At 46.3% G+C, this 144179-nt stretch overlaps 2 protein-coding genes across 2 annotated transcripts; both read left to right on the forward strand.

The window, feature by feature from the left end:
• The first annotated feature begins 5903 nt into the window (after nucleotides 1-5903).
• Nucleotides 5904-25279, forward strand: gpr78b (G protein-coupled receptor 78b). The gene is made up of 3 exons (XM_072495920.1): nucleotides 5904-7123; nucleotides 8307-8420; nucleotides 25045-25279. Exons 1-3 carry the CDS (start codon nucleotides 6456-6458, stop codon nucleotides 25277-25279), a joined length of 1017 nt encoding a protein of 338 aa, XP_072352021.1. The 5' UTR covers nucleotides 5904-6455.
• Nucleotides 25280-26319: 1040 nt separating this feature from the next.
• cpz (carboxypeptidase Z) lies at nucleotides 26320-113301 on the forward strand. Its single transcript, XM_072495919.1, has 11 exons — nucleotides 26320-26480; nucleotides 61570-61599; nucleotides 64020-64394; nucleotides 78191-78394; nucleotides 79777-79973; nucleotides 95934-96095; nucleotides 102029-102187; nucleotides 102274-102409; nucleotides 103738-103877; nucleotides 112380-112479; nucleotides 112585-113301. The coding sequence occupies exons 1-11, from the start codon at nucleotides 26393-26395 to the stop codon at nucleotides 112929-112931; spliced, it is 1938 nt and encodes a 645-aa protein (XP_072352020.1). The 5' UTR covers nucleotides 26320-26392; the 3' UTR covers nucleotides 112932-113301.
• Nucleotides 113302-144179: the final 30878 nt, after the last annotated feature.

The raw sequence follows: 144179 nt of genomic DNA on the forward strand, positions 1-144179 counted from the left end.
CCATAACATTTCTAAATTTGTAAGGAGGTACGGAAAGATCGATTTCGTTCCAGGAGTGATATCATAAGAAATAGGGCTTGGTTGTTTTATAAGCAAACTTTATTTAAAAAAAAGAAATACAGTATTTAAATTTATAAACTTCAGCCCTAACAATTACAGGTAGTTTATTAACCTTAACACACAAGGTCCCATTAAACATCATTTCAAATGAACATACAATTTTCATTCCACTTACACAGGAAGGCAAAGATGACTTGTATTTTTTAAGCAATTTTCTGCTGTTAGCCAAGTTCCTTTAGAACCTTTTTCGAAAACATTTCTCTGGGACATTTTTTCATGGCCTCTCTCAGTGGCTTTTCAAATCCTGCTCTTCACCTGTTCAGAACAGAATTCTTTCTCTCCCTTCTGAGCTCTGCCTAGCCTCTCAAACAAAGGTTCTCTCCTAGGGTTCCCAGACTTGAGCCCATCAGCATTATCTTGACTGTTTGATTTCCCTCCCATTTATACAAAGAGACAGAGCCATGCTATTGATATGCAACTAACCTCCCATTGACGGGCAATGAGACCATCAAACTCTGTAATGGGCGAAAGCTGGTTAGACAGGAGTGTCCTGAAGGACAATAGATCTTGAGTGACTCATCCTTGCTGAACAGGGGCATCCTGTGTATTCCACTAACGACCATAAGTCTGAATGGGACACTGTAACTCAGGCCAGATGTGGGAATATCCCTCTGACTCCATGCTAGAACCTCTAAATTGCCTGCTACATCTTCGACCCCATTGCAAGAACCAATTTCCTAACATCTCCCTCTCATAGCACTGATGTTTACTGTTACTGCAATCCTCTGCTTGAATTTAAAGGCACAGGCCACGTGCAAGCTACTTTGCCTTAAACATTGAGGCTGCGTTAAAATCACAGGTACATTCATCTTCCATGGATCAAACAGGGTTTAAACAGAAGGATCCAACACTGTGTGTGAGGTAGGTATGGGTTCCAGAGGGTACAAATGGAGTAACCTCAGCCCCTGAAAATGTTTCAACAGGTTCTTGCAGCTTGTATAAATAACAGATATGGCTTTAGGGTGAATTTGCAAACTGACTATGACACCCTGGTGCAGAGAGCCATTCAAGTAGGGGGAGTAAAAACAAATGTAGTTGTAATAGGGGGCAATGGAGCTGGTAGGATAGATAAAGCTCACTGCAGCCAATAACGTGAGTACAGAAGGACATGCTGCCAGCCCAGTGCCAGGGTTAAGAACATATTTCCTCTGGGCTGGAAAAGAACTTGGAATGGAAGGGGAACGTTCCAGCTATTATGGTGCACATGTGTACCAACGACATACGTAGAACTGAGACGAAGGTTGTTCTGAGGACGAATGAGCAACTAGAAGCTAAATTAAAAAGCAGAACAACAAAAGTAATAATCTTTGGGTTATTACCTGGGTCATGAGCAAATTGGCATAGGTACATAAAAGCAGAGTTGAATGCAAAGCTCAAAGACTGATGTGGGAGAAATGGGCTTCAATTTGTGGGGCACTGGCACCAGTGCAGGGAAAAGATGGAACAGTACTATTGGGACAGTCTTTAATTGAACTGTACTGGGACCAGTTGCTGGATGAGTCATTTAATTTGAGCTGTAGGGAGGGAGGTTCACAGAAAAACAGTTGGATGGGAGTGGGAGAGGGTTCATGTGAGAGATTTGGCAAGTTAAACAGAAAAAAACAAAGCAATAGTGCAGGATAGTGATATTGATAATGGTAACCAGTGTGTGGTAGGAAGGAACAGAGTCTGGAAATATCAGAGAGCATTTAAGGGCAGCACAGTAGCACAGTGGTTAGTACGGTTGCTTCACAGCTCCAGGGTCCCAGGTTTGATTCCCGGCTTGGGTCACTGCCTCTGGGGAGTCTGCACGTTCTCCCCGTGTCTGAGTGGATCTCCTCCGCGTGCTCCGGTTTCCTCCCACAGTCCAAAGATGTGCAGGTTAGGTGGATTGGCTATGCTAAATTGCCCTTAGTGTCCCAAAGCGGTTAGGTGGGGTTAAGGGGACAGTGTGGAGTTGTGGGGATAGGGTGCAGGTGTGGGCTTAGGTAGGGTGCACATTCCTAGGGTGAGCCAAATGGCCTCCTTCTGCACTGTAAATTCTATGATATCTAGAAGATATGATCAGAGTAGGGAGAAATAGCTGTAAACTAACAAAGTTGGAAGGTTTAGATGAAGGAGATTTGGAAATCCAAAGATCAATGTTGAGGCAATAGGAACATATATCAATGTGGGTAAAGACTAATTGTGGGAAAGAAAGGGGCAGAGTGTTTAAGAGTAATAGTGCACCAGAGAATAAGATCCATGTCGGAAATAGTAGTAAAAAAATTAACATTTAAGTCACATTATCTGAATGCATGGAACATCCACAATAAGTTGGATTAATTAGGAGCGCAAATAGAGGTAAATGATTTGGATCTGTTCACCATTACGTTGACATGGTTACAAGGTGAGCAATGTTATGAAATAACTATTCCAAAGTACATAACATTTCAAAAAGACAGATGGAAATGAGAAGGAATAGCCCTGATAATAACAGATGACATAACGGACATTAGTGAGAAAGAATCTTGGCTCAGAAAAATAGGAAGTAGCATCAGTAAGCATGGAAATTAAGAAAAATAAGAGTCAGAAAATTCTGCTGGGGACATTTATGGCCCCTAACAGTAGCTACACCATTAGAAAAAGCATTAAACAATACATTATTGGAGTTTTCAACAAAGTCTATGTATTAGTTGTGGTGGAGTTTAATCTTCATATTGGCATGTGAGTCCCTTTAAGAAATGTTTTGTCTTATCACATGGGTTCAGTGATGTCATTGTGTGGGTGTAGCTGGGCTGTGGCTCTGGGAGCTTTACTTTGCCTTTGGTTTGGGGCTTGTTTGTGGAACTGAGATTTTGCTTTCATTTCCACTGCTCTATTCAGAAAGAGAAGTATCTTGGAGTGTCTCTATCTTCATTTTAAAAGCTGTTTCCAGCCGCCTTGATAACTTAAAATAAACAGTTGCTTTCTGGAAGGAATTCAAGCCTGCTGTTTTGGAAAGGAAACAAGAGCATCCATACCAGGTCTTCAGTGTTGTGTGCTGGGCCACACCTTTTGAAAAGGGGGTACTGGTTTATGGGATCTTGTTGTTTAATTGGAACAGTTAAGGGGGAAATTTATTAAGAGTTATACATAGATTACTGTAGCTGTGTGGGGTATTTATGTTTGTAGTTGATAAAAATGCTTCCTGTGTGTGTTTATAAAAATGTTAATTAAATTCGTAGAATAAAGCTTGTTTTGATTAAAAGTGCTTAAGGCCTCTACTGAATAATACATGAAAGGCAGGCCCTTGTGCTCATCATAACCAAAATCGATAAATAGTTGTAGGTCAGGTGGACTCCATGATATACTTTGGAGTTTTCTAAACCCTGGCCCCTAACAATATAGACTGGACCAATCAAATTTCCAAAGGTGTTCTGAAAGACGCCTTTCTAAAATGTTATTGTGACAGTTTAGTGGAGCAATATACTGTGGAACCAACTAGGGATAATACAATTTAGACAATGTAATGAGGCAGGGTTGATTAGTAATCTCATAGTAAAATATCTACTGGGAAATAATCATCATAGTACAATTAAGTTTGAAAACAACATACTCCAATCACAATCAAGGATCTTAAACTTAAATTACATAAGTGTGAAGGTAACTAACTGGATAGCCTACTTTGCATCATGTCCAGTTCATTCATCACCCCTGTACTGGCTAACCTTCTTGGCTCCCATGAAGGTATGTCTCAATTTTTAAATTCTCATCCTTGTTTTCAAATCCCTCTGTAACCTCTTCCAGCCCTACAGTCACCTGAGATCTCTGCACTCCTCCAATTATCTCCTCTCATAGAGTCATAGAATTTACAGTGCAGAAGGAGGCCATTCGGCCCATCGAGTCTGCACCGGCTCTTGGAAAGAGCACCCTACCCAAGGTCCACACCTCCACCCTATCCCCACAACCCAGTTAGCCCACCCAACACTAAGGGCAATTTTGGACATTATGGGCAATTTAGCATGGCCAATCCACCTAACCCGCACATCTTTGGACTATGGGAGGAAACCGGAGCACCCGGAGGAAACCCACGCACACACGGGAGAATGTGCAGACTCTGCACAGACAGTGACCCAAGCCGGGAATCGAACCTGGGACCCTGGAGCTGTGAAGCAATTGTGCTATCCACAATGCTACCGTGCTGCCCATGCCGTGCATCCTTGATTTTAATTATTCCGCCAATGGCAGTTATGCCTTCACTTGCCTAGGCTCTCAGCTCTGCAATTCCAACCCTCAGCCTCTCCACCACTCCTACTTTCTGACATTCGTTAAAACCTACCTCTTTGGGCAATCTTCAGGTCATCTATTAGCTGCTTATATGGATTGGTGTGGCATTTTGTTTGCTAATACTCCTGTGAAGCACCTTAGATCATTTGGCTGTGTTCAATATAAATGCAAGTTGTATAGAGACAGAGATAGTTAGACATAGATAGATAGATGGATGGATAGATATATAGATAGATAGATAAACAGACAGATAGATAGAAAAAAATCAATGATCGTTTTTCTTTCAATAAGAAATCTATTAAACACGATCAACTATAAAATAAGAAATGAAGAGCCTCAGATAAATGCAAAATGACTTTGCTGAATTAAGTATAATTACTTCAGAGGTATGTATTGCTCACTTATCTTCTCAAAGAATGTGACCTATTTTGAAAACGTTACATTATGCCCTTTATAAATGAAGTTAATTTGAAAACTGCCCCTGTAACAGTGGAGATATCAATCGCATGAATGTCAGTCCAACACATCAATAATCAACGTGAAAACCGAAAATTGCTATTTTAAATAATATCTGCAGATATTACAATGTTAATTAACTTTGCAGGCTCTTGTGTTTTTTTTCTCAATTGCAGTTGAATTGAATCATGTTTGCTTCAACATTTAACTCAATAGGCATTATATTTTCCATGCATGTTAATCACAACAACACGCTCAATTGTGTCGGAATTACTGGCGGAGTTATGAAACAGAAAATATTGCCTCCAGGCAATCAATATATTTGAAAATGTGCACCACAATGCAAATACCTTGACAAAAGGAAAAGGTCATTGGCCCCAATAAAAGGGTTCCTTTAGAATTTCACATCATCTGTTGCAGCCAATCATTCTAACATGACCTTCCTGCGCATTTCAGAATAATCCACTAGTGCACCGTCCTAAACAAGCCGATTACTCCCTTACCCTTACCCTCACAGTGCTATTGTAGTCAAATCAAATTGATATTGCGTAAGAGGGCTGCAATCCAAAACAAGTATATGTTCCTGGCTGTAGTTAGATGTATGGCTGCCAATCACTGAAGCAGATTTAATTTGCAGTGTTTTAATGCAGCATGCAGATTACAGTCAATGAGGTGACACCACACATTTCAGTATACGGTTGTGAGAATGTCAACAGTTACAATGATTCGGCAGCAAAACATTCATTCACCCCCCCCCCCCCCCCACTACCACCAGTTGATGCAAGGCAACAGAAACAGGTGGGCATTGTGAACTTATTGTTTCTTAATGCTCGGTTGCCATTCAATGGTTTCTTTTACTTTTTTTGTTTGAACTGAACGAGCGAAAGCACACCCTCCGCCAGAATTCCCCCTTGTTCGCGCGCTTGCCCCTGTGCTTGCTCAAAGAGTTAACACTGCTGGTTGAATGATATCGCCGTCAACTTGTGCTTGAGCGGCGCTGCTAAGACTGCAGAACGTCACGGCTGGCATGGAAATAAGACAACTCCTATGAGGAGACAGGGCACAAGGCGCCACCCTGACTTGGCGAGCAGTCTTCAGGAGAATCCCTCTTCCACTTTGGAAGAAGACAAGGAGCTCTCTCTCTCTCTCTCTCTGTCTCAGCCTCACTGCAATGCTGTTCAGTTTGATACCGAGAGTCCCTCTGCGCATGACTCGAGCGGTGTTGTTGGACGGAGCTGCTGATGGGAAGGTGACAACCGCTGTCTATTTCGGGGGGAGAGCAACACTAGTTGGCTCAGTGGAGGGCTGTGGAGGGGAGGTTGAAGCTTGAGCAGGAGAAGCTGGTCGGCTGGGCGGTGCTGAAGTCCTTGTTACAGGGAGCCGGCTGCACTGATGAATAGTGCAGGGACGGAGGTTAACGCCACTTTATTCCAGCAACATTTCCACCTTCTCAACTCTTCACGACTCCCTCCTCCAAGCGGCTCCGGGACTTCGGACAGCTCCGCTTCCTTGGGCATCTGTTGAGCGCGAGAAGAGACAACGAGCTTCGGGAAAGGTTATTCGTGGCGGTGCTGATGTACCAATTGATGTTTTTCTCTCTCCAGATTAAAGGATGGGTTTTGACCTGTTGCTCTAAGGCGACCCTTTGAGAGATGGACTTGGCAGAAGTTCTTCTGGTGCTGTTCATCGTTGTGGTGCTGATCGTCTCCTTGTTGTCTAACTTGCTGGTGTTGATATGCTTCATCTACAGCTCCGACATCCGCAAGCAAGTGCCGGGCATATTTATCGTTAACTTGTCCTTCTGCAATGTGCTCCTCACCGTTTTGAATATGCCAGCGACATTGCTGGGGATTGTCAAAAAACAGCAGCCATTTGGCGATTGCATCTGTCAAACTGTTGGGTTTTTAGAAACATTTCTCACCACGAACACAATGCTGAGCATGGCAGCGTTAAGCATTGACAAGTGGATTGCCGTGGTTTTCCCCTTGAGCTATGCCAGCAAGATGAGGTACAAGGATGCCGTGCTTATGATGAGCTACACTTGGGTCCACTCTCTCACTTTCCCGGTGGTGGCACTTTTCTTCACCTGGCTCGGTTTCAATAACATCTACGCATCATGTACGATGCATCTGCCGGAGCAAGTGGAGAGGAGACAGTTTACAGTGTTCACCATTGTCTTTCACGCCACCAGCTTCATGCTTTCCCTCGTAATATTGTGCTTTACATATCTGAAGGTTCTGAAGGTTGCACGCTTTCATTGCAGAAGAATCGACATTATCACCATGCAGACTTTGGTTTTACTGGTGGATATCCACCCCAGGTAATGCCGGCTGACTTCTCAAACTTTGTTTTTGAAAGTCTGTTGCAACCGGATTTCTATGATGTGGGCACCGTAACTATTGAAGACGGTGAGGGTTTTGCGAAATGCAATTCAAGTGAACTAAACGTGTTTTGTTTGACTTGAACACAAACACCTCTGTGTTCCAGGGGAGCTTCGAGGTCCTATACAACAATCCCCTTCTGTCTGGCGTCTTGTTAGCAAATAAGGTTAATGCATTTTGTAAACTTTTCTAGAAGGAGGCCTTTCGGTCCGTTCGCCCATTTACGCGACAGAAAGCGGGGCCATTCGGCCCATTCTTTCTGTGCTGGCGCCTTTTCTCCATAGTAGGAGGCGATTCGGTCCATTCCTGTGTTGTCTCCTTTAGTAGGAGGCCATTCGGCCCATCGTCCCTGTGCCGGTTAATTGAAAGAGCTAATTAGCCAGATCTCCCGCACTTTCTCTCCAGCCCACAATGTTTCTTGTTTCCTTTACAGGAATATATCAAATCCCCTAGTTACTATCGCATCTGCTTCTACCAACCATTCAGGCAGCGTGTCCGAGGCGATGAAGTTCTTATCTTAACCTTTCCGAACAGAAAATTAACATTCAACGTTTGCTGATTTAGACCCCAAATTTATATGATTGCTATTTTATTTATATGTGTGTGCACAGCGTGCCATAACGAAGTATCTTAGTAGATTGGTGCCTTTGTTTCCTTTGACCGTATTTGATATCGTACTTTTGTGTTAACTTGCGTCTCCCCCCTCCACCCCCGCCACCCCAGATTGAGGAGGGGAAGTTGGGGAATCGAAAGCAATTTGGTTTTACAAACGATTTTGCTTCATTTTGCGTCTGAGACACATTTGGAATGTTCCCCGGATTGTTCGCCGAGTTGTCACACCGAGCAACACCACTGGCTTGGAAACACAGTCATGTCGAATTAAGGCAGCAATGCTGTTACAGTTAGGCGTGATAGCGTTTGATTAAAATTTCTGGGGGGGCTTTTATTGCATCTCGTCCCACTGACTGGATATTTTTCTTTGTTCAAACGAGCAAGACGAAGTAAAACGCGATGTTTACTCAAGTGATTGTTTTCACGGTGGTGAGAGCCCCGGGGAGGGCCCTGCATAAGGTGTACCTCGGCACAGTGTGAAACTAAGCGCTGCTTTTCTTCTCCTTTCAGTGTGAAACAGCGTTGCCTCGCGGAGCAAAAAAGTAGAAGACAACGTGCAACCAAGAAGATCAGCATTTTTATAGGGTCGTTTATTGTCTGTTTTGCTCCATATATTATAACCAGGTAAAAAAAATGCACTTCAGATGTCGTTAGTTTGCCAAACAAATGAGATTTTCTGGTTCAGAACGAGAAATAATTCAATTTAATTAAGACATATCAGAAATAAGAATGTGTTAGGGAAAGGTGGGGCTGGGGGACGCGGGGGGGGGGGGGGGGTGGAAGCGGGGTTAATGCACAATGAAATAATCTAAGCACCAGAATTCGCCACAGCGGTTGTGCAATCCCGGGACAGTATTCCGTCATTGGCGCACACGTCCAAACCAGTAAAGCATGTCCAAGTTAACAGGAATGATCGTCCCCGCTCCCCCCCCCCCCCCCCCCCGCAAAGAACCCATCGCTTATTCTGATCTGTTAAACAAACAACCCGCCTGTGAAAGTTACAAGAAACTTCATTCAAGTGTGCAGAAGTGCGCCGTCAATACGTGCCGGTTGTCCCCGTGTCTGAAATTGCACGTCCTGAAGATGTGTCAATAACACTGAAACTCCACTCCAAAGTAAATACCGCACTATGGCACCCAAGAACCAGAACGAGCAATTATTTGAACGCCTTAATTGCAATTCATCACTATCCCATTAACATTTAAGCAAGGAACTGTGCCATGTGATCCAAATAGGTTTACATGACATATTCCGTCGTTTACTGACTAGCAATGTAATCACCATGTGATTATTTAGTTAATATTATCTACTTTCTAGGCATGCATGCAAATAGTTAATTCATGCATAAATGCTAATTCAGCTAAGTTCATTGCAAAACAGCAAGCTGCATCCCGGAGTGATACATGCCTTGGGGAATGATTTGCAAGGTGTCAATGAATGTGCAATGTGGTCCCTTCCCACAACCCATAATGATAGCACGCATCGACCCTGCCTGCCTTTTACCCGGCCCTGCCAAAAGCAACATGGACCACAAAACTTTTGCCTCATGCGTTATCTCTCAGAAAGTAGGAGCCGACCAGAAAACATTCTTAACAGATTATGTCAATCGCGGTTCAGTTTGATCCATCCGTCCGCCCAAGAGAACAAAAAGCTTCAACTGATGCGAAATGGATGTGTGAGCACGGCGTAAATCACTTGTCACACACACACATTTACAATAACATGCGGAGGATCAGATGCAAACTGCCGGGTGTTAGACTAGACGGTATTCGGGGTATCACAAACAAACGCGAGCCTGTCCTCGACTAACATCCACACACAGATGCTTGCAGCTTGACTCACTGTATTAACGACCAGACCAGGAATGCTGGCTATTTCTGTTCCTCTCTCTAACCTAATAGTTCGGAGACTGCCTCCTACAGCACTCCCTCCCCCCCACCGGAAATCAGCTAAATCAGGAAGAGAGGGATTAAACATGGATTCTTTCTCTTCTTTGAGGTTATTTTAACCTAATCCAATCTTTATTAAAAAGTAAAAATGAGCAGTGTGTAAGATGGACATCCAATGCGATTCTGTCAGTACCAGGTCAGATGACAATTATCCTGATGCAGGGTCCAACACTACAGGGCAGTTACCATTGACTCTTTGGGTGGTGTAAGTTCTATCAGTTTTCATCTGAATCAACTTTGCAAAGTGTTGTGTTGGGAACAGAATATCTCTCGGTGTGATAGGAAGAACACTCTTTCAGTTAATTATAGCTTCTTACTGAAAATATACAGACTAGGTTTCACAGTGTGATGTCCAGTCTCAAACAAAGTTAGTTACCTACCTTTGTATTTTCCTGTTGGGTCATAACAACCCTCCTCTTCACTGACGAAAACCGATCGCAGTCCATGGAATATGGCCATGCCATTTGAATCAGTTCAAATGAATGCTGACAGTCTCTTTTCAGTGCCTTATAAGCATACCGACAAGGCTTCAGAACCATATTGTTTTCACAACGTGGAGCAATGATGGAACAGCCCAGCAACTTGAGATCAATATTACATTCTCCATTCAGCAGGTTGTCCAGGACGCTGATAAGAACATACTCGGCACTTATCTCAGCTTCTTTTCTCAATATTTGACCAATCAAGTTAGGGAACATAGTAAGAAGTCTTACAACACCAGTTTAAAGTCCAACAGGTTTCTTTTGAATCACTAGCTTTCCGAGCACAGCTCCTTCCTCGGGTGAATCTGAGGAAGGTGCTGTGCTCCGAAAGCTAGCGATTGGAAACAAACCTATTGGACTTTAACATGGTGTTGGAAGACTTCTTACTGTGCTCACCCCAGTCCAATGCCGGCATCACCACAAGTTGGGGAACATAATCTTTGAGTAAGACATATTAGAGCAGTAACTTAGATAGTTATTCGAACACTGTGCTGTAGAAACACAAAATAGAGCAAAAACAGAAAATGTTGGACAATCTCAGCAGGCCTGACAGCATCTGTGGAGCGAGAACGTTGCTTCCACAGAGAGTCATCCAGACTCAAAATGTTAGCTCTGTTCTCTGTCCACAGATGCTATCAGACCTGCTGAGATTGTCCAGCATTTTCTGTTTTTGTTTCAGATTCCAGCATCTGCAGTGATTTCCTTTTATAAAATAGAGTAAGCTAGTTAAACTAGCTGTTCATTGCCATGTTCTGAGGTAAGTTACAGTAATGGATGATCAGGTCCTTACTTTAAAATCTGTGCATTAGGGGAGTGCAGGTCACAAAATAAAAACAGAAACCAAGTTTGACTTTGTTTGGTTTTGTCAGGGCATGTTAAATCTAAGCTTTGAAAGGCTCACATTTCCGTACATTCAATTTATTTAAGTTTACAGGAGGGTTGTCTCTTGCTGGCAAAGATAATTGAAAAGGCTCAGAATTTATTTTCTGACAGTCACACCATAGTAATCGTTGCAATTATATTTTTCAAGGTAATATTGCTGCTTGAATGCAATCTGTATTGTGTTATGGGCGAGGCTTTTCAGAACCCCAAAATGTATCATGGAGTTCAACCAACCTCCCCCTTTAATGGATTTGTTGCTTTTCCGAGCACACAGCTTTTTCCCTAGGTGTGGGATTACAATTATGGGCACGTGGGTTTTTAAACACAAAACACTGTTTATTCCATGAACTCAACTTAACATCTTACATAAACATTGGATCTCTTAACACCCCTTACTTCAATGATAACTCAGAAAATATTGCAACAGTAAATAACTCTTTAAAATGTTTCTTCAAACTTCCAAGATACTTAACACCTTTAAACAGTGTCACATCAGGTTAAAGGATATATATATTTTTTCTGTAGAATGGCAGAGACTGTCGCAAACTGGCTTTTTACTTTTAAACTGCTCTCAGCAAAACCAGCCAGGCACTTTTTAGCTGCTCCCAGCAAAGCCAAACTGCAAAACTTGCAGCTCTCTGGAAACACAAAGACACTGCTTTTAAACTGAAACTAAAAACCTGCAAAATGGCTGACCTAAAGCCCAGCCCCACCCACTCTCTGACATCACTGTTTTCTTAAAGGTACATTGCTTACACATCCATTTCTTAAAGGCACTCTTGCATGACACCTCCCCCCAAGAAAAAAAATCCATCAACTTCAAGATGGTTTCATTTTTCACTTTTGCACCATCCACTGAGAAATGTACACAGTAAACATACTTTTTTGTTTTTAAAAAAAGCAATGCAGGCAAACAGGGTATAATAATATAGTCCATTTTTCTTTGCTCTTCTTCCTCCAACCGAAATCCTTCTCGATTGACAGTCTTTTTGAACAAAGTCTCTGCACGATCCATCCATTCCTCTACTCCTCGGCATTTCTCTTTAGAATCAGATACTTTAGTTCAATCTGACCACAGAGTCCCTTGCAATCCTCCAATACAGGAGCATTGATGATCACAGCTTTCAGACAGTCAAATGCCTGTTGAAAGTCCGCTGCCCCTTGAAATTTTTTAGGTTTCTTTCGCAAGTCCATCAGTGGAGTAATCATGCCACAAAACATTTGTACAGCTGTTCGATCAAATTCACTCATGCTAAGAAATCGCATTACCTTCCTTCGTCTTGAGGGTATTGGAAACTCCTCAAGGAAAGTGATTCGGGCATCTCCAAATTCACTTTCGGCTAGGTTCATCACCAAACCAGCCACCTGAAGTCGATCGAAGAACTCCTTGCGATGTTTTAAAGGTTCTTTCCATGTCTGGAAGTTGGAAATAAAAGCAGATTGTCCCACTTTCTCAATGCAATCCTTCAAACGTGGGATAGGATAAGAGTCCGTTCTTGTAACTGCATTCAACTTTCTGTAGTCCACACACAACCGTTGGGTACCGTCTGGTTTAGGTACCATCACTATGGGTGAGCTCCATTGGCTGCAACCCACTTCAATTATGCCATTCTTCAGCATACTCTCAATCTCTCTGTTAACCTGTACCAATTATAGAGGATTATGTCTATGTGAATGTTGTTTGATAGGAACAGCATTTCCCACATCTACATCATGTATAGCCATTTTAGTACTTCCCAATTTATCTCTACAAACCTGCCCATGTGATATCAATAACTCTTTCAGGTCAGTTTGTTTTTCCTCTGGAAGGTAACTTAACAATTCATCCCAATTTTTGAGAACATCCTCATTTTCCAATTCAATTTGAGGTATGTCAAATTCACAGTCAACTGGATTTGGTTCATCACTTTGAGTTAGAATCATTAAACTTCCTTTTTCTCTCCTTCCCTTTCAAAGTACCTTTTAAGCATATTCACAGGACACACTTGGTGAGTCCTCCTTCTATCTGGTGTTTTTACCACATAATTCACCTCACTTAATTTCCTTTCAATCTGATACGGTCCACAAAACCTAGCTTTTAAAGGTTCCTCTACCAGTGGCAACAACATAAAACATTATCCCCACTGGCAACACTACGAACTTTGGATTTCTTGTCCACTACCCGTTTCATCACATTTTGGGCAACTTTCAAATGGTGTCTCGCCAATTCACCTGCTCTATTTAATCGTTCCCTAAAATTTGACACGTAATCCAATAGTGTAATTTCCAATTTCTCACCCACCAATTTCTCCTTGATCAATTTAAGTGGTCCTCTTACCTCATGACCAAAAATTAGTTCAAAAGGACTAAATTTGGTAGACTCATTAGGTGCATCCCTAATTGCAAACAATGCGAATGGAATTCCTTTATCCCAATCCTGTGGATAATCTTGACAATACGCCCTCAACATTGTCTTTAATGTCTGATGCCACCTTTCTAATGCTCCCTGCGATTCTCGATGGTCCGCAGTTGATTTAAATTATTTTATTCCTAAGCTATCCATAACTTCTTTGAATAACTTTGAAGTAAAATTTGTTCCTTGATCTGATTGTATTTCTGTGGGTAGTCCATATCTAGTAAAGAATTTAAGTAACTCCTCCACAATCCTTTTAGCTGTAATATTACGTACAGGAATGACCTCTGGAAACCTAGTAGACACATCCATTATAGTCAAAAGATATTGATTGCCACTTTTTGTTTTAGGAAGCGGTCCGACAAAATCATTTAGGACCCTTGTGAAAGGTTCCTCAAATGGATGATAATGGTATAGTGTAGGTTAGATGGCTTTTGTTTCGGTGCAACATCGTGGGCCGAAGGGCCTGTACTGCGCTGTATTGTTCTATGTTCTATGTTCTAAATGCTGGAATGGGTATTAAGGACGCTGGTTTTATCACTGCTTGAAGTTTCCCTATCACTTGACATGTGTGACATGATTGACAAAATTTAACTACATCTTTATGTGGTCCAGGCCATTAAAAATGTTTCTGGATTTTAGCTTGAGTTTTCCTTATTCCCAAATGACCACCCACTGGTACCTCATGTGCAACTCGCAACACCTCCTTTCTATACCCTACCGGCAAAACTACTTGATGAACTAATGCCCACTTTTCATCCGCCTGCATATGTACAGGTCTCCATTTTCTCATCGAGACATCACTTTTACGGCAATAACACTCTGGTATACTGTCAGATTCCTCTTCCGTATATGCTTTCTGATATCTCCGTTCTATTTCTACATCTTTCTGTTGTAACTCTGCCAATTTTCCTGAACTAAAGATAAACTGTATTCCTGGACAAGATAGTTTATCTCTTACTCCTACTACCACTTCACCACTCTTCACTGGACTTTCCAACCTTACCTTATACAATGGAACACTACTCCTCTCACCCTGAATTCCACATATTACCACCTTTTCTGGCAACATTCTTCCCAAACTACATAATTCCTCATCTCTTACCATTAAAGATTGACTAGCCCCTGTATCTCTTAAAATTGTGACTTCTTTACCTGCTCCTCCTGATACACATGAGTAAACTTTACCCACACAAGTAAATTCTTTAAAGACATCTGGCACCTTCTTAACAATTACTTCTTGAACAGGCTGTACAATCATTTGCACCTCCTTTGCTTCCCTTGGGCTTTCCTTTACCATTCTAACAAACCCCACTGTCTTATCCTGTTTTACCACATCAGCCTTCCCAGTGCTTTTCTTCAACCACCAACACTGTGACTTTGCATGGCCTAGTTTATTACAGTGAAAACATCTGAAACTTTTCATTTATTTTCCACCCTCCTGGATTTCCTTTTTAGTCTGAGGTACACTTTCTTTATTGTCTCCCATCAGATCACCTTTACCACTTGAGTATTTCTCATGTCCCCAGTTTCTATCCCTCTCCGGCTGAAACTGATATTAGAAACCAATCTTTGATTTATGAACTAATTCATAATCATCTGCCATTTCTGCTGCTAATCTCACAGGTTTAACACTCTGTTCTTCCACATGAGTTCTCACGACATGAGGAATTGAATTTTTAAACTCCTCCTAAAGTATAATTTCTCTGAGAGCTTCATACGTTTGGTCTATTTTCAAAGCCCTTATCCACCTATCAAAATGACTCTGTTTGAGCCTTTCAAACTCCATGTATGTTTGACCAAATTCTTTCCTTAAATTTCTAAACCTTTGTCTGTAAGCTTCAGGCACGAGCTCATATGCACTTAAGATGGATTTCTTCACCTCCTCATACGTTCCAGATACCTCCTCCGGTAGTGATGCAAACACTTCACTAGCTCTACCTACCAGCTTTGTTTGAATCAGTAATACCCACATGTCCTGTGGCCATTTCATTTGTTTAGCTACCTTCTCAAATGAAATGAAAAAGGCTTCCACTTCCTTCTCATCAAACCTTGGCAATGCTTGCACATATTTAAATAGATTCCCACCAAGCCTTTGACTATGATGCTCTTTCTCACTATCCTCATCACTATCATCCAACTGTACGTTTCCCTTTATGTCTGCCAATTTTAACTGATTGTCATATTTCATGGCCTTTTTCTGAAATTCAAACTCCCTCTCTTTATCTTTTTGTTTGGCTAGGGCTATTTTTTCTTTTCTCCTTTCTTCTCTTTCCTTTTCTTTTTCCTCTCTCTCTCTTTCTCTTTTTATTCCCTCTCTCTCTCTTTCTTTTTCCTCTCTCTCACTCTCGTATTCCAGCCGCTTTAATTCTTTCTCATGTTCCATTTGTTTATTTTGCAACTGAATTTTTGCCATTTCCAATGAGTCAAACTCTATCTCAGGCAACTTTAAATGCTTAACCACCGCCATAATTACCTCATCTGTTCGCATTTTATCAGGTAAGGTTAACTGCAATGTTCTTGCTAAATCTAACAGTCTGCGTTTCGTTTCTGCCCATAAAGTACTATGTGTGATATTCTCCACCCCCAAAACTTCTGAGCCTCTGAAAGAGCCATTGTTCACAACACTCTCCCCACTTAAACTAAAATACCACACCGGAAAAGCAACAATCCTTCACTGTCTGTAAGTTCACAAAAGCCAATCCAATAGATAGACTTTTATTCCCCTCGAGCCCCCAATTGTTATTGGATCTCTTAACACCCCTTACTTCAAAGATAACTCAGAAAATATTGCAACAGTAAATAACTCTTTAAAATGTTCCTTCAAACTTCCAAGATACTTAACACCTTTAAACAGTATCACATCAGGTTAAAGGATATATATATTTTCTGTAGAATGGCAGAGACTTGCTTTCTACTTTTAAACTGCTCTCAGCAAAACCAGCCAGGCACCTTTTAGCTGCTCTCAGCAAAACCAAACTGCAAAACTTGCAGCTCTCTGGAAACACACAGACACTGCTTTTAAACGGAAACTAAAACCCTGCAAAATGGCTGACCTAAAGCCCAGCCCCACCCACTCTCTGACATCACTGTTTTCTAAAAGGTACATTGCTTACACATCCATTTCTTAAAGGCATTCTTGCATGACAATTGTAACAGGCTGTCTTTATACAACAAAGTAACAATGCTCTTCAAGTTATGGAATTTGTAGTATAATTAATTTTTATTTGTTGAGGAATTTGGAATTGTGGCAAGTTATTTGCTTTTCCCATCAAAATATCGCTTCTCAGCCTTTTGGCTAAGATTAAGTGTTACTTCACAGCTCCAGGAACCTGGGTTCAATTCCCAGCTTGGGTCACTGTCTGTACGGAGTCCGCACTTTCTCCCTGTGTCTGCATGGGTTTCCTCCGGGTGCTCCGGTTTCCTCCCACAAGTGCCGAAAGACATGCTTGTTAGGTGAATTGGACATTCTGAATTCTCCCTCAGTGTACCTGAACAGGCGTTCACAGCAACTTCATTACAGTGTTAATGTAAGCCTACATGTGACACTAGTAAAGATTATTATTGTTAAGTGTTGGATCATGTGTGAGATCAGGCGTAATGCTCGTTCTTGTCAGATTGGATCTAGTATGTCTCTCTTTGTGGACCATGTTTTGGATTCAACTTGAATTTGAATTGTTTTTTGGAGCAAACAATCAGATTTATAAAGAGCTTGCCCTGACCACTCTGCACATTGGCTTTGTAACTCTGAGAAACGAATAATTTTTTTTAAAAACAAACTTTTTAATATCTTTTGATATGAATTTTTAATTTATATTCATTCATGGATGTGGACACAATTGGCTAGTTGAGCATTTATTGTTGATCCCTAATTGCACTTGAGAGTCATAGAATCTACGGCATGGAGACAAGCCCTTCGGCCCAAACTGGCCCATGCCAACCAAAAAGTCCATCTAAGCTAATCCCATTTGCCTGCATTTGGCCCAGAGGTTGGTGTTGAGCTGCCTTCTTGAGTTCATGTGGCATTGGTACATCCACTTTGCTGTTAGGGAGGGAGTTCCAGGATTTTGACCCAGCGACAGTGAAGGATTGGCGATATATTTCCAAGTCAGGATGGTGAGTGGATAGTTTGGAAACCTGCTGGTGGTGATGTTTCCATGCATCTGCTGACCTGTCCTTCTAGGTGTGCCAGGTCACGGATTTGGCAGCTGCTGTCTAAGGAGCTCTGGTGAGTTCCTGCAGTGCATCTTGTAAATGGTACATACTGCGGCCACTGTATATCAACGGTGGAAGGAGTGAATGGGGTGGATTATTGTGGTGAATGGGATGACAATCAAGCGGGCTGCTTTGTCCTCAATGGGATTGAGCTTCTTGAGTGTTGTTGGAACTGCACTCATCCAGGGAAGCGAAGAGTATTCTATTGCACTCCTGACTTGTGCCTTGAAGATGGGGGCTAGGCTATGGGAGTCAGGAGGTGAGTTACTCTCCACAAAACTCACAGCCTGTGAACTGTTCTTGTAGCCACAGTATTTATATAGCTGGTCCAGTACAATTGCTGGTCAGTGGTAATCCCCAGGATGTTGATAGTTTGTGATTCAGCAATGGTAATGTCATGGAATGTCAAGAAGAGATGGTTGGATTCTTTCTTGCTGGAGATGGTCACTGCCTGGCACTTGTGTGGTGCAAATCTTATTGCCACTTATCATCCCAAGCCTGAATATTGTCCGGGTCTTACTGCATATGGCCATGAACTGCTTCGGTATCTGAGGAGTCGCAAATGGTGCTGAACATTGTGCCATCATCAGCGAATATCCCCACTTCTGACCTGATGATGGCGAGGAGATCATTAATGAAGCAGCTGAAGATGGTTCAGTCTCGGACGTTACACTGACGAACTCCTGCAATGATGTCCTGGAGCTGAAATGATTGACGTTCAAGAACCAAAACCACCTTCCTTTATGCTAAAATGGTTTGTTTGAATTGATCAAGTTAAGGTTTGTTGCATTAATTCTGGTGTGTTCTAATGAAGGATGATTTTGTCTCTCTGCAGCCACTTGGCGGAGTGATGGAACTGTTGAAGTTTCAATACAGCTGGAGAATCCAGACTGTGAGCAATAGGTTCACTTTATAATTTCTTCTTAGTATCTCATTACTTTATTTCCAAGTCTGGAAAAAGATAATGAGATTGATGAAAAACATTTCAATTGTGCTGTCATTCTATGAAAATTAAACTCATTTCTCAGTTTATGAATCAAATCAGCACAATGCTATGTGAGAACATGTGTGTCAGTTGTAAGTATCGGGAAATATTGAACAGGCTGGGGCTTATTTCTCTAAGGGGTGATCTGAAGGAGGTATGTCAGATAATGAGAGGGATTGATGGGATAGATATGGAGAAAATGTTTCCACTTTTGGCAGAGACTAAGACTAGAGGCCATGGATAAAATATATTGAATACATCTAATCAGGAATTCAAGAGAAATGTCTTTACCCAAAGAGAAGTAGGAATGTGGAACATCCACCATGGTGAGTAATTATGATAAATAGCAAAGCTGTAGAAAAACACATAATGGAGAAAGGAATTGAAGGGTATCTGAGAAGGTTAAACAAAGGTGGGGGTTGGAAAGAGGCCCATGTGGAGAATAAACACAGGCATAAGCCAATTGAGCTAAATGGCCCTTATCTGTCTCCAAATTGTCTGACTGCTTGTCTGTCATCCACCATTGTATCAGAGAAGCTTTCCTGTAACTAAATATTGGGAAGACCAAGGCCATTGTATTTGGCCTACACCAAAAAATGTTTTACTTTTGCCACTGACTCCATCCTTTACCCGTGGCAATTTTCTGAGGCTGAATCAGACTGTTCTGAATCTTTGTCATTGTTTTGACCTTGGAATGGCTTCCGGCTACATAATCATGCCATCACTAAGGCAGTCTATCTTCACCTCCATAACATTGCCTTAACCCTGCCCTTGCGTCAGCTCATTTGCTGCTGAAATTACCACCCATGCCTTTCTTTGTAACCTCTAACCCTGATTATTCCAATGCTCTCCTGACCGGCTTCCCACATTCGACCCTCCATAGACATGTGGTCATCCAAAGCTCAGGTGCCCGTCTCCCCACTTGTGCCAAGTCATGTTTACTTATCACCCCTGTGCTTGCCGAGCTGTATTGGTTTCCCTGTTAAACAATGTCTTGATTTAAAAATATTCATCCTTGCTTTCAAATCCCATCACGGCCTTGCCCATTAGCAGCTCAGTAACCTGCTCCAACCCTCAACCTTCTGGGATATCTGTGTTTGTCAATTTGGGCATCTTGCATGTTGCTGATTTTAATCACAACAATATTGGTGGCTATGCTTTCATCTGACAAGGCTGTAAACTCTGAATGTTCCTTCTTAAACCTTTCCATGTCTCCATGCCCCTCTCCTCTTTTAAGACAATCCTTTTCTTCTGACCTAATATCTCCTTATGTGACTCAGTGTCAAGAGTTTGTTAGATAAGGCCTTGGGGCATCTTACTACATTGAAGAAGTTATTTTTGTTGTTGAAAAGTTCTATCAAATGAGTTGGATGAAAGCTGCTAGCCTCATCATGACTTAATTTGAGATTCATCGGCTGATTCCTTGGAATCTGTTAAATCCAATTAAAAATGTGTGAAGTATTCATTAGCCCATATTGTTGTTATTTGGTATTGCTGGCCTTGTCTTGCCAGGCTGACAGCAATTCTCAGAAGGTAAAATGTGACAGGAGATTAATCGAATCAAAATAGACACAGATGAAGCAAGAAACACACAGCAGTCCAGGCAACATTTGTTGAGAGGGAATGACTACTCTAAAGTTTCCGCTTTGGGTGAAATTGGCAATCCTGACACAAATTGCACTCAAATTGGCTAAATTAACTTCTGCTCAAGTTTCACGCAAACTCATTTGCATCTTGCCAAATATAAAATCTTCCATGAACTAGCGCAATCGGTGTTTTAGAATATGATTGTTTTTTTCTTGCATTGAGTAATATTTCTTTCAAAAGCAGTAACTCACAGCAGATTTATTAGTACAGTTAAAATGAATTAAGATGAAAAATTTAACATTTTTAGCAAAAGTGCCCAGTCTACCACCTGCCAGTAACCTGATTTCAACTCACTGAAAACGGCGTTTGAAAACTATACAGAACCAATTAACAGTTTCATTGTCATAAAGTCATAACAACACAAAAGAAGGTTTCTCAGCCCATCAGCATCATGCCAGCTACCTGTAATCTAGTCAGGCCATTCCCGCTCTATCCCAGTAGTCCTACAAGTTTACTTCTTTCAAAGTACCAACCCCATTTCCTTCAGAAACTAATATTATCTCTGCTTTGCCCACCCCCTGTAGGCCATGAGTTCTAGGTCATTACCATTTGCTGTGTAAAACATCTCTTTCTCACAACATCCCCTGCATCTCTTGTCAGAAACTTCAAATCTCTTTCTCTTAGTCCTTGTAGCACCAACTAAAGGAACAGCATTACTTCCTCTATCTTATCTAAACCTGCCATAATCTTGTACACCTGTAAGAGACCTCCTCTCTCCAAAGAGAATCACATCCTCTCCAGCCAAACCTTGTAACTAAAAGTCCTTACCCCGGGACTATTCCAGCAGACATATCTCCTCTGTATCCTCTCCAGGACCCTCACATCCTTCCAATAGTATGGTGACCAGGACTGGACCCTACACTCCAGTTTTGGGTTGAACAGAAATTTCTAAAAGATCAGCGCACCTTCCCTGCATTTGTCGATACTTCTATTGAGTTCAATATCTCATATGCTCTTCTAATTAATCTTGAAATGTATCCTATACCATCAATGATCTATGCACATGAACCCCAAGGTCCCTCAGTCTCTGCACTTTCTTTCGAACTGTACCATTTAATCCGTATTGCCTCTCGCTTCTACCAAAATCATCATCGCACACTTCTAAATTCCATCTTCTACTTAGTTGCCCATTCTGCTAGCCTGCCTATATCCAGTAGGGTGGTACTATCCTTACTGTTTACCACACACCTTCAAGTTTTGTACCATCAGCAAATTTTGAAACTTTACTCTGTATTCTCCATAGGTGTACTCTATTCAGTTCCTTATAGATGAAATATGTTTAAATATTTGAATACTTTCAAAAGGTACCTGTTTGAGCCCCTGTACCTAAAAAGATGCTGATGTTGGTATGCCTGTCCTTCCCGGCTGGTGCAGAGAATCCATCTCAGACAGCATTGATGGTACCTCTCCATGACTTTGAGGCCATGGAGGATAATAATAATATAATAATAATCACGTTTTGTCACAAGTAGGCTTTAATGAAGATACTGTGAAAAGCCCCTAGTCACCACATTCTGGCGCCTGTTCGGGGAGGCCGGTACGGGAATTGAACCCGCGCTGCTGGCCTTGTTCTGCATTCCAAGCCAGCTGTTTAGACCACTGTGCTAAACTAATCCCTATGTTGATGTTGATGTTGATGACAGTACACCTGTTCCCCCAGCTCAATGGAAAAACCCTACCGAAGAACATTTCTCCTACCTGGGAGCCAACTCTCATCTAAGGTGGACATCAATGCGGAGATCCAACATCGTATCCAATCCACGAGCACCTCCTTCAGATGCCTAAGGATGAAAGTCTTTTTGTTCTATAAATTTAGAGTACCCAATTATTTTTTATCCCAATTAAGGGGCAATTTAGCGTGGCCAATCTACCTAACCTGCATATCTTTGGGTTGTGGGGGTGAAACCCACACATCTGCACGTCGTCCAAGTTTCTGAGCTGAATAGAAGAGTGGAGAATGACTTCACAAGAATCTTAGTATCAGCACGAATGTCACGGTCGTCAAAGACTCTCATCCTCGGGTGGCATGTGGCGCAGTAGTTAGCACTGAGGACCCGGGTTCGAATCCCGGCCCTGGGTCACTGTCCGTGTGGAGTTTGCACATTCTCCCCATGTCTGCGTGAGTCCCATTCAATGTTGGGGAAGTTAAAATCTCCCATCACGACCACCCTTTTGCGCCTACATATTTCTATAATCTGTCTACATACTTGTACCTCTACTTTACGCTCGCTTTTGGGAGGCCTGTAGTAAAGTCCCAACAATGTTACTGCACCCTTCCTATTTCTTAGCTCTACCCAGATTGCCTCAGTGCTCGAATCCTCCATCGTGTCCTCCTTAATCACAGCTGTGATATCATCTCTGACCAGTAATGCAACTCCTCCACCCCTTTTACCTCCCTCTCTATCCCTCCTGAAGCATCTATATCCTGGGATATTTAGTTGCCAGTCTTTCCCTTCCCTCAACCATGTCTAAGTAATACCAATAACATCATATTCCCAGGTACTAATCCAAGCCTAAGTTCATCTGCCTTACCTGCTACACTTCTCGCATTGAAACAATTGCACCTCAGACCACCTCTCCCTTTGCGTTCATCATCTCTTCCATGTCTACTCTTCCCCTTAGTCACATTGAGTTTATTATCTAGTACCTTACTGGCTTCAGTTGCTGCCTCTTTACTGACCTCTAACTTCCTAATCTGGTTCCCATCCCCTAGGACATTGGTTCCAGTCCTGCCCAGGTGTAGACCATCCAATTTGTAATGGCCCCACTGCCCCCAGAACCGGTTCCAATGTCCCAAAAATCTGAGCCCCTCTCTCCTGCACCATCTCTCAAGCCACGTATTTATTCTGACTATTCTTGAATTTCTACTCTGACTGTCTCATGGCACTGGTAGCAATCCTGAGATTACTACCTTTGAGGTCCTACTTCTTAACTTATCTCCTAACTCCCTAAATTCTGATTGTAGGACCTCATCCCGTTTGTTACCTATATTGTTGGTGCCTATATGCACCATGACAACTGGCTGTTCACCCTCCCTCTTCAGTATGTCCTGCAGCCGATCTGAGACATCCCTGACCCGTGTACCTGGGAGGCAACATACCATTCGGGAGTCTCGTTTTCACCCACAGAAACGCCTGTCTACTCCCATTATGATTGAATCCCCTATGACTATAGCCCTGCCAGTCTTTTTTCCGCCCTTCTGTGCAGCAGAGCCAACCATGGTGCCATGAGCCTGGCTACTACTGCCTCCCCTGGTGAGTCATCTCCCCCAACAGTATCCAAAACGGTATACCTGTTTTGGAGGGCGATGACCACAGGGGACACCTGCACTGCCTTCCTGCTCTTTCTCTGCCTTTTGGTCACCCATTCCCTGTCTCCCTCACCAATCCTAATCTGCGGTGTGACCAACTCACAGAACGTGCTATCCACGACCTCCTCAGCATCGTGAATGCTCCAAAGTGAGTCCTTCCACAGATCCAGAGCCATCATGCGGTCTAACAGGAGCTGCAGCTGGACACACATCCCGCACATGAAATAGTCAGGGGCATCGGCCGCGTCCCTGAACTCCCACATTGAGCACGAGGAGCATAACACGCGTCTGGGATCTCCTGCCATTTTTACGCTTTACCTTAACTGATTACAAATATAATATCAAATAATGAATAAGTGAAAGGAATAAAGATTTTACTTACCAATCACAATACTTACCAACACACGAAGAGTTAAATTTCTCCCAGCTACTGCTAATTGGAGCACTTTCCTTACCAGCCTATCAGGTCACTGCTTTGCTGTGATGTCACTCTTCAAGGTAAGTTTTTAAAGAGGAAAGTCCCGCCGGGCACTTATGCAGATTTTCCCTGCAACAGCCAATCAGCAGCTCCACTCTACTGCCCTCTGCTGGATGCTTGCCTTGACTTGAACACCTCAGGTGTCTTGCTCAGGTACACTTTCTGGATGCAGTGACCACAAGGCACTGATGCAAATTTTCCCCGCAATAGCCAATCAGCAGCTCCGCTCTACTGCCCTCTGCTGGAAGGCGGAGAGATTGTTTCTGCTGCTACTGGGGAATCTAGAATACAGGGCACATTTTCAGGATAAGGAGCCAATTGTTTAGGACTGAGATAACGAGAAATAATTTCACTAAAAGGGGTTGTGAATCTAAGTCATTCTCCAGAGGGTTCTGGTTTCTCCATCATATTTACAGGTTAGAAAAGTTTTGGTCTCCCAGAGAATTAAGGAATATGGGGAGTGGGCAGGAAAATGGAGTTGAAGGTCAAGATTAGCCAAGATCGTATTGAATAGCAGAGCAGACTCGAGTAGGACTCTCCCTGTGCCTAACTCATGCATCCCTGTGTTTCAAAAGCAGAGGGTGCTAATACCATTGCATCCCCTAATTGGGGAAGAGGGATTTTCTTGTGTGGGAATGAAAGATCACAGTGCCCCTTCCATCTGGGAAGACTGGGAAGAGGATATATGTATAGATGGGAGGAGGCTGGGAGGAAGCTGGGGTGAGAGTACACATCCAGGTATAGATCAACAGGACCCAAGGGCCTCTATCAATGATCTCATGGGAAAGAGGTGGCGTTCCCGCTGGCGATTTGATTGCATGTAAACTGCAGGCTTTTAAAACATCATTAACGAAGCCCGTCTGGTTTTCTGCCCCCCGCCCCATCCCCCAACCTCCCCTCATTCACAGGTTGATCGAGCTGCTTCCCTTTGTGACTGTGAACCACTACTGGGGAGTTCTCAGTAAGTGCCTCGCCTACTCCAAAGCTGCTTCAGATCCTTTCGTCTACTCGCTGCTGCGTCAACAGTACAAGAAAGTCCTGGTCAACATAGTGAACCGGATGCTGAAGAAGGATTTGTATCCTTCCTCTGGACACAACAGCTCCCTGGACACGGAGAACGATTACTGCCTGCAGAGAATCTGAGGGGCCGTCCAGAAGTGATCCCTTAATTTCACCAACTGTAAATCAAAGTTCTGCCAGTCGGAAGTCCGTGGTGAGACTACGTTGCACTTTTTGATCATTCCAGTGTTATGAAGAAAACTATAAAGAGCCAAAGGCAAAACGTCTTTTTATGATATTACATATTTTATTGAAAGAATGTATTATGGTCCGAGTTTCCGTCTTTTTTCCGTAAATATTTGTATTTTCGCAGTTTTGTGCAAATTACTATTATCAAGCTTGAGTATTTATATACATATATATATATATGGGGAAGGAGTTGTCATCTGAGACTATCTGCACTGCATCATTGAAACTTCGTTCAGGCTTTCTTTCGATAGAGCAAGCTACAGAACGAACTCACTGATTGAAGAGTTAAGGTGTTGTTCATTAGCGTTAAGTCCTGTGCCAAAAAAAATAGAGAGAACGAAATTAACGCATTCACGACCCTGTTCAAAACAACTACGAAGGGAAAGGGAACACGAGATCGAGGCAGCTCCATCAAAACATTTTAGTTTCTCGGTGTCGACAAGTGTGCGCTCAAAAGTCCTTGGTCCTAGACTAGATTTCAGGGCGGCGGAGACCGCCGTGCGATGAATCCTCAACTTGTTCACGGTGTTTACATTCGATGTGAGTGAGCTTCGCCACAGATTAGTGAAGCAACAATAAAAGTTTCATGACACCACTTGCTGCGTCCGGGAGAATTTTATTTCAGCACGAGTGTGGGGTTGGATGAAATAACATTGCTTTTTCAATCGAATTGCGACAAAAGATTATAGTTACTGCCCGAAGTCGAACTCTTTATTAAAGTACATTTCACGCAATGGTTAAAGAGTTCTGTGGGTGTGAGCCCAGGGCGGATGGGGCATATTGTCCATCGAGACGAGCTTGGTGCTCCGCCCACCCCTCCGCTTGTCAATTTCCCCATTTGAATTGTACCTCCACGTGGCAATACGGTAATATGATGTTCCGCCCGAAATTCTTATAGAACATGCACATTGCCTTTCAGATGCTCATTCGCCAAGGGTGCACACATATCATTGAGAGCTGACGGCTCAGCGCCATTTACCAGGGAGCAAGGCAGACAAACGGAGCGAAATGAACCGAGTGGTGTTTGCTCTGCCTGTCCTTCTTGTGGCAATAGTTCACTGCGCTCCACGGTGTGAACCGGCTGATCAAGCACTAGGTAAGAGAAAGAGTAACAACTGTTGGTGTGTGTGTGTCCATTAACACTGCATTCCGGGACTTGAGGAACTAACCAGGGAATGTGTTTCACTGCGCCTTTTTACTCCAGTCACAATATCAGGTGTAACATTTGAAATATTTACAAAGTGTCAGATTGTGTTTACATGTTTTTTTCTTGGGGGGGGGGGGGGGGGGGGAGAATTGTTCGTTGTGCCCTGAGGGCTCAAGACAAGGACTTTTGGCTGTATCCATCAGTCAGACAACACTGTCTGGATGGGAAACATATGCACTGCTCTCTAGGGGAATTATACATCGTATAAAAAAATGTGCAATTACCAGAGTTACAGCGTTCAACCTGGAGACTCCTTCCTCATGGGGCATGGAGGAAAAGGATAGTTAATCCTAGGGGTGTTCAAGATGACCCCGAGTGTTTAATTACTTGTGTCGCAGTGGCGAGTTTGAAATGCAGGTAGCGCACCCGGGGAGTAACTTTAAAAACCTTTAACTTTCAAACCACTCCACTCCCCTAAAAAACACACACTAAACAGCCTCTGTAATTTTTAAAGGTCACACTTAGATCGAGGATCCAGTGTCCTAATGTTAGAAAGCAGCACGTCGACCTGCAATATATTCGCTGTTATATTCGTACCCTACATCTGAAAGCCATCAATCTGGGGCATGTACAGCAGGGATCCCACCCTCCTCCCCTGTTTGCTTTTAGCAAATGTTCGCAGGCTGCTGGAAATCAAAGTCGTCGAGAAACGGTCCCTCCCCGCCATTGGCAAATCCCAGCAGTTTAGAATTCCTACAGTGCAGAAGGAGGCCATTCAGCCCATCGAGTTGGCACCGCCCCTCTGAAAGAGCACCCTACCTCGGCTCATTCCTCTGCCCCAACCCCGTAACCCCACCTAACCTGCACATCTTTGAACACTAAAGGATAATTAATCATGGCCAATGCACCTAACCTGCACACCTTTGGTCTATGGGAGGAAACCGGAGCATTGGGAGGAAACCCACACAGGCACAGGAGCTTGAGAGCGTGTCCTCAGCAATTTAATATGTGTAGGGTTCAAATCGAATGAGAATGAGGATTGTATCCAAGCTGGAGTCTCACTTCCAGACCGCCTTTGAGTGTTCAGGTGGGACAGGCCATGATACAAACAGCTCAGAGAATGTAATTTCTGAATTATTTTCCTGCATTACATTCTGGATGTCAATGAATGCTTCAATCGGGTTTTCACTTTTCACCAACTATTGGTTTCCCGCCCTGCTCAAAGGTATTTAAGTCAAAAGGAAACAAGCAGGTGTCACTGCAACACATTCTTTTTTCAAATCAAACATTTCGGTTCTGCTCTGGTCGATGGAGACGTCACTTCGAAAAATCTCATCCATGATTAACAACTTTTCCTTTTTTCCCCCCACTTCGCGGTAAATTGTTCAGTGTTGAACAAAGCTGGACCTGGTCTCTGCTGCCACCTAGTGCCTGTGTATCAAGTGTAGGGCAAAATGTAAAAATGTCAGGACATCAATTCAGGATAGTTTTAATTATCTCAAAAAATAAACACCGCCACCTGCTGAAAGGCTATGAAAATAAAAGAAGGAAATATTCTGGGGTTGGCAGCATCCCTGGAGAGAGAAAGGGCGGAATATTATAGAGAGGTGGGATTGGATGCTCGCCAGGGGTTAAATCTCCCATAAATGATGGTGGGTGGGGAATCCATGGTCCCCACTCTCCTCTGCATCAAATGGGCTGGAATGTAATCCCCTTTAAACATAATTGGAGAGTGGATGAATCATTTCCGTGGGTCCCATGCTTGTTGGGTGGGTTCCCGATGCTACAAGCTCAGTCGGAGGATCTGCAACCTTGGGAAGGATGGCAGTCCCACCATCAGAGGTGGGTGCGTCTGCTGCAAGATGGGGATCACAATGGTGCCACCATCTTGAGGTGCACCCTGAACAGGTTTGAATTAAACAAAAAACTCTGGCTGCTGTTGGCAGGCCAACCGCTCCAAAGGATGGGCAGTGGTTACAGCTGCAGCTCGCTAATCAATCCACAGGCACTTGCTGGGCTATTAATGTCTGAAATCCAGGCGGCACTCACAATCAGCCCAAAGTTGGATATTCAAATTGGCTACCCGTTGCTGCAGGGTGAGGAACCTGTGCTGGCGATGACCCACTGCAGGAAGATCACTGAGGCCTGGACGCACTGCCTGGAAGTGTGGACAGAAGAAGTCTTACAACACCAGGTTAAAGTCCAACAGCTTTGTTTCAAACACTAGCTTTCGGAGCACTGCTCCTTCCTCGGGTGAATGAAGAGGTATGTTCCAGAAACATATATAGACAAATTCAAAGATGCCAGACAATGCTTAGAATGCGAGCATTTGCAGTTAATTAAGTGTTTACAGATCCAGAGATAGGGGTAACCCCAGGTTAAAGAGGTGTGAATTGTCTCAAGCCAGGACAGTTGGTAGGATTTAGCAAGCCCAGGCCAGATGATGAGGGATGAATGTAATGCAACATGAATCCCAGGTCACGGTTGAGGCCGCACTCATGTGTGCGGAACTTGGCTATAAGTTTCTGCTCGGCGATTCTACGTTGTTGCGCGTCCTGAAGGCTGCTTTGGAGAATGCTTACCCAGAGATCAGAGGCTGAATGCCCTTGACTGCTAAAGTGTTCCCCAACTGGAAGGGAACATTCCTGCCTGGTGATTGTCGCACGATGTCCGTTCATTCGTTGTCACAGCGTCTGCATGGTCTCGCCAATGTACCACGCTTCGGGACATCCTTTCCTGCAGCGTATGAGGTAGACAATGTTGGCCGAGTCGCACGAGTATGTACCACGTACCTGCTGGGTGGTGTTCTCATGTGTAATGGTGGTATCCATGTCGATGAACATACCTCTTCATTCACCTGAGGAAGGAGCAGTGCTCCGAAAGCTAGTGCTTGAAACAAACCTGTTGGATTTTAACCTGGTGTTGTAAGACTTCTTACTGTGCTCACCCCAGTCCAACGCCGGCATCTCCACATCATGGATGAGTGGAGGCAGGTTAAATCAAGGAATTTTAGAGGGCATTAGATGATTACTTGAATAGAAACAAGGTGCAGGATGTGGGTTAAAGGCAGGGGGAAAGACTCTCAGTCATGATGCTCATTTGGAGAGCTGGTGAATACTTGATGGACCAAGTGGACTCCTTCTGCACCATAACAATCCTGTGGTTCCGTGAGTTCAAGAGCAGTTATACTGATTCCAGTTCTACGTGTTTTACCTAACCTGAAGGTGAAGTTTGTGACAGCATATGGTATCTCATTTAGACCATATGCTTGAAATTTGTACAGCACTGGCATTGAGTATTTTAAAAAAAATTATCAAGCAGGGCTCATGTATGCAGTCTCCTTTGTATATCTTCACTCCAGACAGGAAGGAAGAGTTTGTTGGCCAGGGGTACAGAGTAAAGGGGAACATATTCTACCAAGGCAGAGGTTGTACAGAGTTGGAGCTATTACCATGCCTACAGTTTCAAGCTGCTATGTTGGGGTGTCTCAATGAAGATAGGGAAAATAGAGGCTTCGGAAAGCGTCTGTGGAACTGATCTGATATCAGGCAAGTGTACTTGACAAAATTCGCTAAGCAGCACATGGGCAAGGGTATTCAAATTGCGTCCAATCTGATATCTGACACGCACAAATGGTTAACAATATATGCACAGTCTTTTAACTGACAAATAGGAATAGGGAACTGTGTACACTGTGATAAGTGACAAACAGGAATGGGGACAGTGTGAGTACAGTCTGATAATTGATGAACATGAATGGGAAACAGTGTGTGCACAGCATGATAAGTGACACACAGGAATGGGGAACAATGTGTACAGTCAGATAAGTGACACAGGAATGGGGAACAGCATGTGCACAATCTGATACCTGATGAACGTGAATGGGGAACTGCGTGTACAATGTGATAAGTGACACACAGGAATGGTTGACAGTGTGTGTACAGTCTGATAACTGACACACAGGAATAGGGACCAGTGTGTGTACAGTCTGATAAATGACACACATATATAAGGACACACATATATGGGGACAGTGTTTGTACAGTCTGATAACTGACAAACTTGACTGGGAACAGTGTGTAGTCAGATAACTGATACAGGAATGGAGAACAATCTGATACATAACACACAGGAATGGGGATCACTGAGTGTACAGTCTGATAAGTGACTAACTGCAGTGGGGATCACTGTGTATACAGTCTGATAAGTGACTCATGAATGGGGAACAGTGTGTGTACAGTCTGATAACTAGCGCACAGAAATGGGGCCGTGTGGGTTTTCTGTCTGATAACTGACAGACAGGAATGTGGTACAGTGTTTGTCAAGTCTTTTTTTTTAATTCTCTTTTCCGGGATGTAGGCTTCACTGGCTAGGCCATAAATTGTTGCCCAGCCCTAATTGCCCTTGAGAAGGTGGTGGCGAGCTGCCTTCTTGAACCGCTCCATGTAGTTTAGGTACAACCAATGTGCTGTTAGGGTACGAGTTCCAAGATTTGAATCCAGCTACATTGAAGAAACGGTGATATATTTCCAAGTCAGGATGGTGAGTGACTTGGAGGGGAACTTCCACATGGTGGCGTTTCCAGATAACTTCTGTCCTTGTCCTTCCAGATGGTAGTGGTCATGAGTTTGGAAGGTGCTACCGAAGGTGGCCTTGGTGAATTCCTGCAGTGCATCTTGTAGATGGTGCACACGGCTGCTATTGTGTGTCGGTGGTGAAGGGAGTGAATATTTGTGGAAGGGGTGCCAATCAAAGGGTCTGCTTCGTCCTGGATATTATCGAACTTCATGAGTGTTCTTGGAGCTGCACTTATCCAGGCAAATGGGGAATATTCCATCACACTCCTGACTTGTGTAGTAGGTGGTGGACAGGATTTGGGGAGTTAGGAGATGAGTTACCCACCGCAGAATTACTAGACTCTGACCTGCTCTGGTAGCCACAGTATTTATTTGGCTAGTCCAGTTCAGCTTCTGGTCAATGGTAAACCCCCAGGATGTTGATAAGTGTCTGATACATGACACACAGGATTGGGGAACTGTGTGTGCACAGTCTGATAAGTGACACACAGGAATGGGGAAATGTGTGTGCAGACTGATAAGTGACACAAAGCAATGGGGAACAGTGTGTGTGTACAGACTGATAAGTGACACACAAGAATGGAGAATGGTGTGCGTACAGTCTGATTTAGTGACACACAGGAATGGGGAGTGTGTGTACAGATTTAAAAATGACACACAGGAATGGAGAACAGTGTGTACAGACTGATAAGTGACACAGAAGAATAGTGTGTGCACGGTGTGGTAAGTGACACAAAGTAATGTAGGGCAGAATGTGTACAGTCTGATTTCCCTTGTTTACTGGAGAGGAACAACGTTTTGAAATCATGTGACTTCCAATTAAACCTTTAATTTCTTGCTGTAAATCTATCTGCCTTCAGCCATTGCCACAGGAAACTTGTTTGCTTTGGTGTAAACTGACAGGGTGTGCAGGCTCTTGGTTTGGTCCAGCATGCACTCGGTGTGTTGCCACATGTAATTGTCTCCGAGTTTGGTGAGAGGCTGCTGCCCACAGCACTTTCTCTCTCAACAGAAGACCTTCAATGTTTGTCATGCGATTGCCAATTTCCTGCAAGGCACATCAGCTGTCCATCTTTTTGCTCACCTTCAGCTGCTCTTTCTCGCTGTCAGACCTCAGCACAGACTGGGAGGAGCTTATGCACTTACGCGCACCTCTGATGAGGCACGAGAGGATCAAAAACACCAGCGCCAACAGTCCCAGAAGCAGGATCAGCACCAGCCGCATTATCTGCCCCCCAGCTTCTCAATCACATGCCAACCCACAGGCCAGAGGGGTAGACACCAACATTCAGCTAGAAGGAGGTGTAATAGCAACCAAGGGCTGAGAGGTGGAGGGCCAGCTCCACAACATGCCTGAGCTGCAGCGGCTCAGATGGTTCAGATTTTCATGGCAATATGTTGCAATACTCCTCAGTGGAGCAGGTAGAAATGCGTCGCCAGTGGCTGACAAGGTGCCTTTCCTGGAGGACCACCCTACCCACAATGGATCTTTACCTATCATCAATTTGATATCGAGGTCATCAGCACAGAAAAAGCCCTTCGGCCCATCGTGTTGTGCCAGTCAAAAGCAACCTCCTAACTATTCTAATCCTATTATCCAGCACTTGGCCCAGAGCCTTGTACTCCTTGGCATCACAAGTACACATCTAAATATTTCTTAAATGTTATGAGGGTCTCTGCCTCCACCACCCTTTCAGGCAGCGAGTTCCACACTCCCACCACCCTCTGGGTGAAAAGGTTTTTCCTCACATCCCCTCGAAACCTGTGCTCTCTCCCTTTGCAGGTGGTGCGAGTGTTTGTAATCGGTTGTATGGTGAGGTGAGGAAGGAAGGAAGGACAACACTGGTTTAGAGTGACTGTGAGGCATGGGGGAAATGCGGCTGTTCCTGGGGTTGCTGTAACCACAAAAATCCAAGAGCTACAGTCAATTTGTTTCACTTTCTTCTATTGCCCTTTTTTTTGTGGAGGTTTGGTTTTCTTGTTCTTCACCTCAAACATTCAGACATATGAAAGTGATGGACAGGACATCAGGTGTGACATCACGCTGGCTACCCTGAGGAACCCCTGCAGTGAGTGATGTCCCGGGACTGAGATGACTGACCTCCAACAACCACAACCATCTTCCTTTGTGCCAGATATGATTCTAACCAGTGGGGAGTTTTCCTCCTGATTCCCATTGATTCCAGTTTGGCTAGGGCTCCTTGATGCCACACTCGATCAAATGCTGCCTTGATGTCAAAGCCAGTCACTCTCACCTCACCTCTGGAATTCAGCTCAATTGTACATGTTTGAACCAAGGCTGTAAGGTCAGGAGCTGAGTGACTCTGGCGGAACCCAAACTGAGTGTCTATTATTGCTAAATAAGGGTCACTTGACCCCTTCCATAATTTTACTAACGATTGAGAGTAGATTGATAGGACGGTAATTGGCCAGGTTAGATATGTCCTGCCTTTTGTGTACAGGAAATACCTGAGCAATTTTTCACATTACCGGGTAGATGCCAGTGTTGTAGCTGTACTGGAACAGCTTGGCAAGGAGCACAGCAAGTTCTGGAGCACATGTTTTCAGTACTGTTATGGGCCAAGGTTTAGAGAACCCCAAAGTGTATCATGGTGTTCACCTGACCCACAACATTTCCTAGATTGTGGTACGGGGAGCACACGGCCCACTCTACAGGTATGGTACAGCAGAAATGGAAAAGTATTTTTTAAAGCAAAACAGTGTTTATTCTATGAACTCAAATTAACCTTTTTAAAACATACAGTTAACATCTTAGCACACAATTAATTCAAATACAACCCCCCAAAGACTAAAACACTGAGTAAACCATTAAGCTTTCCTTTTTACCATCTATACGACTGAAAAACAAAACCTTTATCAGAAGCACATCAGGTTAAAGTCACTACTGAAAACATTTATAATTCTGAATTCACCAAATGATCAAGAGATAGTCTTTTGATGGCAGAGAGAACAGCTGTACACCTGCTTGGTCTGGCTTCAGCTCCAACATTGAAAACAAAACTAAAACACACCCTGCAGCCTGCTCAAAAACAAAAGTAAAAAGCTGACAGACAGCCCAGCTCCACCCACTCTCTGACATCACTTCAGTAGTAAACACCCATTTCTTAAAGGTACTCTCACAACAGATATTTATATACACACCCATTTATAAACACCCATTTCTTAAAGGTACTCTCACATGCCACTCCCCCAAGAAAAAAATAAATAAACCATGAACTTCAAGATGGTTTCATTTTTCATCTTTTCACTATCCTTTAAGAAATGCACACAGTAAATATACTTTTTTGTTTCAAAAAACAACACACGCAAACAGGTATAATAATATAGTCCATTTTTGTTCTTCCTCCAACTGAAATCCTTCCTGATTGACAGTCTCTTTGAACAAGAGGGTCTCTGCACGATCCGTCCATTTCTCTATGCCTCGGCATTTCTCTTTAAAGTCAGATACTTCAGTTCAATCTGTTCACAGAGTCCCTTGTAATTCTCCAACACAGGAGCATTGGTTATCACAGCTTTCAGGCAGACAAATGCCTGTTGAAACTCTGCTGTCCACTGAAATTTTTGACGTTTCTTCAGCAAGTCCATCAGTGGAGCAATCACGCTGCAAAGCTTTTGCACAAATGTTCGATCAAATCCACTCATGCCAAGAAATCGCATTATTTCCCTTTGTCTCGAGGGTATTGAAAACTCCTCAATAACTGTTGGTTTCACATCCCGTGTGACCATTCGACCCTGTCCAATTGTATGGCCATGGAAAATGACTTGGGCTTTTCCAAATTCACTTTTGGCTAGGTTTATCACCAAACCCGCCTCCTGAAGTCGATCGAATAACTCCATAAGATGTTTTAAATGTTCTTTCCATGTCTGGCTGAAAATTACCAGATTGTCGATGTATACCGCACAATTGGGTAACCCTGAAACAACATTGTTCGTTAACCATTGAAATGTGGTTGGTGCGTTTTTCATGCCAAATGGCATAACTTTGAATTGGTATATACCATCTGGAGTCACAAAAGCTGAAATCTCCTTCGCCCTTTCGGATAAAGGTACCTGCCAGTAACCTTTAAGTAAATCCAGTTTGGAAATAAAAGCTGATTGTCCCACTTTCTCAATGCAATCCTCCAAACGTGGGATAGGATAAGAGTCCATTCTTGTAACTGCATTAACCTTTCTATAGTCCACACACAACCGTTGGGTACCGTCTGGTTTAGGTACCATCACTATGGATGAGCTCCATTGGGTGCAACCCACTTCAATTATGCCATTTTTAAGCATACTCTCAATCTCTTTGTTAACCTGTGACAATTTTAAAGGGTTAAGTCTGTATGGATGTTGTTTGATTGGAACAGCATTTCCCACATCTACATCATGTATAGCCATTTTAGTACTTCCCAATTTATCTCCACAAACTTGCCTATGTGACATCAATAACTCTTTCAGGTCAGTTCGATTTTCCTCCGGAATGTAACTCAACAATTTATCCCAATTTTTAAGAACATCCTCGTTTTCCAATTTAATTTGAGGTCTGTCAAATTCACAGTCATCTGGATCTGGTTCGTCACTTTGAGTTAGATTCATTAAAACCGCCTCCTTTTTCTCTCCTTCCCTTTCAAAGTACCTTTTAAGCATATTCACAGGGCACACTTGGTGAGTCTTACTTCTATCTGGTGTTTTTACCTCATAATTCACCTCACTTAATTTCCTTTCAATCTGATAAGGTCCAGAAAACTTTGCTTTTAAAGGCTCACCTACCACTGATAATGACACTAAATCTTTATCTCCACTGGCAAAAATACGAACTTTGGATTTCCTGTCCGCTACCCGATTCATCACATTTTGTGCAACTTTCAAATGTTGTCTAGCCAATTCACCTGCTCTATTTAATCATTCCGTAAAATTTGACACGTAATCCAATAATGTAATTTCCCATTTCTCACTCACCAATTTTTCCTTAATCAATTTAAGTGGTCCTCTTAACTCGTGACCAAAAATTAGTTCAAAAGGATTAAATTTGGTTGACTCATTAGGTGCATCCCTAATTGCAAACAGTACGAATGGAATTCCTTTATCCCAATCCTCTGGATAATCTTGACAATAAGCCGTCAACATTGTCTTTGATGTCTGATGCCACCTTCCTAATGCTCCCTGCGATTCTGGATGGTACGCAGTTGATTTAAATTGTTTAATTCCTAAGCTATCTATAACTTCTTTGAATAACCTTGAGGTAAAATTTGATCCTTGATCCAATTGTATTTCTGTGGGTAGTCCATATCTAGTAAAGAATTTAAGTAACTCATCCACAATCTTTTGAGCTGCAATATTACGTACTGGAATGGCCTCTGGAAACCTAGTAGACACATCCATTATAGTCAAAAGATATTGATTCCCACATTTTATTTTAGGAAGCGGTCCTACGCAATCAATTAGGACCCTTGTAAAAGGTTCCTCAAATGCTGGAATGGGTATTAAGGGCACTGGTTTTATCACTGCTTGAGGTTTGCCTATCACTTGACATGTGTGATATGATTGACAAAATTTAACAACATCTTTATGTAGTCCAGGCCAATAAAAATGTTTCTGGATTTTAGCTTGAGTTTTCCTTATTCCCAAATGACCTCCCACTGGTACCTCAAGTGCAACTCGCAACACCTCCTTTCTATATCCTACCGGCAATACTACTTGATGAACCTCTGCCCACTTTTCATTCGCCTGCATATGTACAGGTCTCCATTTTCTCATCAAGACATCACTTTTACGGTAATAACACTCTGGTATACACTCAGATTCCTCTTCCGTGTATGCTTTCTGATATATCCGTTCTATTTCTACATCTTTCTGTTGTAACGCCGCCAATTTTCCTGAACTAAAAATATCCGCCTCATCCTCCACCTGTTCTTGTTCTTTTTCAACCATTTGATCAAAAACCATTTCTGATAATTACACTTCAACGTCATCTTCACTTTTTGATTTCTCCTCGTGTCTTGACCTGTGACTTTGCGACCTTGTTACTACATAATCCGGAAAAATCCCAGGATATTCGTCCTTCCGCACTTCAGTCGTCAGATTTTCCACTGGCGTATCAACCACAGTAGGCATCACTCCCACCTGCGATCCAGCTATATCATTACCCAAGATAAACTGTATTCCTGGACAAGATAGTTTCTCTATTACTTCTATTACCACTTCACGACTCTTCACTGGACTTTCCAACCTTACCTTATATAATTGAACACTACTCCTCTCACCCTGAATTCCACATATTACCACCTTTTCTGGCAACATTCTTCCCAAACTACATAATTCCTCATCTCTTACCATTAAAGATTGACTAGCTCCCGTATCTCTTAAAATTGTGATTTCTTTACCTGCTCCTCCTCATACACACGAGTAAAGTTTCCCACTCAAATAAATTCATTAAAGAGATCTGGCACCTTCTTATCAATCACCTCTTGATCAGGCTATACAATCTTTTGCATCTCCTTCGCTTCACTTGGGCTTTCCTTTACCACTTTCACAAACCCCACTGTCTTACCCTGTTTTACCACATCAGTCTTCCCAGTGCTTTTCTTCAACTTCCAACACTGTGAATTTACATGGCCTAGTTTATTCCAGTGAAGACATTTGAAACTTTTCATGTCTCTTCCACCCTCCTGGATTTCTTTTTTAATCTGAGGTACAGTCTCCTTATTATCTCCCATCAGAAGCATTGTGGTTAGCACAATTGCTTCACAGCTCCAGGGTCCCAGGTTCGATTCCCGGCTTGGGTCACTGTCTGTGCGGAGTCTGCACATCCTCCCCGTGTGTGCGTGGGTTTCCTCCGGGTGCTCCGGTTTCCTCCCACAGTCCAAAGATGTGCAGGTTAGGTGGATTGGACATGATAAATTGCCCTTAGTGTCCAAAATTGCCCTTAGTGTTGGGTGGGGTTACTGGGTTATGGGGATAGGGTGGAGATGTGGGCTTGGGTAGGGTGCTCTTTCCAAGAGCAGGTGCAGACTCGATGGGCCGAATGGCCTCCTTCTGCACTGTAAATTCTATGATAATCACCTTTACGTTTACCACTTGAGTATTTCTGATGTCTCCTGTTTCTATCCCTCACAGGCTGAAACTGATGTCGGAAATCAAGCTTTGATTTATGAACTAATTCATAATCATCTGCCATTTCTGCTGCTAGTCTCGCAGTTTTAACCCTCTGCTCTTCCACATGAATTCTCACTCCATCAGGAATAGAATTTTAAAACATCTCCAAAAGTATAATTTCTCTGAGAGCTTCATACGTTTGGTCTATTTTCAAAGCCCTTATCCACCTATCAAAATTACTCTGTTTGAGCCTTTCAAACTCCATGTATGTTTGACCAAATCCTTTCCTTAAATTTCTAAACCTTTGTCAGTAAGCTTCAGGCACTAGTTCATATGCACCCAAGATGGATTTTTTTACCCTCTCATACGTCCCAGATACCTCCTCCGGTAATGATGCAAACACTTCACTAGCCCTACCTACCAGCTTTGTTTGAATCAGTAATACCCACATGTCCTGTGGCCATTTCATTTGTTTAGCTACCTTCTCAAATGAAATGAAAAAAGCTTCTACCTCCTTCTCGTCAATCCTTGGCAATGCTTGGACATATTTAAATAGATTCCCACCAAGCCTTCGACTTTGACGCTCTTTCTCACTATCCTCATCACTATCCTCCAACTGTACGTTTCCCATTACGTCTGCCAATTTTAACTGACTGTCATGTTTCATGGCCATTTTCTGAAGTTCAAACTCTCTCTCTTTATCTTTTTCCCTGATCTGTATCTCCCTTTCTCTTTCTTTTTTCTCTGCTAGGGTTATTCTTTCTGTTTTCCTTTCTTTTCTCTCTTTTTCCTCTCTCTCTCTTTCTTTTTCCTCTCTCTCTCTTTTGTATTCAAGCTTCTTTCATTCTTTCTCATGTTCCATTTGTTTAATTTGTAACTGAATTTTTGCCATTTCCAATGAGTCAAACTGTATCGCAGGCAACTTTAAATGCTTAGGCACCACTATAATTACCTCATCTTTTCACATTTTGTCAGGTAATGTTAACTGCAATGTTTTTGCCAAATCTAACAGTCTGCTTTTAGTCTCTGTCCGTAAGGTACTGCGTGTGACCGTCTCCACGCCCAAAAACCTCAGAGCCTCTGAAAGAGCCATTGTCCATAAGACACTCCTTACTTAAACTAAAATACCACACCTGAAAAGCACCCACAATATGCTCACCCCTCACTGTCTTTAAGTTCACTAAGCCAATACAATAGATAGACTTTTATCACCCTCGAGCCCCCAATTTGTTATGGGCCAAGGTTTAGAGAAGCCCAAAGTGTATCATGGTGTTCACCTGACCCACAACCTTTACTAGATTGTGGTACGGGGAGCACATGGCCCATTCTACAGGTGTGGTACAGCAGAAATGGAAAAGTATTTTTTAAAGCAAAACAGTGTTTATTCTATGAACTCAAATTAACCTTTTTAAAACATACAGTTAACATCTTAGCACACAATTAATTCAAATACAACCCCCCAAAGACTACAACACTGAGTAAACCATTAAGCTTTCCTTTTTACCATCTATACGACTTAAAAACAAAACCTTTATCAGAAGCACATCAGGTTAAAGTCACTCCTGAAAACATTTATAATTCTGAATTCACCAAATGATCAAGAGATAGTCTTTTGATGGCAGAGAGAACAGCAGTACGCGTGCTTGGTCTGGCTTCAGCTCCAACATTGAAAACGAAACTAAAACACACCCTGCAGCCTGCTCAAAAACAAAAGTAAAAAGCTGACAGACAGCCCAGCTCCACCCACTCTCTGACATCACTGCAGTAGTAAACACCCATTTCTTAAAGGTACTCTCACTACAGATATTTATATACACACCCATTTCTCACACGACAGTACTATTCTTGGAATATTGTCAGGGCCCATAGCCGTTGCAATATCCAGTGCTTTCAGTCATTTCCTGATATCACGTTGGGTGAATCGAATTGGCTGAAGACTGACAACTGTGATGCTGGGGACCTCCGGAGGAGGCCGAGATGGATCATCCACTCGGCACTTCTGGCTGAAGATTGTTATGAATGCCTCAGCCTTTTGTTTGCACAGATATGCTGGGCACCTCCATCATTGAGGATAGGGATATTTGTGGAGCCTCCTCCTCTAGTGTGTTGTTTAATTGTCCACCACCATTCACGACTGAATGTGATAGGATTGCAGAGCTTAGATCTGATCTCTTGGTTGTGGGATCGCTTAGCTCTGTCTATTACTTGTTGCTTATGTTGTATGGCATCCAAATAGTCCAGTGTTGTAGCTTCACCAGGTTGACACCTCATTTTTTGATATGCCTAGTGTTGCTCCTGGCATGCTCTCCTGCACTCTTCATTGAACCAGGGTTGATGCCCTGGCTTGGTGGTAATGGTAGAGTGGGGGATATGCTGGGCCATGAGGTAACAGATTGTGGCTGAGTACCATTGTGCTGCTGCTGATGGCCCACAGCGCCTCACAGATGTCCAGTCTTGATTTTCTAGGTCTGTTCTGAATCTATCCCATTTGGCACAGTGGTAGTGACACACAACATAATGGACGGTATCCTCAATGTGAAGAGGGCACTTCGTCTCCACAAGGACTGTGCAGTGATCATTCCTACTGATACTGCCATGGACTACTGCACCTGTGGCAGGCAGGTTGGTGAGAATGAGGATATGGGTATGTTTTTCCCGTTGTTGGTCCCCTCATCACCTGTTGCAGTTCCAGTCTAGCAGCTATGTCCTTTAGGATTCGGCCAGCTCAGTCAGCAATCGTACTACCGAGCCACTCTTGGTGATGGACATTGAAGTCCTCTACTCAGAGTACATTCTGTGCCCGAGCTTCCCTCGGTGCTTCCTCCAAGTGGTGTTCAACATGGAGGAGTACTGATTCATCAGCTGACGGTGGCCTGTGTCTGATAATCAGCAGGTTCCACCTGAAGCCATGAGACTTCATGGGGTTCAGAGTCGATGTTGAGGACTCCCTGGGCAACCACTGTGCCGCCACCTCTGCTGAGTCTGTCTTGGCGGTCGGACAGAACACACCCATAGTTGTGGCTGGGCATTAACGTAAGGTATGATTCTATGAGCTATGTCAGGTTGTTGCTTGACTAGTCTGTCAGACAGCTCTCCCAATTTTGACACAAGCCCCCAGATGTTAGTCGGTAAGACTTTGCAGGGTCGACAGGGCTGGGTTTGCCGATGTCGTTTCCAGTGCCTAGGTCGATGCTGGGTGATCCGTCCGGTAAGGATGGCAGATTCCCTTACCTAAAGGACATTAGTGAAGCAGCTGGATTTCTAATGACAAATCGACAGTGGTTTCATGATCATCATTGACTTTTAATTCCAGATATTTTTCAGATTCAATTTCCACCACCTGCCATGGTGAGTTTCAAACCCGGGTCCTCAGAGTATTACTCTGGGTCTCAGGATCACCAGTCCAGTGACAATACCACTACTCCAGTGACAATACCACTACGTCACTGCCTCCCCAGCAGTTCAAGAAGGCAGGTGACCATCATCGTCTCAAGGGACGGACAGCACGGTGGCGCAATGGTTAGCACTGGGACTGCTGCGCTGAGGGCCCGGGTTCGAATCCCGGCCCTGGGTCACTGTCCGTGCGGAGTTTGCATATTCTCCCAGTGTCTGCGTGGGTTTCACCCCCACAACCCAAAAAGATGTGCCGGCGAGGTGGATTGGCCACGCTAAATTGCCCCTTAATTGGAAAAAAAAATAACTGGGTACTCGAAATTTATATTTTAAAAAAATCTTCTCAAGGGACATTAAGGATGGACAATAAATTCTGTCCGAAGCAGCGATGTCCATAATCTACGACCGAATAAAAAAAACATTATTCTGTCAGCTAGCTCTGACAACATAAAGTCACAATCCTACCTCTTGGCCGGGATTCTCTGATCCTGCGGCCAAGTTCTGACACCAGCGTCAAATGCGACATGAGCCACTCCGGCGTCAACGGGTTGCCAGGCCCGGGTATGCACCCCTTCCTAGGGGACTAGAATGGCGCTGGAGTGGTGTCCGCTGCTCCGGCACTCGGAAGCTAGAGCGCTACAGCCAGCCCGAGTCCGCACATGTGCGGGGATTCCCGTCTCCGCGCCGGCACCCAGGCAATATGGCGGAGCCCTACAGGGGCCTGGCGTGGAGGAACATAGGTGCCCCATGGAATGAGCCCGCCCACCGATCGGTAGGCCCCGATCGCGGGCCAGGCCACCGCGGAGGCCCCTCCCCCCGGAGTCGGATTCCCCCGCTCCCCCACCAGGATGGCCACCGCAGCCAGAACTCCGAGCTCCCGCTGGGTGGGACCATACGTAACCCACGCCGGCGGGACTCAGCCGAACACGGTGGGCACTCGGCCCATCAAAACCCGGAGAATCGCTGAGGGGGGGGCAGAGTGCTTTCAATGGCCCCCAACCAGCGGGCGGCAATCCCGCGGGTGTCATGATATTCAAACACACACATCATGATGGACACACTAACAGGCAAATCAGAGTACACAACACCACAACCAATCACAGACAAGAACACCAACCACATAAAAAGCACGAGCACGACACCTGGTGGTCAGTAGGTCTGGGGAGAAGGGAACAAGAAAGAGCTGTTAAAACATCACAAGCAGGGAACCCCCACGTGCAGAGTGCAAAGACCAAACTGTAAATAGTAAGTTTAAATAAAGTAGCGTTGTACCATATGCAACCGTGTTGGCTCATCTGTGTGTCAGAACACCCAACACCACATGGTACAGGAGTGGATCGATACCTGCCTACTAACCTGCCATTCTGGACATGGACCACACCGACAAACCGCAGCCGATGCAAGTCGCGGGGAACCTAGGTACCAACTGGAAGCTCTACAGGCAGCGATTTGACCTGTACATCCGTGCCACCGAAAAACAGAATGTTTCGGATGACACGAAGATTGCAATGCTCCTCTTCTACGCAGGTCCGCACGCCACCGACGTCTTCAACTCACTGGTGTTCGAAGAAGGCGAAAACCAAGCCAAATATGACACGGTCATCCTCAAACTGGACCAGCACTTTCAAGTTGAAGTAAATGAAAGTTTTGAAAGATACCTCTTTCAGCAACGCCTGCAAGGTAAGGAGGAGCTTTTTCAACCCTTTTTGACGCACCTCCGGATTCTAGCGCAGTCCTGCGGTTACGGCACCACCACAGAGTCCATGATCAGGGACCAGATTGTTTTTGGCGTTGCCTCTAGTGGCCTACGCCAGCAGCTTCTTAAAATGAAAAGCCTCACCTTAGCGTCTGCTGTGGAAGCCTGTGTCCTCCACGAAAATGCTACCTGCCGTTTTGCCCGATTTCAGGCGTCCGAGTTGGCACGGAGGGGGTCCCCAGCCGTCGAATCGGCAAGCCAGGCCGCCCACGACATCGAACGCATCCAGGCCGTTGATTACTTCCCGACCCACGGCCCGGACGACAGCGGCCGCTTCCCGCGCTTTTCGCGGTCTCCCGCGCAGGTGCGCGCCAAAAATAACGGCCACAACGAGGGACGCACTGCGCAGGCGCGCCCACCGCAAGATCGCACTGCGCATGCGCAGTGGCGCAACGAACGCCGTGACGTCATGACGTGCGGCAATTGTGGAGCTCTACATTTAAAAGGGCAATGTTATGCAAAAAACCGACAGTGCCACAGATGTGGCAAGATGGGCCACTACGCAGCCCACTGTCGTTCGGCTCAACCCATGGATCCGGCGCATCCTCGACAATCTCGCAGACAAGTCAGGACCGTCCAGCCCACGCATCAAGACTTCCAGTTAAGTGATGCAGATGACCAGGATGCCTTCCGCGTTTCCGTCATTGATGTCAACAAGGTCAATGCCATCAATCCAGCCGATGAGTGGTGTGCCACCCTGACGGTCAACCGATCGCGCGTCGCCTTCCGTCTGGACACCGGCGCATCCGCCAACCTGATTGCTTACTCTGCAGTCCAGGCCATGAAGGTCAAACCACCCATCACGCCATCCCGGCTCAAGATGGTTGACTATAACGGGAACGTCATCCCGTCCATAGGATCTTGCCAGCTACAGGTGACTCACAAGAGGTACACGGCCACACTCCCCTTCGAAGTTGTCGGCTCATCAAAGGACTCGTTACTGGGCGCACAGGCATGTAAGGTCCTTCACCTGGTACAGCGCATTATGTCTCTCTCTCCAGATGAGATATCCGACTTCCCGGATGCTGAGTTCCACGCAAATCTCCATTCCCTCCTTGCTCACAACCAGGAGGTTTTTGAAGGCATGGGGACATTGCCATACACGTACAAGATTCGACTCAGACCGGACGCCATCCCTGTCGTTCACGCACCTCGCAGGGTTCCTGCGCCACTCAAAGACCGCCTCAAGGCACAACTGCAGATTCTTCAGGACCAAGGGGTCCTATCCAGGGTCACGGAGCCCACGCCATGGGTCAGCTCCATGGTCTGTGTAAAGAAGCCCTCTGGCGAGCTCCGTATATGTATAGATCCTAAAGATCTGAATAACAACATCATGCGGGAACACTATCCCATCCCGAAACGAGAAGACCTCACCAGCGAGATGGCGCGAGCCAAAATATTCACTAAATTGGATGCGTCCAAAGGATTCTGGCAGATCCAACTGGACCCGGCCAGCCGAAGACTATGCACATTCAACACCCCTTTTGGCAGATTCTGCTACAACCGGATGCCATTCGGCATCATTTCGGCATCTGAAGTTTTCCACCGCATTATGGAGCAGATGATGGAAGGCATCGAAGGGGTACGTGTATATGTGGACGATATCATCATTTGGTCCACCACTCCGCAGGAACACATGCATCGTCTACGACGTGTCTTTACCCGCATACGACAAAATGGCCTGCGTCTCAACCGTGCGAAGTGTGCCTTCGGCCAGACGGAGCTGAAATTCCTCGGGGACCACATCTCAAGGTCAGGGGTCCGTCCCGATGCTGACAAGGTTAGCGCCATCACAGCCATGCCACGACCGGCTGACAAGAAGGCTGTCTTAAGATTCCTGGGCATGGTCAACTTCCTTGGGAAGTTCATTCCCAACCTGGCTTCTCATACAACAAATATGCGCCATCTCGTAAAAAAATCGACAGAATTCAACTGGCACCAATCGCATCAGCGGGAATGGGAGGAGCTCAAGCACAAACTGGTCACGGCACCAGTGCTGGCCTTCTTTGACACGACTCGCCCTACAAAGATCTCAACAGACGCCAGCCAATCTGGTATTGGAGCGGTACTCCTGCAAAAAGACAGCACGTCGTCATGGGCCCCGGTTGCATATGCCTCACGAGCCATGACCCCTACCGAACAGCGCTACGCGCAAATCGAAAAAGAATGCCTGGGCTTGTTAACTGGACTGGACAAGTTCCACGACTATGTGTATGGCCTGCCACGATTTACGGTCGAAACTGACCACCGCCCCCTGGTCAACATCATTAACAAAGACCTGAACGACATGACTCCTCGCCTCCAGCGCATCTTACTTAAACTCAGGAGGTACGATTTTGAACTGATCTACACTCCGGGGAAGGAGCTCATCGTGGCGGACACTCTTTCCCGAGCAGTGAGCACACCACCAGATGCGGAGGGGTTCATGCGTCAAATTGAGGCACACGTAACTCTGACAGCAGCAAATCTGCCAGCTGATGATCCTAGTCTGGCCCACATACGCGCAGAGACGGCGACTGACCCCCTTCTGCAGCGAGTGATGCGCCACATGACGGAAGGGTGGCTAAAAGGGCAGTGCCCCCAGTTTTATAATGTGCGAGATGATCTCACCAACATAGACGGGGTCCTTATGAAATCACACAGGATCGTTATTCCGCACAGCGTGCGCCAGATGATTCTTCATCAACTACACGAAGGCCACTTGGGCGTCGAAAAATGCAGACGAAGGGCCCGGGAGGCGGTATATTGGCCGGGTATTAATGAAGACATAGCCAACATGGTGCTCAACTGCACAACCTGTCAGAGGTTTCAGCCGGCGCAACCTCCGGAAACACTTCTACCACACGAGATGGTGACGTCCCCCTGGGCGAAGGTGGGTGTTGACCTATTTCACGCGCTCGGCAGAGATTACATTGTTATTATAGACTACTTCTCAAACTACCCGGAAGTCATGCCTCTCCATGATCTGACGTCGTCCGCAGTCATTGGGGCCTGCAAGGAAACATTTGCTCGCTATGGCATTCCAAGGACTGTCATGTCAGACAATGGACCTTGTTTCGCCAGCCGTGAATGGTCGTCCTTTGCCGCAGCATATGGTTTCACTCATGTGACATCCAGCCCTCTGCATCCACAATCGAACGGGAAGGCTGAAAAGGGTGTCCACATCGCCAAGCGGCTCCTGTGCAAGGCGGCTGCTGCCGGATCGGACTTTAACCTTGCCTTGCTGGCCTATCGATCGGCCCTGCTATCCACGGGTCTCTCGCCCGCGCAGCTACTAATGGGTCGCTCCCTCAGGACGACGGTACCTTCCATCCTGGCACCAACAACAGACCATGAGGCGGTTCTTTGGAACATGCAACTGCAGCGTGATCGCCAGAAAAGTCGGTACGACACACGAGCGACGGACCTGCCCCCCCTGTCCTCCGGAGACAAAGTACGCGTCCATCAACCGTATGGTGGCTGGTCAGCACCGGCCGAAGTCCTCCGACAAGTGGCTCCCCGCTCGTTCCTGGTTCGCATGCCGGATGGTTCCGTGCGTCGCCGCAATCGGCGCGCCCTTCGCCGACTTCCACGCTCACAGCCACACAGCACGCACACGCCAGATCCTCAACAGGCTTCCGAGGATGACTTTGTGGAGCTGCCGCACATCACGCCCTTTCCATCGCCACCCATGGCCATGCCTGCACAGCAGCCGATGGTTCTTGATCCACCCTTGAGGCGGTCAACCCGAACTCGTCGCAAGCCCATTAGACTGGACTTATAATACCGTTCATATGTTTAACAAGTTGCACAATTTTACATGATAACCTGTTGTTGTTTATCGTTCCAGATGTCGTCTGACTGGACAACTGTTCAAGTTTTTTTTTCTTCTTCTCTCGTTCGCATTTATGTTATGTTATGGTACAACTTGGTTCATGTGACGCACCCGACATCGCCCCATGTACATAGTTCCGTCATATGCACATGCTGCACACGACACACACACACTCTTAGATGCACTCACGACACGATCATATTTATTACCACGTAGGCACATATCTTTGTAAAAAGGGGGGATGTCATGATATTCAAACACACACATCATGATGGACACACTAACAGGCAAATCAGAGTACACAACACCACAACCAATCACAGACAAGAACACCAACCACATAAAAAGCACGAGCACGACACCTGGTGGTCAGTAGGTCTGGGGAGAAGGGAACAAGAAAGAGCTGTTAAAACATCACAAGCAGGGAACCCCCACGTGCAGAGTGCAAAGACCAAACTGTAAATAGTAAGTTTAAATAAAGTAGCGTTGTACCATATGCAACCGTGTTGGCTCATCTGTGTGTCAGAACACCCAACACCACAGCGGGCGTTCGAGAATTGGCGGCAGAGAATCGGCGGGCCGGCGTCGGGGCGGTGTGGCGCGACTCTCGCGCCCCGCCCCCCCCTCCCCCAGCGATTCTCCGACCCAGCGCGGGGTCGGAGAATCCCGGCACTGGTCTCTGTTGATTGTTGCCTCAAAGGCTGTTAAGAACTGTTATTACCACACCCAGTCTTTAGTGTTTAGTTAATACTACAAACATCCTGAAGGGATAGTAAGCAGCAGCAATGGATTCTCCTCTATGTGGAGTTCTGCTTAAAGCTGGACCCTCTAGATTTGGCTACTTAATACTTGCTCCTCCACAACCTTTGCAGCAGGTAGTTTTACATTGAGTAAGCTCTCCCAAGTTTGAACAATCTTACTGCGTCCCAGTGCCTGCTGGCTGGAGCAAGGTATAAGGTCCTAGAACAAATGGGCATGATTTAGTTGCCTCGTTGCACCTGACTTGGTGTTGGGATGAGGCCACTGAATCTCTCAAGGGGTCCCTGGTGAGTTGATAGTTGTTTCACTTCCACACCAGTTCTTCTGCTGTGTATGAAAGGGTTGTGATTTGTATACTTCCCTGTCAAATCTTCAAATACATGCTGCCACCATGTTACATTCTTCTATTTGCGGTAAATGTACCAATCGTCTGACAAGGATTGGTTAAATGTTGACTCCTTCTTAGAAGATAGGACAACATACACACAATATTAACTGGGGGACCATGTTGGCACACCTGCCTTGCAGGTCTGCTGCTTTATCTTGAGCAGAGGGGCAAGTTCTACCACACCACACCCTGTCTCAGTGGTAATGACAGCCATTTAAGATACATATCCTTAAAGGTACATTTACATCATATCACAATGCAATGCTGGAGTACTTTTTTCTTATTAGTTTATAACTCGCAGCAGCAATTATTCAAGTTATGCCATTTTTGAATGCCTCTGAAGGATCATATTTTGCTCCATTAAAATTGCTTCCACAGATGAAGCTACTGGCATGTTATTAAAAAACATTTGATTATGCACCATCCAGATTTTGCTCTAATAGGACAGAATGTCAGAAGCTTCCTTTGATTGCAACATTTTCCAAATAATTGATTAAAAGAACTGTGAAGAACATTGTTCTTTTCCAGGAGCTATTTATTACTGTTAAATTAAACAGGGATAAAAAGTTGAAAATGGACTGGATTCTCCAATTCTGGGGCTATGTCCCCACGCCGGCGTGGTGACAGCGGCATTTTACGCCAGAACAACTGGCGCAAAATGGCCACCGATTCCCAGTTTTGCTGGGGGCCAGCAGGACGGCAGCGTAGAGCACCCGGCTCGGGCTGCTGATATGCCTCGGAGAATTGCCGGGTCCGTGACCGCGCATGCACACAGCGGCGGCCTGCAGTGACCGCGCCGGGCTACAAGGCTGACCCGGACCTTGAAATAGTCCTCCCCTTCGGCCGGCTTGCGGTCCCCCGACAACCCCAACCCCGAATAATGCCCCCCCCCCCCTGCCTGCGGATCGGCCCTCCCCGACTGGGGACTGAGTCCGCAGCCACCACGCCGAGTTCCCGACGGGTGAGACACACGTGACCCACGTCATCAGGAACTCGGCCAGTCGGGGGTGGAGCATCAGATTAACTATCTGTCTATCCCACCTTTGAACATACTTACCGACCCAGCCTCTACAGCTCTCTGCGGTAAAGAATTCCACAGATTCGCTACTCTCGGAGAGAAAATAGTCCTCCTCATCTCTGTCTTAAATGGACGATCCCATACTTGAAGATTATTCCCTCTGGTCCTAGAGTCTCCCACAAGGGGAAACAACTTCTCAGCATATATCCTGTCAAGCCCACTTGGAATCCTATATGTCTCAATAAGGTCCCTCTCTTTCTTCTAAACTCCAATGAGTTCAGGCCCAATCTACTCATAAGAAAATTCCTCCACATCAACCAACCTACTGAACCTTCTTTGCCTCCAATGCCAGTATATCTTTCCTTTAATCTGGGGGCCAAAACTGACCACAGTAGTCCAGATATTATCTAACTAGTGCGCTGTATAGACGTAGCAGGAATTCCCTATTTTCTCCATTCCCTTTGAAATAAAAGCCAACATTCTATTTGCCTTCCCTATTACCTGCTGAACTGGCATGCTAATGTTTTGTGATTTATGGACAAAGGCCCCCACATCCCTCTGTGCTGTAGATTTCTGCTGTCTTTCTCCAGTTAACTAATATTCAGCTCCTTTATTCTTCCTACCAAAATGCATAACTTCACATTTTCCTACAGTATATTCCATCTGCCAAGTTTTGCCAACTCCCCTAACCTGCCTATATCCCTCTGTAGACTCTTTGCATCACTCTCACCCCTTGCCTTCCCATCTATTTTTGTGTCATCCGCAGACTTGGCAGTAGTGTATTCATTTCCCTTGTCTAAGTAATTAATTTATGTTGTAAATAATTGTGGACGTAGCACAGATCCCTGTGGCACCCCACTGGTTACAGGTTGTCATTCTGAAATGGCCCTTCTTATCCCAAGTTAGCCAATCAGTTAGCCAATCCTCTATTCATGCTGGTATGCTACCTCCAAAATGATGGGATCTTCTCTTATTGTGGTATCTTTTCAAACGTTTTTTTGAAAATCCAAGTATATTACATCTACTGGTTCCCTTGAATCTATCCTACTCCTTACCACCCCCAAGAATTCGACTAAATTTGTCTGGCATGATTTCTCTTTCATGAAGCCATGCTGACTCTGTTTGATTAGAAGATAGGAGCAGGAGGAGGCCTTTTGGCCCTTCGAGTCTGCTCTGCCATTCATCACGATCGTGGCTGATCATCCAACTCAATAGCCTAATCCTGCTTTCTCCCCATAGCCTTTGATCCCATTCTCCCAGAGTGTTATATCTAGCCACCTCTTGAATATATTCAATGTTTTAGCATCAACTACTTCCTGTGGTAATGAATTCCACAGGCTCACCACTCTTTGGGTGAAGAAATGTCGACTTATATCTGTCTGAAATTATTTACACTGAATCCTCAGACTGTGACCTCTGGGGCGGGATTCTCCGCAAACGGCGCGATGTCCGCCACCCGGCGGCAAAAATGGCGCAGATCAGTCCGGCGTTCTCCGCACCTTTAGGGGCCAAGCCCTCACCTTGAGGGGCTAGGACCGCGCCAGAGCGGTTTCTGCTTCGCCAGCTGGCGGGAAAGGCCCTTGGTGCGACGCCAGCCGGTGCCGAAGGGACTTCGCCGGGCGATGCATGCGTGGAAGCGTCAGCGGACGCTCACGGCATCCCCGCGCATGCGCAGGGGAGGGGGTCTCTTCCGCCTCCGCCATAGTGAAGACCATGGCGAAGGCAGAAGAAAAAGAGTGCCCCCATGGCACAGGCCCGCCCGCGGATCGGTGGGCCCCGATCACGGGCCAGGCCACTGTGGGGGCACCCCCCGGGGCCAGATCGCCTCGCGCCCCCCCCCCCCAGGACCCCGGAGCCTGCGCGTGCCGCCTTGTCCCACCGTTGAAAAGGAGGTCTAATCCACGCCAGCTGGCGAGGGTTGACAGCGGCGGTACTTCGGCCTATCGTGGCCCGGAGAATCGGCAGGGGTGGGCCCGCCAACCGGTGCGATTCCCGCCGACCGGCGCGGCGCGATGCCCGCCCCCACCGAATCTCTGGTAGCGGAGAATTCGGGACACGGCGGGGGCGGGATTCACGGCAGCCCCCGGCGATTCTCCGACCCAGTGGGGGGTCGGAGAATCGCGCCCCTGGTTCTGGACACACCCATAATTGGTAACATCCTCCCTGCATTTACCCTGTCTAGTCCCATTAAAATGTTATGTCTCTATGAGATCCCCCCCTCATTCTTCTGAACTCCAGCAAGAACAATCCCAACCTCGTCAAACTCTCCTCATATGACAGTCCCGCCATCCCTGGAATCAGTCTGGTAAACCTTCGCTGCACTCTCTCAAGAGCAAAAACATCTTTCCTCAGAGGAGGAAACAAAACTGCACACAATACTCCAGATGTGGCCTCACCAAGGCCCTGTATAATTGCAACAACACATCCCTGCTTCTATACTCGAAACCTCTCGCAATGAAGGCCAATATACCATTAGCCTTTTTTACCGCCTGCTGCACCTGCATGTTTACCTTCAGCGACTGGTGCACAAGGACACCCAGGTCCCACTGCACACTCCCCTCTCCCAATTTACAACCATTCAGGTAGTAATCTGCCTTCCTGTTTTTGCTTCCAAAGTAAATAACCTCATCATTACATCTTTTATAATGAAATGAAAATTGCTTATTGTCACAAGTAGGCTTCAAATGAAGTTACTGTGAAAAGCCCCTAGTCGCCACATTCCAGAGCCTGGTCAGGGAGGCTGTTATAGGAATTGAACCATGCTGCTGGACTGCTTTCAAAGCCAGCGATTTAGCCCTGTGCTAAACAGCCTCTGTTGGGCTCTAACATTTTCCCAATGAGTTAATTCACCTGTAAGTAGTTCTTGTCTACCTCCCATTGGCAGTTTTCCAGTCATCTGGGACATCTTCAGAATTTAAGGATTCTTGGAAGATTACTACCAGTGCACCCACTATTTCCATAGGTAATAGGATACTAATTGTTATTAGGATATTATTATTATTAGGATATTATTATTATTAGGATATTAACTTCCTTTTAATATCTTGGGATGCAACCAAACAAGTCCGGGGGACTTCCCGGCCTTTCACCAGAAGATACAGTTGCTGAACACTAGAATAAATTAAACAATGAACTTCACACTGCACCAGCAGACTGACAGCTGATTAATATCTTCATTACACAAAACCTGATTGAATAAACAAGATACATTAAATAATATCATCGCAGACTAGATAATTGTTGCTTTGGCTGCCTTCAAATTAAGAACGTGACTGAACATGTTCAGGCATATATTCATTTTCTGATGAATTGATTAGAAAGCTATATTTGTGTAATGACTATTGAAAGCAGAGCGTTCACATGAGCTAGGATAATCTAGTTGATGCATGCCTACTGTTTTAACAGCCTGAGAACATTGACTCTTCAGTAGGTCAATATAATTGGTATTTATAATGCATGTTATGATACGGATTGTATTTGGGAGGTATTGGTCAGAATTTTAACTTGGCAAATTTTGGTTTGAATCCCCCCCAAATCCCAACATGTCGGAAACTCAACATGATCCCGTTCGCTTTCAGCTTTTACCGGCGTTGCGGGTGAGAAGCTAGAGATATTTGGAACTGTGCTGGAAACCCCTGTGGAGCTGTTGGGTCAGTCATTAAAATGTTAAAACAATCAATTAGTTGTGTCCTTAACCCAGAATTCTGACTTTAACAAGCAGTGCCTGGTTTACCTGAGTTGCACCAGAGTTAACAAGGTGAGAGCACAATGGGGAGCCATTGAGCAGTGAAACTGACAAGCTGAAAGGCTTCTAAAAGAGCGAAATTGCATCAGTTGCTTCCCTGTCTAAGTGCTGACAGAACCCATTCTCAGACCATGCTTTCCCTGCTTGACAGGTGATTTCCAACTTTGTGCAAGTCATTCTTCTGACCTTGGGCTTTATTCATTTTGCTCTGCACTTTCTTGCTCCCAGCATTCATTGCAGCATGCTTCCTCTGTTAAGGAACTGGAGCAGCAGCCATAATAACACCGCAGCACCAGCAAGAACAGTGACTAAACAGAACTTCTTTGCAATCACAGGACAGATAGAATGGACACAACGTGAAGGAGGAAGTAATTCCCCTCGATGAGGATTTAGATGCAGAAGATCAACTTCCTCGACATGATGGACCAACAATGCCTCAGGCAGTTCAGACTTTTGCTGCAGGTCATTAGTGACATCTGCAACCCCCTGGAACAAGACATCCAAGAGAACCAACTGTGCACACATTGCCAGGGTCATCAAGGTCACCACAGCCCTGAATTTCTTCACCTCCAACTCCTTCCAGGGGTCTGTTGGTGACATCTGCAGGATCTCATCTGCTCCCACCAAGTGTATCTGCCAGGTACTGATGCCATGTATGGCAAGGTTAACACTGCTGTTTGCTTTCACACTGTCAGATATGGAGGTCTCACAGGTCGGCTGCAGTGGCTGTATCACAGGATGCAGGGACTCATTGACTCAACGCATGTGGCAATCAAGGCACTCGCCGAACATCCAGCAGTCAGTCAGAAGGGATTTCGCTCCATCAATATTTAGCTGTGTTACGATCCCAGCTGATGTTAATACTGGACAAGTCAAATCCCACCAAGTGTATCTGCCAGGTACTGATGCCATGTATGGCAAGGTTAACACTGCTGTTTGCTTTCACACTGTCAGATATGGAGGTCTCACAGGTCGGCTGCAGTGGCTGTATCACAGGATGCAGGGACTCATTGACTCAACGCATGTGGCAATCAAGGCACTCGCCGAACATCCAGCAGTCAGTCAGAAGGGATTTCGCTCCATCAATATTTAGCTGTGTTACGATCCCAGCTGATGTTAATACTGGACAAGTCAAATCCCAGAGTGAAACCTGACTGTTAAATCATAATTTTTTTTAGACCCCATGGAGAAAGATATTGAACAAATTCACAGGAGCCTGCTGATGAGCTTTTAACATGAAGAATGAAATGTTTATTAAACAAGAAAAATGAACCATATTACACCAGCCAAAAAGGTTTATAAATCTCAATACCACCATAAGAAGGTAATTCAATTTCCAATATTCCTTTACCCAGCAATATATGCTTTCACAAAGGTGTCAAGCATGACTTGGAGATTCTCTTCTGAGAGTGGAGATGGTGATGTCATCCGTGGACTGAAGTTCCACGAGTGATGCCAGTATCATTTTCTTGGATTTCAATCGGTTGAGGTTGAAAGGTTTTCTGTCCATCTTGTAGATGATGTCTACTCCACCGGGAAGTTTGTTTTTGACAAAGTGAAGGATGGGGTGATGAAGATGGAGAAAAGGAAGGATCAATGACACATCCCTGCTTGATTCCAGTCTTGACCTCAAAGGTTTCTGTCTTATTTCCATCGGTGTGGACAGTCGCTGACATTTTGTCGTGGAGTAGTCGAAGGATGTTGATTAATTTCTCCGTAGAACTGACCTTTGATAGGGTCTTCCATAGCACTCCCCGATTGATTGAGTCAAGAGCTTTAGTCAGATCGATGAAGGCAATATAGAGTGGTTGGTGTTGCTCCTTGCATTTCTCTTGAAGTTGCCACGCAGTGAAAACCATGTCCGCTGTTCCCTAGTTTGGAAGAATTCTGGAAGAATTTCTTCAGAGAATAGGAGAAGGCGGCTGGAGAGGATTCGGGTGATGGTCTTCCTGACGATGAATCCTCGGTAGTTCCCACAGTCCCCTTTGTCTCCTTTCTTGGTGATGACAGCATCCTGGAGGTCGGCAGAAAATTCTTCTCTCTCCCAGATTTTCAGGAACAGCTGTTGGAGATGACGGGTGATCGCTTCTTCAAGTTTGAAAATCTCCGCTGGAATCCCATCCTTTCGTGCAGCTCTTCTATTCTTCATGTGTTTGATGGCCGCCTCGACTTTGTTCGCGCTTGATGGGAGTCCAAGATCATCTTTGATGGGGAGTTGGGAGATTTCCTCAAACACCTTCTCATCTATGATCGTATCATGGATTAGGAGTTCTTTGAAGTGTCCTCTCCATTGAAGGCCAATATTTTCTCTTTATCTCAAGAGGGTTCTGTCCTTTCTCCACTCCGGTTTGAGACCTCGGGCGTTGTGTCCATATTTTGCCTTGGTGGCAACGAAGAAGCCACGAGTGTCATGCTTGTCAATGAGGTGTTGCAGTCCTTAGCTTTCTCAGGTTACCATTGGTTCTTGATTTCCTTCGTTCTTCTTTGTACCTTCACCTTTGCTGATTGATGAGCTCTCCTCTTTGTCTTGTTGGCTGTTTCATTTTACCAAGTGCGGAAAGCTTTTCTCTTCTTGCCAGTGAGGTTTTGAATGGTGGGGTCGTTCTCACCAAACCAGTCTTGGTCTTGTAGGCGATAGTTTCTTCCACTCTGCTCACCCCCCGTCGGGGAAGGGTTAGAAAATGTACCCTCAAGCTAGTCTGTTTTGTCTCCTACCTGGCTGGAAAACTGCACCCTGCAAGCTCATCTACCTTCAATCAGAAAATCAAAGTTAATTTTGGAAGCACTCTAACATTGATGTCGCTGTCCTGCAAGACACCTGAAGAGCAGGCGAAGGGAAGCTGAGGGAAGGTGCTGGTGGTTGCACCTTCTTCTGGAGAGGCAAACCCAAGGATCAGCCCAGGACGCATGGAATTAGATTTGCCATCAAGAATAAACTCGTCAATCGACTCTCAGAGTTCCCTGTCGTCCTCAACGGGTGTCTCACAACCTTCCGTCTGCAACTTGCCAAGAACCATCAGGCAACGGCCATGAGTGCCCAAGCCCCAACCCTTGATGCCGATGCCAATGATGAGTCCAAAGAAGGCTTCCACTCCACCCTCGACATCATACTCTCCAACATTCCGAAGGAAGATAAGATAACCCTCCTTGAAGTGGATCTTAAAGATGAATGCTCAGTCATGAAGAAAGCTGTTGAAACCCTCTCCTGTTCCTATTCGAAGAGCGAGACAACTGAATCAAATTCCACTGCCTACATGCGGTCCGAAGCTAGGGGCTTCCAGATCTCATGGTCCTGTCCCCTCACGTCTCACCGATAGCCACAGGGCTTTTCTGTGTGGGGGTCGTGTTGGTTTCCATGAGGTAAATGCCCTGTGCGAGACATCCTTTTACTTGGTATGCCGTTGCACATCACCAGACACATGGGCAGGATTCTCCATCGGCCAACGCCAAAATCAGAAAACGCAATTGGGCGGAGAATCAGTTTTGATGCTGATTTCACGTCAAATCACAATTCCCAAGTGCCTCGACAGCGGCGTCAATGCGTTCCACTCCACACGTACATTAAACGCTGTTGGAATATCATTAGCGGGCCTGACGTGGTATTCTCCGGGGCCTCTGCGATTCTCCACCTCCACTGGAGGGAATTCCCTGTGCCGAGGTTCACTTGTGCTTTTAAAAGTTGTGAAACAGGCACCGTGGCTGCTGAGGGAGAGAGAGGGGGTATGGCAAGTATCCAACATCGCCATAGTTGGCTGACAGTTGTGCCTCTAGCTCTGCTGCACTTCAGTGAGGTGTTGAATGGCTAAGACGAGGTTCAAAATGGCAGACTGAGTGTTATGGCTATTTGCCTGGACCAGCATGCACTCGGCTTCCTGCCACATCTCATTCAACATGCAGATGGCCACACTTTCCATGAAACAAATGCCTGGGATATCATGGAATTAATGGTCGAGACAGATTCCTCCAATCACATTCACAGGATGCACCTCTGTAAATGCTGACAGATCCTCACACACTTTCTTGCTGCTATGGAATTGTTGACCTAGTAGAATTGTTGACCCCTGAGGCACAGCACCTGTGTACAGCTGAACATAGCTAGATCTGTCCTGTGCCCTCCAACAGGAACTCTCCCCTGCTATCCCTGTCCATTGGATCCATCCTGCTCACATGTGATGCACCCCATCCCATATGACAGCGTAACCATCGCTATTGGACACCACACCAAGGTGTGGGTGCACTAGTCATGTGACACAGCTCCCCTCAGAGTGCGCACACTCTTCTGAGGACACCTTGGCCTCCTCCCAGCCCAGTTTTGCCATCAGGCTGGGAGGACCTGTGGGAGATGAAAGACATTTAGAATTGACATGGGGAAAGGCTTCAAACTCTAAAATCAGCAAATCTTGGCATTTCATTAAATGGTATAAGAGTGTTGTCTGTGTATTTCTTTTGCTCCCAATTATATTCTTTTTATTATTTTTGTCTGTGGACCCATAATCAGGATTTGTCTTTAAGCAAAAGACTGTTGAAACAGGCCGCTTGCCAGGACATTATATTCCCAGGTTTTATTTTTAGAGAGGAGAAACTAGACTTCTCGGCGCCAAGTGGATCTTAGGAACCAAATTTGGAGGAACTTAGTTTGATTAATTAACTGGAAACTAGTGGGTTGGCCAGGGATGGTGTTCTGCCTGACAACATTCAGTGATTGGTTCCTGCTTGATGCTTTCTGAGAGAACTTAGCAGAAGTGTTTAGACCTTGGAAGTGAAAGGAACAGTGGGCGGGATGCTCCGCCCTGCCACGCCACATTTCTGCCTCACCACACCTGCGGAATGCTCCGTTAAGCCAGCCGGTCAATGTAGTTTCCCATTGTGGGGCAGCCCCACGCCGTTGGGAAACCCCGGCGCCGGCAAAACGGAACATACTGCCCAGTCTCTCTCCTGCTTGCTGAAGTGAAAGAACTGTCCTATTGTCCTGAAAGCAATGAGTGCCTGGCACACCCTTTGCTGTAAACCTGAAATGATGCTGAGTCTTCAGAGAAGGTAGACAACATTGTGAGAGAAAACCATCTCAAGCCTAGAAGGAAGAAGTACCAAACAAAAGTGTTCAGTAAGATATTGGCTGGAAATCATCCCAGTGCATAAGAGATCGTTATTATTTTATTTTTATTAATACTTTTTTTTCCCCTTTCCACAACCCTTCTCTGTATTGTTTGTCTGTGTGTGCATGTAGATAGAGAGTGGGGCAAGTTAGGAAGGGAGGCTGGGAAAGGGGTAGTAGATAGCCCAGTACATTTTTCTGTCATTTACTGTACCCAATAAACGTTTACATGTGTTTTAAAGTTACAAACCTGGTGATTGTAGTTTATTGGGCTCAACCAAAGAACTCGGGCATTTTAAAATAAAATGCAATTTCATCTGTGTTGTGACTCCGGGTCAAGTGGGGCTGGAATTGACCGCACACTAGCCCAGGGTGTTGTGACAATGGTGATAACAATTCAACATGAGAGATTGTTATGTACTAAGTTGCAGTATGATATCTACTCCTGTCACCAGGTGTGTGGGTGTGCCCCATCTCCCTATTGCCGATGTCCATGGACTCTGCCAACTTGCCGATCTCCAAGGCCTCACCCCCCTGCAGTAGTCAGGTGCCTATCATTGCATGGCCACCCCTATGACCTGAGGTCCCTTTAAATAGAAATCCTTTCCTTGACTGGAGCGGGTCATCATGCCTGCACTCTGTGACTGGCTGCAACACTGGGAGGTGGGTGCTGAGTTAAAGAGCCAAGGCAAAGTCCATTGCCGCAGTAAGCTGGAGCTTGGCCAGCTGCCGGCTCCCCTACTGTGAAGAGATTAGTTCCCCATGTCAGTGTATTAAACTGCAACTGAACACATTGCTTTATCACTCGGTCAACACCTTGGGTTGGTATCTATGAGCACATGATTTGGTCATAGTATATTGAGTTTTTCACAACAGTTCTTTTCTGCTCGTCACAAATGCAGAACAGCAATCCTAATCTACCAGTGACATAAAGCATATCGTGCTAGACAAGTGAATTAATTCACTGTTACGAAAACCTACCCCCAATGATTCAAAGTCCATTTTGCACCTGAAATTATGAATTATCAAATAGTTTCAGTAGAACAAATTTAATACTAAAACCTGAATGATCAGATCATTTGAATTAGTAGCTTTGAATTTGCATTTTGAGGAGTGGATTGGTTTTCAGTGCTACATGCTATAGATAATTTATTGTGTTTAATGCTGGTGCATTTTAAATCCCAAATGAGGGTTATGACATGTGGATATGGATTAATGCTGAACGATTAGTTCATATTTTCTGAAAAATTAATTGAACGGTGATTGTTAATATTGAAGATTAAAGTAAGTCACAAGGAGTAGGCTTGTCTCATCCAAGGAAAGCTTAGCTGTGTTATTTTATCTGGCACGATTTCTTAATCAATTGATCTACTAAGCACTGTCATACCTGATTAAAAACATCTCAGACTTGGAACAACAAATCAAAATCTGTTTCTTCAAACCTTCTTGTGGTTTTGGAAATAACCTGAGCCATTTTTACAACCAGCATATCTCTTCGAGGTGACAGTCATCAGTTGCTTCTAACTCTATAATGTGAGTTCAGTTAATGCTTTTCCTAGCTTGAGTACGTCACCGACTGATATCAAATTGCACTTTCCAGGCCTCTCTATCGTTATTGCATTGCCAATGTTATTAAAACAGTCCACGATGTGACAAAGGAAGACATAAAATGCTAAAATGGTTAGTATTTTGGGTTAATCAGGCCCGACGACGAATATTTGCGACAAAGTTGGAGTATTTTAAAAACATATTATTTGGATGAAAGGAGAGGCAATTAGCGTGTAAAATATAAGAAAAATAATTCCCTGCGTTTCCTTTTTCCTTCAAAAACCGCAAGACACAGAATTGGTAAAAGAGAATCACAGTTACAATCACCCACTGAACAAAACAGAAATTACATTAGCAGAAATTGTTACCGAGGGAATGCGAGCAGAATCACTCTGAAAACTAGTGCAAACAAAGCTTAGGACAGATGAAAATAATGTCAAACTGTTATCTTTGGCCGCTTGCCAATTTTATACAGAAAGGTTCTTTCTAAATGTCAAAAAGTATCATCACTGTTAGTAATTAAAGTCACACATGTGCATACCTTTGACAAATACTGCCATTGGAGGGGGGTCACCAATATAGTCTTATTTACAGAACAGAGGATCTGGGGAGTGGGCAGGAAAGTGGGGCAGGTGATCAGCCATGATTTTATTGAACGGTAGAGCAGGCTCAAGGGGCCATGTGGTCTACTCCTGCGCCTATTTCCTATGTTCTTACCTGCATCCATTTGGTCTTCTTCAGAAATAAGACCTTCCGAGTCTCTTAGGTAATCATTGTGTCTTTTCCCAACAAACTTCATATCAGATTGTACCTTAGGTTATTGTAATGGAATCTCTGCACCCCAGTGGGCCTGTAAAAGAATCTCAGGTTCAAGATCATCATATTTCCTTTTTTGTTCACTGACTAGCTCTTCATCTCTGTCGCTCCGTGCCATGCAGCCTGGTTATAATGATTAATATGAACAGCCTCCAGTGTCCACCATAACTGAACAATGACTAAATTAGAAGGTTACAATCCCATAATGCCATGAAGGTCGGCTGTTAGCTGAAACTCAAACTGAGCTCTGACAATTTACACGGCAGATCAATATTCAGCTAATGCTGCTGAACCTGCTAACGGAGCACAGAGATAGAACCATTTCCGAATGTGTTAGAACTACACAACAGCTCCATCAGCATTTGTAAAAAGAAAAGACAGGCTTATGTTTTGAGCGCAGATCATAACAACTGGGAACTGAAGGGTAAAGGAACTTCTTAATCAAACTCAATCACATGAGGGAGGAAAATAGTTCAAAATATATGCAGACATGCTGAGGCTGTCACAGAGAGGAGTTCGCAGTTTGAGCGATCTGCAGGCAGGTTTTGAAAAAGTCGGAAAGTGGTGAAAACTTATGGAGGCTGCAGGAAGATCAACTCAAGAAGGCATGAACAGAACAAAAGGGCATGAAAAAAGCTGGCTGATGTATAAAAGGGCGGGGCAAGGAAAATAAATGAAAGGATTTGTAAGTAATAGGAAAGAAAGTGGGTCAAAAGAGATTTTAAAAATGGGCATGTGAAATATAAACCTGATACAATCAGTAGACCCACCAGCATTCGCTTCGAGCAGCCCTGTGCAACTATCATTGATACTCGCAAGAAGATGCATCTTATAAGTAGCGACAACGCACTAAAATATGTTTCAAATGTCTGCTTTGACTTCAGTTGACAGTGAAAAACTGATCAGATTGATTCAGCCGCCCGTTCTATACCTCTCTCAATTTGTATTCCCATTGACTTCAAATGGCCCTTGTTCATTTCTGGCACTGGTACTGTTCTTTTTCACTGAATACTATACCTTTTTTCTTTCAGGGCGATGTCAGGTTGAAGCTGCAGAGACAGGTAAGGATCAATTTCTTTTAGTTTCCCTGTACCTCTGTCAACAATTTTGGAAGATTATGCAAGTCATGATCCCGTTGAAGCTCGTTGAACCAAATTCACTCAAAGGCTCGGCAGAAATGTCAGTTTATGTACAAATACTGGCGATTGAAGTTTCTTAATTGTCATCTCATTCAGCAATATGATTATCATTGTATAAAGTGGGCTGGTAAAAATAAATTATTCATCCATTCACATCAGTAATGCTGGCCAGTTATTTTATTTCCATACTGATGTTTTTCATTACCTTGTAATATTTTGCATATTGGTGGTGTAATATCGATTTGCACTGAGGGAGAGAAATTCATTCATGTTCTAGCAGCCCTGGGCAGATACACCTCGATTTCTCACGGACAGGCAGTGCAGCGAGGTCATCACAGGAGCTGTACTGCCTGGCACTGGGAAATTGAGGTGAGTCTCCATAGTGCCACTGGTTACACAGGAAATTTCTCTCCCAGAGTCTACAGCAATGCCCAATTCACCCGAACTGGCGTATGCTAATGTTTTTACTTTACACAAACTCACTCCCACTCCTCTATATCAAATCATTTAAATATACCCTTCTATTCCTTTCTCCCTTATATACTTTTCACACATACCGTTAAATATATCCATATGATTCATCTACTCCTTCTGATAGACGTTCCACATCCTTACTGCTCTTTGAGTAAAGACGCCTCTCCTGAATTCCCTATTGGATTTGTCTTGTTAAGCCTGTTAAGCCCATCCATTATCTTAAAAACCTACAACAGATCATTCCTTAGCCTTCTTTTTTCCAGAAAAATTAGCCCCAGCCTGTCACTATTTCCTGATACTTATAACTCTCACACGTGTTTTCACCTAACTTTGTGCTGGTTTAATTCATAAACTGAGAAATTAGTTTGATTTCAATTGGCATGACAACGCAGTTGAAATATTTTCGATCAATTTCACTCTTATTTTCCAGACTTGGAAATAAAGTAATGAGATATTAAATAATAATTATAAAATGAGCCTCTTGCCCTCAGCCTGGATTCTCCAACTGTATTAAAACTCCAACAGTCCCGCCACTCAGTCAAGTGGCTGCAGAGAAGAAAATTTATCCTTTGTCGGAACACACCAGAAATAATGCAGCAGACCCTCAATACTTAGCTTGATCAATTCAAAGAAACCATTCAAAATCAAACCGCAAGTTGCTTATTAAAAATGTTATTGATTACTTTATCAATGGGAACATTCAAAAATGTTCTTTCAACTCCCAAGTTCACACAATTTAATTAAATTATGGTACAAAGTACTTGATTTGAAGATACACAATACATTTTGTTGTATTAAAACAGGCTGTTATGATGTGGATTATAGCCAAACATCATATTGCATTGTAAAAATATCACTGCAATGGTTGTGCATGATGTCACCATGATATAAGATATAAGCTGAGCTGGTTGTTCTTTTCAGCAATGCAGACAATTCTGCTGCAAACACTAAAAAAGTGGAAATAATGGCTCTGATTTTGTGGTCAGCAGTGAAGCAATAGCGCTCACAGCTGATGCCAGATAAAGCTGTCCACAATGACCTAGTGACACTTGTTGCTTGGAATTCCCTGTTCCCAGCATAAATTGGAATATGGTAAAAAGTAAGGAGCATCTCTAAGCCTCCAGCCAATCACATCAAAGAATTCTCACTGACAGAAAACCAGGTGGTAAATGCAATGATTACCCTTCACCTCTCAGAAATTTTACAGAACATATAATAAAGACTAAAATAAACACAATAGAAACTGAAATATTCAAAAAAATGTATAAAAAATAGCATTTTTAACATAATTTTAAAAATTGACATTGCACAAATATAAAAATTGTTTACCATGAGAAAATAATTTTTTCAACAGTAGTTGTGATCTAATAGGCCATTACAAACTGAGTTTTACCTCATTAACAAGTTGTAACCTTTTTAGGAGAGGTGGGCTTACAACAATATTAAAGCATAAAACTGGGGAGTTCTTGCCAGTTCAGTGATTTTTAAAAGAATGCCACCAGCAGTGACTTCAGCAGCACACACTGTGGGGGAATAGGACCTCTGGATTCCAACGATTCACTGCACATGTGTGAATACCGTAGGTTTCTGGGTCAGTTTCACTCGGTAATGCTGGCAGTATTACGAACATTACTTACCCAAAATCCAGGCCATCTAAAGCTCAACCATACAAATCTTAGACCTGGCAGTATCTGATAAAATCAAACAAAGTGAAATTTATTTTCGTTTCTGTTTTTTGTGACCTGTACTCATCCCTAATGTGCGCACTTTTAGAAAAAGGATCTGATCAACCCGTTACCATAACTGATCCCAGAGCATGGCAATCAACAGCTAATTTCACTAACTTGTTCTATTTTATGTTTCTGCAGCACAGTGTTCGAATAATTATCTAAGTTACTGCTCTGGTATGTCTTACTCAAAGATTATGTTCCCTAACTTGATTGGTCAAATATCGAGAGAAGAAGCTGAGATAAGTGCTGAGTATGTTCTTATCAGCGTCCTGGACAACCTGCTGAATGGAGAATGTAACACTGATCTCAAGTTGCTGGGCTGTTCCATCATTGCTCCACGTTGTGAAAACAATATGGTTCTGAAGCCTTGTCGGTATGCTTGTGAGGCACTGAAAAGAGACTGTCAGCATTCATTTGAACTGATTCAAATGGCATGGCCATATTTCACGGACTGCGATCGGTTTTTCGTCAGTGAAGAAGAGGGTTGTTATGACCCAACAGGAAAATACAGAGGTAGGTAACTAACTTTGTTTGAGACTGGACATCACACTGTGAAACCTAGTCTGTATATTTTCAGTAAGAAGCTATAATTAACTGAAAGAGTGTTCTTCCTATCGCATCGAGACAGATTCTGTTCCCAACACAACACTTTGCAAAGTTGAAAAAAAATTAAACTCACACCACCCAAAGAATCAATGGTAACTGCCCTGTAGAGTTGGACCCTACATCTAACCTGGTACTGACAGGATCGCATTGGATGTCCAGCTTACACACTCCTCACTTTTACTTTTTAGTGAAGATTGGATTAGGTTAAAATAACCTCAAAGAAGAGATCAAATCCATATTTAATCCCTCTCTTCCTGATTTAGCAGATCTCATCTAGGTGATTGGGGAGGTGTGGGGGCAATCTCTGAACCCATGGGCTAGAGCGAGGAACAGAAATAGCCAGCATTACTGGTCTGCTCCATTACCCAGTGTCTCAAGCTGGAAATATTTAGTGAATGGGATATCCCACACACCATCGGTCTGACAGACTGGGCTGAATTATTCCATTTTAGGAGAAATCCCACCGGCAGGCCTGAAAAGAGGAACCAACCTGAAACTCTGTTAATCAGTGGCTGCTGGGGATGCCGTTTAATAGAGAGTGGCAGCCCACCCCCTTGAGCTGCAGACCCAATCAGAGGGCTGGCAACTCATTAAAACTCAGCAGGGCCAGTGCTAAGACTCCAGTTCCTGGATGCAGGCTCCTCAATGGTGAGGCATCCTCAAAGAGTAAGTGGATTTCGGGGTGCACGCCAAAGCCAGGAATACAAGCCCTAGGCATCGTGGTTGTGTGGGATTTGGGGGTGGGGGGGGAGAGGGTGCTGTTTCCTTGTTGTGCATTGACTGTCGTGTTTTCTTAGTGGAGGCCGATTTCACTGGGAAGGCCCTTCTGTTGGCCATGTAGTAGAGAGTTCCCCCTCCAGGGCCCTGCTGGAGGGCCCCCAGGATTTGCCTGGTGGTTGCCCCATCTGGTGGTGGACCTTCTCAATGTGGGCAAAATACCCAGAGGATAGAAAGGTGGCACATAATTGGACAATTAAGTGATTTAATTGGTCAGCCAGTGGGTTGTTGCACTGCAAATGTTATTGCTGCTAATAACAGGCATGGCAGGAGAGAAGTTGTATTGTCACTGAACAGAAATCCAGATACCCAGGGTAATGATCTGTGGACCCGGGTTCGAATCCCACCAGCTGGAGGAATTTAAACTCAATAAAATATCTGGAACTAAAAGTCTAATAAAAAACCAGTAGGTTCACGAATGCCCTTTGGGAAGGAAATCTGCCATCCTCTCCTGGTCTGGCCTACATGTGGCTCACACAGAAATGTGATTGATTCTTAAATGCCCTTTGAAATGGCCTAATAAGCCACTCAGTTGTATTGGATGGACCACTACCTGACATCAACCCAGAAACCGGAAATCACAACGGCAACCCCAACCCAGTCAACCCTGCAAAGTCCTCCTTACTAACATCTGGGGGCTTGCGCCAAAGTTGGGAGAGCTGTCTCACAGACTAGTCAACAGCCTGACATAGTCAGACTGACAGAATCATACCATACAGACCATGTCCCAGACACCACTATCAACATTCCTGGGTATGTCCTATCTCACCTGCAAGACAGACCCAGCAGAGGTGGTGGCACAGTGGTATACAGTAGGGAGGGGTTTGCCCTTGGAGTTCTCAACATCGATTCTGGACCCCATGAAGTCTCATGGCTTCAGGTTAAAATGGGCAAGGAAACCACTGGCTGATTACCACATACCATCCAGCATCAGCTGATGAATCAGTACTCCACCTGGGGGAAGCACTGAGGGTGGCAAGGGCGCAGAATATAATCTGGGTGGGGGACTTAACATCCATCACCAAGAGTGCTCGGTCGTGCCACCACAGACGGAGCTGGCCGGGTTCTAAAGGACATAGCTGCTAGACTGGGATTGCAGCAGGTTGTGAGGGAAACAAGAGGGAAAAATATACTTGATCTCATCCTCACCAACCTGCGTGCTGCAGATGCATCTGTCCATGACAGCATCGGCAGAAGTGACCACCACACAGTCCTTGTGGAAACAAAGTGCCGTCTTCACATTGAGGATACCCTCCATCATGTGCTAAATGGGATAGACTTCGAACAGATCTAGCAACTCAAGACTGGGCATCCATGAGGTGCTGTGGGCCATCAACAGCAGCAAAATTGTACTCAACCACAATCTGCAACCTCATGGACTGGCATATCCCCCACTCTACCATTGCCACCAAGGCAGGGGATCAACCCCGGTTCAATGAAGAGTGCAGGAGAACATGCCAGGATCAACACAGGACATACCTAAAAATAAGGTGTCGACCTGGTGAAGCTATAATACAGGACTACATGAGTGCCGAACAGCCTATAAGCAGCAAGTAATAGACAGAGCTAAGTGATTCCACAACAAACGCATCAGATCTAAGCTCTGCAGACCTGCCATATCCAGCCGTGAATGGTGGTGGATGATTAAACAATTCATTGGAGGAAGAGGCTCCACAAATATCCCCATCCTCAATGATGGAGTAACCCAGCACATATAAGAGCAAAAATCAAGGCTGAAGCATTCGTAAAAATCTTCAGCCAGAAGTGGATAATCCATCTTGGTCTCCTGCAGAAGTCCCCAGCATCACAGATGTCAGTCTTCAGCCAATACGATTCACTGCATATGATGTCAAAAAATGGCTGAAGGCACTGGATACTGCAAAGGCTATGGGCCCTACCAATATCCTAGCAATAGTACCGAAGACTTGTCACACCCCTAGTCATGCTGTTCCAGGACAACTACAACACTGGCATCTACCCGGCAATGTGGAAAGTTGCCCAGGTGTGTCCTGTACACACAAAACAGGACAAATCCAACCCAGCCTATTACTGCCCTATCAATCTACTCTCCATCATCAGCAAAGTGATGCAAAGAGTCATCAACAGTACTATCAAGTGACACTTATTCAGCAATAACCTGCTCACGGACACTCAGTTTGGGTTACACCAGGGTCATTCAGCTCCTGACCTCATTACAGCCTTGGTTCAATCATGGACAAAAGAGTTGAATGTCAGAGGTGAGATGAGAGTGACTGCCCTTGACTTCAAGGCAGCATTTGACCGAGTATGGCAGCAAGGAGCCCTAGCTAAACTGGAGTCAATGGGAATCGGGAAAATTGTCCATTGGCTGGCGTCATACGCTGCACAACGGAAGATGGTTGAGGTTGTTGGAGGTCAATCATCTCCGCTCCAGGACATCACAGGAGTTCATCAGGGCAGTGTCCTAGACCCAACCATCTTCAGCTACTTTATCGATGGCCTCCCTCCCTCATAGATCAGAAGTGGGGATGTTCGCAGATGTCTGCACAATGTTTAGCACCATTTGCGACTCCTCAGATAATGAAGCAGTCCATATCCAAATGCAGCAAGACCTGGACAATATCCAGTCTTGGGCTGACAAGTGGCAAGTTACATTCGTGCCACACAAGTGCCAGACAATGACCATCTCCTACAAGAGATTATCTAACCATCACCCCTTGACATTCAATGGCATTACCATCACTGAATCCCCCACAGGCAACATCCTGGGGGGTTACCATTGATCAGAAACTGAACTGGATTAGCCACATTAGTACTGTGGCTACTAGAGTAGATCAAAAGCTAGGAATCCTACGGCACGTAACTCATCTCCTGACCCCCCATCAACAAGGCACAAGTCAGGAGTGCAATAGAATATGCTCCACAGGCCTGAATGAGTGCAGCTCCAACAAGCTCGACACCATCCAGGACAAAGCATCCCGCTTGATTGCTCCTCCTTCCACAAACCCCTTCCCCTGCACCTTCATGGATGGAATGATCTGTCTGAACTGTACGCAGAACAATACTTTTCACTGTACCTCAGTATACGTGACAATAAACCCAAATCCAAATATTCAGTCCCTCCGCCACCAACGAATAGTGTCAGCTGTGTGTGCCATCTACATGACGCAGTGCAGGACCTCGCCAAGGTTCCTTAGGCAGCACCTTCAACACTCACAACCACTACCATCTAGAAGGACAAGATCAGCAGATACCTGAGAACCCCACCACTGGAGGTTCCGCTCCAAGACATTAACCTTCTGGCTTGGAACTATATCACCGTTCCTTCACTGTGTCAAAATCCTCAAACTCCCTCCCTAACAGCACTGTGGGTGTACCTACACCTCGGGGATTGCAGCGGTTCAAGAAGCTGACTCATCACCGCCATCTGAAGGGCAACTAGGGATGGGCAATAAATGCTGGCCTAACCAGCGACGCTTCCCATAGATTTTTTTTTAAATACCATGATGACGGGAAGATGTCAAGCTCCCTTTCTGACACCTTTCCTGCCAGATTGGCAACACACCCTGTTCCCAGCCCACCATTCCAAATTCCCAATCTGTGTTGGATACTCTCTCAGATTCCGGCCCTGAAATTCCAGCATGGGAATCGGAAAGCATGATCAACCCAGACCCATTGTTTCCATTGTAGGCATTTTGTGTTGCCTGCTCATTTATGTGATTGCAGTGTGCAGCCAGCACTTAATGTGTTGTTGAATGGCTGCACACCTGAGTAAGGGCTACAGCATTGTAAGAGGTTAGAACCAGTTCAAGCAAGTTGAATGAAAATGAAAATCGCTTATTGTCACAAGTAGGCTTCAAATGAAGTTACTGTGAAAAGCCCCTAGTCGCCACATTCTGGCGCCTGATCGGGGAGGCTGGTACGGGAAGTTGCAGACTTAAAGCCAACCTGCACCTAAATGGGAGGTGCAAGCAATTTCACTGGAGAAGATGTTGGGAGTGACTGTGGAAGAGTGTCTGATGATCAAGGAGAGTGACTCTGGTACCTCAGGGCACAGAGTGTGCTTCAATGTTCTGTGTCACAACACCTGGAGGATCTAATGCAGGAGTTGGACACGAGAGATCTCTATCCAAATGGGAATACGGTTCTCCAACCACACCCTGTAAAGACAGTGGGAAAAAATAGCTGCTGTGGTCAATGCCGAAGTTGAACCTGGAAGACCTAGATGCAGTGCAAGAAGTTGAATAACCTCACACAAGTGACCAAAGTTGGTCAACAGGACTGGAAGGGACAAATCCAAGGATGCTGAGCAAAGTAAGGGTGGGAATTGCGGAGACTCTCGTCATAATCGTCCAGCCCTCATTAGATACAGGGATTGTGCCAGAGGATTGGAGGATTGCAAATATTACACACTTGTTCACATAAGAGTGCAAGGATAATCACAACAACTATGGCTAGCCATTTTAAACTTAGTGGTGGGCAAGCTTTTAGAAATGACCATTTGGCACAAAATACATGAGGGTAACTTGGACAAATGTGAATTAATCAAGGAATGCCAGCACAGATTTGTTAATGTTTAACCAAATTGAGTTTCCGAAGAGGGAACCGAGAAGGTTGATGTGGCTGATGATGTTAATTTGTTGTACCTCAACTTGAAAAAGTGCCACTCAACAGGCTTGTCAGCAAAGTCAAAGCTCATGGAGTAAAATAGACCGTAGCAGCATGGATATGATGCTGCACGTAACAGGAAAGAACGAGTAGTGGAGAATGATTGTTTCTCGGACTGGAGAATGGTATATGGTGGTGTTCTCCAGGGTTTAGTGTTAGGATCACTGCTTTTCTTGATACGTATTCATGGCCTAGACTTGTGTGTAAAGGGCACAATTTCAAAATTTGTGGATGATGCAGAACTTGGAATCATTGTGAAATGTAAGGAGGATAGTAGTAAATTTCAAAAGGACACTGACTGGGTGGAATGAGCAGACACATGGCAGTTGCAATATAATGCAGAAAAGTACAAAGTGATGCATTTTGGTAGGAAGAATGAGGAGAGACAATTTAAAATAAAGGCAGCTGGATTCTCTGTCGATGGGATCCTCTGCTTCACTGGCAGAGCACTCACGCCCGTGGATTTCCCGTTGGCGTAGGGGTGCCCACAATGGGAAACCCCTTTGATCAGCTGCCTGAACGGAGAATCCCGCTGGGGGCGGGGGGGGGGGGGGGGGGCGCAAATGGGTGCTGCGGGAGTGAGAATTCCGCCCAGAGTGTATAATGGGTTTATTTGTGCTTAAATCTCTTGAGGTGACAGAGCAAGTTGCAAAAGAACAGAGAAACCTGATTCAAAGTGATTGCCAAAATAAGCAATGGCAGCATGAGGAAAAATGTTTTTAACAGTCAGTAGGATCTGGAATGCACCGCTGGAGAATGTGGCACAAGCAATTTCGGTTGAGGCAAAAGAGATTTGGATCATTATCTGAAGAGAACAAATTTGCCAGGATGCAGGGAAAAGGCGGGGAGTGGGTCGAGTTGAATTACTCCCGCAATCAACCAGCAAGGACACGATGGATCAAATGACCTTGTTGGGTGCTGCGATTATTCTATTATTTCATAGATGCATATTCAGAGGCCCTTACCCACCAGCTGCTCCACTAGCCTCACACACTGCTTTATGCACCACACCCCCATCACTCATCCGCCAACAATCTCTATCAATGACAACTCATATTCTCATATGTTCACGATTTAGCACTGCTGCAAATCTCACAGCAGTGGACATTCAGCCAGGTATTCAACTGTGAGAACCATAACACCCAAACAAATGTCACCATATTCACAGACACAATTCCCCCACCCTCTGTTGCAGGACAGGATGCTGCACAACAAAAGGCAGCAACTTCTGACTGATGGAAGCAGGTACGACTGCATTTCATTATTCCAATGGAGGAGAGAGTGCTCATTTCTGCAGCAATGATGGAGACTGTGGATAGCAGAGAGGCTGAAAGTAAAGATGACACTATCTCATATCTGATCCTGCTTCCCAAATCCCACTTCCACCCTCATTCCATAATCTCCTGGTTTACAAGCTGCAGATGTTCTTACTCCCCAACTCTTCCCTCAACAACAAACATATCATTGTGCCTTTCTCCTTCCAGGTAGAGGTGGAAGAGGAAGGGCTGAGGAGCAGAAAGACAAATGATAAAAGCTATAGATAATGGAATAAACGGGACAGTAGCAAAATTAATACAAAATTGGCCGAATAATAGGAAGCAGAGAGTAATGGTTAATGAATATTTTCGGGCTGGAGCAAGTTTTGTAGTGGTGTTCCCCAGGGGTCATTATTGGGACCCTTGCTTTTCCTAATATATGTATTAATGATCTAGATCTTGGTGTGCAGAGGATATCTTCAAAGTTTGCAGATGACGCAAAACCTAGGAGCATTGTAAACTGTGAAGAGAACCGTGTAGAACTTCGAAAGGACATAGACAAGTTGATGGAATGAGCAGATAGGTGGCAGATGAAGTTCAATGTGGAAAAGTGTGAGGTGATACATCAGGAGAACATGGAGAGTCAATGTAAAATAAGGGGTAAAATTCTTAAGGAGGTGCAGGAGCAGAGGGTCCTGGGTGTATGTGTGCACAGGCCATTGAAGGTGGCAAGACAGATGGAGAGAGCAACTAATAAGGCATATAGTATTCTGGGATTTATTAACAGGGACATAGAGTATAAGTGCAAAGAGGTTATGCTGAATTTACACAAGACACTAGTTAGGCCTCAGCTGGAATATTGTGTGCATTTTTGGGCACCGCACCATAGGAATGTGAATGCATTGGAGAGAGTAAAGAACAGGTTTACAAGACTGGTTCCAGGATGAGAAATGTCAGTTATGGGGATAGATTGGAGAGGTTGGGACTTGGAGAGACGAACGCTGAGAGGAGATTTGATAGAGATTTTCAAAATCATAAGGGGGCTGGACAGAGTTGGTAGGGAGAAACTGTTCCTGTTCGTAAAAGGATGAAGAATGAGGCGGCACAGATTTAAGGTGATTTGCAAAAGAGGCAAATGTGATGAGAGAAAAAAACGTTTTCACCCAACTAGTGGTTTGCTTCGAGAATGCAATGCCCCGGAAGTGTCATGGGGGCAGGTTCAACTCAGGAATTCAAAGGGCATTAGCTGATGACTTGAACAGAAACAATGTGCAGGGTTACGGGGAAAAGGCAGGGGAAACGGCACTGTGTCTTATGGTCATTCACCCCTGCCATTCAACCAATGAGTCAGGCTTTCTGCAGCCAGAACTGCTCGAGGTTGTCCTGTCAGACATCCACAGTCTGCTCCACTGAAAGACAGCCACTGGCGCAGCACTGAGTAGGAACACTCGGCCAGACAAAGGCACAGGAACATGGGCACTTTGGGGATGTACAAGGATGAATGGTTGACTTTTGGAAGAAATATTGGATGCAACATTGCTGAAGTTGTTTTGAATTGGCTTCTGTTTCAGCATTCTAACCAAGAGAACACAATGATATTCAGTAACAGAGGTGAGGGATTGATAGCCTTGTATTCACTGACAATGTAATTGGATGAGAGAAACAAGGATGGCCCATCTGGAAAAGGGCAGAGTTGTTCTATCCCTCCAACTCATTTGCCTGCTGTATGTCTCGCTGTGCCCTCATAATGGTGGCATTGTGCAGGATGCAGAAATCATGTCGAATACTGTGACATGTTTTGCCGAGTACTGGAGGGCTCCTCCAAAGTGGTTCAGGCAACTGAAGCATTGCCAAAGTATTCCAGTGTTCTGCTCACCGACATTTTGTGTGGCAATATAGTTCCAGTTATGTGTTTGCTGTCCATATGTCCTTGGGTTGGACACCGGAGTCAGAAGCCGGATGGTCAGTGAATAGTCCTTGTCAGCCAGTCAGCAGCCTCTGGGTTTTCCATTGTGATTCAAATGCTCATGAGCCAGTGCAGGGGCACTGAATAAATATATCATGGCAGCTGGCATAATACTGGGCATTTACCTGCTTGATGTTTTAAGCAGCTGCCCATTCAGGGAGTGGAACTTCTTGAACTTGTGGCACATCTCTGAATTTACATGTGTTGCCTACCAAATGCCATGTATAGAGTCTGTGACAGCCTGCGCAATGGGAAAGCTCACTACCCTGGTGAAACCATGTGATCATTCATCCATGTCTCTGCATACAGAATGTCAGGGTACATCAGTGGTTGGCGATCAGCGAGATGCTACGTGTTCGGACCTGGAATAAGCCCGATGCAAAGAGATTCATGGCTATGGTTAGCTTTATAGGTAATGACATTGCCGTCCTCTCCCTTATCTAATGTCGCAGGTCTGCAACAGGTGGAAGATTTCAATATGTGCCTCCTTAGTGAACCGGCTTTGTGCATACATGGGTGCTTGGGGTTCAGAGAGGAGAATTGCTCCCTCTAGCCCCTGGGCCGCCTGCTGAGAGCTCCATCCACACCCACCCCATCCCCCCCTCAGAGTCTCCTACTCAATCTCTCCTCAAAGGACAATCCCGCCACCCCTTATATCAGTCTGGTGAACTTTTGTTGCACTCCCTCGATGCCAAGTATAAGTAAGAAGACCAAAACTGTATATGATACTCCACATACATCTCACCAAGGCTCAATACAATTGCAGCAAGGCTTCTTTATTCCTGTCCTCAAATACTCTTGCAATAAAGGCCAAAATTCCATTTGCCTTCCTAATTGCTTGCTGAACCTGCACGTTAGCTTTCAATTACTTATAAACAAGAACACCAGGTTCTTCTGGACACCAACACTTCCCAATCTCTCCCCATATAAGTAATACTGTGCATTTCTGTTTTTCCTACCAAAGTTCTTGTCCACTCACTTAGTCTGTCTAAATTCCCTTGATGACTCTTTGTATCCTCCTCACAACTTACATTCCCACCTAGTTCTGTGTCATCAGCAAGCTTGAAAGTATTACATTTAGTCCTCAAATCCAAATTACTGATATAGATCATGACTAGCTGGGGCCCACGCAGTACCCCACTAGTAAGAGCCTGCCAACTTGAGAATGACCTGTTTATTCCTACTCGCTGCTTCCTGTCCAGTAACCAATTCTCAATCCATGCCATTATTACCCCTAAAGCCATGTGCACTAATTTTACTTGCTAAATTCCTGTGTGAACCTTATCAAAAGCCTTCTGAAAATCCAAATAAACCACATCTACTGTTTCCTCTTATCTATTCTGCCAGTTACATCTTTAAAGAACACTAACAAGAACTCCCTTTTAAATCCATGATGACTTTTGTGGGGTTACAGGGATGGGTCGGGTGCGTGGGTCTGGGAAGTGTGCTTTATCAGAAGGTTGATGTCAATTCGATGGGCCGAATGGCCTCCTTCTGCACTGTAGCGATTCTATGATTTTATGATTCTTCCTAATTCTACCATGATTTTCCGGGTGTCCAGTTATTGCACTCTTTGTGATAGATTCTCCCAATTTCCCTACTACCATTGCCAAGCTAATAGATTTGTCGGTTGCTATTTTCTCTCTTCCCTCCTTTCTTAAATAGAGGGGTTACATCTTCTACCTTCCAATTTAAAGGAACTGTTCCAAAATCTGTAGGATTTTGGAAGATGACCACCAACAAAATCACAATCTCTAGCCACCTCTTTCAACACTCTGGGATGTAGCTCATCAGTTCCAGGAGGTTTATCAACTTTTGGTCTGAAGTTAAAAACTCACCACTATTCTTATAATTCCCCCTATACCAAAAAGGGTCAATATCCTAAATGGTGAACAGGGATTCTCACTCCCTGACTCCTATGCAGGCTTAGGTGGGTGTTATTCAGGTCAAACTATATTTTCAAGTTATCCCCCGGTATAACCCATACCTTCACAGAAGAATTTTACCTACTTACCACTTAGTAGCATCGATATTCTGGGTCCTGCATTGCTAAGTAAGTAAAGTCGGCTTTGTAATAACCACTGTTTCAGGTTAAAGCTTTTAGGTTATTTTATTATATTTTTTCTTTTAAAAGATGCAATCACTGTCTTTACAGGAAAATAAAAAGATCTTGCTTCTGGATTCTCCTGGTTGGTTGAAGGGACCTTCAGGCCCACCTTGACAATCACTTTTCTTTAGCTTTTGGTCTTCCTCAGATGTATTCGCTGTTCTGCTCAGTTGCTATGCTCTATCTTTCCCATGTACCGAGCTGTGAGAGCTGGCTCTGCTGGCTGTCCCCTTTCTTCGGGTTTATATATTTTTCTAACAGTTATTAAGTTTTTATGACTTTATTGTAAAATAACTTTTATTTCACTTGGATTATAAAAGGTACCTTTAATCTAATTTTTTCTAACACGACTAAGTATTCATTTTGAGCATGACCTCATCTCATAGATCTCTGATTACATTGTTTCCTTTGTGATGTTCAAAAATGCTTTGATTTCAACGTGGTGTGACATTTGATTCCTGTCATTTCTATAGTTTTATTATTATCAAATTGTGTCCCCAGCTCATAATTTTGACTTTGATTTGGGTCTAATTTGTGTTCTCGTAGACACGTTGTCTCCAGCTTTCTTTAATTTACCTGATATCAGCAGAACTTCACACCTTTACATTTATCACCTAATTCAACTGAACCTCATCCATTCTTTTCCATCTGCTTACTTAACTTCAATGAAGGTGTGAAATATTGCCTTTAGCTTTATACTAAAGATTCAATTGGTGGTGAGTTTAAAAGACTTGCCTCACATTTAAACATTTGTCACTTAATTCAGCTGAACCTCATAAATTCTTTCCCATCTGCTTACCTAAATTCAAAAGGAGGTGCGAAACATTGCTGTTAGCTGTATACTAAAATTCACTGATTGTGTCTTGAAAGACCTGCTTATTTTGTTTGCAAAGCCTGCTTGACCAAGGCTATCTGCATTTTACAATCCTCTCCTGGCAGCTGCTGTTAACCCTTCGTGGGATTTTTCCCTACATTCTCTCATGTTTCTTAAATCAGGTATTACCAGACTTCCATGTTTCAAATTACATATCTTTCCATATTTTCAATTACAGGCCCCGTTAATTTCTCCAGTACTACCTTTTTATTAATTCCAATTTCTTTCAGTTCCTCATTCTCACCAATCCCTGGTTCTCTTGTATTCAAAGGAGGTGAAGCCAAACACAAGTATTTGTTTAGTTTCTCGGCCATTTCTGTATTCCCCATTATAAATTCTCCTATCTGTGCCTGCAGTGAGTGACCTTTGTCTTTGCTAATCTTTTCCTTTTTACATACCAATTGAAACTTTTGCAGTTTGTTTTTATGTTTCTTGCTAGTTTACTTTCATCTTCGATTTTCTTTTTCTTTATCAGTTTCTTGGTCATCTTTTGCTAAATTCTAAGATACTCCCATTCCTCAGGCTTACTACATTTTTTGGCAACTTTAGAAGCCTCTTCCTTTCATCGAATACAATCATTAACTTCACTTGTTAGCTACGGTTGGATCATCTTTCCTATTGGATTTTTGTGCCCAAAAGGAATGTAAACTTGTGTAAGCCCTGTATTAAATATTTAATTGGTGGCCATTGCCTGTCTACCATCTTTTAATATAATTTCCCACTTGTCGACAGCCAACTTGCTCTTCATATCTTCGTATTTTCCTTTGTTTAAATTTAAGAAACTAGTTTTGGATTGGACTACATCACTTTCAAACTTAATGTAAAATTCTATCATATAACGGTCACTCTTTCCTGGAGGCTCCTTTACAATGGGATTATTAATTAACTCTTTCTCACAGCCCAACACTAGATCTAAAATAATCTGTTCTCTAGTTCGTTCATCAACATACCATTCTAAAAAAAAAGTTGTTTACATGCCACGCCACTCCCTGTAGACTTCACCAGCTTTAAGTAGCAGCGAAAACCACTGAGTTTTACCCCCTCAGCAACAGCCAGTAGAAATCAGTCAACAACTAACCTGAAAGTGGTTGATGATCCCTTTATGTAACATTGATGAGGGGATGGTTGTTCAACTCATGTTCAACAGTGTGAGATTAAGAGGGGCATTAGCTGGAGCATTGAGGTCAAAATTGGCAATGCTAGAGCTAAATCAGCTTTACATACTGACACCATGAACTGTCCACTCCGCATAATTCTGCCCTACACTACGAGACTAATGACCTTAACAAAATGTTGCTTGGCATGGCTGGAACCAAAAGTGTACATGTAGCATTTTAGAGCCAAATTTGCACCCATAACTCCAAACATATCGGTGCTCCGCAACCAAATTTTCAAACCTTTTCGGCATAAGTCTCTTCTAATTAAGAGTTTCCTGTTACTGGCCAATATTGAATTAGATAGCAGTATGGTCCAGGGCTATTGCAATGATACTGCTTGTTATTTGAACTGGAAGGTGTATATTCGCACATTTGATCAATCTTCTGAAAGACAGATGTAAAACCAAGCCAACTGCAAATCCCCGAACCACTTCATTTCGTAACTTAAATTAAAAAAAGAAAATGCTGGAAATTGTAATTAGTCAGTATCTGTGGAAAGAGAAACAGAGTTCATGTTGCAGTTCACTGGCCTTTTAACAGAGCAACCTTTAAATAATTTTGTACACCGGAATTCTCCAGCCATTGCGATTCATCTTTCCCACCTGCAGTACACCCCCGCCCACAGGTTTCCCAGTGGCAGGGTGACTTCAATGGGGAATTCTGTTGACAAGAGGTGGAAGTATAGACTCCCACTGCCAGCGAATGGTGTGCCACCGAGAAACACGCGATTGGGGGACATGAGAATCCCTCCTTTAATTTGGAATAAACATAGTGCATTGAGGAATATCAGGCCGGGGAGGATTGTACACCTGTACAGCTTCATGATTGTTTATTTTTCCATTTAAAACTGGACATTTGCTTTGCTGAAATTACAAAGATACCAAACTTGGAATGTAAATAACAGTTTTTTTTTTGACAGATTCAGATATGCCGGTTGAGCCCGAAAAACCCTATACTGTTTTACAATTCAAATACCACAGTTATTTGGAAATGACAAAATTGCTGAAAGAAACTGCATCTGTGTGCGCATCTATCTCAACAATGTACACCATTGGCCGTAGTTTTGAAGGCAAACACCTTCATGTGATTGAATTTTCAAGTAATCCTGGGGAGCATGAATTGCGTAAGTAGCTCATTTATCCATTTTGCTCATTTCTTCTCTCACCCTTTCAATTTCAGTACCTTTTTGCTTCACACAGGGGAAATTTTAACCAAAGATGCATGGTGAGAAAGTGACAGGAATAGATGGGCTGCCAATTTTGCATCTGACGAGTTTTACTTTCTATTGACTTAGTTGGACATAAAATCCCTACAGTGCAGAAGGAGGCCATTCAGCCCATCGAGTCTGCACCGGCCCCCTGAAAGAGAACCTACCTATTCCCACATCCACAACCTAACCGCGTAACCCCACCTAAACTTTTGGACACTAAGGGGCAATTTTGCATAGCAAATCCACCCAGCCTGCACATGTTTGGACTGTGGAAGGAAACCGGAGCACCCGGAGGAAACCCACGCAGACACAGGGAGAATGGGTGACTGTGTGCAGTTTGCACAAAGTCGTAATTGAACCCGGGTCCCTGCACTGTGAGGCACAGTGCTAACCGCTGTGCACCGTACTTGAGTGTAAAGTATTTGGGAGGAACCTGGCAATGCCAATGGTGAAGATGCCTTGCTGATTTTAAAATGAGGTTGTCATTTGCATAGTTGTTCACTGACTCTCGTCTGGCACCTGGTCAAACTGACAGCAATGTGTATGGCAGTAGAAATGACTGGGAGGAGGCTGCAGCCAATCAGCCATAGGATAGTCCCCTGCAGCCAGTGGAAGGAAAGAGGACATTGCAGGAGATGTTCCAGCGAGATCAGAGAGGAGGCAAAGGTTGGGGGCGAAACATTGGGGAAGCAATCCTGCTGCTCCCGGTCCAGAAGGCGTTCCTCAACGTAGCATAACTTTAATGCTTACCTGAACCAGTCACCGCCCCTCCTCCCTCTGCCGTGAGTTCACTGCTGGTTAGCTGACAGTGCCTGACTCCTGCCTTTAAGTTGCGTGAGTTTAGATGCTAAATGGGCACCCGCCTGCTCTTCCAGGGAGCCTTGTTAAAGAGCTGATTCGGAGCTGAAAAATGTAAGTGGCCTAGAAGTCGACAATTTGGAGCCTTGGGGTCGAATGTTAAAATTTTAGCCCTTCCAATTCTCCCTGCTTGGGGGCTCAAAGTTGGGCTCATTCAGTCTGTAATTTTCCATGCAGTATTTTGTGCTGTGTCAAAAAGGATGTGCTGATCCTGTGAGATAAACTTAACCTGACCCACCTAGTGGAAAGCTGATAGGTTCCATGTTCCAATCAGTCATGCCTTGTGTCCGATACACTAAGTGAAGGCATAAAACAGGAGGTTGGTCCGATCCTGCCAGTTTGCACCAGGTAGGCTAGGTTAAGTGTCTCCTCTGTTGACAAAATAATTATCATACATTATTTATATTATCATTTAATAATGAATCTTTTTTTCTCAGTTGAGCCAGAATTTAAGTATGTTGCAAATATGCATGGCAATGAAGTACTGGGGAGAGAGCTCCTGATTTACCTTGCACAGTATTTGTGTTCTGAATACTTAAATGGAAACAAGAGGATTCAGGCTCTAATCAATAATACCAGAATCCATCTACTTCCTTCTATGAATCCCGATGGCTACGAAATAGCATCTGAAGAGGTAACTTGTTTCTCTTTTTGAGCTCCTAATTGCATAACTACCAGGGGATCTTCCATGACGTTGCTCACAATAAGCTCTTCATTTCATACAAAGCAGAGTATATTGCAGTGTAGAATTTCAATTTTCATGCAGCTTTAAGTTGTTTTTTAAGGCCACAAAATTTAACTCAAGATATACAAATTGTTGGTCTATCAATTTATTTGCGAGCCAATAATTTTACCCTGCTCCTCTCCATTACTTATATTCTCTTAACCTTGACTCTTAACACCACTCCCCTTCCTCACCACCTATGCCTGGCTCATTCTGAATCTACCTACATCCTTAATTCTTCGAACACCATCTCCCACTTTAACAAATTACGATTTTCCGGTCCCCCAGCCTAGTATTTCTCAGTGACTTGCCATTCGCTGGAGCGGAATTTTCTACTCCCTCCGCTTGTCAATGGGATTTCCCATCAAAGCCACCCCACATCGTTGGGAAACCTGCAGACGGAGGTGCACTGCCCGGGGGAACGGAGAATCCCAACGGCCGGAGAATTCCGGCCACAATTTTCTGACCTCAACAAACTCCTCTCTCTTGTGCGTGTATAGTCCCTCTACAATGTCATTCCTTCATCCTTCCTTCCATCATAATGTCAGAATTGGGGATATTCGCTGATGATTGCAGTATTTAGCACCATTCTCTCAGCTCCTAGCCTGCTGGGCCCTGATGCACTTTACCCAGTTTTCATGTTCTTACTTCTACCTGGCTTAAAGTCCTCTAAGCTATAAGCACATCTTTCCAATCTTTATGCCTTGTGCCATTTAACCTTCCCCTGTTTTCTGCTGACGAGCTTTACAGTTTATTCCACTTGTCCTGTGTGTATGTATTATCTTCACAACCTTTTCCTTTTGTTTTCTTCCTTTTTAAATGCTCTTTGTTTAGCTTATCCTCCTGTGTTGGATACACCCAGTGCAGGACCTGTGATCAGTTTATTACAGCAATGTTGCAGGTCTAACTTAACGTAACGTATTTGTAGAACAGAATTAAGAAACATTTTGCAACCACAATGAGCCATTTACATCAATAATTCATATAAATTAGTCCTCACAATGAGATGCAAAACCTCTATTAGGGAAGAGTTTTCAACTTACTTTCTAATACTGTGTGTGGCAATCTATATCTGTATTGTGTTAGAAATGTAGATGCAATCATTTCTACATTTTATTAGATCTACAAACCTCTAAATTCTCAGGGACATAGTGAGGCAAAGCCACCAATATCTGTCCTTAGCAGGGAGGATTTGGGTGTAAAATCCATTTGCACTCGGACACCAATCCTTGTGTCTGTGTTTAAAATTCATGCTGTGAGTAGAGGCAGAGATCTCTTGCATTGCCCTATTTATATATAAATCTGAGCGGAAAGAGCAGCACGGTGGCATAGTGGTTAGCATTGCTGCCTCACGGCGCCGAGGTCCCAGGTTCGATCCCGGCTCTGGATCACTGTCCGTGTGGAGTTTGCACATTCTCCCGGTGTCTGCGTGGGTTTTGCCCCCACAACCCAAAGATGAGCCACGCTAAATTGCCCCTTAATTGGAAAAAATGAATTGGGTAATTTATGTAAAAAAAATAAAAATAAAATAAATCTGAGCGGAAGGAGATGATGTCAACTTCCTAAAATAACATCACTTCTAGCTCCAGTGTCCCAGCCTAATGCAGCTGGTGATCTAAAGGGTTATGATGTGATGCTGGAGGAAGTGGGGCAAAACATTATTTGCTAGAGTAAGTGGCAAAGCAGACATTCTAAAATGACCACTTTTAAGATGTCAGGCTAGATTTTCTGGCGGGTGTCAGAATCCGGACATCAGCATCAAATGTTCTGAGTTCTGAATCCACTCTTATTAGGTGCACCGGTCTGGGAGGCGGGCAGACCTATTGAGTTGGCTGCCTTCCAATTTCCTGTCCTATTAAGAACAGTGGACAGAATCCTTGTGCTGCAGGCCCAATCAGAGGGCCCGCAGCAATGTCAGGCCGACAGACCTATTGAGAGAGGTGGGCAGTGCCAAGGCAGGAAGATGAGCACGAGTGTGTCTCAACAGGGAGGCATCTTCAACTATCTGCGCTGAATTAAAAAATTAAAAGGCCTGGGACGGATTCTCCGTTGGCTGTTGCCGTAATCGCGAAATGCGATTGGGCAGAGAATACATTTCGACACTAAAATCGCGGTGGGTGCCGATTTGCCGCCAAATCGCAATTTTCTGTCACCTCGACAGCGACGTCAATGTGGTCTGAAACGCACGTGCAATAAACACAATCTGCATATCATTAGCGGGCCTGACCAGCTATTCTCCGGGGCCTCCACGATGTCCCGCCTCCGATGGACCAAGTTCCCAATGGCGCGGTTCACTTGTGCTTTAAAAAAATCGTGAAACCGGCATCGTGGCTGCTGAGGGAGAGAGAGGGGTTACAGAAAGTGTCCAACATCGCCATAGTTTGCTGACAATTGTGCCGTTGGTCGGGGGGGGGCTTCTGCCAGGGCCAGAGGGAGTAGCGGGTGGTGGCCAGGAGGTGGGCTGTAGGGCCGGGGTGGATGGGCACAGAACACTATTGCCGCAGCCAGCAGGGCAGCCATGCAGCTGCACACACCGCTAACAGCCCACTGTGAACTGAGGGCCACAGGTCGTATAGGTGATCCCCCAGGCCACCCCTCGAGGTGCCCTCAGGCCATCTGACCCATCAGCTGTATGGGCGTGCTCCAGCACAACCAGTGCCATCTTGTTGGCTGGGATCTTGTTGCGGGGAGTGTAATGTTTATATGCGGCTGCAGCTTGTCAACCTCCCGTGTGTCAATCACAGACCTGGCAATTCCCGCACCGTTTTTCATTGGAATCGATTGTGTTCCACCTGGCGCCGGTGCTAGCCCCTCGACAGTTGCTGAATTGATCCAGGTTCGGCGCCTGTTTTGCTGCCGTGTAAGTCCAGAAAAATTCTGTGTCGGCATCAACACTTAGCCTCAGAAACGGAGAATCCAGCCCCTGAAGTTTGTACAGCTATCATGTTGAAGAGGAACCATTTTGATGGACTATTTATAGACGGGTTGCAGCCTTTTCTCCCTGTGGCCCTGTTCTTAAGGTATGGAGCTCTGATGGTTCCTGAGGCCTGCTGTTGGGAGGCCTCCTCAATGGAGGCAGCATATAGTGGTAAAATACCAGTGCCTGTGCAAAGTGGCCCCTGAATCCGGTCTTAATTGGAATAATTGGCTACCTGCCTCGTTGGAGCAGGCAGCTGACTCAGCTTCCAATACCACCCCTGGGAAAGTCCCAGGGAGCTTTACCCCCTCCCCCCTATTTCCCATTCTTCCTCCTCCATCTCCATGGGACCAGGAAAGTTCATCCCATTATTTTAGGAGCAGAATTTGAACTATGGCACTCCGTTTCTCACCGCAGAACCAGAATGCCACTCTATCTCCCTTGCTCTTTGCTAGTTCCCAAGCGATTACAATTAAGATTTTAAGTGCCAGAAGTCTGCACAGGAGACATGAGCGGTCACATGTGGTGGTCGAAGCTTTTCATTGGTGAAACCAGCTGTCAGCTGACAATGCTGCCAGTACATGCGAGCTATTAAAGAGCCTCCTGGTCAAACATTGAGACTCTGCGTAGGAGGTGATAGAGAGAACATTCTGTGTGATGGCCACAACTATCCTGCCAAACAACATTGCCGTAATGTAAAATCTATTGACAGCACAAATCTGGCCTTGGCTCCAAATCCCACAATACCCTTGGCTTGCTAAAATCCAGAATTAGAATGAATAGAGCGAGCATCCACCTCTGTGTGAAAGAGTTCCACATTTCTACCACCCTTTGTGTGAAGAAATATGTCCTACCTGCTCTTCGAAATGAATGTGCCCTAATTTAAGTTTATGTCTCCTTGTCCTAGGCATCCTTTCAGCAGAAAAAGGTTCTCTCTGTCACCTCCTATCATTGTTTCAGAGCCCTAATGCTCACAATTGCAACTTCCAACTTTCCATGACTTAACTTTTATTAAAAATCAGCTACCTTGTTGTTTAGCCTGACCATACAATGACTTAAAGTTTATGTTTTTGGATCCTGAATTGGATCAATTAATTTTCCCTTCAGTATTCATGTGGGACTATTCTTTGTTTTTAACCTTTGATATCACCGGGACTAAAATATTACATTATGTAATTTTATCCTCTGAGTCCTGGTGAATGATGAATCTAACAAAACGTTCACCCCTCAATATAATTCATAACACTTCAGGCGTTGAGATCCATCGGCAGCAGTTTTTCCACTCACTTAATCTATCAACGTCTATTTGTAGACAAGCAAAGAATGAGTCAACTAGGACTTTGTAGCCTGAACTACTTACTATGCCACCAATCTTTGTGCCGCCAGTGGCAAACTTGGATATATAGCTGTCCTTTCTGTTATCGAAATGATTAATAAATATAATGAACAAATAAAGAAATATAATGAAACTCCAGCACATTAGTCACATGCTTCCAAAATGTATACAAAATCAAGACTGTATTAGCGCGATCCAATCGCCATGCTGTGCTGGAAAAGCGTGCACATAATGGCCGATAAAAGCTGGGAGACCCACTTCCAGGATCTACCTGGCTCGCAATGCCTCGCAAGATCCAACGCGATCTTGTGAGACATTGCGATGCAAGTCCTGGCCATTGTGGGTTGGATCACATTTTGGAGCGAGACAGTTAGTCCCACTCTAATGTGAAGATTCCTGAGGTACCTGAGGCTTTGGGATCTATCTCCTTCATCTCGGAGACCTCAGGCAAGTACCTTTCAGCACTGGCTCCCACAAACGGGGACCAGACGGAACGGCACTCATGGGGGTCCCCCAGATGATCGGAAGCCCCCACCTGCATGCCCTTCGGGCAGCGTGGTGTTGTGGCACTGCTGCTGCCACCTGGGCACCTTGGCAGTGCCAGCCTGAAACTTCCAACTTGCAAGCTGGCAGTGCCAGTTGGCACTGCCAAGGTGCCAAGATGGCATTTTTGTTGTGCAAGTAATGGGGCCAGGATGGCTTGCGTGGGTGTTGGGGAGATGTGGGCGGGCAGGAACCATCCCATAGTGCGTTTGGGCTGAGGGGAGGTAGGGAACGCTGCGGGGCATCAGAGATTGGGACGCCATTTAAAAATGATGTCTCAATCTCTCGCTACACTGGAGAGTTCCAGCGAGCAGAAATCTCCAGTGTACAAAACAGGACAATATATGGCCTCGGCCATGGGTTCCCCGCTGATGCCCCTTATACAACGCTAGTTGCGTTGAAAAGCCATGTGTTTCTTGGCGGGGAACACGTGGCTAAAAGCACTCGCTATGGGACTTTGTCCCTATGGCTCAATCAAGCCTCATATATTTCAAACTATCATATCAAGAACACCAATGTCATAATTATAGTTGTCAAAAATACAGTAAATATGGCTTGCCAGATATCTTTAAATCTAACAAAGCATGTTGACGCTAGGCTGGCTGCAAAACAAGGAAGCGTGTTCCTTGAACTGGTGATTAAATGAAAACGCTTGTTAGAATTGCTAAATTTTCATTTGATATCAAAATACTGGACATCAAAAGGACATTTTCCCGATCATTGTATTTGTGTGTTCTGTATCCTTTGTGATTGCTGAATTTGTTTCTGCTTCATCTTTTTCCACATTAACACAATACCTATTTGAGCCAGTGACAGTTATAGAACATAGAACATTACAGCGCAGTACTGGCCCTTCGGCCCTCGATGTTGCACCGTCCTGTGAAACCACTCTAAAGCCCATCTACACTATTCCCTTATCGTCCATATGTCTATCCAATGACCATTTGAATGCCCTTAGTGTTGGCGAGTCCACTACTGTTGCAGGCAGGGCATTCCACGCCCTTACTACTCTCTGAGTAAAGCACCTACCTCTGACATCTGTCCTATATCTATCTCCCCTCAATTTAAAGCTATGTCCCCTCGTGCTAGACATCATCATCCGAGGAAAAAGGCTCTCACTGTCCACCCTATCTAATCCTCTGATCATCTTGTATGCCTCAATTAAGTCACCTCTTAACCTTCTTCTCTCTAATGAAAACAGCCTCAAGTCCCTCAGCCTTTCCTCATAAGATCTTCCCTCCATACCAGGCAACATTCTGGTAAATCTCCTCTGCACCCTTTCCAATGCTTCCACATCCTTCCTATAATGCGGCGACCAGAATTGCATGCAATACTCCAAATGCGGCCGCACCAGAGTTTTGTACAGCTGCAACATGACCTCAATGCTCCGAAACCCAATCTCTCTACCAATAAAAGCTAACACACCGTACGCCTTCTTAACAACACTATCAACCTGGGTGGCAACTTTCAGGGATCTATGTACATGGACACCGAGATCTCTGTGCTCATCCACACTGCCAAGAATCTTACCATTAGCCCAGTACTCTGTCTTCCTGTTATCCCTTCCAAAATGAATCACCTCACACTTTTCTGCATTAAACTCCATTTGCCACCTCTCAGCCCAGCGCTGCAGCTTATCTATGTCCCTCTGTGACTTGTAACACCCTTCCGCACTGTCCACAACTCCACCGACTTTAGTGTCATCTGCAAATTTACTCACCCATCCTTCTACGCCCTCCTCCAGGTCATTTATAAAAATGACAAACAGCAGTGGCCCCAAAACAGATCCTTGTGGTACACCACTAGTAACTGGACTCCAGTCTGAACATTTCGCATCAACCGCCACCCTTTGTCTTCCAGCCAATTTCTGATCCAAACTGCTAAATCACCCTGAATCCCATGCCTCCGTATTTTCTGCAGTAGCCTACCATGGGGAACCTTATCAAACGCTTTACTGAAATCCATATACACCACATCAACTGCTTTACCCTCATCCACCTGTTTGGTCACCTTCTCAAAGAACTCAATAAGGTTTGTGAGGCACGACCTACCCTTCACAAAACCGTGTTGACTATCTCTAATCAAATTATTCCTTTCCAGATGATTATACATCCTGGGGCGTCATTCTCCGACCCCCCGCCGGGTCGGAGAATGGCCGTTGGCCGCCGTGAATCCCGCCCCCGCCGAAGTCTCCGAAGGGAGAAAAGTCGGCGGGGCGTTAATGGCGCCGCTGCCGCGGAGAATGTCACGGGTCTGCGCAAGGCAGCCGATTTTCGGCCTGCCGATATTCTCCCTTCCGGATGGGCCGAAGTCCCGTCGACGTGATGACCGTTCACGTCGACGTCAATCAAACCTCCTTTTCATCGGCGTGACCCGGTGCTCCAGGCTCACGCCGACCAGCGAGGAGGTGAGTGACGGCCTGGGGGGTTGGCTCTGGGCAGGAAATGGCGTGGCCGCAAACTGATTGCGTGAGGAGAGGTGTGTCTCGGCTTGTGTGTGTGTGCGGCGGGGGGGGGGGGTGGTTAGAGTAGGCTGGGCTCCGGGGGAGTGCCGGGAGGGGGTCCGTGCCGGGGTGGAGGTTGGGGGTTGTGGAGGGGGTCCGTGCCGGGGTGGAGGTTGGGGGGGGGTCCGTGCTGGGGTGGAGGTTGGGGGTTGGGGAGGGGGTCCGTGCCGGGGTGGAGGTTGGGGGGGGGTCCGTGCTGGGGTGGAGGTTGGGGAGGGGGTCCGTGCCGGGGTGGAGGTGGGGGAGGGATCCGTGTCGGGGTGGAGGTTGGGGGGGGTCCGTGCCGGGGTGGAGGTTGGGGAGGGGGTCCGTGCCGGGGTGGAGGTTGGGGGTTGGGGAGGGGGTCCGTGCCGGGGTGGAGGTTGGGGGGGGGGTCCGTGCTGGGGTGGAGGTTGGGGAGGGAGTCCGTGCCGGGGTGGAGGTTGGGGAGGGGGTCCGTGCCGGGGTGGAGGTTGGGGGGGGGTCCGTGCTGGGGTGGAGGTTGGGGAGGGGGTCCGTGCCGGGGTGGAGGTTGGGGAGGGGGTCCGTGCCGGGGTGGAGGTTGGGGGTTGGGGAGGGGGTCCGTGCCGGGGTGGAGGTTGGGGGGGGGTCCGTGCTGGGGTGGAGGTTGGGGAGGGGGTCCGTGCCGGGGTGGAGGTTGGGGAGGGGGTCCGTGGCGGGGTGGAGGTTGTGGGTTGGGGAGGGGGTCCGTGCCGGGGTGGAGGTTGGGGGGGGGGTCCGTGCTGGGGTGGAGGTTGGGGAGGGGGTCCGTGCCGGGGTGGAGGTTGGGGGGGGTCCGTGCTGGGGTGGAGGTTGGGGGTTGGGGTCCGTGCTGGGGTGGAGGTTGGGGGTTGGGGAGGGGGTCCGTGCCGGGGTGGAGGTTGGGGGGGGGTCCGTGCTGGGGTGGAGGTTGGGGGTTGGGGAGGGGGTCCGTGCCGGGGTGGAGGTTGGGGGGGGGGGGGTCCGTGCTGGGGTGGAGGTTGGGGTTTGGGGAGGGGGTCCGTGCCGGGGTGGGTGATGGGAGGGCAAATGAGTTGGTCCACCTGGCCAGGTGCCAGCCTCCAACAGTTGGACCCATGCGGTCCATGCCACCTGGCTGGGGGGAGGAGGGGATATGGGCAATGATGACATGTCGTTGTTCCTCTCCCCCCCACCAGGCCGTCATGTTTTCAGACCATCCAGCGATGTTGGCCGCCGTGGTGGCAGCCGCTCATGTCTATGTTGCCCTGGATGAGGAGGAGGAGGAGGAGGAGGAGGAGCGTGCCAGAGAGGCGGCGCAGGCTGCCGCAGAGGGGCAGGCGGCAGCCGCCCAGGCTGGAGGGACACCTGACCGACAGGACGAGGAGGGGGAGGAGGACGTCGTGGCCCCACGGCAACGGAGGCACCCGAGGGCGCCCCGTGTGTACCGGCCCCGGCAGTCATACCAGGACCTCACGGACCGGGAATGCAGGAGGAGACTCCAGATGAGCCGGGAAACCGTGGCACACATCTGCCACCTGCTGGCACACCTGTCACCGCGTGGCACTGGCGGGGGACACCCTCTCCCCGTGTCCGTCAAGGTTACGGTGGCCCTGAACGTTTATGCAACGGGGTCATTCCAGGCACCGAGTGGGGACCTGTCGGGCATATCGCAGACATCGGTGCATCCGGGCAGTGACAGATGCCCTTTATGCCATGGCGCACCGCTACATCCGCTTCCCCGTGGACCGGGCCAGCCAAGATGCCCGGGCCATGGGCTTCTCTGCCGTTGCCGGGTTCCCCATGGTCCAGGGCGCGATCGATGGGATGCACGTCGCCGTGCGGCCACCTGCAGAGAACAGGGCCGTGTTCACTAATAGGAAGGGGACCTATTCAATGAACGTACAGGTGGTCTGCGACCACCGCATGATGATCCTGCACGTCTGCGCCCGTCTCCCAGGCAGTGTACACGACTCATTCGTGTTGTCGCGGTCATCCATCCCCGGCATGTACGAGGGACGCCATCCCCGGCTGAGGGGCTGGTTGCTGGGCGACAGGGGCTACCCATTGCGATCGTGGCTGATGACGCCTATACGGAGGCCACGCAATGAGGCGGAGAACCGCTACAATGATGCCCATGTAGCGACAAGGGGAGTGATCGAGAGGTGCTTTGGCGTGCTGAAGATGCGTTTCAGGTGCCTGGACCTCTCTGGGGGCGCCTTCCAGTATCGGTCAGATAGGGTCGGCCGCATCATTGTGGTGTGCTGCGTCCTGCACAACATAGCCCAGCAGAGGGGCGATGTGCCGCAGGCAGAGGAGGGCGGAGTGGAGGAGCAGCAGGAAGAGGCCCAGTCCTCCCCAGATGAGGGGGATGGGGGCAATGGTCAGGGCAGACGGGGTAGACACAGGCGGGTGGCTGTCCACCGTTACCGGCTGGCCCAGCGGGCACGGGACAGACAGATAGACGCCCGCTTCACTGACTAGATGGGCGTGGGAATCGGGTAGTATGGCCACAGACCGCACACCATGACAACAGCCGACCACCCACACCCCCACCCATCCACCCACCCAGCACCCTCACCCCCCTCCCCAACCCCACACACCCCACCCGCATGCACGCCACCCCCCCACCCCCAATTGCCGATCCACCGGCGGCACAACGGGCCGGGCTCACACAGTTGCGGGTGGACGCGTGTCTATCGCAGGCCATGGAGGATGATGACAACCCGCCTCCGATGAGCTCCTGGCTCTACATCGTTGGACTATGTCTGACCCATGGCCACAGTACCACCATCCACCCGGACCATCCCTGCATGCGGCTGTGACACTGCAGCGCACGGTCCCATCCTCTGCCCGGGGGATGTTGATGGCGGCCCAGGGGGAAGGGGTCAGACTCACCTGGGGCTGAGGGAAGACCACCCGTCACACACACACTTGCGCTCAACGTACATGACACGCCCGCACACTTTGGACAGAGCACAAAGGCAGCTTCGGTAGGTGTAACATTGACTTTAATAACCAAAGGAGTTCATGCACGTGCCCTAGCCCCTAAAACTCATCTGTGCCCTGCACCCGTGCCAACTTACTCAGTGTCTAATTGTTTGGCCTTACGGGCCCTTTGACTACGTCTACGTGGTTCCCCAGACGGTACAGCAGAACTGGAGGTGGACTCCTGTGATTCCTGCCCTCTGACACCGGATCCCTTTGGCGGCCGTTTCCTGAGGCGTCCTGGCCTAGATGGGCCAGGCTGCGGCCCGGGCGACTGGGATGGCGAGCTGCCAGCCTGTCCTGCCCGTTGCCCACCAGATGCACCTGGGACGGAAGGGGGGGAGTCCGAGGTGTCGCGGTGTACCGGGACCTCCCCTACAGAGGGAGCCGGGACGGACCACACCACCTCCTCCTCCCTCGGGGTGCCCGATGGCCCCCAGGCCTCTACATGGGTGGGGGATGCGAACGGACTGGCCATTCGACGCGCCCCCAACATCTGGCGCTGCCAGTCCTGGAGGCCCGTGCTGGTATCGACAGGGGTCTGCAGGTTTGCAGCCATGGAGCCCAGGGGGTTGTCGAACCCTGTCTGCGACAGTGCGACGCCAGCTCGCACATGGCCACTGGCGCCGATGCCCTCAGCGATGGCCTGCTGAGACTGGGCCATGGCCTGCAGAGACTGGGCCATGGCCTGCTGAGACTGGGCCATGGCCTGCTGAGACTGGGCCATGGCCTGCTGAGACTGGGCTATGGCGTTGAGCGCCTCTGCCATCTGGCGCTGGCACTGGCTCATGGCCTCCTGTGAGAGGGCAGCCATTTCCTGGGCCACAGACGCCGCCTGCACGGAAGGCCCCAGGCCTCGCAAACCGTTCCCCATGTCTGACACCGTCGCACCCATTGCCTCCACCGCGGACGCCACCCGTGCGGTGTCAGCCTGGGTGGCACGCATGACCGGGACCACTCCCAGCTCCTGGACGCGGGTGGACTCCTCCACCTGCGACCGCAGCCGCCGCAAGCCACCCGTCACCCTATTCGCTCGTCTCCGTGTCGGTGGTTGCATCGGATCTATGTGTGGGTGTGGTAACTGCAGGAACCCGGGATCCATCTGGGCGGCAGATGTTCGCTTGGCCTGGGCTGCCCTCCGACCGCCCGGTCCCTCTGCTGCTCCTACCTCCACCTGCTGTACCGGGACGGCTGTGTTGTGCGCACCAGTGAGTGTACCAGACGCCTCATCACTAAAGTGCCCAACCGTGGTGAGTGTTTCTGCGATGGTGGAGGGTGTTGGTGACAGCAGTGGCGTTGTGTCGTGCTCTTCGTCCCACTCTGAGTCCATGGCACTTTGGGGTGGGGGTTCGTCTCCACCCATCCACTCTGAGTCACTGTCCGGTATTTCGTCTTCCCGGGTAGGGGTGTCCTGGGTAGTGCTGTCCCGGGTAGTGCTGTCCCTGGTAGTTCTGTCCCGGGTAGTGCTGTCCCGGGTAGGGGTGTCCTGGGTAGTGGTGTCCCGGGTAGGGGTGTCCTGGATAGTGGTGTCCTGGGTAGTGGTGTCCTGGCTCGGATGTGACGGGGGCCTGTGGCTGCCCCCCTCATCGCTGGGTGGTCGCTCCCGCACGTGACGGGGGTGTCGTCTCCCTGTTGCTCCAGGTCTCTCCGTCTCCCGTCGTGTGCGAGGGGCATCCTGCGGGCGTCGCATGCTGGAGGGTGCGGGTCTCTCCGTCTCCCGTGGTCTCCGAGGGGCATCCTGCGGGCGTCGCATGCTGGAGGGTGCGGGTCTCTCCGTCTCCGAGGAGCATCCTGCGGGCGTCGCATGCTGGAGGGTGCGGGTCTCTCCGTCTCCCGTGGTCTCCGAGGGGCATCCTGCGGGCGTCGCATGCTGGAGGGTGCGGGTCTCTCCATCTCCTATGGTCTCCGAGGGGCATCCTGCGGGCGTCGCATGCTGGAGGGTGCGGGTCTCTCCGTCTCCCATGGTCTCCGAGGGGCATCCTGCGGGCGTCGCATGCTGGAGGGTGCGGGTCTCTCCGTCTCCTGTGGTCTCCGAGGGGCATCCTGCGGGCGGTCTGCATCTGCGGGGATGGGTGCCTGGACGTTTGGTCCTGCGATACACAATGAAGCATGCATGGTTAGACATCAGGCAGTGATCAGGTGATACGGGGGAGGGGGATATAGGGGAGGGGGGATATGGGGACGGGCTGTTGGTGGCTCACTTGCTCGTGGGGCCCCGACCTCTGCATCAGCAACCTCCCGGTCGTCAGGTCCGCCAGCCAGTTCCAGGGCCCTTTCCTCGTGTACGGTCAGTGGCCTCTCATCAGCGGGCCCTCCTCCAGTCCTCACATGCTCCCTATTGTTGTGTGCGCGCTTCTCCTGTGGGGGGGGGGGGGTTGGTGGCAGGGGTAAAAGGCAACAGTGTTAGGCAGGTATATGAATGCACGCCATCGGTTGCGCGTGCATTGCAGAGGTTAAGGTTAGGGCTGGATTCACTTGGGGATATGGGGGATATGGGGGAGGGGGGATATGGGGGAGGGGGGGATATGGGGGAGGGGGGATATGGGGGAGGGGGGATATGGGGGATATGGGGGAGGGGGGATATGGGGGAGGGGGGATATGGGGGAGGGGGGATATGGGGGATATGGGGAGGGGGGGATATGGGGGATATGGGGGAGGCTCACCCTGCCTGCTCTGACGAGGTCGTTCACCTTGTGGCACTGGGTGCCTGTCCGTGGTGTTAGGGCCACAGCGGTGAGGGCCTCTGCCACCTCCCTCCACAGACGCCGGCTGTGGCGTGGGGCAACTCTGCGGCCGTGCCCGGGATACAGGGCGTCCCTCCTCTGCTCCACCGCATCCAGGAGCGCCTCCACATCGCGTGACTCGAACCTCGGGGCTGAGCGACGGCCAGCCATCAAGTCGGGTGTTGCGGTCGGGTGTTCCGGTCGGGTGGGGGGGAGCAGCGCGGCCTTATGAGCCGTCACGCCGTGCAGCGCGTATGACGCTGCACGGCGTGAACCACTGCGCAAGCGCGGATCCCGTTACGTCGCTGCTAGCCCATTTCGGGCCGCAGACTATCGGCCCATTTTTATGACGTGACGCAAGTGGGATTTGCGCCGTTTTTTGTGCCGATCGGCGGAGTTTCCGCCGATAACGGAGAATTTCGCCCCCTATCTCTTATAAACCTTTCCAAGATTTTGCCCACAACAGAAGTAAGGCTCACTGGTCTATAGTTACCGGGGTTGTCTCTACTCCCCTTCTTGAACAAGGGGACAACATTTGCTATCCTCCAGTCTTCTGGCACTATTCCTGTAGACAAAGATGACTTAAAGATCAAAGACAAAGGCTCAGCAATCTCCTCCCTAGCTTCCCAGAGAATCCTAGGATAAATCCCATCCGGCCCAGGGGACTTATCTATTTTCACACTTTCCAGAATTGCTAACACCTCCTCCTTATGAACCTCAAGCCCTTCTAGTCTAGTAGCCTGAATCTCAGTATTCTCCTCGACAACATTGTCTTTTTCCTGTGTGAATACTGACGAAAAATATTCATTTAGCACCTCTCCTATCTCCTGACTCAAAGCACAACTTCCCACTACTGTCCTTGACTGGAGCTACTCTTACCCTAGTCATTCATTTATTCCTGACATATCTATAAAAAGCTTTAGGGTTATCCTTGATCCTACCTGCCAAAGACTTCTCATGTCCCCTCCTGGCTCTTCTTAGCTCTTTCTTTAGGTCCTTCCTAGCTAACTTGTAACTCTTGAGCGCCCTAACTGAACCTTCATGTCTCATCTTTACATAAGCCTCCTTCTTCCTCTTGACAAGTGTTTCGACTGCTTTAGTAAACCACGGTTCCCTTGCTCGACCACTTCCTCCCTGTCTGACAGGTACATACCTATCAAGGACACGCAGTAGCTGTTCCTTGAACATGCTCCACATTTCCATTGTGCCCATCCCCTGCAGTTTTCCTCTCCATCCGATGCATCCTAAGTCTTGCCTCATTGCATCATAATTGCCTTTCCTCCAGATATAACTCTTGCCCTGCGGTATATACCTATCCCTTTCCATCACTAAAGTAAACGTACCAAATTGTGGTCACTATCACCAAAGTGCTCACCTACCTGCAAATCTAACACCTGTCCTGGTTCATTACCCAGTACCAAATCCAATATGGCCTCGCCTCTCGTTGGCCTATCTACATACTGTGTCAGGAAACCCTCCTGCACACATTGGACAAAAACAGACCCATCTAAAGTACTCGAACTATAGCGTTTCCAGTCAATATTTGGAAAGTTAAAGTCCCCCTTAACAACTACCCTGTTTCTTTCGCTCCTATCCAGAATCATCTTTGCAATCCTTTCCTCTACATCTCTGGAACTTTTCGGAGGCCTATAGAAAACTCTCAACAGGGTGACCTCTCCTTTCCTGTTTCTAACCTCAGCCCATACTACCTCAGTAGACGATTCCTCACCAAACGTCCTTTCTGCCACCGTAATACTGTCCTTGACTAACAATGCCACCCCTCCCCCTCTTTTACCACCTTCCCTGAGCTTACTGAAATATCTTGTTTGATACTCTGCCTATGCAGAATACAAAGGTGCACATTCCAGTCTGCAAATTACTCCAGCTAAAGTAATTGCAAATCATACATTCATGCAAGAGCAGTCTAGTAAATGAAACAACCAAGGTTTACGGGGAAACAGATCTGACCACAAGTAACTGCTCTGAAATGCCTGATAAGGAAAATGGCGTTATGACACTTGAAATCATGCCAACGGGATGAAAAGAGCTGGTGGGATTTTCCAGCCCTTCCTTCCATCGGGATCTCGTAGTCCTGCCGAAGGTGACCCCCGCTATCCTCATGGCGGGTTCCCCTGCGTTGGGGCGGGCAAGCCACGCAAAATACCTTTGACATCGGCGGGACCGGAAAATCCCACCGGTGGCCAATGACGAGCCGCCTCCACCGCCGGGAAGCACACCGTGGCCATGGGGGTGGTAAATTCTCCCCTCTGTTTGTCTTCAGTTGACAGTATCATAGGTACCTGAGAATCCACTTTGAACATAAAGGGATTTTGGTGAACAGTGGAACGATACTGGATTTACAAGGTATTTTGCTACTCAGTACATCAAAGCCACCATTACATTTATATTGACAGCTACATTATAATCAACATTTTGACCTTGCAATAGACTACATAAATAATAACAACAGCTTCCATTCATCTGGCACCGGAAATGTTGAAATATTTCAAGGTACTTCACAGAGGCACGAGGAGAAAGTGAGTGCTGATCCAAAAAGATGTTACGAAGAGTAACAAATAGTTTGGTCTCAGAGGTGGGCTTTAACGGGGATCTTAAAGGAAAAGAGGGGGAGATGGAAGAGTTCAGGGGAATTCAGGTTTGTGAGTCCTGGTGGCTGAAAGTGCAACAACCAATTGTGGCCTTAAGGGGACAGGGGATGAAGAACAGACAGTACACTTAAAGGAGGATGCTGATGATGACCTGGAGTGGGGGGGGGGGGGTGAAAGAAGGCCACTCAGCAGAGTCAGTGGCGCTAACACAAATCAATGAATAACATAACAATTTAACCTTGTTTTTCACTGTCCAAGGAGCAATGCATGCATTGTAATAATGTTTAATATTGTTAATGTTCTGAATAATGCAGGGTGCTGGGTACAATGGATGGGTCACCGGACGATCAAATAGTCAAAGTATTGATTTGAACAGAAATTTTCCAGACCTGACAACAGTATTTTATCAAGAAAGAAGAAAAAGAGGAGGCCAGGTTGATCACATCCCAATTCCAAGATCATACTGGAATGGTAAGGTACGAGCTTTTAACATATTGTACTGTATTGGACTCTTTTTTAAAAATCCCTTTCAGTTGATAGTGATGTTAAATTTTGGTTTACATTCAAAGGCTATTGCTCTGTATCCTTGTTGTCTTTTGGTTCCCAAATGATGGGAATAATCACACTTTAGGTTTGGAAAGATGGATAGAACCATAGAATCCCTACAGTGCAGAAGGAGGCCATTTGGCCCATCGAGTCTGCATTGAACCTCTCAAATAGCACCCTAACCTAGACCCAATCTCCCACCCTATCTCTGTAACCCCACCTCGGGACAATTTAGTTCACCTCTTTGGACTGTGTGAGGAAACCGGAGCACCCGGAAGAAACCCACGCAGACACAGGAAGAATGTGAAAACTCCACACAGTCAGTCACCTGAGGGCGGAATCGAACCCGGTCCCTGGCGCTGTGAGGCAGCAGTGCTAACCAGTGCCACCATGTCAGCGGAAACATTTTAAATTCCACTTTTGTGTGCCTTTGGCGGGGTGTTTCTCAGCTGCTGCAGCGCCAAGATTCACCCCACTATTCATCGGCAAGTTGCCGATGTTTTGGACCTCGGGGCGTTTCTCCCCGCCGAGGATCAATCTCCTTGCAGACCGGACACCATTTTGACCGGCTGCTCGGCTGGCAGTGCTAAAGTGCCCAGGTGCCACGGGGAGTGCCAGGGTACCACCCTGCCATGTCCCCGACCACATAGGGGTCTCCCATGACCTGCAAGACTACCCCCCCTCCTCCTCGATGTGCCGCTACGCTTGGTCCACATTTGTGAAAAGCAGCAGTGCTAAACAGCCCCCTGGTGATGATTCGCAGGTATGGCCGCTGACTCCTGGGAACCAAGTGAAAGGAGCGTCTGGGTATTTAAATGAGCCTACTGACTCATTTAAATATGCAGATCTGGAAGACGTCTAGCGAGGGAATGAGCCAGGTGACTCGCGATCCGTCCAGCACCTGGCGCCAAGGCCAATTTGGGGCTCTCGTGCAATTCGCCTGTACTGCCCGGATCTGCGCCAGGGGCAATGTGGCTGTTGAATCACTCCCAAGAGCTCTTTATCTATCACTAGCTATGCTGCCTTGTGCCAGTTTAAACCGGTCCTGTTAGATATTGCATTTGTCTAAAGTGTAGCTGTGGAATGAAGCCGCTGGAAGGCTGACACTTAACCATTAGCTCCTAGCTAATTAGTACTGAGTGCAACACAGTTATTTACAGATAATACAACAATATATAACATACAATAGTTGAGTTTCACCACATAGTTCCATTGATTGTAGGTGATTTTTATTTATTTTTTGTACAATGATAGTTCTGTTGTTTGCAAAGAGTGCAGAGATCTTTACTGATTTCACATTTCTGGTGGGAAGCTTAGCACATCAGCAGCAAAGATCAAATCATAACTTTCCATCTCAGGTCCTCTATGATTAATGTATTATGGGTGCGGTTTAACGGAAATGAACAAAGTCCCGTGTTGAGCGTATTTAGCCAGGTGTTTCACAGGCCAAGTACGGCCCTGCTACCAACTGGGACTCTGCTTCATTTTGGGGCCTCAGATAGGAATGTCCCACCAAGGCTGCACTCAGTCCAAATTCCAGGAGGAGATCAGGCTGCCATTTTTAAATGGCATCTCAATCTCCAGACCGTCCGCCGCGGCTTCTGGACCCTCCCAATGCCACAATTCATCTATAAGGGGGTCATCAAACCCCCCACACCTCTCAAGGGCAGAGCACCCCAGGCCTGATTCCCAGTGCAGCAGGTAATGTGGCACAGTGGTTAGCACTGCTACCTCACAGCGCCAGGGACCCGGGTTCAATTCTGGCCTCGGATATAGTATTTGTAGGGGTCAGGAATAGGGCAGGGGATTGGGCTTAGGATGGTGGTCTTTCGAAATGTCGGTGCAGGCTCGATGAGCCGACTGGCCTCCTTCTGCACTGTAGGGATTCTATGAAATGCCATCCAGGCACCTTGGCACTGCCACCTGGGAACCCTGGCAGTGCAAGGGTGGCACGCAGATGGCACTGCCAGAGTGCCCAGGTGGCATTGGGATTGCCAGGATACCACCCTGCCCAGAGCCTGACCACCCAGTGGCCCCCAATAATCTGTCCCCCCAGTGCCAGTATGCCTGGTTCATATTTGTGAAGCCCAGTACTAACCGGCACTCCCGCGGGGTCTCCAAGGCAGAGGGGTCAGATCCCGCGCTTTAATTAATTCCGCGAGTGCATATTCAAGTGTGCCTTACTGCACACTATAATATGCAAATTTAGGACCCTGATCCAGATTGTGACGTCTCGCTAGACCCCATTAGAGGACTCTCGCAAGATTTACCGGGCGCGGCCATTAGAACGTGCCCTACAAATTGGCGTTTTGTAGTACACAACTTGTGGGTTCCTCAAAAAAGTTACATTGGCTAGAATTTTCTGGTCGGACACATGGCGGGATCTTCCTGCCACACCTACAGGACACCTCCGCAGGTTTCCTACATGCGTGCATTCGACTGGAAACCCCACTGACAATGGCGGGACCAGAATATCCTGCCATCAGCCAATGGCAGGCCGCCTCCACCGCCATGAAATACATGGCAGGTTGCGTAGAAAATACCACCCATACTATCAAAGCTTTTCATCTTGCACTCATTAAAACAACTTGTCAACTAATCAGTACTTTTTTCTCATGTAGTATAAATTGTTGTTCCATTTACTGTTTGTTTGTCTTGCGTAGCTAGCCTTGTGAATGTAAGATAAAAACTACAAAAGCTCATTTTCACTGTCTCTTTTTCAGCAGTATTATAAATCATTACGTATAAATAAGAACAAATGTAAGAAAGAGAATGGAGTTTTGTATTGCCCTTTCAGTGAGTTTTCGTACTGCTCATTTGGGGGAATGTGCTCTCTCTGAATAGTTGTGCAGCGTAGATCCAACAAATGTGAATTTTAGCACGCATTCTGTCAATTACTGCAGGGCTCCCCCAGGCTAGTCCAGGTAGTGGAACTGTTGTAGAAGTATCCCAATGGTGGCTCGTGTGTGACAGCATGGTTTTTGTAATATGCACACTGCGTATTGTAGACTGCATACCAGAATCGTGAGCCGAATAGTCAGCGGGTGGCACTTGTTGTCCAATGGTCATCCTTTGATTTGTCATGATGACTGAAATGCAGACGGTGTAGTAATTGCCACAGAGTGAAGATACTGTGACTGTTGCCAGGATACTGGGCATTGATCTGCATGATATATATAGTGCATATGATTAGACACCAGGGACATTGAGAAAGCGTGGTAGGTCTCAAAGTTGATGGGTGGTGCCCACAAACCGATACACATGCAGTAAATGGTCCCTTGTGGAAATCTGCAATCCTGTTGAGGTGCACATTCTCACTCTGCCTCCTTCTCTCCTGCAAGAGAAAACCACCAAGCACATCTACAATTGCAGTAACCTTCAGTAGAATTCAAGCATCAGCTAACCTGAAAGTTGTTCATGACCCCTTTCAATAGCACAGGGGTTGGGGGTGGTGTGCGACTGGAGTGGGAGGCCTCCCTGCTGCTAAATACATACTTAGCTATGCAAAGTTAAGAGATGGCACTAGCTGGAAAGCTGAGATTCAAATTCGACAAGCAACAAATAATTGTTATATATTGATTGGAATCACAATCTGCCTGCCCCAGATCTGTCGAATGTTCCGAGTGCCTGTGCTCTCAACCTCACCAAAATGGTGTCTGGCGTGTTTAGCACCAAAGGTGTGTATGCATGTCACAGGCACCATTTTGGTGTCAATATAGCATTTGCAGCATCGAGATAGTGTGGAGATGAATTTAATGTACAGGAAGTGAAATAAAGATTGGTAAAGATAGATGGGATTAAGAAAGAGAGCGATAATGGAGCCAGACAATCAAGTCAAATTAACTTCTGAAGGAATAAGACTCCACATTGTTAAAATTACATTTTCATGGCCGGTGAGTTTGGGAATTCACTTTCTTCTGAATACATCTAACTTTTTCCAGCATCTTTACTGGGGAGTTAGTGGAGACGTACCCCAACCTCATAACATTACATTGAATCAACGCAGGGATTTCTGACAGCAGTTCCCAGATTTCTGTGTTCAATTATCCATGTAGAGATGCAGGAGGTTAATGTCTGATTTACTCCATAACAACAATGAGCTCTGATAACCTCATCATTATTAACTATGCAAAATCCAAACTCTTGCCAATTATTCGTAGCTAATAAGAAATTGTTCCCAATGGCTGAAGGGTCGAGAAGCAATGGTTGTAGACGCAAGAACATAAGACATAGGAGCAGAATTAGGCCATTCAACCCATCACATGTGCTCCGCCGTTTAATCCTGGCTGATATTTTTCTCATCCCCATTCTCCTGCTTTCTCCCCATGACTCCTGATCCCATTGTTAATCAAGAACGTATCTATCTCTGTCTTAAAGACACACAGTGATTTGACCTCCACAGCATTCTGCGGCAAAGAGTTCCACAGACTCATCATCCTCTGGCTGAAGAAATTCCTTCTCATTTCAGTTTTAAAAGATCGACCATTCAGTCTCAGGCTGTGCCCTTGGGTTGGAGCTTTTCCTAATCGTGGAAACATGCTCTCCACGTCCACTCTCCCCAGGCCTCGCAGTATCATGTAAGTTTCAATAGGTTTCACGCTTCTAAACTCCGACGAGTACAGACCCAAAGTCCTCAACCGTTCCTCATACGACAAGCTCCTTATTCCAGGGATCATTCTTGTGAACCTCGTCGGGACCATTTCCAAGGCCAAAACATCCTTCCTTCGATACGGGGCCCAAAACAGCTCACAATACTCCAAATGGGGTCTGACCAGAGCCTTATACAGCCTCAGAAGTACATCCCTCCTTTTATATTCTAGCCCTCTCGACATGAATGCTAATATTGCATTTGCCTTCCTAACTGCCAACTGAACCTGCATGTTAACCTTAAGAGAATCTTGAACGAGGACTCTTAAGTCCCTTTGTACTTCTGATATCATAGAATCATAGAATTTACAGTGTAGAAGGAAGCTATTCCGGTGGGGCTTTTTTCGTTCAGTGGGCTAGACTTGTAATACAGAACAAGGCCAGCAACGCGGGTTCACTATCGAACAGGCGCCGGAATGTGGCGACTAGAGGCTTTTCACAGTAACTTCATACTTGTGACAATAAAAGATGATTATTATTATTATTCGGCCCATCGGATCTCAACCCAGCCTTGGAAAGAGCACCCTACCTTAGCACACATTTCCACCCAGTCCTTGTAACCCCAAATAACCTTTTGGACACTGAGGGATAATTTAGCATGGCCAATCCATCTAACTTGCATATCTTTGGACTGTGGGAGCACCAGGAGGCATCCCACAGAGACAAGGGGAGAACGTGCAATCCCCACACAGTCACCCGAGGCAGGAATTGAACCCAGGTCATTGGAGCTGTGAGGCATCAGTGCTAACCACAGTGCCACCGTGCCGCATGATTTTCTAAGTCTTTTCCCATTTAGATAATAGTAAGTAAATTTAGTAAGCTAACTGGCAACATGAGAAAAATCATCTATGCAATGAGGGGTTAGGATTGTCATGCACTACCTGATAAACTGGTGGCTACAGGTTCAGCAGTAATCTTCAAAAGGAATTGGATACTTAAAGGATAAAAAAAACCAGTGATAGGGGAAAGGGCAGGAGAGTGAGTCGAGAAAGAAAGCTCGGTGAAAGAGCTGCCACAGATTTGGTGGGGTGATTGACCTGTTCTGTACTGGTGTAGTCTATGATTCCGTAATAATAGTTCATGTTTTGACTTCTGGCAAAATATAACTTATGCAACATGAATTACATCAAATAAAGAGAAATGAAATGTAAATACATTCCACACTGGATTATCTATTATGTTTCAACAAGTACTACTTCCTTTCTGATACCTTCAGGTAGCACCTGAGACGAGGGGAGTGATAAAATGGGTGAAGAAAATACCTTTCGTTCTTTCCGGAAGTTTGCATGGTGGAGATTTAGTAGCGAGTTATCCTTTTGACTTATCGAGACTGCCAGAAGAAGACAAGCTTAATTCGCCCACTCCGGATGATCAGGTATATGATGAATGACATGCAAAATGTTCCTTACGAAAAAGTAAATTAACATGAAATCTGATTCATTGTCGCATTTATGATTCTAGATGTTCATGATGTTGGCTAAGACGTATTCCGATGCACATCCCATTATGTCAGACACAACAGATGAAAGATGTGGAGGGAACTTTGCTAATAAAGGAGGCATTATAAATGGAGCACAGTGGTACAGTTTTGCTGGAGGTAGTTCAATTTCTTAAGTTTCTGTAAAATGTGGATGAATAGTGTTTAAGTGCATTTACATATTAATTAATGCAGTTGTGCAGTAAACGATGTGAGCACCAATTACTGCTGTGATCTTTGAATTAAAACTTCTCTGTTTTACAGTTTGACTTGCGATACACATGGCAACTTTTCTCAGTTCTCAATTCTATTGGCTTCACTTTGAGCAGTGCATCTCATTCTGAAAGAAATCCTTGCCTGTATTCCTTAATTTGGGGGCAAACAACTTGAGCCATGCTCGGCAGGAGGTATCCAATCATGAAGTTGTGTCAAAAGCCTTCTCCCATTTATTTCAGCACTGTCTCCAAAAAGCTTCTCTTTCAAGCCAAATGCTGCTTTTCCTCTTTCAAACTTCTTTAAATCCGATTGGGTTACATTTTCCGGTCTCACCCGCTGCGGGAATCGTCGCGGGCAGGACGGAAAATTTGACGGACCATTTAAAGGTCCACAGACTTCCGGAGAGCGCAACCGGAAAATCTAACCAAGACTTGAATACTTTTCTCATTTCTTGGGAGTCTCTTCAAATGGCCCTTGTATCCCTCAGCACAACTACTTCTCAATTAAAATGTGATCCCTACAAAGCATTTCCATCATAGGACTCCTCTCTCCCTTTTTCTATGTTTTAATATAAATTTAGCGTACCCAATTATTATTATCCAATTAAGGGGCAATTTAGCTTGGCCAATCTACCTAACCTGCACATCTTTGGGTTGTGGGGGTGAAACACACACAGACATGGGGAGAATGTGCCAACTGCCCACAGACAGTGACCCGGGTCAGGGATCAAACCCGGGTCCTCAGCGCCGTAGGCAGCAGTGCTAACCAGTGGGCCACCGTGCCGCTTTCCCCTCTTTCTATTTCATCGATATTACTGGATGAACATTCAAATGAACTTTCCTGTTCTCAACAAGCTGCAATGAAACACTTTTCCTCCTCCCTGAATCTTCAGTGTGTTGAAGGACTGAGACTGGATTTCCTAAATGTTTATGGTTTATCTGGGATGGGATGGGTTGGAAATTCGCTCTGGGATATTTTCTAACTTAACCTGTTGCCTCTAATTATTATTATTATTATTATTATTAATGCATTTCCCACCTGCTGATGCCCCATCCACCCTCCTTCTCATCATATCCCTCAATTAGTTTGTGCCAGTAACATAATCGATTGCTCCTTCCCATCTTTTGAACTGGATCACTGTGAAAATGTCATATGAGTCTTATGAAACATTTCAGCTTTTGTATATGTCAGTGCACATTTAAATTACTGTCACATCTATTTTGTAATTCCAGGGATGCAAGATTTTAATTATCTGCACACAAACTCTTTTGAGATAACATTGGAACTTGGGTGTGACAAATATCCTCCCGAAGATGAACTCTATCCAGCCTGGCAAGAAAATAAGGAAGCCCTTTTGACATACATTGAAATGGTATTTTTTGGAATTTAATCAGTGAATCAAGTATCAATTAAGAATCCTGACTAAAACCACACTTAAAAAAAATCAACATCACAACTTTTAATTTGCTTTGTTTTCTTACTTGAAAATTTGATATCTCAAACCTCATGAGTGTACTTACTCTTAAAATATATAACTGGGCCAAAAATTTTCCTTTAAACCCAGCGAGTTTGCCTTCGCTTCAGTTTGCCTTCATGATAGGTGAAGTGGCGAACATGATCAGGAAACCGATTACTATTGTCTTTTTGCCAAATGTCTGCTGGGAATCTGGGAACAGCAGGTTTCCAGAAAACAGTTCCCTCAGTTTTCATGGTATTTAAAGTGGCAGACCTGACAGCATAGCAATATTGATGCTCCATATTTTAATTTAAAACAAAAATAATTACACTACCTGGAAATCCCATGATGGTTTTGCATTTATAAAAGTGAAGAAATTGGAGAAGTGATAAATCCAGAATTGCTTTAAGATGGCTTGAGGTATAATAAATTAAAGGAAAATTTCAGAGAAGGTAGTTAAGGGATTGGAGGACAAAGTGCCAGGTCCTTACTAATATACCTAAAAATTCTTAAGGAATCGGGGAAAGAAATATTTGAGGCCGGTGAAATTGTGCGTAGGTTCTGAGGTTTTCTGCTTGATGGCACTTGGGCGGTAATGTCCCTAAGATGACTGTTTCTCACTGCCTCATTCCTGCCTGGAACTATCTTCACACGTGCCAACTATTAGACCGATGGAGCACTCACTCAAGTTAAACTGTAAGCACTTTTGACATACAAATTGAGATTGAATAATGTCAGTAGGATCTCAATCAGCATTTAGGAAGTCAACTGGGTTGTAGCCATGAACTCATGCCAGCTGTACTAGCTCCTAATCATGTGGTACTCAATGACATTTTACAAGCTGCAAAAAAGTGAGGAGCATTTGATGAATGTCAAAGTTATTGGAAGATTAAGATATTTTAAAGTGTGTGCAGGAAACAGAACCTTCCAAAATAAATCAGTTTTGGCTCCAAAGGTTGAACCACATTGGCCAGATGTTCCTCTCAGCGGTGAAGATTTTGCCTTTCACCTCGTATACAGTTACCCACAGATTTTTCAGGAACTTGTCAGCAAAGACTTTGGCGATGTGTTTCAGTTTGGTGCCCTCTGCACGAGATGTCTGGAATCTGTGAACATGACAAATAACAGAAGGGGCAGAATTATCCCATGCCCCTGCTGGCAGATTCAATGGAGTTCAGAGGGGGTACAATTTGGCAGGAGGCTCAAAAATTGGTTTTACGCCCACGTGAATTTCCCACGGGATCTTCCACTGGTGCCCGCCATGGCAGCTTGGGAAACCCACTGGTGACAGGCATGTAACTGACTTGCATCTCACTAAAGGGATGCAGATGAGGGCCTGACCGGAATCTTCCATCCGTGCCTGATCCACCGCAACGCCAGAAGGAAAACGTTCCAGCCCAGAACATGTCAAGAACAACATGGCATGCAGAAGTCAGAGTGCCTGGAGCTGCCTCCGGAGTAGGGGTGGAGGCGACCTAACCCTAATCCTGGAACACCACAGCAGTGCGTGAGGGGAGTATCTATCAGGTGGATCATCCAGCTTCAGTGGTGTCGAGAAGGTTCATCTTTCAGCCTCAGAGTGTTCTTGGAGATCCATCTTCTTTTTAAGGAGGTCCATCTTCCTTCAGCGGTGGGTCAGTGATGTTGGGATGGGCACCTTTTCAATATCTCACCCAGACATGATGGTGGGTCGCAAGTAATCAATCCAGCCCCACCATGGAGTATGGCGCTAAACCCCCGATGCATAATTAATGAGGTCAGGGCCGGAAGATATATCATGAATCCCTGTTGGCATCCCCAGCGGGAAACATTCTCCATCCCCATCCCTGTCCACGCCAAGGGATGGGATGGGATGGGTCCCAGATGGGAGAATTCCAGCCAGTCTTAAACGACTCAAATTGAAGGATCCTCACTAAACAATGCAGAGTCTGAACCAGGAAGTAAAAACAGAAAATATAAATTATATGTAAATCATATACATGAATTAAAATAAAATTGAGAGATACATAGAACATAGAACATAGAAAATACAGCACAGAACAGGCCCTTCGGCCCACGATGTTGTGCCGAACCTTTGTCCTAGATTAATCATAGATAATCATTGAATTTACAGTGCAGAAGGAGGCCATTCGGCCCTTTGAGTCTGCACCGGCTCTTGGAAAGAGCACCCTACCCAAACTCAACACCTCCACCCAACACCAAGGGCAATTTGGACATTAAGGGCAATTTATCATTGGCCAATTCACCTAACCCGCACATCTTTGGACTGTGGGAGGAAACCGGAGCACCCGGAGGAAACCCACGCAGACACGGGGAGGACGTGCAGACTCCGCACAGTGACCCAAGCCGGAATCGAACCTGGGACCCTGGAGCTGTGAAGCAATTGTGCTATCCACAATGCTACCGTGCTGCCCTTGAGAACAAATAAATCTACACTATATCATTTTACCGTAATCCATGTACCTATCCAATAGCTGCTTGAAAGGTCCCTAATGTTTCCGACTCAACTACTTCCTCAGGCAGTGCATTCCATGCCCCCACTACTCTCTGGGTAAAGAACCTACCTCTGATATCCCTCCTATATCTTCCACCTTTCACCTTAAATTTATGTCCCCTTGTAATGGTTTGTTCCACCCGGGGAAAAAGTCTCTGACTGTCTACTCTATCTATTCTCCTGATCATCTTATAAACCTCTATCAAGTCGCCCCTCATCCTTCTCCGTTCTAATGAGAAAAGGCCTAGCACCCTCAACCTTTCCTCGTAAGACCTACTCTCCATTCCAGGCAACATCCTGGTAAATCTTCTTTGCACCTTTTCCAAAGCTTCCACATCCTTCCTAAAATGAGGCGACCAGAACTGTACACAGTACTCCAAATGTGGCCTTACCAAAGTTTTGTACAGCTGCATCATCACCTCACGGCTCTTAAATTCAATCCCTCTGTTAATGAACGCGAGCACACCATAGGCCTTCTTCACAGCTCTATCCACTTGAGTGGCAACTTTCAAAGATGTATGAACATAGACCCCAAGATCTCTCTGCTCCTCCACATTGCCAAGAACTCTACCGTTAACCCTGTATTCCGCATTCATATTTGTCCTTCCAAAATGGACAACCTCACACTTTTAAACTCCATCTGCCACTTCTCAGCCCAGCTCTGCATCCTATCTATGTCTCTTTGCAGCCGACAACAGCCCTCCTTACTATCCACAACTCCACCAATCTTCGTATCGTCTGCAAATTTACTGACCCACCCTTCAACTCCCTCATCCAAGTCATTAATGAAAATCACAAACAGCAGAGGACCCAGAACTGATCCCTGCGGTACGCCACTGGTAACTGGGATCCAGGCTGAATATTTGCCATCCACCACCACTCTCTGACTTCTATCGGTTAGCCTGTTCGTTATCCAACTGGCCAAATTTCCCACTATCCCATGCCTCCTTACTTTCTGCATAAGCCTACCATGGGGAACTTTATCAAATGCCTTACTAAAATCCATGTACACTACATCCACTGCTTTACCTTCATCCACATGCTTGGTCACCTCCTCAAAGAATTCAATAAGATTTGTAAGGCAAGACCTACCCCTCACAAATCCGTGCTGACTATCCCTAATCAAGCAGTGTCTTTCCAGATGCTCAGAAATCCTATCCTTCAGTACCCTTTCCATTACTTTGCCTACCGCCGAAGTAAGACTAACTGGCCTGTAATTCCCAGGGTTATCCCTTTTTTGAACAGGGGCACGACATTCGCCACTCTCCAATCCCCTGGTACCACCCCTGTTGACAGTGAGGACGAAAAGATCATTGCCAACGGCTCTGCAATTTCATCTCTTGCTTCCCATAGAATCCTTGGATATATCCCGTCAGGCCCGGGGGACTTGTCTATCCTCAAGTTTTTCAAAATGCCCAACACATCTTCCTTCCTAACAAGTATTTCCTCGAGCTTACCAATCTGTTTCACACTGTCCTCTCCAACAATATCGCCCCTCTCATTTGTTAATACAGAAGAAAAGTACTCGTTCAAGACCTCTCCTATCTCTTCAGACTCAATACACAATCTCCCGCTACTGTCCTTGATCGGACCTATCCTCGCTCTAGTCATTCTCATATTTCTCACATATGTGTAAAAGGCCTTGGGGTTTTCCTTGATCCTACCCGCCAAAGATTGTTCATGCCCTCTCTTAGCTCTCCTAATCCCTTTCTTCAGTTCCCTCCTGGCTATCTTGTATCCCTCCAATGCCCTGTCTGAACCTTGTTTCCTCAGCCTTACATAAGTCACCTTTTTCCCCTTAACAAGACATTCAACCTCTCTTGTCAACCATGGTTCCCTCACTCGACCATCTCTTCCCTGCCTGACAGGGACATACATATCAAGGACACGTAGCACCTGTTCCTTGAACAAGTTCCACATTTCACTTGTGTCCTTCCCTGCCAGCCTATGTTCCCAACTTATGCACTTCAATTCTTGTCTGACAACATCGTATTTACCCCTCCCCCAATTGTAAACCTTGCCCTGTTGCACGTACCTATCCCTCTCCATTACTAAAGTGAAAGTCACAGAATTGTGGTCACTATCTCCAAAATGCTCCCCCACTAACAAATCTATCACTTGCCCTGGCTCATTTCCCAGTACTAAATCCAATATTGCCCCTCCTCTGGTTGGACAATCTACATACTGTGTTAGAAAAGCTTCCTGGACACACTGCACAAACACCACCCCATCCAAACTATTTGATCTAAAGAGTTTCCACTCAATATTTGGGAAGTTAAAGTCGCCCATGACTACTACCCTATGACTTCTGCACCTTTCCAAAATCTGTTTCCCAATCTGTTCCTCCACATCTCTGCTACTATTGGGGGGTCTATAGAAAACTCCTAACAAGGTGACTGCTCCTTTCCTATTTCTGACTTCAACCCATACTACCTCAGTAGGCTGATACTCCTCGAACTGCCTTTCTGCAGCTGTTATACTATCTCTAATTAATAATGCCACCCCCCCACCTCTTTTACCACCCTCCCTAATCTTATTGAAACATCTATAACCAGGGACGTCCAACAACCATTTCTGCCCCTCTTCTATCCAAGTTTCCGTGATGGCCACCACATCGTAGTCCCAAGTACCGATCCATGCCTTAAGTTCACCCACCTTATTCCTGATGCTTCTTGCGTTAAAGTATACACACTTCAACCCATCTCCGTGCCTGCAAGTACTCTCCTTTGTCAGTGTTCCCTTCCCCACTGCCTCATTACATGCTTTGGCATCCTGAATATTGGCTACCTTAGTTGCTGGACTACAAATCCAGTTCCCATTCCCCTGCCAAATTAGTTTAAACCCTCCCGAAGAGTACTAGAAAACCTCCCTCCCAGGATATTGGTGCCCCTCTGGTTCAGATGTAACCCGTCCTGCTTGTACAGGTCCCATCTTCCCCAGAATGCGCTCCAATTATCCAAATACCTGAAGCCCTCCATCCTACACCATTCCTGCAGCCACGTGTTCAACTGCACTCTCTCCCTATTCCTAGCCTCGCTATCACGTGGCACCGGAAACAAACCAGAGATGACAACTCTGTCTGTCCTGGCTTTTAACTTCCAGCCTAACTCCCTAAACTTGTTTATTACCTCCACACCCCTTTTCCTACCTATGTCGTTGGTACCAATGTGCACCACGACTTCTGGCTGCTCCCCCTCCCCCTTAAGGATCCTGAAGACACGATCCGAGACATCCCTGGCCCTGGCACTCGGGAAGCAACATACCTTCCGGGAGCCTCGCTCGCGACCACAGAATCTCCTATCTATTCCCCTAACCATTGAATCTCCTACAACTATTGCTTTTCTATTCTCCCCCATCCCTTCTGAGCCCCAGAGCCAGACTCAGTGCCAGAGACCTGGCCGCTAGGGCCTTCCCCCGGTAGGTCATCCCCCCCAACAGCATCCAAAACGGTATACTTGTTTTGAAGGGGAACGGCCACGAGGGATCCCTGCACTTTCTGCCTGTTTGTTTTTTTCCCCCTGACTGTAACCCAGCTATTCTTGTCCTGTACCTTGGGTGTGATTACCTCCTTGTAACTCTTCTCAATCACCCCCTCTGCCTCCCGGATGATCCGAAGTTCATCCAGCTTCAGCTCCAGTTCCCTAACACGGTCTTTGAGGAGCTGAAGTTGGGTGTACTTCCCGCAGGTATAGTCAGTGGGGACACCGGTGGTATCCCTCACCACCCACATCCTACAGGAGGAGCATGTAACTGGCCTAGCCTCCATCCTCTCTTACCTGACAGAATATAGCTGCCCTGTGGACTAACTAGATCTCCGCCCTCCGACCCTGCTCCCAGTCAGCTACACTTTCTGTAAACTCCTGGCTCTCTTCGCACTCTTTGTGGAAATGTCGGAAACAAAATGAAAGGAGCACCTTACTCCCTCCTCACCTAACTCCCTTGGTCACCAAACTCTCACTATCGCACTCAAATGCACCAAATTCAGCACTCAGTGCAAACATAAATTAGAGATAAATAAAATGGGCAGATATAAAAAAAATGTATTTGTAGTCATTTAAAAAAAATCTCCCAACATTAATTTTCTTACGAAGCAAACCTTGCAAGTTAGTTTTTCAGGACTCAAGCGGTTTTTCAGCAGCAATAATGATTAATCCACCATTACACACTTACGCCTACATATACCAACCCAAGCTTCCTTAGCTGTTTTTAATGTGGGATTGAAATGTAGTTATCCCAAATTCACACAGTTATTCAGTGCAGAGTCTACCAGTGAGGGTCACATGAGGGAGGTGCTTGACAGCTATGTCTAGATTTCCATGTTGAAATGCACATGCCTGGATGCCAGTTTTTGAATTTTGGCAGATTTACCGTGTAACAATCGGGACGCACTGACAGCGTCACTGTTATTGTTGCAGCAAGATATGAGCCACTAAGTTCCAAACTTACTGGAAAATGCAAGAAAAAAGCATCTAAAACATCAAAATTTCCTGGGGAGTTGCCCTAGATCTTCTTGTGCATTCAGGAAATCAAGTCATCCTTCATGAAATTTCTAGATCCACCAATGCAAGAAATCAATTTAGTTGTCCACTTCAATATGAGTGATGGATATTTTGGATATTCTTGGCATTTAAATTATAAGTGCTGATGCCACTGCTCTCAGATTTTTATTTTGCACCGGAGCCTTTACACTTTGTTTTTTGTGAAGAATTGCTCTGGATCTTCCAATGTGATTCTCAAACAGTGGTGAAAATCCAGGATTTCCATGTAATTCCATTCCATTTTCAGCCACCAACAATCAATGACCCCCAGGGGGGTGGCACAGTGGTTTGCGCTCATGGCGCTGAGGACCTTGGTTCGATCCCAGCCCCAGGTCTGTGAGGAGTTTGCATGTTCTCCCTGTGATGGCGTGGGTCCCAGCTCCACAACCCAGATGTGCAGGATAGGTGAATTGGCCACACTAAATTTCCCCTTAATTGCCCCTTCAACAGTGTGACACAATGCGGCCCATGCTGGAGTACATAGGACATACAATTGGTGTGTCCTGCACCTGGGCAACATTTGAGAATCCCAGAGTATGCCCTACCTGCTTTGTGACCATCACAGGGAAGAGATAAAGTTGTTGGTCATGACAAAGTCTGTATCGATCAGTTGCTTGATACAGGCTTGCACTACTAATTGTCAAATTCTGCTCATGTCACCTACTGCAGCTTGAAATGACCCAAGGTTCAAAGCCATGGTAACTTTCAGAGCTAGGCAAGGACAACATGGTTTTGTACTGGGACACAGCTGGCACCATGGCAGGTTACATAGCTGTGTGATATAGCTGCAGGACAGTCTCCATGATAAAGCTGTCCTTCCACATGCTGCTCTTCACTGAACTGCATAGTGAAGCTTTTGCCCTGTAACCTGCCGCAGGATATGGCCTCCTGCAATCTATGTTCCTCCGCTGTGGTAGCTGTTCTCCAGACTCTTGCCTCCTCCTCTTCTTCCAAACACCAAACCCAGAATGTGAAGTTTGTGAGAAGCCGTTTGTTAAAATTCTAGTGCAAACTCAGCAGATAACCATTTAGAAAGTTTAATGTCAACTGCAGCAGGCAAAGAAAACAAAAGCTACATAATAACAATCAGCATTGTTATTGCTATAAATAGGAGCTAGAGATGTCGAAAGTAGCATTCAGCTTCTTAAACAAGTACTACATAGTTGTTCACCGATTCCTGAATGTGTCAGAGGGGGGCCACTTAAAATGGCATCCGGCGCATTCTTGTGTGGAATGAGATTAGATTTCCAGGGTCTTGAACTCATTTTATTAAACTGAAATAGGTGGGTACCAATTGAAATTCTCCCCCATGAACTTTTATTCTATGGGGACATTGTTACTCAGTCAGAACTGGAACTAACTCACAATGTTGTGCTGGTCTTGTAGGTGCATCGAGGAATAAAAGGAATTGTAAAGGATGAGACAGGAAGAGGAATTAGAGGGGCTCAGATTAAAATTAGAGGAATCCGACATAATATCCTTACAGGTAAAAGTGTAAATGTGTTTATTATTTCTGCAAAAATATACTCTGAGAACATGTTTATGCTTACTGCTTTAGGAATATAACTTTGTTTTCCCTTTTTGACTGTAGTCACTAATGGGGAGTATTGGAGACTCCTGCCTCCGGGTACACATTTCGTAAGCGCATATGCTCGAGGGCACACACGCGTTTTGAAGAGAGTATATTTACCAGCAAAGATGGAGGGAGCTGGTCGTGTGGACTTTGTTCTGCGTCGCCTAGAGCCCGACATTTATTTTGAAACTTTTGAAGATGGAATGGATGAATTAGATCTGATAGATCATCTGGAGAGAACTGAGCAGGGACATGAAGATGAAGATGATGAATACTCATCTTCACGTAACGAAAAGCCTTGGTGGTGGCCCTTCTTTGCCACTTTGGGAACAAATTCACCAGATTGGCTTCTGAGGAACAATTAATTGCCATTGTAGGTATTGTACTGAATGGAGGACACATGAGCAAGTTGGCATTGATGCATTGTACTCTCTGTGATTCTTACTTTAGTTAATTACAGTAACCTTAACCACATCATCTATGATATGTGGAAACAATATATTTTGAAAACATGCTCTGTTAATCTTTTATCCCTGAAGGAGCCAAATATAATTCCAGGCCCTCAACACAAGAGGGCCTCACAGTATTATAAAATGAACATTAAATCATGTGCATTGTTTTGTGAATCTAAGTGTTACTGCATCTTATGGCATAGGTGGCTTTTTTCTAATGAGGAGGATTTGAAAAACATATTTCTGTATCTGTCTTTCAATTAAAAGACTATTTTCCATCTAACTATTTAACCTACATGTCATATTTGAACCAGGTTTCTTACTCAAACAAATAATCTGGATGGGATAACTCTATAATTTTGCAATCATTTTGGTCATCTTGTTATAGGTGATTACTACATTCGTGGAATTAAAATATTTTCAAACCTTACGAAGAATAAATACAGATTCCAAAACAACAGATTCTAATGGGTTGAAGATTTTGTTTACAAGCTATAGGTAAATATCTTCCACGACTTAATATAAGGCATAGTGGTATTGTCACTCGACTGGTGATCCAGAGACCCTGGGTAATAGTCTGGGGACCCGGATTTGAATCCTGCCACTGCAGATGGAGGAAATTGAATCCAATAAATATCTGGAATTAATGGAATGAAACCATTGTCCATTGTCATAAAAAAAACAGCTGGTTCACTAATATCCTTTGGGGAAGGAAATCTGCAGTCTTCACCTGGTCTGGCCTACATGTGACTCTAGATCCACAGAAATGTGGTTGACTCTTAAATACCCTCTGAAATGGCCTGGTAAGCCACTCAGTTGTATCGAACCACTACCAAGTCAATAAAAAGGAAAGAAAGTTGACAAACCACCCGGCATCGACAAAGAACAAAGAAAAGTGCAGCACAGGAACAGGTCCTTCGGCCCTCCAAGCCTGCACCGGCCGTGCGGCCCATCTAAACTAAAAGCTTTTACACTTCTGGGGTCCGTATCCCTCCATTCAAATCCTATTCATGTATTTGTCAAGATGCCCCTTAAACATCACTGCTTCCACCACCTCCTCCAGCAGAGAGTTCCAGGCACCCACTCCCCTCTGTGTAAAGAAATTCCCTCACACATCTCCTCTAAACTTTGACCCTCGCATCTTAAACCTATGTCCCCCAGTAATTGACTCTTCCACCCTAGGAAAAAGGCACTGCAAACGACAACGGGGAATCTGGCCCTGCCTAACCTGCAAAGTGCTCCTCACTAACATCAAGGAGCTTGTGATGAAATTGAGAGAGCTGTCTCACAGACTAGTGAAGAAACAGGCACACAAAGTCATAATCAATGAATCATGCCTTACAGATGACTTCCCAGATCCTGGGTATGTCCTGTCCCACCAGCAGGGTAGACCCAGCAGAGGTGACGGCACAGAGGTATATAGGTGGAAATAGATCTCCCTGGGAGTCCTCCGCATCGACTCTGGACCCCAAGAAGACTCATAGCTTCAGGCCAAACATGGACAAGGAAACCTCCTACTGATTACCACGTACTGTCCACCATCAGCTGATGAATCCATAATTCTCCACGTTGAACATCACTTGGAGAAAGCACTGAGGGTGACAAGGACACATGATGTACTCCAGGAGGGGGACTTCAAAGTCCATCACCAAGAGTGGCTTGGTAGCACCACTACTCACCGAGCTGACCAAGTCCCAAAGGACATAGCTGCTAGACTGGGACTGCAATAGGTGGTATGGGAACCAACAAGAGGGGAAAACATACTTGACCTCATCCTCACTAATTTGCCTGCTGCAGATACATTTGTACAAGCCAGTATCAGTAGGAGTGACCACCACACAGTCCTGTCTTCACATTGAGAATACCCTCCATTGTGATGTGTGGCACTACCATCATGTTAAATGGGATAGATTCAGAACAGATCTCGCAACTCAAGACTGGACATCCATGATGTGTTGTGAGCCATCAGCAGCAGCAGAATTGTACCCAGCCACAATCTGTAAGCTCAGAGCCTGGCATATCCCCCACGATACCATTATTGACAAGCCAGGGAATCAACTTTGGTTCAATAAAGAGCAGAGGAGGGCATGCCGGGAGCTGCGCCAAGAATACCGATAAATGAGGTGTCAACCAGGTGAAGTTACAACACAGGACTACTCGCATGCCAAACAACATAAGCAACGAGTAATAGACAGAGCTAAACAATCAACCAATGGATCTGATCTAAGCTCTGCAGTCCTGCCACATTCAGTCATGAATGGTGGTGGACAATTAGAAAACTCACTGGAGGAGGAGGCTGCACAAATATCCCCATCCTCAATGATGCAGGAGCCCAGCACATCAATGCAAAAAACAAGGCTGATAATTGCCAGCCAGAAGTGCAGAGTGGGGGATACATCTCGGTCTCCCCCAGAGGTACCCAGTGTCACAGATGTCAGTCTTCAGCCAGTTAGATTCACCCATGTGATATCAAAAAACCGCTGGCACTGAATATTTCAAAGGCTATGGGCCCTGACAATATTCCGGCAACAGAACTGAGGACTTGTTCGCTAGAGCTTGTAACACCCCTAGCCAAGCTGTTCCAGTACAGCTACAACACTGGCATCTGCCCGGCAATGTGTAAAATTGCCCAGGTATGTCCTGTACACAAAAAGCAGGATAAATCCAACCCAGCCAACTACCGTCCTATCAATCTACTCTCAATCAACAATAAAGTGATAGAAGGAGTCATCAACAGTGCTATCAAGTGGCACTTATTTAGCAATAACCTGCTCACTGACACTTAGTTTGGGCTCCGTCAGGGTCACTCGGCTCCTGACCTCATTCCAGTCTCGGTTCAAACATAGATAAAAGAGCTGAGGTGAGAGTGACTGCCCTTAACATCAAGGCAGCATTTGACGGAGTATGGCAACAAGGACCTCTAGAAAAACGGAGTCAATGGGAACCATGGGGGAAAATCTCCAATGATTTGAGTCATGCCTAGCACAAAGGAAGATGGTTGTGGTTGTAGGAGGTCAGTCATGTCAATCCCTCAGGATAGTGCCCTCGGCCCAACCATCTTCGGCTGCTTCATCAATGACCTTCCTTCCAACATATGGTCAGATGTTGGGATATTCGCAGATGATTGCACAATGTTCAGCCCCATTCACGACTCCTCCAACACTGAAGCAGTTCAATGCAAATGCAGCAAAACTGGACAATATCCAGGCTTGGGCTGCCAGGTGGCAACTAACATTCGCGCCACACAAGTGCCAGGCAACGACCATCTCCGCTAAAGGAGAATCAAACCATCACTCCTTGACATTCAATGGCATTACCATAACTAAATCCCCCACTGTCAACATACTGAGGTTACCATTAACCAGAAACTGAACTGAACTAGCCATATAAATACTGTGTCTACAAGGGCAGGTCAGAGGTTAGGAATCTTGCACCTCCAGACTCCCCAAAGCCTGTCCACAAGGCATAAGTCAGGAATATGATGGCATACCTGCATTTCTAGCAGGTATCAATTCATTACTCTTACCTGAAGCTAGTCATACAGCCAGCTTGAGTCAATCAATGCAATGATATGTCACAAAAGTGTTGAAATTTTTTTAAAAATCACTTCAAAATAAAATGAGTTTTTCTTTTATTTATTCATTCTTATGGGATGTGGGCTTCGCTGGCTAGGCCAGGATGTGTTACCCAGCCCTAAGTGCCCTTGATAAGGTGGTGGGGAGCAGCCTTCTTGAACGACTGCAGTCCATGTGGTGTAGGTACACCCACTGTGCTATTAGGGAGGGAGTTCCAGGATTTTGACCCAGCGACAGTAAAGGAACGATGATACATTTCCAATTTAGGATAGTGAGTGACTTGGAGGGGAACTTCCAGGTGGCAGTGTTCCCATGTGTTTGCTGCCCTTGACCTTCTAGATGGCAGTGATCGTGGGTTTGGAAGATCGTGCAGAAGGAGTCTTGGTGAATTCCCAAAGTGCATCTTGTAGATGGTACACATGGCTGCTACTGTGCGTCGGTTGAGGAGGGAGTGAATGTTGGTGGAAGGGATGCCAATCAAGTGGGCTGCTTTGCCCTGGATAGTGTCAAACTTCTTGAGTGTTGTTGGAGCTGAACTCACCCAGGCTACTCTTGGTGTCCCCCTGTGCGTTAGACGTGACCATCTCACGCTGATCACTGGGAACAGGAGGCCGCCCAGGTAGACTCCTGCTGCATGCGCGGAGGTGACCGATAAAGTCAATAGTTTTGACGCAGTGAGGAGGACTTGGTTCCAGTGCCACAGAAGGCTCAATGTCCTAATAAGTTTCAGGTAGCTAAATCTCTGCCTTTATACCCTTGGGGCGGCATAGGTCCATCTGCGCTTTCACTGAGAGCTTCTGGGCTCTGTGGTATCATCATAACTATCAGCATAATGGCACAGTGGTTAGCATTGCTGCCTATGGTGCTGAGGACCCGGGTTCGAATCCTGGCCCTGGGTCAATGTCCGTGTGGAGTTTGCACGTTCTCCCTGTGTCTGCGTGGGTTTCACCCCCACAACCCAAAGATGTGCAGGATAGGTGCAATGGCCTTGCGAAATTGCCCCTTTATTGGAAAAAATAATTGGGTACTCTAAATTTATATTAAAATAGTAACTATCAGCATTGCAAAGGTTAATGTAATGTCGAGAGTAGCCACTAGAGGGAGCTATAGTTACAACTATATAAGGCAGTGATGCTAGACCTTAGGGGTGGAGTGTACGGAGGAGTTAGCTAGTGAAGGTCAGAAGAGGAGATAGTGCAAGTAAGGTCAGATTATAGTTTATACCAGTAATAATAATAATCTTTATTTTCACAAGTAAGCTTACATTAACACTGCAATGAAGTTACTGTGAAAAGTCCCTCGTCGCCACATTCCAGCACCTGTTCGGGTGCATGGAGGGAGAATTTAGAATGCCCAAATTACCTAACTTGTGGGACTTGTGGGAGGAAACCGGAGCACCCGGAGGAGACCCACGCAGACACGGGGAGAACGTGCAGACTCTGTACAGACAGTGACCCAAGCCAGGAATCGAACCTGGGATCCTGGAACTGTGAAACGACAGTGCTAACCACCGTGCTATCGTGCAGTAGCGAGATTAGCAGTAGATGAGTGTAGTTAGATGTTATTGATCAATTGCCTATTCTTAAGGATTATGTGTCGAATCCCAGTTTAGTAATATAAATAAAATCATAGCTTTGTTTAAGTTAAAGCTATTTTAGGGTTTTGTGAACACTACGCCACCCATCCTGAAATCAGCAACACAAAGAACACCACATGGTACCAAGACTCTATTCCTTATAAGACATAACAGTTAGATTAGGCTAGAATAGCATTGGAGATTGAAGAAGCAATCCAGAAGCTACAACTCAGAAAAAAATCTAGGTAAAGTCTGATCAGAAGATGGAAGGTCTCAAGAAGCCTGACCGTTTCAAGATGCACGGTAAACTATGCCAGAACTGGGCTTTCTTTAAGCAACAGTTTGAAGTTTTCATTTCTGCCTCCGAGCTTGAAAATGCATCAGACCAATGGAAAATAGCATTCCTTTGTTTTTTAAATTTAGAGTACCCAATTTCATTTTTTCCCAATTAAAGGGCAATTTTAGCAAGGCCAATCCAACTAACGTGCATATCTTTGGGTTGTGGGGGTGAAACCCATGCAGACATGGGGAGAATGTGCAAACTCCACATGTTCAGTGATCCACGGCCGGTATTCGAACCCGGGTCCTCAGTGCCGCAGTCGCAGCACTAACCATGCGCTACATGTCGCCCGGGAAAATATCACTCCTCCTAAATTTGTCTGGATTGCCAGCATTAAAACTGGATAATTCATTTGAATTCAGTGCAGATGGGGATAAAAAAAAATACAACATGGTGCTACAAAGATTAATGATCCTGAAATATTCCATGAGCATTACATGTTAAGAAAATGGCTGTAGTTCAGAGGAGAGTCTGCAGATTCCTTCATTACAGTTCTAAAGCTGCGAGTGCAGTCCTGTAATTTTTCCTCAGCATCCGATTCTATGCTGCGGGATCAAATTGTGTTTGAAATAAACAATGAACGTTTGCTTGAGAAAATGTTAAAAAGACCGGTTTTATCGATTGAAGATGCTATTAATATGTGTAAGGCCAGCGAACAGGCATCGAACGAATTTGTCGCAAAGGAAAAGAGCGCGAAATCGGAAAATGTGGCTGATGCCATTAATGCTGTGTCGCAGCAAAGAAAACTGCGTACAACAGCAGGTGGCCATTTTGAAAGAGACATCACGAGCGTGATGGCGTGCACACACAGTGGACATGCCTGATTTGTTATGTTGTGGGTGTAACATCAGCGGCTTCCTTGTGGTGCACTTGACAAAGAAAGGTTCAGACGTGGGGATAACTTCAACACATTTATTAAACTATTTACACTTCCATTACTCGGGTTTGACACTACTGCTAATTCTACTATAGCTACCCAGACTGACTAACCAGTTGCTGCAATACACGTGGTGGGTGTAATATTGTATCAACCCTGTGTCTCTACTCACTGACGGTCTCCGCTGGAAAAAGGCAGATCATGTGTGTGGTGTCCTTTATATATGGGTTGGTGTAATGCCCCCCGTGGTCATATCACCTCCTTGTGTATTGTGAATGTCTATTGGTCATGTCCCTTGGTGGAGGGATCAAATACCAGGGAGTTTAGACCTAAGGTAAGGGGCAGGAGGTTTAGAGCGGATGTGAGGAAAAATGTTTTTACCCAGAGGGTGGTGGGAGTTTGGAACTCGCTGCCTGTATGGGTGGTGGAGGCAGAGACCTTCATAACATAGTATTCAGATGTACGCTTGCAGTCCGGAGGCATACAAGGCTATGGGCCAAGACAGGCGCAAACACGATGGACCTGAAGGGCCTTTTCTGTGCTGTATGACTGGCTTAGCTGGTTTAGCTCAGTGGACTAGAGAGCTGGTTTGTGATGCAGAACAAGGCCAGCAATGCAGGTTCAATTCCTGTACCAGCTGAGAATTCTGAATTCTCCCTCTGTGTACCCGAACAGGTGCCGGAATATGGCGACTAGGAGCTTTTCACTGTAACTTCATTGCAGTGTTAATGTAAGCCTACTTGTGACTATAAAGATTATTTATTTATGACCCTATGACTCTCAGGGGAAGAAATTGCAGGACAAAGGGAAAGAGCAGGAGAGTGCAACTAATGGATAGCTCTGTTGAAGCACAGAGACAATGGACTGAACAGTCTCCTTCTATGCTCTGTTTTTCTACTCTGGTGAAAGGGAGAATCCTTCTGTCACACATTCAGAGATAACATGCAGGATTTTTCAAAAGTTTTCACGCATCGTTTTCAGATGCAGTAATATTGGGTCGGATTTTTTGCCATCCTGACAGAGGGAAAACCTATCTCAGGGAAAAGAGGGGGATAGCACCTGATCTTGTGCTAACAATGTGGCAAAGTACCATAATTGATTGAGAATTGCCACTCACATACCAAGCCCTACATTTGACAGGTTAACGTTCTTAGCAATAACCTAGATGATGTAAAAATATCACTCACAGCTTCTGGCCAAAAATCTAAAAACTGTGCTAGAATGTGCTGTATCTGATAATTTCAGACAAGAATTCTGAACTTGTGATTGTAAAGTTTGAATTTAAACATGATAAATGTTCTTGAAGTAAATATACACATGAAATACATCTACCTGAATTATGTGAGCTTGTGAAAGGTCATTTTTGACTACCAAGAATGGAGTTGGCATGGGATGGGTGGCACGGTAGCACAGTCGTTAGCACTGTTGCCTCACAATGCCAGAGACACGGGTTTGATTCTGACCTCGGGTCTGTGTGGAGTTTGCACATTCTCCCCGTGTCTGCGTGGGTTTTTCCGGGTACTCCGGTTTCCTCCCACAATCCAAAGATGTGCAGGTTAGGTGGATTGACCAAGTTAATTTGCCTCTTAGTGTTCAAAGATGTGTAAGTCGAGTGGGGATATGGGGAGACGGTAGGGGAGTGGGCCTAGGTAGGACATTCTTTCAGAGGGTTGGTGCAGACTTGATGGGCTGAATGGCTTCCTTCTGCGCTCTAGGAATTCCATGTTTCTCTTTCTGTTTACTGACCTGAAGGATTTTCTTAATTTCAAAAATGTTTGGCACCATTAAGGACAACTTGCCAGGGATATGACGGCTGATTTTCATAAATTATCAGATGTTTTTATCTCTGTTTTAGAGCTGGTTATTGAAGTGGATGAGGGTCGATGTATTTCAGAGAGCTGTGGTCGGGCGAAATTCACCCTTTGGCCAGTGTAATATTATCCTTCTTTGCAAAGGCAGATTAATGAGCATAATACATTCTTCCGGAGTTGGGGGAAGGGTATGGGCATCATCTCCAGGGGCCTGGGGCTAACACAAAGTTATTTTTTTCAGAATAATAAAGTTCTTTTATACAATATAAAATCAGATGCAATTAAATGGGGGTCTAACTTCACACTAATTCCTACTGCTTTAAAAATTTTTTATCACATCATGGTTGAATAATATACTTCATTAGCCTATTGCTTCTCTATGTGTACAGTTTAAGCTCTTAAATTTAATACATCCTTTGTTATAATAACTCCAGGATGACGTTCTGCTAATTGGAAGACATCGGATGCAATAATCTAATTTGTTGGCTTCACGGGCTCGTTGCAGCAGTAAAATGTACTGATGTCGTGCCACAATTAATTACTTACAATTGACTACTTAATAAAGCAATCAGAGGCTAAAATGCCTCCAGACATGGAACTAGTGTATCAACAGATGCAGCGTATTGTAACACAGGGATGCAAAGATTCGTTCAATGACAATGTCTGGTCAAGGCTTCCAGATGGAAAAAACAAAATCAAGTGTGCGTCAAGATCATTGTGAATGATTAATCCAATTATTATGCTTGCTTTCTTCATAATTCTATTCTATTCACTGTAATTTAAAATTGCATTTTTGTGCCAGAATTTCTTATAATTGTTGGTCATGATTCCTTATCAAGACGAGGAGTAGCTGTGCTTCAGAAGTGGGCATGTCTGTCACTGCATGCATCTGGGAACAGCATCAAGGACACACACAGAGTAGGAGTGAACATGATACTGAGCCAAATGCTTGCCTGACTGAAGTGGGCAGATTCAATCAGGGTGGTCTGCGGCTAGGTTTTAATTGGGTCAATTTTGGTTGGGCATTAGCTTCCTTGTGCATGGTAAGACAATGACTGAGGAACTTTAGGTTCATGTTCCATCTGTTCCTTTTAAAGGTATACAGAAAAGCAAAGCAAATTCAAGAATTTATCTGCTAATTAGGACACACTTTCTGATCTTTACCAGTACCTTTCATGGATGTAATGCGATTGGGTCAAATTGCAATGCCTAATTGCAACTGAAGTGGAAAGGGACTAGTGAATGAACTGATGGCAATCATATTAATTGTCACATAGGATAACTGAATCTGTGAATTGAGAGATCAGCATAGAAAACAAAATGATCTTGTCATTGAATATGTTGTGCTTCAATGTTTTTCCATTCTTCAGTCACTTAATATTTCAGTGCTTGTCAAATTGGTTTTACATGTGAAAAATGCTCAAAAAAGGCTTGCTGTGGAATGTCAGTATAAATGCAGTTAGAATCTTAGGGCTTGATTTTAACTCCCAGGTGGGAATGCGGCCTAACAAGTAGCCAGCCCAACCAAGAGTTGCAGCAGGCAGGCTCAGCCTACTTTAATGTCTGGACACGATTAATGTGCCACGTGCCAACTTTCTGACCGAAACAACCAGAAAATGAAACTGCAACATGGCTGTTAAAATAGGTAACAAAGAAAATAGTGTCCGGCAGAAGGTATGTGTTCCTGATTGGGGGAATCATGGTGGGTGTGTGAGGAAAGCCTCCTGTGAGAGCAGAGGCTCCAGATTTCCTTGTGGGAACGCGAGGTGAAATGCTGCTCCTCCTGCCCCACAAAGAAACGAAAACAATACAACCTTCATATTCACCGGAGTGACCTTTTCTCTCCACAGTTGCTGTGCCTGGCAGGGGTTTGCCTGGTAGGGAGGCCATCACTGCTCCAGTGTTGAAGTCTCAAACAAGCTCCTCTGAATTAAAATTCACAGTACTTCAGGGACTGGAAGTCAGTGTCCAGTGGTGTACCACAGGGATTTGTGCTGGGTCCCCTATTGCTTGTCATTCAGAAAACGACATAGATGACTGTGTGGGGGGTAGGATCAGTAAGTTTGTGAATGACACAAAGATTGGCTGGGTGGTTAACAGTGAGGTTAAGTGCCTTGGGTTGCAGGAAGATATAGACAGGATGGTCAAATGGGCAGATAAGTGACAGATAGAATTTAATCCTGAAAAATGTGAGGTGATACACTTTAGAAGGAGTAATGTGACAAGGAAATACTCAATGAATGGCCTGACACTGGGAAGTTCTGAGGAACAAAGGGCCCTTGGCGTGTTTGTCCATATATCTCTGAAGGCAGAAGGGTGGGTTAGTAGGATGGTGAAAAAGGCACATGGGACACTTGCATTTATCAATTGAGGCAAAGATTACAAAAACAGGGAGGTCACTTTGGAGTTGTATCGGACTTTGGTGAGGCCACAGCTGGAGTACTGTGTGCAATTCTGGTCACCACATTATAGGAAGGATGTGATTGCACTGGAGGGGGTGCAGAGGCAATTCACCAGGAGGTTGCCTGGGATGGAACATTTAGGTTATGAAAAGAGGTTGGACAGTAGGCTTGGGTGGTTTTCTCTGGAGCAGGGAAAGCTGAGGGGCGACCTTATTGAGGTGTACAAGCTTATGAAGGGCATGGACAGGGTGGATAGGGAGCAGCTGTTCCCCTTTGTTGAAAGGTCAGTTCCAAGGGGACACAAGTTCAAGGTGAGGGGCAGGAGGTTTAGGGGGGATTTGAGGAAAACCTTTTTATGCAGAGGGTGGTGACTGTCTGGAATGTACTGCCTGGGAGGGTAGTAGAGGTGGGTTGTCTCACATCCTTTAAAAATTACCTGGATGAGCATTTGGCCCATCATAACATTTAAGGTTGTGGGCCAAGTGCTGGCAAATGGGATTAGGTATCTTCCACCACTTATGTCTTTGTCCTTAATCCCGAAGGTGGAAGGCTCACCCATTCTTAACTTCTACCCTCATTCCTGTAGATCCATTCCTAACAAGAGCAGCATTTATATGGCGCCTGTCAAGTCATAATGTGTCCCAAGGCACTTCATGCGAGTGTTAGCAACTGCAACATGATATTAGGACAGGTGACCAAAAGCTTGGCCAAAGAGCTAGGTTTTAGGGAACATCTTGAAGGAGACTAGAGTTGCAGGGGGGCAAAGAAGCTTTGGGATGGAATTCCAGAATTCAGGGTGAAGACAGCTGAAGGCATACTCGACATGGTGCTGTAATGGAAATCAAAGGTACAAGAGATCAGAGTTGAAGGGGCGCAGATGCAGGGATCTCTGAAGATTATAGGACTGGAGGAGAGCATGAAGATAGATAAGGGCAAGGCTATTGAAGGATTCAAAAACAAAGAGGAGAATTTTAAAGTCGAGGTGTTGTCAAACCAGGAACTAACGGTCGGCGAGCACAGGGTTATGGGCCAATAGACGTTGGTGTGAATTTGGGTATGCAAACAACAGTGGCTGCTTGTCTCCCAACCAGAAGTTCCTCCAGAGACCTCCAAAGAATAGAAGTCAGAAAAGTCATTATTTCTTTACCCCCAACCCCTCCAATCACCTCCGATCACCCCTCCAATCACTCCCTGTGTAATTTGTGTATTCACTCCCAGTGCCAGCTCAAATATGTCATCTGTTTATTTTCAAAACTGCAGCTGGGGGTCACACAACAGATTTGAGCTAGACCACGAAAGCTTTTGATCAACCCTGACAAAACTGACCTAATCAAGCTCATTTAGAATGATGATAGGGATTCAACGCATGCCGTTTGCTTGGGAATCAAACACTGCTACTGCTTGGGCTGTCGACAACCACGATTCACAAGTGCAGAAAAAATGATCAGATATCTCTGTCAGAGATTAAGATAAAATGAACACAGAAAATTGTGGAAATACACAGCAGATCAGGCAGCAGGCGCAGAATAACACAAAATTGTTGACAAAGATTCTACACTTCTCCATAAGGTTCACTATTGAGGTAACCCCCAGAGTGTTATCAGTGGAAAATCAATTGCACTGAATGATATCGCTGTAAAAATCCTTGAAAGCGATGCACCTTACTTAATGAGGTGTAATTAGATTTTTAATGTCTAACTTCATACTAACTTTATAATTACTGTACCTGAGCAGCAAATGTTATATTTGTGGAATGTTAAATTTCATCATTAGAAATACATATTTTTGTTTTAAAAAATAAAGTGTGTTTACCTTTATTTTAACTTGTGCCTTAATTCAATCATAACCCTTTATTTCTCTGTATGGAATAAATCAATTAAAAGTGATGGATATTTTGTGCTTTTCGCCTGCTGGTTTGTCATGTGTGAATACTTTAATGAGATTGGCTGCTTAACGGCTTGCTGACATCATTGCTGCTACATACCAAGGGATCTCCTTGACATGTGCCATATTTTAATTGCTGTCGCGTGAGGGTGAAATATGCCACAGATATTGTTTGATCTCTTGGACAATATATTTGAGGTCAGCATTAAGTGCCACTATTTCGCTGCCAACCTCACATTTCACAGTTGATAATTAACATATAATCTACACTCATCTAATCTCTACACTATTACATTAGCTATGATCTGCTCTCACTCACACTATTTTTAAAAATATTTATTTTATTTCACTCTCTTAATCCAATCTTTCTCTCCCTCTCTTCATTTTGCTTTCTGTACCTGGTTTCACACTGTTGTAGTGTGGATTCTTTTGACATCTCAATGATGAGGGCTTGAGACTTCTATGTTTAAACATCAACCTTTTACTGGTACTTTTAATAAAGGCATGGGGAGTCCAAGGTGAGTTGTAGAGACATTATTAACTGAACATTATGTACATGGGGTCTGGCTAAGCGTAGCAGGTCCGCTCTCCTTTCCAGTCAGCCTCATACTGGCTGACCTTTTATCCCAGTGCTAGGAAGCCACCACACCTCCAAGGGGGTGGAGGAGCTTGCAGTCGGAATGTGCACAGGGAAAACAATCATCCTCAATTGGATGTGAAATGTACAGGTTATAACAGTGGTCTTCAACTAATTACAGGTTCCAGGTTACTAACTTGTATGATTCTGCTGCCATGCAGGTACGCTGCTTCTAGAGTGTTCTCTTTAGACTGTTCTCTCAGAGCTAATACAGTTGGGACATTTTATTAAAGTTGTACAAGACATTAGTAATACCACACATGGAATACTATGTTCAGTTCTGGTCACCCTATTATAGGAAGGATATTGTTAAACTAGAAAGAGTGAAGAAGAGATTTACGAGGATGCTACCAGGACTTGATGGTCTGAGCTGAGACTTTTTTCCCTGCAGCGTAGGAGGCTTCGATGTGATCTTGTAGAGGTCTATAAATCTCATAAAATAATGAGGTGCTTAGATAAGGTAGATCGTCAACATCTTTTCCCAAAGGTAGAGGAGTCTAGAACTAGAGGGCATAGGTTTAAGGTGAGAGGGGAGAGATACAGAAGAGACCAGAGGGGAAATTTCTTCACAGAGGGTGTTGAGCATCCAGAACGAGCTGCCAAAGGCAGTGATAGAGGCGGGTACAATAAAACTAGAAATTGTGCAGAAGAGATTCATGAGGATGCTACCAGGACTTGATGGTCTGAGCTATAAGGAGAGGCTAGATAGGCTGGGACATTTTTCCCTGCAGCGTAGGAGGCTTGGGGTGATCTAATAGAGGTCTATATTTTCTTCAGTTGTGAGTTATGGTTGGCTTGACAGCCCAAGCAGTAACAGTGTTTGATTCCCAAGCAAAAGCCATTAATTCAATCCCTATGATCATTCTAAATGAGCTTGATCAGGTGAGTTTTGTCAGGGTTGATCAAAAGCTTTTGTGGTCTAGCTCAAATCTGTTGTGTGACCCCAGCTAGAACGAGAGGGCATAGGTTTAAGGTTAGACAGTTACATGGGAAATGTGGGTATAGAGGGATATGAGCAAAATGTGGGCAAGTGGAACTAGCTTAGTGATAGAAACTGGGCGGCATGGACAAGCTGGGCCAAAGGGCCTGTTTCTATGCTGGGGTAAACATCTATGGCTCTATGACTCTATGTGACTCTGTACATCATACTGTGAATGGGGTTATTATCCAGTTCCACATTAACTCTTACTCTGCTGAGCACCATTTCATTACAATGGAATGCAGATAATATAATACACACTGGATTAAGTAATTTAACTGAATCTTCCTAGATCAAATTATGAGCTGTTCATTAACATTTTGTAATGTGATTGGTTAAGGAGATACGCAGTTTACGGCCCTGTTCCTGCAGGTTTCAGGTGATGTGTAGATGGAGCTGCATTTTGGGATAATTGTCTTCCAGTACACCCACCATAGAAAGTTTATGGGCAAGCGTAAGTATAACAAACTTCATTCACTGCTGACAACATAATCCTACCCTTCTATTCCTTCCAAGGCCTGGGATAGTTTCACTCATTCCCTGCATTAACAATGGGCCATTTAGAACACAAGTGGAACATTTGCCTGCCTGCTGATGGAAATCTTGATGGCGGCATTGGCTGTTGGGCACTGGTCGGGATTCTGAATCTTCTACCCGAAAGACAATAAAAATTATCTTCTGCTCCCCATTATAAGTGAGGCAAAACTCTACATTGTTTTAAATTCAATGACTGGGAGTCCAGGCTAGACCCATGGCATCCTCGGGAAGTTCAGGAATACATGAACTCCGAGCATTGACAGCTCCCACCAGTTGTCATTTTCCCTTCTAAATCAAATAAACATTGTCAGTTTTAGTCATTTTTAGTTCTAGATTGGTTCCTTCAAGAAATTGGTGATTTTCCAATCAATCAGGTTCATAGTGCTACCTGAATTTTAGTTGTAGTTGCAATATTGTTGTGGCATTGATGGACTTGACTTTTGCATTTCAAGTAGGTGCCAGATTGCGTGTAAGAGGAGTTTCAGCCAGCAAGAAACTCCACGAGAAAATGATAGTGGGAGCAGTAGGAGGGTGGGGGTCATGGCGAAACAGCTCCCAATCCTGCTGCTTTTGACAGACCAGTGGGTTGTCCCATGCGCAACGCCACTGGCAACTCGTGTAACTTTGTTTGGCAGTGACTTCGCTCTTGTTGCATGTTATTCTATTTAGGTGGAGAGACGCAAGCTTACCATGCTGATTTTTGTAAATAGTGAATCAGCTAATCGGCTATTAGGCTGTGTTCCGGCACCACACCCGACTGCCATTGTTGCAGCATGTGTTTTAAATGCTCACCCCTGGTGCTACTTACAGGCTCCTGGCTGCACACACTGCTGAGTGCTGCCGGTTTGAATGCTCAGAGAGCCTCTGGTCATCTGGACACCCTCATGGCCCAGCTATTTCATCAAGGGGATGGATGTAGCCAAGGTCAATCAGGTCTTGGCACTCCACAGAAGTGCAACCGCACTGCAGAGGAAACAGAGGATTAGCAGATCTCATCCCAACCAAAGGACACCTGGAACCCTCCCTGATTCTCTACTCCTCTCAGGACAGAGGCCTCACCAGTGACCCCAACTTCTCAGGATCACCCACTACCTCCTCCTGGTGAGGCTGGCAATGCTGACTGCCTCTGCCACTACCTCTCAGGCGTTGTTCAGGAAGGTAGGCTTGAGTGTGTGGCCCATCCCGGGGAAGAGGGTGTCCCACCTCTCCTCACTGCCATGGATCCATGGCAGCGACTCCCCAACTTGGGGAGCAGGTCTTCTCTGAGCCATCTTCATGGCTGCAGTGAATGTGTGGTAAGTAGAGTGCTTAAAAACAGCTCAAGCTGTCAAGCTCTTCAGCGCTAACACCGGCCCCAGCAGTTACAATGTCTGCTGGGAAGGGAATTGGTCCACAGCAGATGCTATCTCCCTGGTTCTACAATCAAAACTCGAACACCTCAACAACAAGGACACCTATGTCAGTCTGCTGTTCATAGACTACAGCTCCGCCTTCAACACCATTATCCCTACACGACTAATAACAAAACTCTGCAATCTTGGACTTGACCCCTCCCTGTGCAGCTGGATCCTTGTCTTCCTCACCAACAGACCGCAATCTGTCAGGATAGGCAACAGTACCTCCTCCACAATAGTCCTCAACACCGGGGCCCCGCTCAGTCCTCTACTGTACTCCCTATACACACATGACTGTGTGGCGAGATTCAACTCCAACTCAATCTATTAGTTTGCGGATGACACGACTGTGGTGGGCCGTATCTCAAACAACGACGAATCAGAGTACAGGAGGGAGATAAATCACTTGGTTGCATGGTGTACCGAAAACAACCTCTCTCTAAAGACAAAGGACGAAGCCTTACAACACCAGGTTAAAGTCCAACAGGTTTGTTTCGATGTCACTAGCTTTCGGAGCGCTGCTCCTTCCTCAGGTGAATGAAGAGGTCTGTTCCAGACAAAGGAACTGATCATCGACTTCAGGAAGCGGAGCACGACTCACACTCCCATCTGCGTCAATGGCTCCGAAGTGGAGATGGTCGCTAGCTTTAAGTTCCTGGGGGTCACCATCGCCAACAGTCTGTCCTGGTCCACTCTGTTGATGCTACAGTCAAGAAAGCCCAACAACGTCTCTACTTCCTACGGAAGCTAAAGAAATTCGGCATGTCTGCATCGAGTCTCACAAACTTCTACAGATGTGCGATAGAGAGCATCCTATCCGGTTGCATCACAGCCTGGTATGGCAACTGCTTGGTTCAAGATCGCAAGAAACTTCAGAGTGTGGTGAACTCAGCCCAATGCATCACACAAGCTTGGCACCCTCACATTGATTCTGTCTACACCTCCCGCTGCCTCAGGAAGGCAGACAGCATTATCAGAGACCTCTCCCACCCAGGCATTGCCTTCTTCCAGACCCTTCCATCAGGCAGAAGGTACAGAAGTCTAAAGACCCGCACATCCAGACATAGGAACAGCTTCTTCCCCACAGCTACAAGACTCCTCAACGACTCCCCCTCAGACTGATCTATTACCTGCAAGAACACTATTCACTACTCTGTTGATTATTCTTTTGTCTACTATGTACGTACTGTGTACGTTCCTTTGGCCGCAGAAAAATACTTTTCACTGTACTTCAGTAAATCAAATAAAAAATTTTTTTTTAAATTGCTCTGCATCTGCGCCGGCAGGGTACTGGCCGATTGGCATGTCCTGACTCGCTTATCAAATAGCGCCCCCAAAGGAAGTGTGAATCGCACGCTATTCAGTCCTGGCAGCAACACTCATTCCCAAACGGAGAATTCTGGCCAGGGTCATGGAAAATGGGGTGGTTGGGAGAGAGGGAGACTTCAAAATGGGGCTTGTAGGAAAGAGGCAGACCTTGGACTGTGGGTTAGAGGAATGAGCATGTGTTGGGGTATGTAGGAAAACGTATGGGCTTGGAGTCCCTTGGGCTTAACTGGGAAGAGAGAGAAAAAATACAGTCTTGGGAATGACCTGGAAATGGGCTGTGACAAGAGTTAAGAATAGCAGCTATGTGGTGAACGGGAGCCATATCATGAGAGGAGCAGCCAGAAAACAAGCATCACAACCTGAGAATTGGCCAGACCTTGTGTGAGGTAGGAGAATCCTGACTGTCGTTTCAGCTGAGTGGGTTATATGATTTCTGCTGGACATCGGAACCTAAGACTACCACTAGGGGGAGTGTAGCCACCTAAAATGGCTGATTCCCTATTAATTTGGCCAAAACCCGATTTAAAATGGCTAACCGAAAAGGCTGATGGGAAAAGCAGCCAACAGGACACAAACGGACAGCTGCAGACAGAATAGCGTATTCGGCTATGGGGAAGTCGGCCCAGATCGATACTCAAGACTATTAGCAGCACATCAACCCAGACATCTTCAGTTTAATCGGCTATCCCCAGAACAATTGCAACATATTAGCAATTGAATGCCGGGCCAGACCTGTCGGCGCCTGCAGTGGCCGAAACAAAGACAGGTGAACGACCACCCCCCGATCGAGGAATCGCCCCCTTATTGGAGCATATCGAACCCAGTGATTGGGAACAAGTCCAATCACTTGGGACTCAGGGTCAAAGGCCGCCCCGAGAGGGAGGAAGCCCCTGGGCCCTATAAAGTGAGGGGCCAAGTTCAGATCTCGCTCTCTCTCCCTTCTTCTCCTGCTCGCGACCTTCGCAAGAACATCGACCAGAAACTGTAAGTTTGACTCCAGCGATCGCTACCCGATAAAGACTTCTAGCCATCGACCCGTATCAGCCTTTTGAATCCCGCGGGCCAGATCCGATTCGATAAGCCATTCGTTTCCCTGACCTGGTGGGCCCTTCCTAAAGTTAAGTATTGGCCAGTAGTGGTAGGTTTCGATATAGATAGTCGGATTATTGTGTAAGCATTAATTGTTGTATATAATAAATGACCGTTGATTTCAATCTTACTAAGCGGTGTGCTGACTTATTAATCATAACTCGAGCTTGAATCACGTGGCGGTATCAGAAAGATACCTGGCGACTCGTGAGCAAAGGTGACATAATCAGAGGTAATAAACTAAGGCTAAAAAGAGCAACAGGAGGTAGTGACGTAATGGTATCGTCACTGGAGTAGTAATCCAGAGACCCAACGTAATGCTCTGGGGACTGAGATTTGAATCCCACCACAGCAGATGATGAAATTTGAATTGAATAAAAATCTGGAATTAAAAGTCTGACGATGGCCAAGAAACCATTGTCGATTGTCATAAAAACTCATCTGGTTCACTGATGTCCCATCCACTTACTTTGAGGCTGTTTTGAAAACGGAATCCAGCCGGCCGTGGGGGGCAGGTGAGCAGTGGGTTTTCTTCCCATGCTGAAAAATCAGGTGGAAGGCAGACAAAAATTGTCAGAGAAAACTCCCAGTGTCTTTTTGGCTTTCATTCCTCTTTCCTCATCTCGACATGGGCTAAAGCCCAAAATTCTGTTGAAGTGCTGCGTGTGTGAAGTAAAAGCTGCTGCTTAGCAAATTTCAGGCTGCCACATTGCTGACTTTGCTCAAGTAGATGGGTGTACTCATAAGGAGACGGCCATATGGGAACATTGCTAACTGTAAACCTTCCCAGAGGCAAAACTTTCTGTCTTCTCACAGGAAATCTTAATCTCCACATACAAATCGTTGAATGGCTGACTGAAGAAATAGTTCTACCAAGTAAATGTATTTGGATTGGATTTGTTTATTGTCATGTGTACCGAGGTACAGTGAAAAATATTTTTCTGCGAGCAGCTCAACAGATCATTAAGTACATGAAAAGAAAAGGAAATAAAAGAAAATACATAATAGGGCAACACAAGGTACACAATGTAACTAGATAACAATCCTGAAATAAACCAGGCGAGTCAAGCCTCTTGCTACTTTTTAAAGACCTCTGTGTACAAATTTTAGTTTCCTGGGCTCGAAAAGGGAAGAATCAACTGGGATCGAAACACTTTTGAATGGTTTCAAACGTTCTGAATCTTGTGAGTGACATTAAGACACGTTTATTATCACATTATCTGACACCTTTCCGGATATTGATGCCACGCAACCTGATCTGGGGAGTACAGCACAAAACCAAAAGCTTTATGTTTCAGCAGATGCGAGAGAACTCATTCTTCGTTGATGACTTTCTTTTCAAATACTTCTGAAGAATAATTATATGCCTGCATTTTATATCTTTTGTTTATCTACTGTCAGGAGAGCTTGCTGCTTTTTCTACTCGCTCTCCTCTCTTTCACAAGGATCAGCAGACAGCTATTTTATACTTGGCCTTATTCATTTCTCATTGTTCACAATCAGTTCCCTTGTCCATGGACAATAAACTCCAGCCTTTTGCAAGGCAGTTTGACATAATAATAAAATCCATGATATTTTTTGAGCTTGCCTAAACTAACAATTATCCAGCATGAGGTTTGATTTTGGTCAACTTTAATATGGTCCAGTGGTGTTTCAATAATGGGGATCTAATCACTGCTAGCCTATTTATCCCAAATTAACACACCCTATAACTTGCGCTACAATCTTGATTATATTGACTGTGTGAATTATGATCAGGTGACTTGCAACTGAACAATTAACACGGCAAGCTTATTTGAGTGACATTCATTATAAAGGTAGTGACAGATTGTTACAATGGAGGAAAAAAATGCAGTCACTAGAAAGGAAAAATTGAATGAGATATAAATCAAGCGGCTCATTTTTTTATAACTTGCTTATCGTCCAGCAATAACATTTAAAATAATCCTCCCAGTATGCAAGGCCATGGGAGTTCAAGTGTGTGACAAATTGTTGAACCTGCTTGTAAAGAATAGGTTTAAAATGGTAGTCTCCTAGGAAGATCTAATCCGACAGTAGTATAAAGATGGCCCAGGTTTTCAGTCAACAGTAAAGCTCATAGCTGGCCACAAAATAAATCTTGGTGAGGATCTACTGATCTCACCGGTGGGAATTTGACCTCTACATTGTGCAGCGATATTGCAACTGATTGCAGCGTTCTTTCCAGGGCACCTTCGGCATGGAGCTGGAGCGATGTAATCTGGCTGTCGAAGCAGCCAATCACATTGAAGGATTTCCACAGACACACAAAAAGGAAACAAAAGGCAGCGGGTGGAATCATCATAACATTTCTCAAGAGGCCACGATATAACGACCACACTAGTCTTGCGAGCAAAACATCAACTAGCCATGAAATCGCAAAAGAGGCCAAAACGGGATTTGATTGGAATCTTCCCTGCACCCCTTCGAAGATGCAATCAGGTTCATGCCCAGGACCGATGTGAGCCTGATTTGCATATATTCTAAAATTATTAGTGAGCTTGGCGCCACTGTTTCTGCACCCAATGTATATTTCCACCCAGCCAGCATGTCAACATGCTGGTGTGAATCATTACTGGTTTTTCAAAAATGAAAACCAGTCGCGATGGCTTTGTGCACACAAGTAAATATAACCCTTGCATGGTGAGGGACATGCCCTGGCACCATGGCGCAACCCCTGGCAGTGCCAACTTGGCACTTCCAGCATGGCAATGCCAGGGAATGGTGCTCTGGGAAGCCCAATTCGTAGTTCCTCTTTTGTGTGGTGTGCTCTGATGCTTGACGGGTGGGAGGTACACCTCATATGGCTGGGGGGCCAGTAAGGGGGGAGTGCTCTGATGCCTGTGAGCTGGGAGTGCTGCGATGCCTGTGAGCTGGGAGTGCCCCAACGCCTGTGAGCAGCGCGTGCTCCGATGCCTGGGAGCTGGGAGTGCCCCGGTGCCTGTGAGATGGGAGCGCCCCGATGTCTGTGAACTTGGAGTGTCCCGATGCCTGGGAGCTGGGTGTGCCCCGATGTCTGTGAGCTGGGAATGCCCTGATGCCTGGGAGCTGGGTGTGCCCCGATGCCTGTGAGCTGGGAGTGCCCAACTGCCTGTGAGCTGGGAGTGCCCCGATGACTGTGTGCTGGGAGTGCCCTGATGTCTGCGAGCTGGGAGTGGCCCGATGCCTGTGAGCTGGGAGTGCCCAGCTGCCTGTGAGCTGGGAGTGCCCCGATGTCTGTGTGCTGGGAGTGCCCCGATGCCTGGGAGCTGGGAGTGCCCCGATGTCTGTGAGCTGGGAGTGCCCCGATGTCTGTGAGCTGGGAGTACCCCGATGTCTGTGAGCTGGGAGTGCCCCGATGTCTGTGAGCTGGGAGTGCCCCGATGTCTGTGTGCTGGGAGTGCCCCGATGTCTGTGAGCTGGGAGCGCCCAGCTGCCTGTGAGCTGGGAGTGCCCCGATGTCTGTGTGCTGGGAGTGCCCCGATGTCTGTGAGCTGGGAGTGCCCCGATGCCTGGGAGCTGGGAGAGCCCCGATGCCTGTGAACTGGGAGTGCCCCGATGCCTGTGAGCTGGGAGTGCCCCGGTGCCTGTGAGATGGGAGTGCCCCGCTGCCTGTGAGCTGGGAGTGCCTCGATGCCTGTGAGCTGGGAGTGCCCCGATGCCTGGGAGCTGGGAGCGCCCCGATGTCTGTGAGCTGGGAGTGCCCCGATGTCTGTGAGCTGGGAGTGCCCCAATGTCTGTGAGCTGGGAATGCCCCGATGCCTGTGAGATGGGAGTGCCCCGATGCCTGTGAGCTGGGAGCTCCCCGATGTCTGCGAGCTGGGAGCGCCCCGATGCCTGGGAGCTGGGAGTGCCCCGATGCCTGGGAGCTGGGTGTGCCCCGATGCCTGTGAGCTGGGAGTGCCCAGCTGCCTGTGAGCTGGGAGTGCCCCGATGTCTGTGTGCTGGGAGTGCCCTGATGTCTGTGAGCTGGGAGTGCCCCGATGTCTGTGAGCTGGGAGTGCCCCGATGACTGTGAGCTGGAAGTGCCCCGGTGTCTGTGAGCTGGGAGTGCCCCGATGTCTGTGAGCTGGGAGTGCCCCGATGTCTGTGAGCTGGGAGTGCCCCGATGTCTGTGAGCTGGGAGTGCGCCGATGTCTGTGAGCTGGGAGTGCCCCGATGCCTGTGAGCTGGGAGTGCCCAGCTGCCTGTGAGCTGGGAGTGCCCCGATGTCTGTGAGATGGGCGTGCCCCGATGCCTGTGAGCTGGGAGTGCCCCGATGCCTGGCAGCTGGGAGTGCCCCGATGTCTGTGAGCTGGGAGTGCCCCGATGGCTGTGAGCTGGGAGTGCCCCGATGCCTGGGAGCTGGGAGAGCCCCGATGCCTGTGAACTGGGAGTGCCCCGATGCCTGTGAGCTGGGAGTGCCCCGGTGCCTGTGAGATGGGAGTGCCCCGCTGCCTGTGAGCTGGGAGTGCCCCGATGCCTGTGAGCTGGGAGTGCCCCGATGCCTGGGAGCTGGGAGCGCCCCGATGTCTGTGAGCTGGGAGAGCCCCGATGCCTGTGAGCTGGGAGTGTCCCGATGTCTATGAACTGGGAGTGCCCCGGTGGCAGTGAGGGGGAAGTGCCCTGATTCCTGTGAACTGGGAGTACCCTGGTCCTTGTCAACTGGGAGTGCCCCGATGCTTGTGGACTGAGAGTGCCCCAACGCTTGTGAACTGGGAGTGCCCCGATGCCTGTGAGCTGGGATTGCACCGATGTCTGTTAGCTGGGAGTGCCCCGATGCCTGGGAGCTGGGAGTGCCCCGATGCCTGGGAGCTGGGAGTGCCCTGATGTCTGTGAGCTGGGAGTGTCCCGATGTCTGTGAACTGGGAGCGCCCTGATGACTGTGAGCTGGGAGTGCCCCGATGTCTGTGAGCTGGGAATGCCCCGATGCCTGGGAGCTGGGAGTGCCCCGATGCCTGGGAGCTGGGAGCGCCCCGATGTCTGTGAGCTGAGAGTGCCCCGATGTCTGTGTTCTGGGAGTGCCCTGATGTCTGTGTGCTGGGCGTGCCGTGATGTCTGTGAGCTGGGAACGCCCCGATGTCTGTGAGCTTGGAGTGTCCCGATGCCTGGGAGCTGGGTGTGCCCCGATGTCTGTGAGCTGGGAATGCCCCGATGCCTGGGAGCTGGGTGTGCCCCGATGCCTAGAAGCTGGGTGTGCCCCGATGTCTGGGAGCTGGGAGTGCCCCGATGCCTGGGAGCTGGGTGTGCCCCGATGCCTGTGAGCTGGTAGTGCCCAGCTGCCTGTGAGCTGGGAGTGCCCCGATGTCTGTGTGCTGGGAGTGCCCCGATGTCTGTGATCTGGGAGTGACCCGATGTCTGTGTGCTGGGAGTGCCCCGATGTCTGTGAGCTGGGTGTGCCCCGATGCCTGGGAGCTGGGAGTGCCCCGATGTCTGTGAGCTGGGAGTGCCCCGATGTCTGTGAGCTGGGAGTGCCCCGATGTCTGTGAGCTGGGAGTGCCCCGATGCCTGTGAGATGGGTGTGCCCCGATGCCTGGGAGCTGGGAGTGCCCCGATGTCTGTGAGCTGGGAGTGCCCCGATGTCTGTGAGCTGGGAGTGCCCCTATGTCTGTGAGCTGGGAGTGCCCCAATGTCTGTGAGATGGGAGTGCCCCGATGCCTGTGAGCTGGGAGCTCCCCGATGTCTGCGAGCTGGGAGCGCCCCGATGCCTGGGAGCTGGGTGTGCCCCGATGCCTGTGAGCTGGGAGTGCCCTGATGTCTGTGAGCTGGCAGTGCCCAGCTGCCTGTGAGCTGGGAGTGCCCCGATGTCTGTGAGCTGGGAGTGCCCCGATGTCTGTGAGCTGGGAGTGCCCCGGTGTCTGTGAGCTGGGAGTGCCCCGATGTCTGTGAGCTGGGAGTGCCCCGATGTCTGTGAGCTGGGAGTGCGCCGATGTCTGTGAGCTGGGAGTGCCCCGATGCCTGTGAGCTGGGAGTGCCCAGCTGCCTGTGAGCTGGGAGTGCCCCGATGTCTGTGTGCTGGGAGTGCCCCGATGTCTGTGAGCTGGGAGTGCCCCGATGCCTGTGAGCTGGGAGTGCCCCGATGCCTGGCAGCTGGGAGTGCCCCGATGTCTGTGAGCTGGGAGCGCCCCGATGACTGTGTGCTGGGAGTGCCCCGATGTCTGTGAGCTGGGAGTGCCCCGATGTCTGTGAGCTGGGAGTGCCCCGATGCCTGTGAGCTGGGAGTGCTCCGATGTCTGTGAGCTGGGAGTGCCCCAATGCCTGTGAGCTGGGAGTGCCCCGATGTCTGTGAGCTGGGAGTGCCCCAATGCCTGTGAGCTGGGAGCGCCCAGCTGCCTGTGAGCTGGGAGTGCACCGATGTCTGTGTGCTGGGAGTGCCCCGATGTCTGTGAGCTGGGAGTGCCCCGATGTCTGTGAGCTGGGAGCGCCCCGATGTCTGTGAGCTGGGAGTGCCCCAATGCCTGTGAGCTGGGAGTGCCCCGATGACTGTGAGCTGGGAGTGCCCCGATGACTGTGAGCTGGGAGTGCCCCGATGCCTGTGAGCTGGGAGTGCCCCAATGCCTGTGAGCTGGGAGTGCCCCGATGTCTGTGAGCTGGGAGTGCCCCGATTCCTGTGAGCTGGGAATGCCCCGATGTCTGTGAGCTGGGAGTGCCCCGGTGTCTGTGAGCTGGGAGTGCCCCGATGTCTGTGAGCTGGGAGTGCCCCGATGCCTGAGAGCTGGGAGTGCCCCGATGTCTGTGAGCTGGGAGTGCCCCGATGTCTGTGAGCTGGGAGTGCCCCAATGTCTGTGAGCTGGGAGCACCCCGATGCCTGGGAGCTGGGAGTGCCCCGATGCCTGTGAGCTGGGAGTGCCCCGATGTCTGTGAGCTGGGGGTGCCCCGATGTCTGTGTGCTGGGAGTGCCCCGATGCCTGTGAGCTGGGTGTGCCCCGATGTCTGTGAACTGGGGGTGCCTCAATGTCTGTGTGCTGGGAGTGCCCCGATGCCTGTGAGCTGGGTGTGCGCCGATGTCTGTGAACTGGGGGTGCCTCAATGTCTGTGAGCTGGGAGTGCCCCGATGTCTGTGAGCTGGGAGTGCCCCGATGCCTGTGAGCTCGGAGTGCCCCGGTGTCTGTGAGCTGGGAGTGCCCCGATGCCTGTGAGATGGGAGTGCCCCGGTGCCTGTGAGATGGGAGTGCCCCGCTGCCTGTGAGCTGGGAGTGCCCCGATGCCTGTGAGCTGGGAGTGCCCCGATGCCTGTGAGCTGGGAGTGCCCCGGTGCCTGTGAGATGGGAGTGCCCCGCTGCCTGTGAGCTGGGAGTGCCCCGATGCCTGTGAACTGGGAGTGCCCCGATGTCTGTGAGCTGGGAGTGCCCCGATGTCTGTGAGCTGGGAGTGCCCCGATGTCTGTGAGCTGGGAGTGCCCCGATGCCTCTGAGCTCGGAGTGCCCCGGTGTCTGTGAGCTGGGAGTGCCCCGATGTCTGTGAGCTGGGAGTGCCCCGATGTCTGTGAGCTGGGAGCGCCCCGATGTCTGTGAGCTGGGAGTGCCCCAATGCCTGTGAGCTGGGAGTGCCCCGATGACTGTGAGCTGGGAGTGCCCCGATGACTGTGAGCTGGGAGTGCCCCGATGCCTGTGAGCTGGGAGTGCCCCAATGCCTGTGAGCTGGGAGTGCCCCGATGTCTGTGAGCTGGGAGTGCCCCGATTCCTGTGAGCTGGGAATGCCCCGATGTCTGTGAGCTGGGAGTGCCCCGATGTCTGTGAGCTGGGAGTGCCCCGATGTCTGTGAGCTGGGAGTGCCCAGCTGCCTGTGAGCTGGGAGTGCCCCGATGTCTGTGAGCTGGGAGTGCCCCGATGTCTGTGAGCTGGGAGTGCCCCGATGTCTGTGAGCTGGGAGTGCCCCAATGTCTGTGAGCTGGGAGCACCCCGATGCCTGTGAGCTGGGAGTGCCCCGATGTCTGTGAGCTGGGGGTGCCCCGATGTCTGTGTGCTGGGAGTGCCCCGATGCCTGTGAGCTGGGTGTGCCCCGATGTCTGTGAACTGGGGGTGCCTCAATGTCTGTGTGCTGGGAGTGCCCCGATGCCTGTGAGCTGGGTGTGCGCCGATGTCTGTGAACTGGGGGTGCCTCAATGTCTGTGAGCTGGGAGTGCCCCGATGTCTGTGAGCTGGGAGTGCCCCGATGCCTGTGAGCTCGGAGTGCCCCGGTGTCTGTGAGCTGGGAGTGCCCCGATGCCTGTGAGATGGGAGTGCCCCGGTGCCTGTGAGATGGGAGTGCCCCGCTGCCTGTGAGCTGGGAGTGCCCCGATGCCTGTGAGCTGGGAGTGCCCCGATGCCTGTGAGCTGGGAGTGCCCCGGTGCCTGTGAGATGGGAGTGCCCCGCTGCCTGTGAGCTGGGAGTGCCCCGATGCCTGTGAACTGGGAGTGCCCCGATGTCTGTGAGCTGGGAGTGCCCCGATGTCTGTGAGCTGGGAGTGCCCCGATGTCTGTGAGCTGGGAGTGCCCCGATGCCTCTGAGCTCGGAGTGCCCCGGTGTCTGTGAGCTGGGAGTGCCCCGATGTCTGTGAGCTGGGAGTGCCCCGGTGTCTGTGAGCTGGGAGTGCCCCGGTGTCTGTGAGCTGGGAATGCCCCGGTGTCTGTGAGCTGGGAGTGCCCCGATGTCTGTGAGCTGGGAGTGCCCCGATGTCTGTGAGCTGGGAGAGCCCCGATGTCTGTGAGCTGGGAGTGCCCCGATGCCTGTGAGCTCGGAGTGCCCCGGTGTCTGTGAGCTGGGAGTGCCCCGATGTCTGTGAGCTGGGAGTGCCCCGGTGTCTGTGAGCTGGGAGTGCCCCGATGTCTGTGAGCTGGGAGTGCCCCGATGTCTGTGAGCTGGGAGAGCCCCGATGTCTGTGAGCTGGGAGTGCCCCGATGCCTGTGAGCTCGGAGTGCCCCGGTGTCTGTGAACTGGGAGTGCCCCGATGTCTGTGAGCTGGGAGTGCCCTGGTGTCTGTGAGCTGGGAGTGCCCCGATGTCTGAACTGGGAGTGCCCTGAATAGTTTCTCCCTGTCTACTCTGTCCAGCCTCTTCATGATTTTGAACATATCTATCACATCTCCTCTCAGCCTTCTTTTCTCCAAGTAAAACAATCCCAACCTCTCCAATCTATCCACTTAACTGATGTTTCTCATCACTGGAAGCATTCTTGTCAACCTCTTCTGCACTCTCTCCAATGCGTTCACATCCCTCCTATAGTGTGACTCCCAGAACTGTACACAATGTGTGCGATTTAATGAAGAAACAGAGTCCCGCTTTGGGCATGTTTAATGGCGTTCAACATGTTACCCAGCGGTTGCAGAACCAAGAACCGGACTCTGCTTATCTTTCTAGCTTTGGCGAGATGTACTTTGCCGTGGCCACACATAGACCCATTTCCTGCACTAACAAGCTCTGCTTGCCAGTGCAGGAAGAGATCGGGGCGTCCGATCACTCGACCCCCAACTGCGTCCTCCAGACCACCAATGTTTCAAATCACTAGCTATCGGAGCACCTGAGGAAGGAGCAGTGGTCCGAAAGCTAGTGATTCGAAACAAACCTGTTGGACTCTAACCTGGTGTTGTAAGACTTCTTACTGTCCTATTAATAAAGACCAGAATAATATCTGTTTTATTAACTGCCCTCTCCACCTGTCCTGCCATTTCCTATTCCAGTCTTATTGAATCAAACTAATAGCAAGGCGGTTCAATGGTGTAACAGGGGATATCAACTAGTGAATTATGAAAAAAAATTTACATTTGTGCACTTCCTGACATTGTTGTCCTTATGCTGATAGCAATAATGGAAATAGTCTGTGTAAATGTCTCATTGTAACTGCATTCGCCCTCCAGAGGATGTGCTGAAGAGGTACAACTTAGGGAGAGAGCGTGATTAAAGCATGCCATGTATTCATGATCAATTTCTATTTAGATTTGGAATTACTAAAAGAAATCAAATAGAAGTATAAATTAAGGACAGATTGGATGTCTTTGAACGAGCGAGTGAATTATGCCGATAATCAAAGGGCATAAATTCATAAAACGGAGCAGTAAATTTAAAACTGGTATTAGGAAAATGATTAAAGGAATAATCTGCCAGGCAACTAGATTTAAACATACAAGGGATAGCTGGATGCCAGGCTGAATGCCTTGGAGGAACAGAGAGATGAGCTTTGATGGGTCAAATGATCTTCCCTTGTCCTTGAAGTTTTCTCATATTCTTATTGGTTTCTTATGCTCTTAATAGTCAAACACTAAAGTAAAACTGACAGGGTCAACATGGTATTCAAAGTTCCATCCTGTTATAAACAGTGTTGATCATCTGCTCCGGTTGCTTCAGGCACACTGTTACAGTTGAGTCCCATTTGTTTAGAAAAGACGTGAGAGCTCTCTGAATAATATGCTGGCTACAGTTTTAAAAATAAGCTGTGATGGAAATATTTAGCTATTGTACTCTAGAGATTGTCTATTCAGAATTGTTTTGTTGAAAGATGTAAGTTTTGTTGTTGAAAAATTCAGAATTTCCGTACAACATTGAGAAAAAGAGAAAAGGAGGAGTTTATCCGTCCTAATTCATTCATCTTGAAAGATCCTACAGTTCAGCTTCATCACGGCCTCCAAATGATTCCAGGATTTAAACTCCACCACTCTGTTCATCGGTTTGTTCCATGTGTTGCTCAGTCTTTCTGGGAAGTCCCTGATTTCAATGCTAAATGTTTCTTGTGCTAATCAAGCTCTTTGCCTGACTGCTATGGTTCAGTCTGAAGTGGAGTTGTGGATTTACCCACACCATTATATCCGATATGTCTTATGAGCTTTGCGCTCAAGTTCACATTTCCCCCTCACAACTGTGGTCTTCTTTATGAATCGGTTATCAGGATGGATGTTGTAGTGTTTACAAAGACCACAGAAGCTAAATTCATTAACAAAGAAAACATTTATTTACACTACTTATTAAAGTTCAACCACTTACTCCTATAGTAAACAATAATCTAGTAATCTACAATCTACACTCTACTAACACTAGTCGCTGCACTTTATATATAACTGTACTCTGATCTCTCTCACTGCTCCTCTGCTTTCCTCTCTAGCCCTCTCCCAGAAGTCTGTGAGTCAGTGTTTTAAATCGTTCTGTGTCTAGCTCCACCTAGTGGTTAATTATGATATGACATTAAACCTTTGTATTCTGAACCTTTCCCATAATGTCACAACAATCTAGTCTAGATGCTAGTGGTCAACCTCAAAACCTTTCTACCCTCCATCTCCATGATTGGTTCAGCTAAGGCTTACTTTGTTCACACGTTTACGGAAACATTCTCTGATTTTTGTATGCAAGTCTGTATATTCAGGATCATCTACTGTCTGGGATCCTAGAAATGCAGTTGAGTGAGATAGGTGGCTGATTCCATTTTTATATTGTCAGGGAATAATATGACAGAGGTGTTGTGTGGTACACACTTCCAGGAAATAGAGCCAGATTCCCCCTTCTCCTCCAATTATAGCGAAAGCCTCCAATCCCCTGTTTCGCTTGGTATGTATTTAAAACATGTTCCCATATATTTGTGTTTCATAGGTTCTAATGGAAACACTTTCTTGCTGCTGGTAGTGACAATTAGACCAGTACATACATCACAGGAATCTTTAATCTCTAGCGACAGATCGCAATCGATTGTTCCAGAGCAGTGCCTGAATCAGTACTATGTGGAGACGTGATTAGAATAGAATAGAATCACTGCAGTACAAAAGGAGTCCATTCGGCCCACCAAGTCTGTACTGGCCCCTGGAAAGAGTACCCTACTTAAGCCCACACCTCCTCCCTATCCCCGTAATCCAGAAACCCTACCTAACCTTTTGGATACGGAGGGGCAATTTTGCATGGCCAATCCCCCTAATAATCTGCACATCATTGTGGGAGGAAACCAGAGCACCCGTAAGAAACCTCTGCAGACACGGGGAGAAGATGCAAACACAGATAGTCACCCAAGGCCGGAATTGAGTCCGGGTCCCTGAAGCTCTGAGGCAGCAGTTCTAACCAGTGTGCCACCGTGTCGCACGCAATAAAGCAACTTTTGTGGGGGGGGGGGGGGGGGGGGGGGGGGTTGGGGGGGGGGGGGGTGGGTACAGTCCCACTCCCCCCCCCCCCCCACAGAAAAAAGGAATGGCCGCCCCACAACAATAATATGATGTGAGTAGCTTTAACAAGCTGACAGTTGGACTTCCCCCACTCAGTTGGAGGAAGTCCCACCCTCAACAGTTTATGGGCAATCCAAATGTGAAGGAGCTTTCACATTTTGAACCCTCTGTGAACAATCTTAACTTTTCAAGCACCATTAACGAATGTATCGGACATATTGATCCTAAACAACCTCAATAATCCAGAAATTATTGTTGGTGCATTAACTTATGCCGATGGTAATTCAGGATAATCAAGTTAAAAAAGCAGTGCATTTTCCAGTTAGTCTGCTTCATTCCATGTTGTTGGCCGTGCAGCATTCAGCGTGCTAACGTGAAATCAAGGTTAATAGTAATTGGAGCTGAAGTGCAAATGAATCATATTGCAAAGCTTCATGCAACACATGTAGTGCATTTTTTTCTGCCCATATAATGTTGCACCTCTGTGGAAGGCCTGAGTAGGAAACTCTGTTTTATATTTTTGAATTACCGGGAGACTTGTTCTAAATACGCAGCACAGTGGAGAATGTATTCAACGCTCCCCGAGCACTTGAATTGGCTGAGGAATCCTCTTCTGGTAAAGCTCCAAAAAATATCTGTC

Source organism: Scyliorhinus torazame, chromosome 3, assembly GCF_047496885.1.
Source record: "Scyliorhinus torazame isolate Kashiwa2021f chromosome 3, sScyTor2.1, whole genome shotgun sequence".
Taxonomy (NCBI): domain Eukaryota; kingdom Metazoa; phylum Chordata; class Chondrichthyes; order Carcharhiniformes; family Scyliorhinidae; genus Scyliorhinus; species Scyliorhinus torazame.

What these genes read in the sequence shown, in the direction of transcription:
- gpr78b (XM_072495920.1), top strand. Translation starts at nt 6,456, where the DNA reads ATGGACTTGGCAGAAGTTCTTCTGGTGCTGTTCATCGTTGTGGTGCTG. An exon ending in CTGGTGGATATCCACCCCAG is followed by an intron (nt 7,124 to 8,306) that starts GTAATGCCGGCT and finishes TTCTCCTTTCAG; the next exon opens with TGTGAAACAGCGTTGCCTCG. An exon ending in GCTCCATATATTATAACCAG is followed by an intron (nt 8,421 to 25,044) that starts GTAAAAAAAATG and finishes CCTCATTCACAG; the next exon opens with GTTGATCGAGCTGCTTCCCT.
- cpz (XM_072495919.1), top strand. Translation starts at nt 26,393, where the DNA reads ATGAACCGAGTGGTGTTTGCTCTGCCTGTCCTTCTTGTGGCAATAGTT. An exon ending in ACGAAATAGCATCTGAAGAG is followed by an intron (nt 79,974 to 95,933) that starts GTAACTTGTTTC and finishes TGAATAATGCAG; the next exon opens with GGTGCTGGGTACAATGGATG. An exon ending in CGCCCACTCCGGATGATCAG is followed by an intron (nt 102,188 to 102,273) that starts GTATATGATGAA and finishes TTATGATTCTAG; the next exon opens with ATGTTCATGATGTTGGCTAA.